At 30.9% G+C, this 144179-nt stretch overlaps 3 protein-coding genes and 1 long non-coding RNA gene across 5 annotated transcripts; 1 reads left to right on the forward strand and 3 right to left on the reverse strand.

The window, feature by feature from the left end:
- Positions 1-11388: 11388 nt before the first annotated feature.
- On the reverse strand, positions 11389-24156 carry LOC121116620 (uncharacterized). The gene is made up of 4 exons (XM_040710882.2): positions 23636-24156; positions 23232-23580; positions 21964-22482; positions 11389-11780 (listed from the first exon to the last, which is right to left on the reverse strand). The coding sequence occupies exons 1-4, from the start codon at positions 24091-24093 to the stop codon at positions 11514-11516; spliced, it is 1593 nt and encodes a 530-aa protein (XP_040566816.2). The 5' UTR covers positions 24094-24156; the 3' UTR covers positions 11389-11513.
- Positions 24157-28839: 4683 nt separating this feature from the next.
- LOC121116046 (rabankyrin-5) lies at positions 28840-117757 on the reverse strand. Of its 2 annotated transcripts, none has more exons than XM_040710243.2 (15): positions 117492-117757; positions 117220-117430; positions 74259-74374; positions 72284-72555; positions 71564-71707; positions 39186-39351; positions 33379-33553; positions 33133-33319; positions 31817-32364; positions 31583-31753; positions 31254-31524; positions 30800-31193; positions 30396-30740; positions 30107-30344; positions 28840-29425 (listed from the first exon to the last, which is right to left on the reverse strand). In XM_040710243.2, the coding sequence occupies exons 1-15, from the start codon at positions 117502-117504 to the stop codon at positions 29287-29289; spliced, it is 3390 nt and encodes a 1129-aa protein (XP_040566177.1). In that variant the 5' UTR covers positions 117505-117757; the 3' UTR covers positions 28840-29286. The 2 variants fall into 2 exon arrangements, with proteins under 2 accessions (XP_040566177.1, XP_071744052.1); XM_071887951.1 differs by having other exon boundaries at positions 117501-117754.
- On the forward strand, positions 50031-69260 carry LOC121116047 (uncharacterized). Its single transcript, XM_040710244.2, has 3 exons — positions 50031-50541; positions 61748-61933; positions 68937-69260. Exons 1-3 carry the CDS (start codon positions 50484-50486, stop codon positions 69221-69223), a joined length of 531 nt encoding a protein of 176 aa, XP_040566178.1. The 5' UTR covers positions 50031-50483; the 3' UTR covers positions 69224-69260.
- Positions 91627-91919, reverse strand: LOC121116048 (uncharacterized). The gene is made up of 2 exons (XR_005863749.2): positions 91797-91919; positions 91627-91764 (listed from the first exon to the last, which is right to left on the reverse strand). It is a non-coding gene; the product is annotated as an uncharacterized lncRNA (long non-coding RNA).
- Positions 117758-144179: the final 26422 nt, after the last annotated feature.

The raw sequence follows: 144179 nt of genomic DNA on the forward strand, positions 1-144179 counted from the left end.
ATGAAAATATACATATGTAATCAAAGCATAATTGCATTTCGATGTAACTAAGTACATAACCAATTAAAATATATGCCCATATGTATCATGAACACTTTATAAATGTGGTAAGGGCTACCAACCCAATCGGTGGATTCTATAACTTATATTATTATAAAAATGTATTTTATCTTAACGACAGTTATTTCCTGAAAAATATCTGATTTTGACTCTACAAAATAATATTAAAAGGAATAATTTGGTCTGTCAATAAGAGAGAAATGGGTTACTCAATTTAACCAATAGAACATCAACACTGCAATACACTGCTTTTGGAACAAAATTAAAACATCATTAACTGAGTTTGGAATATTTAAATTATTGAGTTGCTGTGCATACATTGAAACAAAAAAAAAACAAGTTTATTATGAGCTTACACCAGGAATTCTTAACTTTTTTGTAGGAAAAAAGCTGTAAATTTTTTTCCCCGCCAAATATACCCTAACCTGCAAAAAATAGTTTTAGTTGAAAAAAAAAATGTATATTTTTTCCATTCATTCCTTAATTTTTTTAATCTTAACGACGTCCACGTGATCAATTTTTGCCAAGATTTAGCTGTCAAAGTAAAAACTTTTTCCCTGGAATTATGTACATTACGAAATGTACCACGTTACATAATCTTTTTTCATGTGAAGTATTCAAATTTTTTTCCCATAATTCTTCCAATGAGTTCGTTAGGATTGAAAAGTTAGTTTTAGAATAATTCCTGATGCCATCAGGGCCCCTAACAGGTATTCTTGTACCCCATTAAATTAGGACAAAAATTATTCAAACTCTTGTTACGCCACTTGATTTCCACTTTGGTTCTGAATTAATTGATATTTTTTGAGAACAATAAAACAGGCGCGTATGAATTAACGGCTAAATGAATACTTTTTAAAGATTTCATAGTTTAGACACTTAGGCGTTCCATAATAAAGCGGAAATCACAAAGGGTTTTAAGCTCAATTTCTAAGCTTGTATGTATAAAACGTACTTCCTGACCTTGAATTCCTGGAAACTACTTAACAATAATTTATCTACTAGACTCTATATAGAACATTCACTCAATCCTCCTATTTATCCATGTGATATTTTACTCCCAAAAAATTATGACAGGATAACTCATTATTTAAATTGTTAAACCATATGACTAGAAAATTGTTCTAGTATTATGAAAAAGGTATATGTTCTATCACTATATGGATAGTATAATTTTTGTATTTTGACCACAACCAAAAGCAAATTTTGAATTGGTACAAATATGTGTCAAACACCAATATTTTCAACATTTCATGAAAGAAAATGATTCAAAAAAGTATATTATGGAAGCTTTACTGATGCAATAAGGCGGGAGTAATCTAATCACTTCTAATAGAAATCATTTTAAAGTTTTACCATTTCTATAATTTCGACTAGAATAGTTATGAAATAAAAAAGTAAGTAAATTTTTATTGATAAGTTTGAAATTAAATAATGTCTGGAATTCAAGTCATTTACTAATGCAATAGGAATTTCCGTTCAAATATATATATATATCTAATAAAAATGTGTGAAGGTTGTCTAATTTTATCAGCCGTGTCATTTAAAGAATGAATTACTTTGCGAGCTTTAATTTGTTCCTTGCAATTAATTATATAGTGAGCTTCCCCTGGCCTAGATCATAGAGTAAAAAAGTCATTATAAATATGTAGACTAATTAAAATACTTTTTATATAATCATTAGAATCATTTGAGAATTAACTATTAAGTAATTACCGCTAGCAGATTCATTATTCAACAGTAGACTTGTTACATAATATAATATGAGTACCACGAAAATTAGTGATGTCATATTTGAAGATAGTCATCGTCCAAATATAACATGGTTTCACATTAACAGAGAACATCGTCAGCTTGGAAGTTGCAAAGTAATACGATTTTTATTGGGCAGGCAATTGTAAATTTAAATGCCCATATGCTGCAGATTTATAGAAGTCTATTTTTTTAAATGAACTCTTCGTTGTGATCTTGTATTTTTTAGAAGACAAATTTTAGAACTTCTTTCAATATGGATATTCATTTTTTTAATGATTTTTTTTAATAACTATATTTATAAAAGATATATCCTGTTATTATTTTAATGCCTTTTTCTTAGGAGGAAATTCTTTCTAAATGATCTTATTTAAAAAAAAGTCATTTCCATTTTTTTTCTTAGGTCATCTTTTTTAATTAAACTTTGTTCCCTGCACCCAAAATGTGTATAATAAAACAAATATTGAGTAAAATAAGGAATTTTATTTGGAAGCCAATAAGTCGATAAGATGACTTAATATGTTATAAGGTATATTAGAAATAAAAAATATTAAAATTAAAGTGAATATCCTTGCACCTAAAATATTAATTACTTCTTACAATAAGTCATCTGATGGACTTGTTTATTTTTGACTTTGGAAATTTTCTGGCAACCTTTTTTATTGCTTATTTATTGAGTATTACATAAGAAAATTATCAATTCAATAGAAAAAATCAATCAAAATCAAACATTTTTTTATGTTCTAATATAAAGTTTATTTTTTATTTTCACAAAATATAAAGCAATTTAAAAAAAAAAAGCATTAACTTCCATATATGATCCTTCATTTTTCTATCATTAGACAATTTTTTAGGTATTGCAATCAAGATAACTTAATAAATAATGTATCTTTCAAATACTGGAATGTTTTTTTATCAATTATTATTTCCTATAAATTTCATCTAAATAGTAAATCGAAATATACCTCTGAATCGTAACTTTACTCTTAAACGTGATTTAAAAAAGCTTTAAAAGCCAAACCTATTGCCGTTGAAAGTTTTAATGTTCATTTTCGTATTTTACGACATTAATAACAAAATATGTTTTTTGCGGACGGGCGTTCCAAGACCTTAATTTTGTTACATAGTATAGTCAAATGATTGTGTTGTAAATTGTTTATTTGTGGTTACTATGTTTAATATTTAGAAACGAATAAATTGAAGAACTAAGTGGTACACTTTGACTCTTGGTCTTGTATTTGTTTTTAAACTTTTTATTCTTTTAAGAAAAAAAACTTGTAGGATCTTACTTCAACTTTAAAAAAAGAGAGAGATTTCATAAATTGATAAAAAAATATCCAGACGACATGCACAGACTGTAAAAAGAGGTCACTTAAATATAATATAACATTAATCGTTTGAACGACCTTGTCGATGATTTCATATGGAAAATGAGAAAGATCCAATACAATTGTTGGATGAAATTAATCATAATGCTTCATGCTTATTTTATATAAAGTGTAATTAATCATCTGTTACATCTTCGGTGTGATTATATACTCTAGAAGCTAAACAAGTAGTTTTGTACCTTTTTTATTAATAAAATATTTTTTTAATCTATAAAATTGCATTTATTGACAAACTATTCAAACATTTACTACCAAAAAATATATAAAAAGAACCCCAGAATCTTAACATGTCACAAACAGAAGTATTGTGAAATGATAACTGATCAGAAAAAAGAACCACCATTAAATGGTAAATATTGTATGTATGTGTGTACCTATTATAAATATATAAATTCATGAATATACACTTTATGCATTTCTATAAATTACTATTTCAATAAGTAGTTGGCTCGTCGTTCGAGTTAGAGCCCTGTGATAAATTGTCAAAACAATATATTCAAATATAGCTACATAAATTATGCATTCTTGACTTTATTGTTTTCTAGAGGCATTTTTCATGCATAAAGATAAATTTCAGGTTATAGGTATGTTTAAATATGAGAAAAAAGATTCAATGTCCGTCATATATCTTCTTCAAGCTAACAACTAGTGCTGAGACACGGTTTAATATCGAATTTTTTGTTCGACTCTGTTCTAAGTGATTTTTTGTAGACCAATGTAGACCGTAGTCTGGAACCATAGAACGAAATTCAATTCGCAGACCTATAGTGTTGGATTTGGTCCTGGTACTTATTTTCGAATCAGTCCTATTCAATAGTCCTAAGGACCGATACTTCGGTCTTCAGTCATATATCAGGTATTATATCTCTTTGAAAGAGGTTATGTTGAATAGCTGAAATGACATAGTCAGCAATTTAGTAAATATGTCATTTCAGCTTTTGTCGTTACTAATAAAATATAATTAAAAGAATGACAAGGACTCGTCTTGGGACTGAAAAAATGTATTAAGGCCGCATATGATAGGAAGGAATTATTTATAGTCTTTTTTAAACAATCCAACATTACTACTAAGTGATACAGTAAAATAAATTGGGTTGACCAATTGTTCTTTTTTCCCCTGGATAAATTGTATTTTTTGACGATATCTGGGGACATTTTGATAAATACATAAAATGCCTGCTTTTATAAGTTATATTAAGATTCAAAGTATATTTTCTGTAAAAAAAAAAACAAGGACACAGTTCTTAATTGGCAAGATTATTAAGTTGGAATTTAAAAAATCTAATTTTCTAGAGACAGGGTTGATATTTTTTGTAATAAAGTATGTACCATTAACATTTTGAAAGATGTCAAATCTGTTTAAGGGGTCAGGCAAGATAAATTGAAAAAGTGACCGCCTAATGCAGTGGATCTCTTTAACTGAGTTTTCTATTTTGTCACCATTCTAAATTTGAAAACTTGATATGACAGCTTAGTGCGGTGACACTCGTAAATCAAGTTGTCGTTATACCGAGTTTGAAAATATATATTTTTCTATAACTTGTGAATTTTATTTCATTTGTCTTGCTGAATACAGTACTACATATATCAAAGTGTGGGATGTACATCCAGGAAGTCACCCAAAAATTATCACGTCATTGGTAATTACTGGTCAATCATGGTTAAAGTTTAATATAAAATATTCAACCTCTGTCTTTAAAATTGACACTGGTCGAACCAAGTGTCACATTTTTTGGATATAAAAAATATGGAGATCTTGAAAGGATATGAATATTTTTTTCTAAAAAAAAATTTGCAAGATGAAGTTGCGTAGCTCAATTGACAATACACTCAAGATAATTTATTATTTTTAATTTAATGGTGGAAGTTTCGACTCACAGTCTCTCCTAGAGATGGAAACATATGTATATAGACTTCAAAGATAAGTTCTAGGTCAGAAATAGTAATTGTAATAATATAATATTTACCTAGAGAGTGAGGAAACAAAACTTGCAATAGCATTAATAGAGATTGTATACGCGTTATTTATAATAACGAGGTTTGATTACACAACCAAACGACTACCGAAACAAAATTATACGATTGTAAAAATGTCAAAGCAACAACAAAAAGAGGCAACGTATGTGCGATCTCCTCCGCACCGGTGTGACTGCAAAAAAGGGTGCAGAGACTAATGACATCTCCATCTGGACTACCTACAACATCCCAACCTAATTACAGTTCCATTCAACTATGAAGATGCAAAACTGTTCAAGTAACAATATGGCTAACTTCTGGCTTGTCTGCATGTGGCCCTCCACCAGCCCTGACCTCAAACCCCTGAACTTTGATGATTGAGGCATCTTGGAGAATAATATTTACCACAACCTCTCATCCAAATTTGGATTCACTCTCAGATACCATCAAGTCAGCTTTCATCGATACCAATCTGTTCACCGGCGTTTTGAGACTGTTATTGAAAGGTAAGGAAGACATATTGCATAAAAAATATAGTATCTAAGCCGAATTTATAGCTAATAGGGCCCAGACTGAACTTGAAACGGATAAGTTTGTTTTACAAAAATTATAATGGTGTGAGACTAGTTTAAGATTTCCAAGAACGAACCTCATCACCAATAAGAGCATCTCTTCCCTTCCCGTCACAAAAATGAAATAAAAAGATAATACCATATTGGTCGGTTTTAACTATTTTGTATGCTAGATGAATATCTTGAATGCAACTATCACTCCATCTCTTTAAAAAAACATTAAAAAGTATATAAGTATTATATGTACAATGTAAAAACATTTATGAATTTGAAATTTCATCATTTCACACTTGACTGATCACACTTCCATTTCTTTTCCATTTCTTTTCCCTTTCTTGATGACCTCTCCGTTTATGGATATTCGTTCGTTTTTAAAATAATTATTATTTTGGAGATATCTATGTACATATATCATAGGTATATACTTAATTTATTTGCAAGCTATCAAAGCCTGCCTTTTGTATGTTTTTTGTGTTTTTGCTGAAGGAAGGGAGAGTATTTAAATTCAAAGTCAGTGAGCATGACCCTTATCATGTCACAATCATTTGCAAATATTCATAAAGTTTATTGTTAATGTTATTATTATTAGTTGTGAATATCCAAATTCATATGTATGTACTATATACAAAGGATATTTGAAGAGCAAAATATCCCTTCATTCATATCACAAATGAATAATAAAAATAGCTAATTAAATCCTCAATCATTAACAAATATGTTCATTTCGAAATATACTTAAAAATATTTGCAATTCTGGTGAAAAGGCATTATAAGTAACTAAGTCAGAATTTTGCATCTGATTGGTTAGTCCAAGGAGTATTCTATACTACATAGAACGTGTACTTCCCCCTTTTTAGACAAACTAAAGGCTATTTTTTTAGTAAAATAGTTATAAAATGACAAAGAAAAATAAAGCAATCATCTAATGATTGTCTTGGGGAATTAAAATAAGATTTCTAATAATTATTGAAGAGGGTTCTCTGAACGAATTTAACTGACCTAGAGTAGTGATCACTGATCTATAATATTAATCTCATTATATCTTTACCTTCTGCAATACATATGAAGTTACATATCAAAACCAAAAAAAATCATTTAGTTCAAGTTCTTCGTAAAGAGACTTTTATGTAATTTAACTACAAATCCATAAACAAGCTTTATGAATTCCTCTTTTGAGTAGCGGAAGATGAGGATACCCAATTGATACTCCTCTTCTCATTTGTGGTATTAAAAAAACAAAACAAAAAAAACAATCAAAGGTATTTAGTTATAAGCAAGTGGACAGCCTAATTTCCTTAACACAAGATAACAGACAGTTACAAACAGGGCCGGCAGAGTCGGTAAATAAAATGCCCGACTCCGAATCTGACCCCAACACATAAATTTTTTAAATTATATTTTAAAGTGTATGAGTTCCTATTGAGTCATTTGAGCCTGGAGACTATAAATATAGATATAGTTTATAGGTATGGATAGTTGTTAGTTTTTTGTAGTAAATAATTGTGCCAGGTATAGAAAACATTTAGAATATAAGATATTTAACAAGATGGACAACAAATGAAATGCATCAAAATCTATCTATTGCAAATACATTCATAAGTTTCTGAACATCATTTACGTACTCGTGACCAAAGAATAACAATACAAACAGCCTCTCACTGATTGGTTACTCTTTACTCTGATGACATTGACAATTTACAAGACTAAGTAATTTACTACTATAGCTATTGTGACTGATTAGACTATAGAGCACATTTAAAATTTGTAAAATAAACTTATAAATGAGCTAAATTTTAAGTTTCATAAATTAATAGCACTTGATACCTATAATTTATAACCATTTAGGGAAAAACTTTACGGTCATTCAACATAATTCTTAGAATATAAATAAGAAAATATTTACACAAATTATTATAATTTTTGTAACCGGGGGTCGGTACAAATTTTCTTAATCCTGACTCCGACTCGAACAAAGAAGGCACTGACTCCGACGCTACGACTCCAACTCTGCACCATGTTTAAAATACTAAAGAAATCATTGGAGAAAAAGTTAGTAGTTATAATACTAGCTAGAACTCATTTTATAGTGTTGGGGTTCGTTGTGAAAATCCTAGGCTGGTATGAGGCCGTTGTAATGTTTCGTTAGAACAAACAGTCTTGTAAATAAATTTGGTCTGGAATGTTAGCAACATAGGTCTAGATCGGTTTCACAAATACAAAAGTCCTTATCAATCTACTTTAAAAATCATTATATTGAGCAATTTTATACATAAATCGTTGATGCTGTCATGGGTTTTTTTCTATTTGTGAGCATCGGTACAATGACATAATTGAGGTTTAAAGTGTTTCACATGTGTACAATTTGTACAACGGAGTAGAAGATACCCGAAGGACCGACAGTCTTAATTACTCGCACCAGGGACTGATGGAACCGGTCCCAATACTATACTATACTGGACCGAATAAATAAGAATTGACACAAAGCTAATGTTAAAAAGTCGAATATTTATTAGTATTGAGTTTCGATCAGGAAATCCTAGAACGGTTTAAGACCGTTATAATTTTTAGTGGACGGAATGAGTTCGGTTCACTAAAGAAGTTCGGTCTGGACTGTCTCAAACAAAAATCGGTTATAAAAAAATAGTTCCGTATTTGTCTTATTAAAAATTTGGTATAGACTAAATTGTTTAGATGAATTGTTGATGATGTAATGTGTGTTTCAAAATATTGAAAATCAGAACAATAAAGTTATACAAAGTAAAATATATTGTATAAATCATATTTGTAGAACATAAAAATCAGACGGATATGTGAAGAAAATTGATCCACAATTTTAAAATGATTTAATTTCGGTTTATTGTCCGGAGCGAAATATGGGTTCAAGTTGTCTAGAAAAAGCATTTAAGACAGAACGAGTAAAAAAATATATAGTTTGTCAAATATATCTATGAGGTATAGGCTTTATTTACTTAAATTAGTGTGTAAACAAAGTGACAAAGAGTAGCGCCTTGTTGTAGCAAAATAATATAACTCCTGTAATGATAATTTTATATAATAAGAAATATAAGTGAATGTAAATCACATAATAGGCGCTGTCAAAGTTATTTTGAGCATGTGGGATTTTTTTAAATAACAATCTACGGACTGTCACACCACCTTATCAGTAATAGATATATTCTTTAGTTTTTCATGGCCTATTGATTTTGGTTAATAAACACATACTGACATCGAAACTTGAAGCATGGAAATCTCTTTATTTTTCTATGTTCTTTCATATACCCTTTAAAGAATACCAACACTGCAGAGCCATTTTAATTGCAGTAGGATTTCATGCTATCATCACACAAATAACCATATATACCTTCATTTGTTTGTTCCCGTCATCAATCCTCACATCTCACCTTCAAACATGATACACGTGCATTATTGTATCAAGTGTCATTAAGAAGGATTGACTAAGGTCCATTAAGTATTTTTTAATAATAATAATTTTAATTTCAACACGTATTTTGAAGGTAATTAATAGATTTTAAAATAGGCGTATAGTTTGCAACCGTAAAGCGATTTAAGGAATATTTCAATTGAATGTCACAAGTGTATACGTACCTTACTTGGTCATATCCTTTAGAAACTGCAATAATTATTGTTATGATTATACCACATGGTCATCTTAAATGGTTGAACTATAATCAAAACACTTCATAGAAATACCATAAACGTGATTTAGTTTAGTATACCACAATATTGACTCTTAAAAATGTACAGTTTTATGGAAAAAAAACTGTCAGACTATTCCAGGGACAACAAAAATAATAGAATAATATACTTTTTTTATCTCTCCTAATATATTGCAATCTTGCAAAAAAAAAAAAAAAATGACCGTAGCAAATTTTGCCATATGGTCATTAACCCGAATTTTAAATATTTATAGGAAATATACCTGTTTAATTTGTGGTTTTGTATTCATATAGAGGGTAAAATAACAAAATCATGTTCTTTTGATCTATCTACTTTAAATTAACATAAAATTGTCATTTTTTTAAATTACTTCGAAAAACAAGAACTGAGCTGCAGATACAATTATTGAAAATATGTCTAACTCAATATAGCCTCCTCTGATCTTAATAAAGGCCTCCCATGTGCTGAAAAATAGAAGTCGATCTAAATTCTTTCTTTGCAGGACGATGGAGTCACTCAGGGCTTATTGGTGGTGTGAGGACATCTGTTGACCTTTGACTCAAGGTAATTTCAGACAAAATAATCCTTCAGATTTAGGTTGGGAGAGCTAGCAGGCCAAATATCCTTATACACCCAGTCTGAACAGTACTCCTGGATCCAATCCAATCCGTTATAGGGCCTTCCTCAACTCAGCGACCCTTCTATTATGTTATGACTACGATATTAATTATTATTATTTATTATGGGGTATGACGTCATTATGAGAACATTGAAATCGTAAACAATAGTAAGATAATGTAGTCTATTTGCTAGCTCACCCCCCTAAAAATGGGATAATTCAAAAATACGAAATCGAACTAAAGTCCTTGGAGATACATATTTTTATATAAGTATTTTTTTAATAAAAGAATATTATACCATTTATCACTATGAATGATAAATAAGAAGTCTCAAATTTCAAGAAGAGTGTCGTTTTTCATCCTTTTTCAGCCTAAAATGGAAATATGTCAAGTTCAGAAGAGGATACAAAATCAATAAAATCACTTTTATAATCATAAAACACCTTTTTACATTAGTTTTATTCATCGGACTTTGCTGATTGTGTTAATGATGAATAATGTCTCTGAACGATAATACATAATTTCAAATATTTCTAAAACCTGACAACCCAGAGAAAAACTGATAACTGTTTTGGATTTTGCGCTTAAAGATAAATTAAATTTTTGAGTCAATTTCATTGGTGGAAATTTTGACACTCTAATTTTTTCCCAGTGTAATAAAAAAAATTGCCTTTTCTAAAAATAAATTGAAGTGTCAAAACTTTTTTTAAAAGAAGTTCAAAATTAGTCTTTTCTACAATACATCGTTCTTTGTCAAATTTTGTCATTTGTCACTTATCTAAAATTTCAATTGTCAGATTTGGCACATATAAAAAACAAAAAAAAATTTAAAAATTGTGAAAGATTTATCAAAAAGCCTACCCTCTTTATAAAAAAAGTTAGTAAGCACCCTTGTGCTCTTAGAGAAATAAATCCATAGAGGGGACAAAGGGATTCTGATTGGCTGTTTGGCATAGCAAGGGCGTCCAAAGGGGATGGATCTCTACCCCCCCCCCCCTAAATTTTTCAAAAAATTTAATTTTTCAATTTTTTTGTCAACAGCTTTGGATTTTTTTTTCCAAAAAGTTCAATTTTTTGTGAATAGCTATGGATTTTTGAAAAAAAAAAATAGCATTTACAAACAAAGTACCCCTCCAAAAATATATATGTATACTTACAGACGCCACTGATAGGAAGGAAGTTGTACATTAGCATCTTCAGTCTGCTGTAATAAACAACAGTAGTGTAAAGTGTATTAAATTCCATAATAATTTCAATGTCAGCTAGAGGAATTAAGTTGGTAAGTTAACTTTTTATTAATCAACTATATTTAGACAAATATTGATTAAGTTTTCGTCTTTTCTCTACTTGGTTTATGATGGGTTTTTTTTTTTTTTTTTTTTTTTTAAATAATAAACTGTTGCTTCATTATGGAAATCTCTCTCACACTCTTATATTTTTTCTTATCTATGAATTATACAAATGAATGGCGTCATAATATGCAAATTTCAAAATGGATTCTCAACCTCCCTTTCCTTTCTTCTTTGATGAATTGACTTAAGTTCACTAAAACGTTTTCGTCGATAGTCTCTTGACTCTTCTTCACTGTGATATGAAGTCCGTCTAGTGAATTCTTGAGTCGATTCGTTAGAGGATATGGGGATGGGACTTTTCGGCACTGTCTCGGGATTACACTTTTTTCTTTTTAAATAAGATCGAAAGAATCGCTGTATACGAATGATGGCCCATAATTTGACACGATTCTTGCCACGGATCTGTAAATGAATATATATATATGAAAAAATGATAATTAGGGATGTTGTCTGAGTCACAAATTTTGATGTCCCATCTGGTGGAGTCCTAAATTTTAAGGACGCGTAGGAATTGGACGTAATAATAAAATAATATTTGCTAAATGGCATCAATATCAATTAGTTGTGTCATCGTCAATCAATCTTAACAGCATTTTGTACAGATATAAGTACTTAAATCTTCTAAGCACTTGAATTGTTTGCCCTTAGGGCTAATTAAAATTTACTAAACTAATTCAGTTGGTAAACTGAAATACTTTTCTATAATAGTTTTGAAATTGTACCTTTTAGAGCCTGCACGGTCAATTTGCCCAAAAATATTTTTTGGCAAAACAACTACTTTGCCGAACGAAAACTTTACTTAATGACCATCTTCCCTAACGGACACATTGGAGAATGATCACTTTGCCGAATGGACACTTCATCGAAAAAAATAATAAAATATTATTTACTACGAATTGCAATCATTAAAGGTTATTAATTAAGTATTTTCATTATGATTTTGCTTCCACAGTTGGCATCAACCCACTATTAGAACCATTGTAATAAAACTCATGACAATTTCCAAAAGCAACATTTCCAAATGCAATTTTGCCGAACAGACACTTTGCCGGGAAAAAATGTATCTTATGATTATTCATGCTAGAATAATAAGTAATAAGTAAACTAATTGAATAAAAATCTTGTCAACCGTCCAATAATTAAATAAATTGATTAGAAAGAGACAAAATATTAAAAGAAGAGAATGAGTGAATAAATTAATCAGTGCTGGGGATTCAATAGACAATCTGAATTAATCAATGGTTCAGATCCTATGTATTTGGAGTTTTTATGTACCTGATCAAGTCATCATCGACACTCCTCTATACCGAGGTTGTCTCTCATTATAATTATGAAAAAGTATATTTTTTTAATTGGAAAAATGTCTGTTGGGCAACAAGGTTTTTGGCAAAGTGCCCTGGATCAGTTCCAGAGTCCTACGCTATAAAAATTGGGACTTATCATAGGAACAAAACATGGGACAAGACTGATTTTAAGTTCAACATTATGGGCTATTTCAACACTATTGTTAATAAATCTTTTCTGATGCAATGTTTATGATGTCATGTATAGGTTCATTTCTCCCTTGTTTGGTAGTTATACAATAACAAAATGTCCTTATATTACTACATACACAAGTATCCATATCCTCACACAAAAAATGTATACTATTTTTATAGTAGAGCAACTCGTCCCCTATTGCTTTTCTTTTTTTCGTGTACATAATATGTAAGCACTAAGAATGGGATTAATCAATCCACCTGTCTTATTCTTACGTCAAGGTGTGACGCACCAACAAGATGGATTACTCTCTCTGAATTTAGCAAATTATTTTAATGTAATAAAGATATACCATAAAAGTAAAATGGTTGTGGTAGTGTCTTAATTGCCATCATTGCATTTAAAGTCAATTTTTCCTTAGTTATAATCGGAGCAATGGGTACAATGTATAAGTTTACTGTGGTATGAGGCTGAAGGAGATTACATCTCATTATGTAAAGGCCTAAGACTTATTCTTATCTCTCGGCTTTATCCCTCCCGAATTATTCATAGGAGACAAACTCACTTTCTCCTCCAGCAATTTCCTTATTGTTAAAAGGTTGCGATTATTGAATATCAACTTTCAGCTTACGTGGTCTCCGATTTTGAGATGGAAAAGAAAGTATGACGTGCGGGCAAAGTTATACAATGTACCCGGAACTAAACTCTCATATTTGATGACAATTTTTTCTACACATTTTTTTACTCATACCCAATGTATTTTGCTCTCAGCTGTCGATTCCTTTGTCTCATTTGATACCTCATGGCCATTTCATAATTTATCTTTTTGATACATCAGCAATGTAATAGATTATATTATGGGCTGAACATACGGTTGAGCAGGAGGAGAGGGCGGGAGCAAGACATAGGGTACTATTGATTAAAGTTATATTTAAAAATCAGCTGTTTATTATGTTATGAATTTGGAGGATATAATATAACATGTTTCTGCTATAGAAATGTTTCAAATATAACTATTAAGCAAGGGTAATAGAAATACAAGGTTATAGCATAACGTGTTTACGACTGATGTTTGACTTCCAACACGCTTTTAGTAGTGACGTCATAGTGGATAAGTCGTTGCGTGTTTTGTTTACATTTTCCATCGTATAAAAAAAGAAGCAATCTACATTCTTGATTCTAGTATTTGACAAGATCTTCATTTTATTAAACGACATTCAATCCCATTGAGGATCTTTCACGTCGTAGGCATGGGATGATTTGTCTAATATCTCCAAATATATTCCATTATCTTAATTCATTTTGTTTTCCTTGGAGCTTGCTCAAATCCTTCTCCAGGTATGATTCCATCTTCTTTCAATTTTCTTTTTAAAATTAGTGTCAGGAATTGAGAAATTCAGGAAATGGGAACTGCACAACCGAAAGTTTCATTGTGCGAATACATTTTACTTTTTCGGAATGGCGAATTGGTATTATTATCGTAATAATAATTATTAATAATATGTATATTGTAAAATGTAAATAAGATATAATATCATACTTCAATGATACCAAACTTTTCTCTCTTGGCCCGCAAAGTAGTCCCAGTTCTTAATTTTGGCCTTTTGTGAATTTGTATTTGTTAATCTCTCTATTCCCTATGACGTTCAAATCTCCCTCTCTTGCCCAGCAGTCGGTACGATACATCAAATTGAAAATTCTAGCAAACCCAATTATATGAATGTCTAACCTTGTATTTTCATTAACCTTGCTATAAAGAAGATTTAGTATAAAAATAGTTACAATTTTCAATATCCTGAATTCTTGATTTAATTCTTGTAACTTATGGAAAAACTTGCATATTTTTATAAACAATCAACGCTGCACTAAGACAGGTGATAAACTATAGATTATTTATTAGAGGAAGATGTTACCACAACAAATATTTGGAAAAGAAAAAAGAGTAGACGCAACAACCGTTTTTCCTTTTCTATTCTCTAAACAGTAATTAATTGAAACTATTTGCCGGCCCTTGGTTATAACATAATTATGTTATGTTTCCAAAAGGACAGGTTTACAATTTCTTGTTAATCCTTCATCGTATATATACTGGTCATCTTATTATTTCTATCAAAAGTTGTTGACAATTATATACAAGTACAATTACCTATAAAGTAATAATTATTTATTCTAACACTTTTAATAAAATATTACTTAGCAATATTATCATTAGAGATGACATGTATGTAATGAAAAAACTATGTTAAAAAATTCGGAAAGGAAAAATAGTTGTTGTTTGTGCTCTTTCTTCTTTTTAGTTAATTTTTTTATTGGGCGTTGTTGTGGTGGCTTTTCCCTCTGAAGTCAGTATTATTGCCTACTGTGGTGTAAATTGTTTTAAAAATGCATAATAAAATAAATATACATGAATTTAAATATAATTATTATATTTTCCCTGCACTAATGTCATTTTAAATGTAAAAGGTTCTCCTCTTTACAATAGTAATTCATTGTATCCCAACAAAATCATACAACCGACAAATGATATTAACAAAGGTCCTAATTCAGTTGTAGTTTAGGTCTCGCTCTCTTTTTCTCCTCGTGTTCTTTTTTTACTTATCAAAATGTCAACTCTATTTATGATACAGTATCGAATACAACACTATGTAAGATTTTAATATTATGAAAGATATGTATATATTTGGTATTAGAAAAACTGTCTTTTGAGAAAATTACCCGTTTTTTGTTCAAACTTCATGATGAAAAATAAGACATTTTAAATTCGCTTAATAAAGGGAGTACCTTCAAGTGTGAGTAATATTATTGCAATACAATTTCCTTGCATTTTTTGAAATTAAATCCAATCTTATAAGAAATGGATCGAGACGATTAGTAAGGAGGGCAAGGAATAAATAGCCTAAGGGCTATTAAAATATGTTTGAATACCTTCAGTAGTAGTGTGGGATTGCTAAAAACTAAATATCCCACTACTCTTGTGTTTGGCTTAAACTATTTTTTGATATTAGAGGGGATCCTTGTATGTATTGGATGCTTCGCCTGCGATTTTTTAGGATCCAGGGGTACCCTCAAGTACCCTGCACAACCCAAGGGCTTGGATCTAGTTTGTGGTGTTAGAAGAGTTCCTTGAATGTAGTGGATGAATTGGCGGTGGTTTTAACAATCCCAAACTCCCTCCGGGACACTGGTCAATCCGAGGGTAGGCGTAGAGTATTCAACCGATTTTTAGAGTCCATATTCCCCCTCCTCCTCCTATAATGCAATAATATTACTCACGCTTGAAAGTACTTCTTTGAGGGAGGGAACAAACAAATATGCTTAAATTATGTATATTATATATTGTTATAAATAATATTGAGCTAATTTATAATGTGTTATTATTATTAATGAAGTTTGAACAAAAGACGGGTAATTTTCCACTTTTCTCTAGGACAGTTTTCTGCTTACGTATATATATATATGTAATTTATTTTAAGAATTGTTGATAAATATCATGACGATGATAGTCTGGGAGTACTTTCGAGATAAATAACATGTGGGACTTATTTGTCCAACTACCAACTGATTTAGGACCTTTTTTCTGTTTTTTTATGGATGAAAGGTTTATGTTACAATAAAGGTAACAACGTGTACTATGATTGGTGTTTTTTAAATTAATATCTTGGAAAATAAATCACATATCACAAAAAAAAAATCTCGAAATTTAATTACATAATGTCATCTTTGACTCCTTGACTATTTAAGGTATGAAAAAATTACGGCAATTATAGTGTTAATTATTATAAGCCAAGAGCAGAAGGATCCATAGCATTTCCTTGACTCTGTTCATTCTCCCAAATCCAATGTATGTATTTCTATGTCAAGGGAGTGAAAAAAATAAATAAAGACAACGGCACTGTTTGACCCTCTGCTTAAAATGATTATCTTTTGTGTAAATCATAAAATATTATAATTATTTTAAAGTCATAATTAATTTAGTCTTTCAAGAAATACTTGCGAAAGAGAGAACGTAAAGGTTATATTACAGAGTGCAAAATATTCATAGATTCTTGATTATATTATCGTATAATAATAATTGTACGATCGACGGTTTTTAAAAGAAATTAAAAATATAATCATAAAAAGTAAAGAGTTTAAGTTCAATTTTTTGAATCATTCTTGGTTAACCATATAATAATGTTTTTATTTAAATCTAATAAAAAATTCTTTCATTTATACTTATCACCTCTGATGTGTTTCTTTGTCTATATGATCATATATAATATTGCATGCTCCTAGAGTTAGAGATACGATGTATGGAATTATATTTGAGGTTTCATTCAATTGATTGGTTTGTTTTTATTTTTAGGAATATGTACATACATCTTCAATAACCACGAGTCTGTCGGTGTATCCATACAGTTTACATAATATATCCATGTACTTCTTTGATCAATAAGAAACCGTCTAAGAAAACTTATCATTCCACAATTCTAAAATTTATCGTTTACTTATGTTGGTACCACCGGTGCCAGAATGATTTTGCAAGTGAGGGATCAAAGTATATCATGATCAGGGTTACTTGAATGAATTTTGTGAGTCGTAACAAGTATCTTCCTAGGGTTGGGGGGTGGGGAGATTTTTTGACAATCTATTTTTATAGAAATACAGAATTTGAGAGAATTATTTTTTTTAAATATGTGAAGAGTATTTTGAACGAACAACTTTTTTCATAAAAGATATATCATAAAAAATTGATCCCAATTTCGAAAATTTTGAAAGTGAAAATTATTTTGACAAGAAGGATTTTTTTTATTGATATTACTAAAAAATTCTTCAAAGTTGTAGGGAGGGGAAATTGTCCCTATGGGCCGGAGGCACTGGTTGGTAGTCATTTTCCATTGTTTGTTGTTTTTTGACAGATAAATGGTTAAATAAAATTTAAGTATTTTCTGGGATTTTTTACTATTGAAACAAATTGAAATAAAAAATGAATTATGGGGAAATTTCTTTTAAATTTGGAAAGATTGCTTATTCTACTAAAATAGCCCTTTTATACAAAATACTAAATTTTAACTCCGCGATATTCTATTATTAATAAAATACAAAGAAAAAATGAATTTAAGGAAAAATTATTTAAAAATCTTTGAAACATTGTTTTGTTTTTTTCTAAATTAGTCATTTTTACAAAACACTAAATTTTAACTCAACGATATTCTACTATTCAAAAATGCAAAGAAGTAATCAATTATTGGGAAAATTCCTGAAAACACTTTTGAAACATTGTTTATTCCACTTAAATGGCTATTTTGATCAAATTTAACTTTGTAATTTTCCTCTAATAGAAAAAGTGGAAAGAAAAAATCAATCAAGTAGAAAATTCTTGAAAAACTCATGAAAGATTGGTTAGTCTTCTAAAATAGTTATTTCAACTCGGCAATTTTCTAACATTGAAAAAAAAGAAATAATTTTTTTTTTAAACTTTAGAAATACTTTTTCTCTTTTTTTTAAATGTTCCTTTAATTGGTTAGATGGAGTTGCACTGATTAAGTATAAGTAAACGTTATAGTATTACAATTACTGGAGCATTATCAGTATTGTGTCAGTCCTTACTTATTCGGTCCAGTCTATTCCATTCTTGGGAACGGAATGTCTGTATTGAACTGATTAAATAAAAATAAATGAAGTTGAGTTGAGTCATCAAGGACCAAATTATATAAGTTTTAGGATTGATATGCAGGACTGACCTGGACCGGACCGAAACTGAACTGGATGGGACCGAAATTAATTAATATTTCGAAATATTAAAGCATGAACAATTAGTTACAAAACAAAACAAATCTGAGCTCTCTCGCTTACGTACAAGTCGAGAAAATGACACTTGAACTTAATCGACCAATTTCCGCACGCACTCTAAACAGTTGGGCGTCTCCAAGAGCACCATCTACGCCATTAGCAAGTCCAAAACATTCTATATGAAGAAAGACTCTGTCAAAAAGGCCAAATTGGATCCGGATAAGTTAAAGAAAATACCCAAGTCCAATTCTCTTAAGTCAATGAGGGCCCATACAAGAGATTTTGGGGGTTTTCATCAAACTGTCCAGAGAGATATCAAAAAATTGAGTGAAAAAAGCCTTGTGAAGGTGGACAGGCTGGTTTTGACACGAGAAATGAAAGAAACCCATCTCCTGTGTTGCAAATCTAATTTGAATAATTATTTCTAACTCTTTTTTGATACTTTTGGCCCCCTATAGCCCTGATGCCAACCTCCTCGACAACACCTTATGGGTGCATGTCGAGTGGAAGGTCTGCAGTGTCCGTCATCCAAACACTGAGGCCCTCAAAACCACTATCAGCCAGTACTGGAACGCCAAAAAAGAGGACTACATCCACAGTGGGTCCCAGCAATCTCCCGCCCCCTGGAAGCCATCATTATCTCTAAGGGCGGCTACATTAATTATCAAGAGAGCTCTGACTAGGGCTGCAGATTCGGTATATAAAATGCCCCACTTGCATTCAACGACTCCGACTCTAACACACATTATTATTTTTTTATATTTTGTTTGTCAATATAAGTATTATTGAGTCATTTTAGTTTATATACTTAAAATATATATTTAATTTAGAGTTATGGGTAGTTATTAGTTGTATGTAGTAAATAATGGTGCTATTCATAAATAAAATATTTGGAATATACGATATTTAACTACATGAACAAGAAATGAAATGGTTCAAAATCTTTTTATTGCCAATACATTCATAAGTTTTAGAAAATAATGTATGTACTCGTAACCGAGGAACGGCAATACACACAACATCGCACTGCAATGTTACACTTCACTCTGATGACATTGACTATTCAATGAATGAGAACGGCTAGTGGTTATGTTCTACCCAATATAATCATTTAGACTTCAGAAGTGTTTAGGAATTATGATTGTATGGACTAAAGAGCACGTTTGAAATTAGTGAAATAAACTTATAAATTATTTAACTTAATAAGTTTCATAAATTAATAGTACTTCATACCTATAATTTAAAACCATTTAGAAAAATAACTTTACGAATACTCAATATTACCTTTATATTATAAATAAGTTTTGTTAACATACATTGTAATACTTTATTGTAGACGAAGTCGGTAATAATTTTTCGACTGCGACTTCCCCCAAAATGGCACCCACTCCGATTCCGCAGCCCTGGCTCTGACACACATCTATTTATAATATTAATTCTTTTGAAATTCTATTGTTAATAAATAAATTAAATCTTGTTGAATTTTAAAATTCAAAGTGTTCAGATTTTCATGGACCGCTTGATATTTAGTAATTTTTAATCGAATATTTACGTATATAATTAATTGTTTTGTTCAAAAGACTTTTCTCTAAGGACTGATGCACAGAAGAGGGGCTACAACACTATAATATTGCAGCTATTATTCAATATAATCAACACAACTTCATCAAAATTGATAAATACTAATATGATTCCCTAAAATTCACATAAAGTAATGAATATTGCAAACAATCTTTGATCAAAAATACAAATTTTATATATATATACGATAAGAATTAAAAAAGTTATCTTGTTGAAACTCTAAACTCCTATTCCAAGGTAATTTCAAAATAATTTTTTTTTCTATATCTAATACTAAAATAAATTTTAATTTATATTCACGGGGAAAAAATGGATAGAGTAAAAAAAAAAAAAAATTTTAAAAACGTTATTATTATAAGCCTTCAATTGTTTATCATTGACTGAAATACATTTTATATTTTGGGGTTTCTTTTTTACCCAGTTCACTAACAGAGGGTTAAAAACCATTGAAACATTATTTATTCTTTTAAAATAGTAATTAATACATAACACTAAATTTGAATCCTGCAATTTTAAACTATTGAAAAAAGTGCAAGGAAAAAATCAATGAAGGAGAAAATTTTTAACAAACTTTAAAAAGATTGTTTGATATTCTAAAATAGTTATTTTGACTCCACGATTTTCTATTATTGGAAAAAATGTGAATAAAAAAACCAATTCCTACGAAAATTAAAAAAACATACAATAGTAGAACTTTGTAAAGCACACTAAAAGACGTCTACACTTTTTATTCTTTAAAAAAAAAACTAACAATCCAAACGTATTTGCCAATATAATAATAAATTAAAGAATCAAATGATATTAAATTAGGAAATAGAAAATAACGGGTTATTTTTTAACAAACCTTGTATATAAGTTTATGTTGGAACATCACGGAGTTATCTTCAATCACAATTCCCAAGCAACTTCAAAGGATAAACTATTTTGTGACGTAGATCAATACTTAGTCTTATGAATAGTCAATGTCATCAGTGAAAAGTCTAGCTTTGTAGTGAGAGGTTGTGTGTATTGTTGTTTCTCGTTGACGAGCCTATAAATTTTGTTTTGAAATATAGGAATGAACTAACAATAAATGAGGTAATAAATCTTTTGATTCATTTCATTTTTTGTCATTTTATATTCCAAATATTTTATGAATACCCGGCAATAGTATTAACTAGTTATATACTAATAACTCCCTATACCTATAAATTAAATCTACATTTATAGTCTCCACACTCAAATAACTCAAGTAATAGTCCATAAAATAGTGTGTTAGAGTCATAGTCGGTGATATGTAAAATATTGGAGTCGGTGTCGGACATTTTATGAACCGACTGAAATTAGTATTTTGTAGAAAGAAAATTTAATGGTCCACTCTTATTTAAAAATTGCTGTCATTTTTAATACACAAAAATAAATTATCTAAAATCGAGTGCTCAGATAATTTTTAGATATATTAGGTCTTGATTTCGTAAAGTACAACCTCACTACTGAAGAAGTACACTTTTGGGCTTTTTTTTAATTAAAAGCACTCCAGAATTAATTGTTTAATTCTGAAATTGCTGGAGGTTCTGTTGTTAGCGGGACACTCTGCAATAGTGTATTTAACTAATTTATTTTTAATTATATTATATATATATATATATATCTGCAGCCCATTATCGATATTCGTTCCTAATATAAAGATATTTATACGTTACAAATCATTCAGTAGTCTTTTTACAATAAATATAAATAAATTATATGATAAAGGAAGAACTCTAGAACTTACTCTCACGAACACAAAGGGATTTGAAAAAATATCTGGATGGTATTGCTTGACCCTAGTCTCTGTTGCAAGGAGATAATCCCAATTGAAAGCAAACGTAGTTTTCAAGTCCTTCAACATAGTTCCAGAGGTTGGACGATAGGAAACAAAGAAAAATTCTTTATTTAGATCCTCGGAGTTCTTCATTATATCCATATTGAAGTCGCCTCCAAGGAGAATAGGGAACCAGGAATTTAAGGGCCTTAACTTATTCAAATATTTAAGAACTTCCTTTAATGTATGCACCCGACTTCGTAGTGGAGTTGAATAATCGGGTCCATGCCATGAAGCACAAATCATGGAAGGGTACATGTCATTACCTAAAGAGTCTTGACTTTTCTTCTCAACTTTTGAATCCAATTTGACTATTGATAGTTTAGAATTGAATGGGTGAGTAGGGGATGATGATCCGAGAAGAAGTGAAGATTTTGAGTACTTATCGGTTTTCCAAATAACGCCAGTTATACTTTTATCTTCATCTTTCTGCAATTAAGAGAAAAAAATGAGTATAGGAACATAAGACTGAAGTAATAATTGTTGAACACAAAGAAAAGGAACAATCCTTTAATAAAACAGGGAAACATTTAATCTAATTATTAATATCTGCACAATACTTTTAACAGATAAACCAAATATTAATGAATATAAAAAGTACAATTTTGACCCATATAATTATATTTAGGATGGTACAAAAGGCCTAAAAGTAGCCAATTTCGACCACAAAATCCCCTTTTTAAAAAAATTAAAATTCCTTGGAAGGTCTCAAGCTTAGTTTAGTCCGTTTTTGATTGAAAAGGTCTCAGTGTAGTAGGCAAAAATATAGCCCCAAAGAGGGCCGATCTTATGGGCATAAAACAATTATTAGTGTAGTGTGGGTCCTCATTTGTTCGGCCCAGTCCAGTTCGGTCCTACCGGTCCTCAACTGTCAGTCCTTGGATTTTTTTCTAAAAATTTCGATGGTAAAATTAAGTTAAATAAGTTTTGCATTTAGAAAATTGCACATATCTTGTTAGAAAAAATATTCATGTTTTCAATTTAAAACGAACATATTATTATATTTTTATATAGTTACATAATTTATTAAATTATATACCAGAATAATTAAAAAAAAAAAAACACTTGTAATGACGTGAAAAGGGATCAATTGGACCTTCTTTTAGGACCGACAATTTGGACTGGACTAAACCGCGGTCCTAAATAAGAAGCAACACAAAACTTGCAAAGATGCATACATCGTCAATCTTGTTAATCTCAGAAGGATCATTACTAAATTGATGATCATAGGTGTTCGGACATATTGAGTCTAATATTTCCTTCATATCCTCGATATAAATAGAATCTTGAATAAATATCAAGTCTGGTAAGGATGATAAATATTCTTGTAAAATAGTTGTCTTGTATCCAGGGGTATGCCCAAGAATACCAAAGCCATGAGAGTTGATTGTCACTGCGTCAATTTCCTTAATACCAGAAATTACAATTGACTTTGTAGATTCTGAATTAGCTGATTGTATTGCATTGTTTTTTGGCAATTGAACGGAACTCGCCTTGGATTCCTTTTTTGCTATGAGGGATGGAACACTAAGGAACAGATTGGAATTTAAATAATGTGTAATTTGATGCTTTGTTTTATTACTTTATATTAGAGTTGATTTTAATTGGGATTTTGGATGATGGCCTTTTTGTTTCGTTCCTTTCTAAAAGAAAAGATTTCTCCTTGAAGTCAACTGGATTCAGCTCTTCGTCATCTGTAGAATCCCCATCTAAAACAAATGTTCTATTCGATAAATTATCATCACTATTCAATCTCTCAATAGACTCGTCAGATGCCGCTTTGAGACTCCCATTCTGTAAATGTGGAAACATTTCACTCTTACGGAGATATCCATTGTGGTACCTTCGATTAAAAGGTATTTTTCTTTTCGAAACAGAGTTGATGTCCTTATTAAAATGATTTATATTGTTGTTAGTAAGTGGAGGAAGTCGACTTGGGATTCCAAGTAGGGTTTGATTTTTTATTTTAGTACGAATAATCTCTTCTCGTAGTTTACTTGCTTTGTTTTCTCTCAGCATAAAAGTCCTACTTTGTGACATACTGAGGATAAATATAAAAATATATTCACGGAAAGTCAATCCGTAGTAAACGAGAACAAATTTAGTACTACTCAATGTATTGATTCAAATTATGTATTCATAAAAGAGGTAACTAATGACGACAGAGTCCTACTTTTAAATTCATGGTATGTTCATCAAATATTAATGAAAGTAGAAATGGCACTGAAACAATTCTCTTTACATATGTATTATATCGTTTAAGGATCATTAATCTAAGAGGAAAATTATCACTTTTATTCCTCTAAACAAAATACAAACTTTGAATTCTTTTTATAAATGTTCAGCACATAGTTTTTATAAATGGCTTGTCAACATTAAAGTAGGCAAGGATGATTTTTCTTTGAAAATATGTGTTTGGGTTATATTTCGTATTATTTAAGCAATAGTTGGGCATGAGCAAAGTAAAAAATATATATTATCAACTAGGTGGTTTGACAGTCTGTAGTATGTTGTTTAAAAAAAATGGTGCATGCTGAGTAGAATTTTCATAGTGTCATCTACGTGAGTAACGGTTCTAGGGTTCTTACCCCTGGACTTTAACCCCAAGCAGTTGCTCGCTGTTACATTCCCACCTTGGATTTCATTCCCTGAGCCATATACTCGCCACATTTTATACCCTATTACAATCAATAAAAACCCAACATTCAATCCATACAACCTTAATTGTTAATTTTAGGTTTTCAAATATAATTTTTTCTTTCTATTTAAATATATTTGACCATGGAAATGCTCATTTCTGTCGAGTCAACTCTAGCAGACAGAGTGTAGACTATCCTGAAAGCAGGAGTCTGTAAGATTAATTTTTTTGAAAAATCTATAGCTATTCCCAAAAAATTCAAAAATCTACAACTGCTCAAAAAAAAAATTAAAAAGTTCAAAACCCTTGGCAGAAAATTGAATTTTTGCAAAAAATATATTAAATTTTTCTAATAAAAAGCAAAAATTATTTAATTTGGGGGGGGGGACGCCCCTGGAGAGCTACACAACGATTTAAGTAAAGCTAACATATTATCTCATTTCTTAAAATTAAGCAATAAAGAGCCAGTAAAGATTTGATTGATCCCCTAAACTGTTAATTATTTAATTAAGTAGAAATATCCACTACGTACATTTGCATGGACCTTAATAGAAAAGTGATCACCCAAGACTCAAGGATTCAAGATCCTATATATTTAGCCTGCCCCTTTCTAGCAAATGATATCTCTCAGACCCGGAGTCGAATGATATCGTATTTACATGAAAATATTTGTTCATCATTGTATCTCCTAATCTGTCATTATATTCTTATTCTTACAAAACCATAGCATTGACCAGCAATAACTTTTAACAACCATAACATTCCTTTCTGACTTTGGCCCTTTATCGTTTTCTAGCTGTACTTCTCAATAATAATAATAAAAAAGGAGGGGAGGAGATGGTATGAGGGAGTGAAATGATAGGGAATAGAAGGAGGGGGGTAGTCGTCCAGATGTCATTTTACCATGAACGACATACTTTAATTTGGTAATTAAACTATTTTCCGAAAGACGGCGCCACTGTCTGTTGCTTTGTTTTTATTTGTAGACAACGCTAATCCCCCATTAATACTCTTTCATTCATATGTTAGAATATTATTATTAATAATATATTTTATTCTAAATATTTCTTCGGAGGCACCGAGAATTATACTTAAAAGACTGTTCGGCCACAATGAAGAAACATAAAATTATAGATTATATTTGAAAGGACATATGTGGCCCTTCAATACAAAAACAAAGCCAAATGATCTTTCTTAAAAGTGAGAGTGGAATACATTTGTATTTTTAGATGAATCATCTTTAATTTCTATCAACAAATTATTCTTATTAACCCTTATGTGGAACTCCAAATTCCACTTAAAGTAGCCAAAATTGAAAACACATTAAAAGAATGACAAATTGATAGATTATAACATATTTAAAAACCATTATCGGCCTGATATAAGTGTATTAAATCATATAAGGGTTATAATTTAAAGTCTAAAGATGTTGTGTATCTAGACCAATACCACAAATTTGAATACAAAGCCTTTAATGGACTCAAATTTGTGGAGGAAAAATTGGGATTTCATTGATTTTTGTTCAAGATTGTTTTTATATTGGTGCATCACATACCAAAACCTAATAAAGGTCCCTTATATTGGTAATATGTATCAAATTATGATTCTAAAAAAGGACTGTATAATACATGGCATTCCAGTCAATGTAATGTTTTTATGAGTTTGACTATTGTTACTTTTCTAAATATTTTAATAAATTATCACGAGGAAAAATATCGTGTTTTTTATATACAATACATCAACAAAGCCGTAGTTTGGATGAGGGGCTCACTGACCCTCAGTCTCAAGATTGATTATGTGAACATGTATATATTATACACTTTGGATATAAGTAAATGTAATTTGGTCCATTGAATACGTTTCAAAAACCTGCCCATGTACAGCAGGGGTTCTCAAACTATGTTAAGTACCATCCAATATATATTTATTAGACTGACAAAAGTTGGGACTTAGGTATCGCAAGATATTTTTTCTTTTATTCTTCTAAACAAGAAAATCACTAGTATGAATATTTTAGCTCTAAACATTCAGCTAATAAATAATATTCTTTTTCAGTACCGCGTTTTACACGGATTTATTTTCAGGTTTTTCTTCATTTTTACTACTTAAATTTTAGATATGAAAAAAATAATATATTTTTATTAAATATACTTTTATTGTTCATTTAAGCCAAATAAATAAGATACTGTCGTCAGAATCATCAATATCGTCACTTCAAGTTTCATCTACACCAGATGGTTCAAGATTAATTTCAGTGAACTCGTCAATTACATCAAAGATAATCAAATTATCTGTTTCTTAATCTTGGAATGATCTTGAGATAAACTTTCACTGAATTTTAAAGAAATTTCAGCTGAAACTCTTTTTCATTCATTCCAAGACACTCTAGTAAAAAAGTATAGTAATAATAAAAAAGACAATATATTGGAGTAAATAGTTTCAAATTTGATAATAAATTTATAACTCAGTCTATTCGTATTAATGAGGTAAAATCTATTACGTACAATTGAGCAAAATATCCACTTGATAGTTTGATTAATAGATTAGAAGTATTTATGAAGGATATTTAGGGTAGCCCCTAAAATTTTTATGATTTTCATATTGACTTAATCAATAAATTGTAAATATTTCAAATCACGAATTTTTTTAATAATTAACTTGTTTTTCTTAAAATGTCAAACATTCGGGAAAAAACTGAAACTGAGTTTATTCAAAAAATTACGATAAATACTTATGATTTATAGATCATGTAAATGATCAAATAAAGGTATTTTAATAACCATGACAGTCCTTATGTAAATAAAAAAATACTATCGACCGATATAATGAATTTAAATGAAAGGAAAAGAATTCGGAACTTTAGATGAATAATGTTTTTCAATAGAAACCTTTTAAGTCAACAAAGTATTCATTTGGTTATATTATATGTATGTTAATATTTCTTAGTAAAAACGTGGATTCGAGAAATTACATCAATAATTTTATATTTTTCTATAATAGGAAAAAAAATAGTGTTAACAAAACATGTAGACAAGGCTTTTGCTAAACTTTTTTTCATTTTAATATGGCCAACTTCATTATCAATCACAGCCTTTACAGATTACACGTTGCCTAAAGACTATATAGGAGTTGATGACAAACTCCTTTGACAAATTGTCTCATGCAGCCACAATGGAGGACTTTTGGTTGTTGGTTTCCCTTTCGAAAGTGCCCCATATAAAAAATTCCAGTTGGTTCAAATCTGGCTAGGAAAGGGCCATATCTCTTTGGACCAGAATTGAGCCATGTTATCTACGCAGAACTTTTGGCACTTGGCGGACGTGTGAGAGAGGGACCGTCCTGAGTCAACACGTAGTTATCCTCCAGGTAGTTGGTCTTCAGCCATGACAAGATGGTGTACCTAAGCACTTTATAGTAGGTCTCCTGGCAGACTTTACGTCCAGCCTTGAAAAAGAGACCATTGTTGGGGCCGGATATTTGGTGTGTAATTAATCAACTGCAAAAATCTTCTTGTCCAAATTTTTTTCATAATTGATCCATTTGACTTGATCCATGTGATGATTTTCTTTCATATCTTGAGACTCCTGGATTCATGCCCTCTGTCAGAAGATAACGTGGGGTCCTTCTGAAAGAAACTAATCCCAAGTTGTGATTTATAGCCCTCCTGATTGTCATAGGAATCAGAGAAAAGTCGTTGTCTAGGCCATTCATTGATTTAGCGTGATCCTTCTTTATAAACTTCCCTAGAATTAACAAAAACTTCTTATTCCTTTTTAAATTATGCCATCCACTTCCGGACATCCTGGAGAGGTCGTCTCCATTTTTTTTAGCTTGGCCAACTTACAAACCAGGTATCTAGAACACTTAATAATGTCCATAATCTTCATTACATCAACTCTAGCATCTAGGATATCTCAGATGCACTGCCTTTTTGCTTGTTGCTCGCCCATAATGAAGAAATGACAAAAAGATTAGTATAGTTTAGTTCTGTAAAAAGAACGGCAGAAACAGAATATCAAAAATTAATTACTAAACCTTTTCATAGTAAGGAGAAAATAAACATTAATTAACAGTCCACGTTGTGCTACCCTACCCTGAATATCTGAGGTAGATTCTGAAGAAGAACAAATAAGATAAACAAATATAAATTGCTTTAATTGTATGTATTTCACTAACAGATTATTATACTTATCAATAAATTGAAATAAATTTGCATTTCATTTTCATAGAATATGTACCTACAGATCATGTAATTTATAAAAGTTGCAACAGTTATTTTAAAGGTAATAATGTATTTACGAACTGAATATAAGTAGATAAAATTATAAAATTAATGAAGGCAAAATCGTATAAATATATAACTATAACGAATATGATTAATAAGTATCAGATCAATGTTTTTGTGACCTAAATCATTCGACTTAATAAATTAACATTATTGAAAAATTTGAATAATAACATTCATAATATACTTTTATTATCTAGGTTAGAAAAAATCATGTTTGTTTTTTCATATGAAAATATATGTAGGTTTAAATAAAATACGTTATTCCTAGTTTAAAGAAAAACAGTATTAAAGAAGACATTGTAAATAATCATGTTGTGAATACAGGTCCTATAGTAAGGATATCAGCACAAACATCACAGACACGGACGGGTTTGGGTAAATTGTATTTGAGTATTGGCATGTGTTTGTCAGAGCATTTCGAACAAAGGAGACGTCCACAATGGCGGCTGAAAAGAGTAAACAATTATAATAAATTATATGGAGCAAATTTTTAATAGAGTAAGTTTGAAGGATTTTTCTCAAAATTGAGGCTAGAATACAAGAGTATTCTTCGACGAGTAATAATAGTCTATTTCTATCAATAAATAATAATGATTACTCCTTTAGAGGCGTCACAACAGCAAAATTCATCAATCAAATTATAAATTGATAAATACCATATTGGGGTATCATATATCAAATATTATTTCTTAACTTTAGTCAGGGGCGTCCACAGGGGGTAGGCTGGATGGGCTGTATCCCCCCCCCAAAAAAATGAATTTTTGCTTTTTACTGGAAAATTAAAGATTTGAAACTTTAGTTGGAAATATTTAATATTTGAAATTTAATTTTTGAACTTTTTTTTCCAAAAAAATTTAATATTTGTATTTTTTTCCTTCAAAAAACACCCCCACCCCCCAACACACACACAAAAAATATATATAATCCTGCAGACGCCCCTGATAGTTAACATTATCTCCTCCAAGAAATTTGAATTAAAGTCTAATTGAATGAAATAGGGCTGTTTGTATATATGATGAAAAAAATTATTGGGACTTTCTTCTTTTTAATAACATTAGTTCGATACTGCTTTATTGTTACCTCAACCAAAAAGTACTTCAAGTTCTAGGTGAGTCAATATGGCTTACCAATGATGTTTTCGTTTTGTGAGGCCAAACTTTTCTGAACATTCTTGACAAACGTCGCCCTCTCCCCATTTAGGTTCATTGTCTAAACAATCCAAAAGTTTAAAGAGTAATTGTTTGGTCGCTACTTTATAATTAAATAAGGATACTCCATCGTGGTTAATGGATCCCAAAATGGCTCCATTCTTCACAAGAGACCGGCATAAATTGCCATTTCCTTTCATGTATGCCAGAAGTAATGCTAGAAACAAATATATAATATAAATCAAAACACCTCTATGCAAAAACTTACGAGTGTTTCCTTCTGCATCCGGTTTATCGATGGGATAGTCGTGCATATATTTCAAAAATATATCAAATATCTTAGAAGATGAATCTCCTCCGAAATTAGCAAGGATATGAAGAGGATTCCGCCCTTTGTTATTTAATGCCTCTGCATCAATTTGAGATTCGAGCAATAGTGTGCGAACGACTTCAGAATGACCCTCCTTTACTGCTATATGTAGCGCATTGTTCCCTCGATTGTCCACTATCGTGAAGTCAATACCATTTGATAGCAATATGCCTACTATCAAAGGGAAATTATGCTCTGATGCTATATGAAGTGCAGTTTGTCCACAACCGCTAACATCACTCACTTAAAAAGAAACAAAAAGGATTATAGAAAATGGGAATATAGATACATGGAATTTTTACCAGAAGCTCCTGCTAACAAAAGGTTCCTAACGATCATGTCATTTCCGAGTTGTACGGCCAATAACAAGGGGCTAAGCCGATTTGAGTCTTGAGTGATGGAATGAATGTTAGCTTTAATTGATATAAGAAACAAAACACTTTCCAGATCTTTTCGAAGAATTGCAGTATGAAGGAAATTCCGACCACGAGAGTCATATATTTCCGCAGCTGTTGGCTCTATATCTAATATTTTTTGAGCTGCTTTATTGTTTTTAAAAGTAATTGCTGACGCAAAGGGAGTTACACCTGAATTATCTCTAAGAGTCAAATTGGGTTGGTGATCCAATAGAATATTTATAATGCTGGTGTCGCCCTCTTCAATGGCAACATGAATAGGAGTTTTGCCCTCTGCATCCTGAAAATAAGATACTTAAACTTATAATATATATAATAAGTCAATTTATCTTAAACTTACCCGGGAATTAATGGGCGCTTCATGCTCTAAAAGTACTTCAACAATACCAGCTTGTCCCCACCGACAGCATAAATTGAGGGGTGAAGACATGTCCCTTGCCTCTTCTCCCCCTTGACCATTCGGACCAAGTTTCCTTGGACTTAACAGATCACAGCCTGAGCGGATTAAAAATTTCGCAGCTTCGTCCATATTTTCATCGATGGCTCTATGAAGTAATGTTTGATAACAGCCTCCAGGCCCAACACTCCAAGAGTCTGTGTCTACTCCATATCTAATATTAACATAATATGTACATAAAAATGATTCCTACTTCAATTTAAGATAATTACCTCAGAAGAACATGAGCCAAATCTAAACTAGCTTGAAGAGCCATCCATAGGGGTGGATCTCCCGTTGATGTTGATGATGATAGATTAGCACCTTTTCTACAAAGGGTCTCTAGCACTATTGGTAATCTATTCGCGATAGCCAATTCAAGAGGCGTTTCTCCATTCGATGTCCTGAAAAAAAGAAAGGCATAAAATAAATCCCACCAAAATATAATTGAATATTTTGACTTGTACCTCATGTCAATATCAGCTCCATGATTCATTAGGAAAATAGAACCAGACTCATTACCATCCATGATGGCTAAATGTAAGAGTGTAAGACCCGTTGAGTCACATATGTTAACATTTGCACCACTTTCAATCAGTCTCATTGCCACTTCATGTAAATTTTTAGAGAGAGCCAACGATAGAGGAGTTTGCCCGAAAGAGTTTTTCAAATTGAAATTTGTGGCCTCATTCTTCTCTTTACAATTTGTGGAGCAGAATGCTAAAATAGCATTCACTACGGTTTTATGAGATTTAGAAATGGCTAAATGAAGGGGAGTTTGTCGATCAGGTACGTTTTGGGACTCAATTATTTCTTTGGAGGCATTCGGTCCCTCTAGTAGGGCCTCTGCTAGTTCTAAAAGTCCATTTTCAGCTGCTAAATGAAGAACGGTGTTCCCGTGGATATTGGCCAAGTTGGTTTGACATCCCGAGGAGTTGATGAGGAACATGCAGGACTTTTCTAGGTCTGCATTTGCTAGTAAATGCAAAAGGGAATCTCCATTTGAGTTGCATACCTAGATAATAACATTATAACTAATGAATGATACCACAATCATAAAAACGGTTCTACGTCATTTTGGCACTAACATTTTCGCGGCCGGTAATTTTGCCTCGATCAGATTTTGCCGTATGACATATTTACCACCTCTTTATAGTTTTATATTATCAGTTCAAACTTATCTCGGTGTTATATCTCGATTAGATTAATTATATAGTTAGGAGAAGACGAACATAATAACAGCATAATTGATTAATAAATTATCCAGCATTGATTAATGAATTTTATAGCCAGCTTTCTTCTTCTATGAATTGAATACATTTAACCCATCCGTCATTTTTTGGGATTTCAAATACTATCCCAAGATGGAAGAGTTGCTTAAAATATGACGTGATGTTGACTTAAAATTACAACTCCTACAAATATTATAGTTTTATAATTGTACAAAGTTTATTTGAATCGACTAGCAAGAACTTACCATGAAAATTGAGGGTTTTTTTTTTACAACAACAGGTTAAGTGTTTGAAGCTTGTGCTCCTCCAGATAGTATTATAACTCTTCCCTATTCATTTTTCTTATTATTTATCAACTATTTCACCAATACTTTCCTTATTTATTCTTCTCCAAACTATATAATTAATCGGATCGAGATACAACAGTAAAGTTGAAACCAATTAAATGGAAATATAAAAGGCGGCAAATATACCATGCGACAAAACCCCTCGAGGCAAAAGTGTTCGATATAAAATTACCTGTCGTGCATTATAACATTAATTTTAATTACCGTATTTAAAGAGATGCCTTTAGAACAAAGCCCTTCCGCAAAACTGAAATTATCTTCATCCTGAAGTGCAAACCAAAGAGGAGGAAGCCCATTAATGTTCTTTTCTTCAAACTTTAAATCATTTAATGAAGTGAGATAATCGAAAAAATCCTTATTTTTGGATTCGAGACATAGATGAAGAGGAGTCCTGGGTTTGTACATTTAAGTAATATATTAACTATCTAATTAAAAACGATTTCTACTCACATTGAGGAATGGTTAATACAGTTAATATCTGCACCCTTGGCAATTAATTTGGAGGCAATGGAAATCATTTGGGGATCTTTAGCTACTAAATGAAGAGGATGATTACCGTCAGATGAACTTGTCAATTTTGAAAAGGCTCCATTATCGATTAAGAACTCCGACGAAAATATATCACCTAAAATATTTGAAATATAATATTTTTTTTTTCCTTCCCATTTTAATCATGTACACATAGGTGGGTGTGAGTTGGAGGTGAACTGACATACATTTTTTAGGCGATACATCGACTATTGAGAATAAATATATATTACTGAGAGATCGGTTCATTTATATCAATCAAAACCCCTTTTTGAAACAAAGTTATATATTCTACAGGATGCCTTGAAATAAACTTAAATGGTATTTGGCTACTCTTCTTTTCAGTTTGGGTAAATTTAACAAATAGAGAAATATTATTTTTCTTTCTTCTGGGCAAGTTTCCTTAAGACATCCTAAAAATAAATTTACAAGAACAAATTGGAAAATTTATGAGGTGAAGAAAGGCTTGGTTCTTCTTCATCTTCCGACCTTAGCCCTCTGGACTTTTAGGGGTAGAGCATCATGAAATATGGGTCCAATAGCACTAACCAAAAGAGCATTGATTCCCTCAATTCGATTGACTCAGCTTGCTCCTCATTTCAGAGACGTCTCCAAATTATCATGGCAGCTGAGGGAGAATACTTTGAATACCTCAAATAGTTGATTATTGAACTCTAAATTTAACAATCTTCAATTCTAAAGTCTATTAAATAATACAGTTATGGTTTCAAAGCCATTCCTGGACTTTTATAAGTTTATTTCCGGCCACCCTACATGGTTTTTGGAATTTTTTGAAAAAATCTATAAATTAATTTTAAAAATGCATATCCATTTAAATTCCAAAAAATTTCAAATATACCCAGTTTTTTTTCCAGAAGTCTCAATTTTAAAGTTATTTCAAAAGGTTCCTTTCCAAAGTGATAAATACGCATATAATCCTTATTTTTCATTTTGAAAAAAAAAAAAAAATGTAGCCGAACTCAATACTCAAACGATCAAAAACACTGTACTCACTTCCAAATTGAATCAAATAAGTATCAGAGTTCATTCCTAAATCTTATTGTCTGTGGCTAAAGTAATAGAAATTACTCCTATGTAAAGTGCCAATTAATTTCTTGATTTAAGCACTAATTTTTCGCATCAAACTTAGTGGAGGTTGCTAATCGAAGGAAAGTACTTGCCAGAAATTAGAAATTATTTTTTTATATACAGTATGTCCAAAAATTGATGGTGGTATTAAAAATATCTGTTTTATAGTTTAAAAAAATATATAATTTTGGTCTGAATAAAATGAAATTTGGCTGATACAATCATTAGGGAATAATAAATTTTTCTGATGCTTAATTTTCGATGATTGCATCATACATCAGTAAAAAAGGGCTCAGAAAATACCACAGGATGTTAGTTGAAATGCAATATCTGAAATGGTGAGAGAGCACTGTTTGGAGACCAGGGCCAAGGCTGTTGGCATGATAGAGGGTGCATCAAGCCAGAGAGACGTTGCTCATAGGTTGCGGATTCCTATCAGGACCATTGAGAATTGGTGTAAGAAAAGGAAGGATGGGCAAACCCATGGAAATCAGAAGGGTCGAGGAAGGAAGAAAAAAATTAACAAAGTTCACAAACTGGTGATTTCAAAATCTTTGACCAAAAAGAGGCAATCCACAAGGAAACTTGCGGCAAGATTGACTTCAAAAGGCTATCTAATATCCAAGTCATCTGTCCACAATTACCTGAGGCACTCTTTGAATTATTTGCCATACAAACCTCGTCTGCACCCCAAACATTCAGAAAACCAAAGGAAGACCCAGCTTCAATTCTGTCGTGAGCGGAAACACTGGACTGCAGATAACTGGAAATGTATCCTCTTCAGTGATGAAAGTCAATTTCATCCCGCAAAACCCCAAACAGATCGGGTTTGGGCAAGAGATAAGGGAGATGTGGAACCCCCTCTAACTGTAAAATTTCCTCTGAAAAATTAGGGTTTGGCCGTTAAAAGCCATGAGGTAGTGTCAGATCTTCGCCTGATTCCACAAAACCAAACTGTGACGGCCAAGTACTAATTAAAGGAAATCCTCAGCAAGTCTCTGATGTCAGCTTTGTCTTGTACTAAAGAAACTGTACCTCCTTTGAAGAAGAACTTGATGTCTGACACATCAAGAGCCATTTTCCGGAAGGATGGTCCCCATGCTCACCACTCCAAAAAGGAAAAAAAGTGATGTTCAGACAACTTGGATTCTTTCTGGGGCAAAGGCACATGGCCTGCCAACAGTCCTGAATTGTCTGCCCTTAAAATTTGTGAGCCTTGGTGCAGAGGGAACTCAATTAAAATGCACCAGCAACTTCAGAGGATGAATTGAAAAAAAAAAAAAACAGACAAAAGCTTCGGAAAAAATTTCTCCAGATACTTTGAATAATCTGTATGAAGGGATGCCAAAACACATAAAAAATATATTAAGCTTAAAGGTTGTTGGGAAGTAAATAAAGTTTTTCAAAAAAAAAAGAAATTACTTGTTTAGGTTGTTTCATGATTTTTTGAAAAAGCCACCATCAATTTTGGACATAATCTAGTGCTTAAAAGATGTTCTAGCCCTCGAAAAGTTGAGCTAAAATTGAATATAATTTTATCCCCCCTTCTATTACACATTGAGATTTTTAATCCACAAGCTACCTCGACTGTCAAAGGGCACGGAAAAATTAGAAAAAAACATATGGATACTAGCTGTATTTTTGGTATTGCACACTGTTAATTATACAATTGATGATTTTATTTACATAATAATTAATGAGTGTGTATGAAATTAGGTTTTCAATTTATATAAATTGATTTTTGTTGTACCCTTTTTTATTTTTACGTAGAGTCAGCTGCCTTAAATCATAAGTAGTTTTACATTTACAGTATAAAACTACTTTTCAACGAAAAAAAAAAATAGGCTCAAAATCAATTCGGAGTTAGCGAATTCTTACCTACTATGGAATTATTATTCAGTAATAATTGACTAGAAGTGTCCGCAAAATTATATTTTTTTTTTTCAGAAAAGTTTAGTTCTGAAGAAAAATTAGAAAATGGAAAATTTTTAAAATATTTTAATTTTTGCAAAAAAATTGAAAAAAAAAAAAAATACATATTTTAAATATTGAAATTTTTTTTGAAAAAATTTCAAAAATCCATAGCAATTCCCAGAAAATTAATTTTTAAAAAAAAATTTGAAAAATGTAATTAATTTTCTAATAAAAAACAAAAATTATTCAATTGTGGGTGGGCTCCAGCCGCCCCCTCCCCCATGTTGACACCCCTGGCATATGTATTGAACAACATGTCTTAATATTTTGTATGTACTTTATCGTAGGCTTATTATTTATTTGAAACAACAACAATTGTATTCTTCAAAATCAAGTCATTCATACCTAGAAGTTCATTAAAAAATAATCCTAAACACGAGTATGATTTTTTTCTAGCTACCACCTCAGTATCTATCAACTGTATCCAGGGGTGTGTGTTTGCTCATGAAAGACTGAAAATAACTCTGATGATTTGTTGGAAATTATACATTTAAGTCCTTGTAGTATGTAGAGTTGAATCGAGGGTTGTTATCATCGTATTCTCTGCTTATGTCCTCAATAAATAAGGAGTGGGACTTGTGTTTATTCCCTTCTCTCTCAGCGGATCGTAACTTATCTAATAGAAGTCATGAAAGCTCAGCTGCCCTCCTCAGAAATATTTTATAAAAATTGTAAGAGACCACCATTTCATTTTTGGCTTTTTTTTTAAACATACCGCAGGGAAATATTTTATACAACTCTATTCATAGCTACGAGAGGGTCTGAATTGTTTCCGACATCAACGTAAAGATGGCAGTACTCGTAAATAAAGGCTTGTTACATCTATGTAGCATTGACAGTTACTACCCAAATTTTCAGCCTTTTTGAAGGTGCAGTTTTTATGACTGAGATGATTGAGTGTTTTTGTGAACATCAACAAAATTAAGTATCCAACTGTCATTAAATAAATATATATATATTTGAAAGTTTAGCCTTTAAATATATTCAAACAATAGCAGACATATAAAGGCTTGTTGTGTTAAATTTTGACGCGTTCAAGTAAATCCAACTTGGAGTAAATGAGCCCAAAACAAAAAGTGTTTCGTTAACAACTATTTAGTAGAATTTGGACGGGTTATAAAGATTGCTGAAATAAGTGTGTAGACTTACAAAGATACTATTTTGAAAAATAAAACTTTAGAAAAAAAGTTTTTGTTAGATCGGAAACCTTCGTATGTTACAAATTTTTACAAGGAATATTTATTTAATAAAAAAGATTAATCGTACATGTATAACTATAATTAGAGAAGAGGAAAAGAACCATTCCAGATGTGAGTGAAAAACCACTTCATGTAATGTAATATGTCATACATATTTAGTAACTCTGAGAGATATTATGTCAGTTTATAAACTTTCCAGTCTTAAACTAAAAAAGAGACAGAATGAAGAAGCAGTTGTTACTTTAATTACTTAATCTAACTTATTAGAACATGGGGCGGCAACAAGAACGTTGTAGAAAATGTCTACTTTTTGATATTTTTTTCAATTTTAAAGGATTTTTAGAACTCTATTACTTATGTCAAAACCTTTTAATACCCTCTATCATAAATATAAAGATTGATGTCAGCTTTAAAAAAAGAATAATATGTAAATTATAAATGTAGATTTGTCGAAAAAGAGTAATTACGAACGAGTGCCAATCTTTTCAAAATCTTGTGAGTTGGTAACACTGCAATATATTTAGAGGTGTGAAAATTCAGGATTTTTTCGAGCGTATATTTTGCAGCAATCTCTAAAAATATATTTTATTGGAGACAACCACCATACCCAAGTTGTTTTTTTATGACACTGCCTTTCGCCTCTTGAGCTTGAGATTTTGATGGTTAAATTTGTTTTTGACATTAGTAAAAGAGGAATTTCATTATACACGGGGAATCCCTCTTTTTCGACAACTTTAAATTGCAACATAGCCTTTCGAATAACATGAATTTAAATATATGCAAATTCCTGAAATCACGGTTTTCATAAACAAAGTTTGATATAATGTCTTAAAAGTTATTACGACTCTAAGAAGCAATGCTAATTTGCTAACAGAGAGCCTTATTTTCTGCTAACATATATAACCTTCAAAATACAAAATAAGTAAGAATAATGAACAAAAAAAACATATTTGGCAGACTACCAACATACATTTGTTTTTAGCTTTACAATAGCTGGGAATGATTCTTTTTCCACATCTCTAGTTATTCTATTACTATATTTAAAAAGTTTAGATTTAAACATCGGCCCAAAATTTTCGATAAAATGTCTTATTTTTTTGCAACTCATCAGATACTTCTTCAAAATATTAATTATTGTTCAAAGTTTAGCAAATTCGTTGATCAACAGAGTTCAACATAGTAAAAATAATGGAATGCATATATTTTTTATTTTTTTTCCATACGTAAAAGCAAGCATAAAACAATAATAGATAGTATGACTTGAACTTTCGTGATTATGTTACGAAAAATTGTACCAATATATATAAGACTTATATTAAAATCCAAATACCACCTAATTTTTTTGACACAATCCTAATGTGATATAAAAATCATGACATTTTTGAGGAAAGTGACTGAAACCCCCTTTTGGTCTTAGTCCAAGTTATAAATATGTATAATTGAAAAAATAAAAATAAATATATGTACCTCTGGAAATTGCTAAATTAAGAAGAGGTACTCCGTCTTGGTTGAGTTGATTGACATTTGCACCATGTTCTACAAGGGATTGAGCCAGAGACTTTTGACCGGACCTGAGAGCTAAATCCAATGGTAACTCCCCATTGTCATCCAATGCGTTAACGCCCTCAGCACTCTGAAAATGAAATATAATCAAAGTCATCCTCTTTACATTGAATTTTACTAAAAACATTTCATAAATTACATGTTATACCAATGAAACCTCAAATAAGTGTATTAATATTAATATAATCCATGGACTGAAAAGTCCTGCTCTTATAAAAGAAAACACGTTTCTTTGTTTTTTGAACATAATTGGCATTTTTAATATTATTATTATTTTATTTTTATTCGTTTGATGAAGCGGAGTCTCCATAAGATATATTAAGCCATTCCTTAGCTTGACTAGCATTTTTTCCCATCAAGAATCAGAGTAAAGGGAAAGCAAAATAAATGTTGTTGATTCATTGTTACGGAAATAACCAAAGTCACGTCAAACTTCACCCCAAAACACACAAACTAAAGAACAGATTGTCATGACATTATGACAGCTGTCGTTTGAAACTTGGTACTAACTAAGACTGAGGTGAATATAAATAAAAATAGCGCCATCTATGTGGGAATTCCTGTACTTTTCAGCCCATAATGAAAACATGTCGTATGGTCGTTTTGATTTATTGGTGATTTGGATGGACCATTTCCTCATAAGCATTCAAATATATGGATCTACATGCACCCACTCTTCCTGTAAATTCCCATCTTTTGATCTGTATATCCTTGTGTCATACTTTAAACTTGATGTTCAGGGATCTTGTTCCATTGGAAGAGGTCCTCATGGCACACTTTTCATCTCTTTTAATGTCATTAATTGTTCAAATGTCAAATAACATCAAGATCTCTGACAGTGAATTCTAACTAATCTGGGGGTTCAGTCTGAATATCCTAGACCCGTCTGAGATCGTTAGTATTTTAACTGATTCGGCCCAAGATCGGTCTAGAAAATGTAAAATATAAGTAAACAAAAGAAGCCAGACTTGATTTGGTCTCAAGTCATATTTTTCTTGGAAATAAATTAGAGGGTGTTATACAACAATGACAGTATCTACAATTTCAAAAATCAATCTCATACCTGCGTACATACTTTGTACACAGCCCTAAAAGTGAAAAAAAAAAATTCAATCTGCGACCTACTTTTTTATATATAAAAAAGGACAAATTTCGATCTATGATTTAAATTTTGTTTTTTAAAATTCGTCCCACAAATAAATATTGGTCCAGATCGACCTTAAAAAAATTTCTTAAAACCAAATTGAAAAAAAAAAAAAAAATCACACTTAACTGCTATCTTTTCTTTGGTTTAATTCAATCATCTATCGACATTTTTGGAAGCATTTAAGGACGGATAATTGTAGGGACTAGTCTTAAGGTACATTAAAAACATTTATTATGCATGTACAAACAATTGATTTCTACGAATTAAAAAAAAATTATCCTGCTAATATATGCATATTGTGCATCTGGACACTCATAGGCTATTATACGAAAAAGTTATTAAAATTTTTCCCTGAATTTGAGTAGACTTTTATTGGAAAATCTGAAAGTCATTGTAAGTCTTGGGCAAATTTAGTGATGCAGGAAGTTTAAATTGCTTTATTGACGAAATAATTAAAATTTAGAAAAATTATACGATTATCTTCATACTCATTGGACAAATAAATAATTTATTTATGACAGGAAAGACATTTTGTCCTTTTAATTCATTTCATATATTGAATTCCTACGAATTTATTCCAGACTTGTATATACTGTTTATATATATATACTATTTTTTCAATTCCACACAGAATGTTATTATTATTATTTATTTTTTTGATCGGTTCGACTTTTAATCACTCAACTTCAACAAATAATACTAACATTAACTCAATATTTAAGTCCGGAAATTTTATTTCAAAATTATATGAATATTTTCTTCTCAGATCCTTTATCACTCCTTTTATATTAAGATCAGACCAATTACGTTTTATTCATCATATACAGGGTGGACCTTGAATACTATAAAATGAATAATTTCACATAACGTTTTTATTTCTATAATTATTAACCTAAAAATTTTCATAAAGGCTACTGAATATCATATCAATTGATCATTAAAAAATTCAAAATAGTCGCCTTTTTCAGAAATTACAGCCTTGAATCAATGAGGCAAGACGTCACTGTAAGTATGGGTCACATCCTTTGGAATGTAGCCCCATTCCCCAATTAGGGAGGCTTTCAGTACAACAATATTAGGAGGGGGCTTGTTGTAGACTGCCTCTCACAAAATGGATCTCATTTCAAAATCCATTGGATTCAAATGTAGACTGGATAAAAGCCTAAAGTTGTTGCTACAAAAGCTAATGAAATGAGTTCAATACCCCTTTTGCATCACATTGGATGATAAAGTGTGAGCACCATCTTCAGTTAAGTTCTAAGTCTCTTAACTGAAGGGGGAGCTTAAGGCTGGAGACTTTTCTCAAAGAAAGTGCTAAATGCTGATAGTTTTGAACCCAAAGGTACAAAGATAATGAGTACTTTCTCAAAACCAGCTATGGGACCCTAAACTATCATTGACTCTAGTTTGTGTATCTAATAGATCATACTGGGATAATAAGATCCTTCTTTTTCCCAAAAGCCAATCATTTTGAGTGGTTGAATAGAGCCTCAACAGCAAAAAAACTATAGAAACTTTTGTGAGGCATGTCAGACTTCAACCAATGAAGAAATTTCTTGCTTCTGTTTATTTTCTTCTCTTATACATGAAGATTAACCAAAAAAAAAAAAGTTTGTGGACAACTAATCAATAATTTATGACAAATAAAAAATTACAACGGTGACTGTAAATTTATGTGTTATATTACTTTAAAATGAAGCTAATTTTTTTCACAATTTTTAGCTTCCACAAACTACTTTATCATACAAATCAAGTGTCAAGTTAGCATACATTGATACCTTTAATGCATATCGCAACCTTTCCCTTGCTATGATATACTCATTCAATAATTACTTATTGGGAATTGTTCACAGCATAGAAAAAAACAGTTCAAATTCAACTTTTATAACACTGATACGAGGAAAAAGAGGTAAATCCACAGTTGACAACGAAATACAGTGTATTTTTTTATGTTTGTGAGGTGGTAACGCCGGCCGTCTGCAAAAAAATATAAAGATAATGACGTGTTAACAACTCCGCACAAGAAGTTATACATACATATATGCTGTGTCATTAATAATGATTGCAATTATATGAATGTATCTCTTAGCGATGAGATGTTACAAGGAGAGCTCTTAGTTTTTAAGTAGTAATGGGACGATTAATTGAAAATCGGAATCGAGAAAATAATGTGTAACTTGCGATTTTGATTCTTATTTATTACTACTATTTAATTATTTATTAATTTTCTTAGCTGTGATGCAAAAAAAAAAAAAAAAAAAAATAGCTCCCCAGCCAAAATTAAGGAATATTTTCTTCTTACTATAAAATTTAATATTTGAAATTATTTTCAAAATTATTAATTTTTTTGTGAACAGCTTTTTTGAGACATTTTGTGAACAACTCAGGCTTTTTGATTTTTTTCCCCAAAAGTATTAATTTCTTGACAATAGCCATGGGTTTTTGAAATTTTTAAGTATCAAATTTTATATATTAATTTTTAAGTATCAAATTTTATATATTAATTTTTAAGTATCAAATTTTTTTATATATTAATTTTTAAGTATCAAATTTTATATATTAATTTTTAAGTATCAAATTTTATATATTAATTTTTTTAGATTTTTTTTCCGAAAAATCCCAAAAACTTATATATTTATATATGTATAGACGTATGTAGGTAAGGTCTACAAGCACATAAATCATCACAAATCTTGTTTTATTAACTACAAGAGGCTTTCAACTCATCGATCAAAAATAATATTGACTTACTTAACATCAACAAACTCACATCAAAGGCAATAAAAATAAAATTTCATTAAGTGTGAGCAAACTTTAGTCGAATGAGAGAGAAGAGAGACTCTAAGAAAAAGAGGAAAAACTCCTTTAAATTCATTCAATTTCTAAGAAACTATATGAAGAAAAAATAATAAAATAAAAGAGAATAAGCAAATTTTAGAGCTTTCAAGGTCAATATTATACGATTGTAAATATTGTTGATTATAATTAGGGGCATTGGGAGGATTATATTTTTTGTTAGGGCTTGGTTTTTGGAATTTTGTTTAAAAATGTACAAATATTTAAACTTTTCGGGAAAAAAATTGAGGAATTATTTTTTTTAGAAATTTGAATATTGGGGGGCTACAGTCCCTCAAGCCCGCCCCCTGTAAACTCTCCTGATAATTAATGTGCCTATATCATTTTTAAGAAATAATAAAACGAATAGGAAAATCAATTCCAAACAATTATGATTGTACTATTTATTCCGCTACTCAGTGATGGACAACTTAATTAATTAAGTTAAAGCTAATTATTAGTTAAGTTAAAGAATAATACAAATTATTCTTTCACTCTATATCTCTGGGATTTTATACACTTCCAATTGAACGATAAAGAAAAAAAAATACAAATTGAAATTCCCGACAACTTCTGTTTTGAAGCACGAAAAAGTAGAAGTTGATAACTGTATTTATTTTTACTCATTTGGCCGAAAAGGTCAGATGATATGTGATTAGAAAATAAATGGCCCAATCACACATATTACGCGCAAAACTTCCTTTTGAAGAACTCATAAGGAACGAATGAGAAAAATTAAATGAATAAAATATTTATCATTCCGTATAATATATAAATAAATGTATATTCTTTACGGCAATATCATATTTAATTTCAAAAATAAAAGTTATTCTAAAAATGAGATATTCAAATTATTCCTTTTGCCGTTTTGAATCCCCCTCAGTAATACTGAGTACTTGTTCTGTAGGAGTTCCATGGAACCAATTATATTTTATATGAACTTACATTCCAAATTGAGGCGGCATACTCCTCCCTTATTTCTATACCCCTCCTTAAAATTGTCAAATATTTCATACAGTATAGGTATAAAAATAAGTAATATTTCAACCTATAATCACACTTGATTTAATAACATATGATTAAGACCGATTGCACATTTCAAACTTTGCACGCTTATTTCTGATATATAATTGACTAACATATCAGAATTTGAACAAAACTGAAGTATTCCATGTTTGAAAATTTAAAGGTCAAAGAGTTGACCTTTAAATTTAAGGTCAAGGAGGCATTTTATTAGGTAAAATTATTTATCATACAAAAAGTATCAACCTATCAAAATGCGTTTCAAGTAAAATAATATCATAAAAAAACATGAGAGAAATGACAGTTTAAAAACATGTATGCCGACCTTGATGCAGAAACTTTAGAACCCTCTAACTTTTAAAATGGAGATCAAAGGAACTAACATGAAAGATTTTTTTATCTTCTGTTAAAATATATGCAAAATTTAAAAAGAAATCGGATATAAAATAAGAAGGCCATTTTCTACAGTACGTAGAAAATGACCCAGTTGCAATGTTTAATTAATCAAATAGTGTCAAGGCAGAGTTTGACTAAATTATCGGGCAACTAACAGTTACGTCCAGATAGTTCTTTAGTATTTAGTATTGAAACATAGAATAACAAAGTTAAATTAACTCATTAACATAATCAAGTTAAATTAATGTTAAGATAATTAAGCTTAAAAAGTTAAATAGTTACAATAATTCTGTTTCAATAATTAAAAAGTGGGTTTAAACTTATCAGTTTATTAACTTATCTAAGTTAAGTTAGTTAAACTTTCCCAACTCTGCGTCTACTGCCTAGGTAGAAAAGAAGAGCCTCTCGAGAATCCGTATATTTCAAGTGGAAGAAAGAAAAAGATTTAAAAAAAAGAAATATGAGAGAAAGAAGCGGGGAAGCAAAAAAAAAAATATATTTTAAATGAAGAGAAGAATTGCAGATGACGATGATAATTTTGTGCTCCTTGTAGCTCTTGATTGGTTTTAGTTGAGCAAATGATTTTAAATTAATAATATGACTAGAGAGAAGTCAAGTGGTGTTCCTAAATCCTGTTCCTCTACATTAAAACGTCTATCATCCGCAGAGAGCCTCTCATTAGGAGGGGATGACGAATCCCTTCAGATCCTACTCTCCATACATCCCGCCATTTCCTGCATGAACATCCGTCGACTTCGAGACGAACCCATACGAGGGGAAAACGGTGGCACCTTTAGACATCCAGCCATTGTTAAAAAGCCGTCATATGAGATGGAGAAGAACAATAACGCCAAGAGTTCCAACAGCGTTACCAATAGTCACAATAATAATAATAGTAATAACAATAGTAAATCCACAAGTCAAAGACGAAAGCAGCTTATTCGTAGGCAAAGTAGCTTGACGGAAATCACTGCTCAAGAACATTGGAGTGGTAAATCCCTCTCTGGCTCAAGAGAAAATGAGGCAAATCAATAACTAATTCATTACAGACTTAGTAAACTCATTCAAAAGGGGATATTCTTAATAATAGTGATAGAGGATAAGTGTGTGTATGTTAAATTGGTTGGTTGTGTACTATGACGTCATCATCATTCGCGCTTATATTTAAACGGTGAAAGTTGACGAATTTATTTATTTTTATATTTTTCACGTTACACCATTCTTGTTTATAATATTTAAAAAAACTTTAATTACAATCATATACTATTTAAATGTTAATGTTCTATTTGTAATATACATATAGATAATACATATAAGTCAGAAGCTGTACGCAATGATATTTATATATAAGTAACATATACCTATCTAATAAATGATGTGAATCAGAAACAGGTATTATTTAATAGTTCATCTACACTGTTAATGAGGGGATTACATAGAGGGAGATAAATTATTGGAAGCAATTCCTCAGCTTAAGAGACTCCAAATTACTTTGTAATCACATTAAATAAACATTAAAAAATCTCCTCTCTACACAAACTGTTTTACACTTCCAAAAATATTTTCATACATGTTAGTAAAATACATGATTCTATATTGATACTAGTGTTGCGACTCAGTCCGAGATCGATTTATTTCCTTATGGGTCTTAAGGGATTTTTCTAAACGAATATAGAGGGGGTTGGACATGATTTTCCACCTCCTTAACACAAAAATAATCGTTGTACTCTTTGTCAGCTGTTGATATTCCTGCTTCTTTTCTCCAAATTAGTGTTCTGAACGTTGATTGGTTGAATTACAATGAGTTGTGAACAATTACCGACAATTATTGATTAATAATTCTATTGCTGCAAAAAATTGATTACTTAACAACAGATTTCGGACTTTTCTCCTGTTTCAGCTTTACGAGAGCTAGTTTTATTTAGAGTTGATTTCGTATATAGTTATACGATGAAATAACAATTTTTGATATCTTTTGGGTGTAAAAGTGAACGGCTACAAATGAAACTGAAGTTACCAGATGCCTCTTTCTGAGGGCTTACTTTTAGATCGTTTTATGGTTCTTACAAAATATACTTCTTACGGTCAGACACTATTAAAAGAATATTACAGTTTCTTCAAAAGACGTGTTATATGGTTGGACTGTTCCTAGTTTGAGGGTGAAAATAGATGCAGTCCTCAGGTGGATTAACACTTTGTCTATTTATAAATTTGGGCCAGGACCATATTGTGGACAATGCTCTAAACTTTGTGAAGCTCATCATAGGTTTATGCAAATTTTACTTGAAATAGAGTAAGAGAGTAATTTCTCATGACCTCATCAACAATTAATATAAATAATAGAATCTAAACCAAATTTAGAATGAGATCGATTTTTATGTAGGACCAAACTTTTTTAGAACGTTCACTATTGAAGTTGATAATGCTGCCTTTACAAAGTGTCATTGACCTCCACACTCCTGTATGTAAATAGCATTTCCCTACAATCCATAAAACATTTTAATTTTAAATAATCTAATTTGTGTTTAATGCTGACCAAATTTCCTGTATAATTATTCTTCAATTTAATTATTCCGAATATATTTGTCGTTCGTATTATTTTTAATTGCAAGCTTGCCCAACATTCGGTCATTTAAGAAAAATTATATAGGTCTCAAACCGGTCTAGAACTGAAAGATCAAACCCAACACCAATATATGTATTTATACAATATATATGTACAACATTACAACACCATGTCATTCACTTCAATAATATATATATATATATTTATATTTAATACAATATGTAGACACTAAATGCCAGCTCAAGGACGCACTTTCTATTAAATGTTCAGGCAGTTTAGCACGAGGGAGAGAGAGAGCTTGAAGAACAAAAGGTCTGCCTAAAGTCCTTACCAACTATCTATGTGGTTGTTTCCCCAGTTATAATTTAATAAAAAAAAGGAGGAAGAATGACCGATTGGGTTGCACGTAGATACTACGCCCATTATTACAATATATAACTACATAGGGGAGACCGGGAAATGTTGATGCACTTTATTAGTTGGGGTGGGACTTTTGTAGAGGAACCCCCAGTTTACAGAATATAAATGGAAAAATGGTTTGTGCATGTTCTCTTTTTTCATTCTTAAATAGATCGACGTGCTTACAGAGTATAAGTATTTTGTTGCTAATTAGTGTTCTAATTAGTAATTGATTGAATTCGAATAAGCAATTGTTAAGCTGTAAACAATTCCATACAATCATTGAACAATAGTTCAATAGTTGGGAAGAAGTAGCAAACTACAATCTGATTTTAGGCCATTTTTCGAATGAAAGGCTGTGTGATAAAATAAAGATAACGAGGGGTGGAGAAAATATATATCTTCGAAGGGAGAATTCCCACTTATCTTTGAAAATATAAAAAAAGCAGAGGCGCCACTAGCCCAAGGGGCGTAGGTAGGGAGTGATCAGGAATGGACTTTAGCCCCTTCTCCCTAAATAAAGAAATGTTTCCTTTTTTCTTGAAATTATAGGGTCAGGATGAAAAAATATAATATTTGAAATTTCTTTTGAAGAAATTAATTTTTCGTAAATAGCTATGAATTTTTGGAATTAGTTTCGAAAAAAATTAGTTTTCTTATTTTTTTTTTTTTTTTTTTTTTTTGATTTTTGAAATATTTTTCCAAAAATTTAATATTTGAAAATTCAAATATTATACTTTTTAATTTTTTTGTGAATACTTATAGATTCTTAAATTTTTTTCGAAAAAAATATTATATTTGATATTTTTTTGTAAGAAATTTAATTTTTTTGAATTTTTTATTCAAAAAATTTTATGAAAAAATAAATAAAAATAATGCTGCAGGCTCCCCTGAGCCACCAATTTAAAAAAAAAATATATAACGGTTTTAATAATTCCTGGGCTAAGCCTCCCCTTCTCCAAGTGATGAAACCTACATATTTTAAATGCACAAGGTTCTCCTGTTTATGGAAGTATTTCATTTTCTCCTTCAAATATCATATAATAAGCACCTGATGACAAGGGTATTTATTCATTTATACCTTAAGTCCCTCCACATCAATTACTAATAGTTTTTTTTTGTCGTAGACCAGCCAAAATTGGACTCAATACCTACAAATGTCTGCTGTTTTTTTTTGACTATTTACAAATGAAGTAAACTTTGTAGTTTTTCCAATAATTGTATTTGAATGCAATCCGTAGTAAAATATTACAACTGTCCTTTTCGGATCTAGCTTTTCAAAACCTAAAATTTCACTTAAATATGTTAGTTGTGAACAAGTGATGAGACGATTTATAAAAAAAAATCCGATGCTGACTCCGATGCGATTCTAGTAAACATTTCTGATTCCAATTCTTTAATATTTTAAATAATAGTTAAAAAATACAATTTTACAATAAGGGTCGTCCTCAGTATTATAAATATCAAGGTTAATAGAAATAAAAGGTTATACCATAACGCATGCACGACATATGATTGACTTCCACCACGCTTTTAATATTGACGTCATATTAAATGAGTGGTTGTGTGTTTGGTCTATTTTCCTTCCACAGCAGAGGGTACTATATATCAAATTGAAAATTATACGAATAGTGACGTCATAGTCTATAAGTGGTTGCGTGTTTTGTCAAAATCTGCCTGTCTTGCCAACCAGTCGGTACAATACATCAGATTGAAAATTCTAGTATACCCGATTACATTATGGTCTAACCTTGTATTTCTATTAACCTTTATATATATATTTCCTTTTGCCTTGGTTTTTGGAATTTTTTTGTAAAAAATTTCAAATTTTATTTTTTTAGAAAAATACATGTTTATTCAAAGAAAATGAAATTTTTTGGAAAAATAATTGAAAATTAAATTTCTAATATTAAATTTAAAAAAAAATCAATCAAATAATATTAAATTTTCCATTAAAAAAGCAAAATTTCCTTAATTCTTTTTTTTTTTTTTTTTTGGGGGGGAATCTATATATATATATTTTTTTTTTTCATAAGTACAAAAGGTAATAAATATTTAAATAACGGTAACAAATACGAATCGGAATCGACAATTTAACGTTATTTTCCCGACTCCAGAAAAAACACCCGATTCTCCGATTCCGATTAATGGACATCACTACATAGAACCTTCATAAATAGTGCTTGAGACAAAGAGCCTGTTGCTACCCTCCCATGTGTTGCAACTCTCCCCGGCCTCCCCTATAATAAATAAATACATAACAGTCATCACTGTTTTGAGAAAGGAATGCGACATTTCATTTACATATATGTGTAGTATAAATGGCGCGCATGACATCAGCCCTAAAAGAAGAGAAGGCACATTTGTAGTACATACACTTAGCGTAAATAATAGAATATATCTAAGTGAGACTAAATCAAGTCATGGAAACAGTCAAGAAATCACATTTTGTATAAGACTCTTCTCCTAATTAGCACATTAATAATAATAATCATTATTAAGTGTGAGTGTGATTGTATTTGGCCCACCCACGGGTCACTCAGAAGAGGGTGAACATACGAAGAGGAGTGAGTGTGGTGGTGACTCTTTTATTCAAGGAAAAAGTGAAAGAAAAAATAAAAAGGAAGGAGATAGCGAAGAAATTATTAAACATTTTATGTGAAGGAAAATGTGGACTCATTATGCCAAAGAGTAGAAGGCGGTGAGGAGTGAATGAGTAAGAAGACACAAGGACTGACTACAAGGAACATTTATAGAATTTTCTGCACACATTACTAAGTTATAAATAATAAGAAACCACCCAAAGGATGAGGAAAAGGGAAGAGAGAGCAAGAAGATGACGATGGGTCCTCTACTGCAACGTCTATACGGTTGGAATATACTTTTGGCAACAGGTTCGTCGTACTGACCTCAATATTAATATTACTTTTTTTAATAATATATATGTATGTATTTGAGCGCACATCTATAAAATATTATATATTTCAATGTACAACCAAGTAGTCAAGTCTCTACAGAGAGAAAGAGATAGGGAGGTAGGCAACAACCATTATTGAAATATGTACAACATACTTAAGAAGTATATAGGGAACGATCTAACAGCGCGCAGGAATGACCGACATTAGAGAAGTCTTCTCCCTCCTCTTTTTTTTTTTTGTTTTACAACCCACCACCATCATATGTATGCTGCATCTTGCCTATTTTATTGGGTAAATTTATTAGTGCTGAGACTCGGTTCAAAACCCGATTTCCCCCTTCCCCCAATCCTGTCTTAAGTAGTGTAAGATTGGCCTAAAGAAACTGCAGTCTTATCAGTCAGGTCCTAATATAATTTGTTACCCCTTGGACCAGTCCTTAAAGGTCTTTTATAGAAACTACAACAGGTCAAATGACGTAGTTAATACTAACTACGTCATAAGAGTCGCTGAAGTTTTATCATAATTCATAAGCTAGACTAGATACCTGAAGTTAAAAGTAGGGGGTATGCAACTAGAACGTATTATTATACGTTCTAGGGCTCAGTAAAATGATTTCGGTAAAAAGGTTGCGGACAAAAAAGGTTGGGGTGATATCATTGCAAGGTAAAATCGTTATGTACATTATAATTGCGAAACAAAATCGTTAGTGGATAATATCATGTTGAAGCAACACCATTCTAAGCAATAGGATTATGAGTCATTATATTGCATCGTGTGCAATTTATATATTATACTTGGACGATAAAACTATTGAATGATGAATAAACATGACAGGATAGAAACTTATTTTCATGGATTTCATCTTGTTATACTCTTGATTTTCAGATTAATCCTAAATATGAAGTACGTTGTTCACAAGGTTGTAACTTGTATTAAGGAAGGGTTCCTTAGTGCTTAGAAACGCGGAGGCAGTGGAGTTTAAACTTCCTGGGGCCAAACACTTCACCTGTACAACCTGTGCAACAGGCTGTATTTTGGGATATTAGAAGGGCTCCTTGATGCTCAAGGAAGCAGTGGCGGATAAATTTAACTTACGGTGGGGCCCAGGAGTTGACCTACACAACCTGTATAGCTATCTTTTTATTTTCTTCACTCCTAACTGGGATTGAAGAATATAAAAAGAGTGATAAGACGGATCTAACACTAGTCTTAAGATATTTTTTCCTATAGCGATTTGGACTGATTGGTCGATTCAGACTCCGATCTTAGCTCGTACACCGAAATATGATTGTACGATATATGAATCAATTTTTCGATCTCAATGTATGAAACTATTTTTTACCCACTCCTAATTTGTGAGTAATTTCAAATATGATGTATATAACACATTTAAATTTATATGACGTAATTGTAGGTCGATGTTCACAAATTTAAAACACAACTAACGTTATGTACAATTCGAGGGTTGATGACCGAATTGCCTTAAATCAAAAATGAAAATTATAGTGTTATTTCCTCTATATCATCCTAAAAGTATAATATTGAATGTGAATACTTAAAAAACAGAGAAATTCAGATTGAAATGAATTTCTCAGATCCATATCATTGTCAAAATTGGGAAACACGTTTATTCGTGATGAAAAAATGGAGTTTCTATGCTTCATTCTGTATGGTAAATATTTCAATACGACAATTTGGCTCTAACCCAGCGAATTCAACTATAAAATTCGTCTATACCGAAGTTTAAATGAGACCGATCCTTACCCAACTTTCTTAATTTTTTGAAAATCACTTCATTTTTTGTTTAATACCAACCTTCAAAAGACAGCTGTCAAAATATTATGACAATTTGTTCTGTAGTTTGTGATTTATTGTGCCAAGTGCGACCCTAATTTTGTTATTTCCCAAACAATGGATCAAAAACAATTTTGTGATTTAATTAATTAATTAATTGCCTCTTGGTAGGGGAAAATACTGCTTAAGATCGGCAAAAGCTTGATAAATGTTATGGGGTCTCTGCTTCTTTAAAACAAATAAAATAATAATAGTTTTAAAAAAAAAACCAACTTTGAATTAAAAAAAGCGTGTTTTCTTTGTTATGGATGAGATTTTTCAGCCCATGTGTTATGTATATATTAGGGGTGAATATACTATTCTTCCAACGTGATGTTTTAAGAAAAAAGCAAGTGCAGGAATTTCTCTTTTCACATGAAGAAGTGGTTTCTGTTTTTTTTTTTTTTTTTTTTTGGAGATCAATGTTTTCTATGAGTAATAACATAATATTAATATGTACCTATATCTACAAAAAAAACTGTTATTGGTCCGTTGTTGATGACATATGCCTATAAATAGAGCAAATAAAGAAAGGGAAACCTTTTTTTTTCTCTCTCTTATGCAACACCCACATGTTGAGGAACATTGACAACGGCATGCAGATATCATTAGATATCCAAAGTAGGATGAAGATATTTCCCCGTACCTATTTACATAAATAAGCAAAGGTATTTTATCTTTCCTCATTAGAAAATGGTGCGGTAAATTATATTATACTTATTTACTGTACAAATTGAATTTAATGGTTGTAGAATGAATAACGCAAAAAAAAACATTAATCGCCGCAAGAGGGCGTGTAGAACCAGAGATTAGTAAACAAAAAACAAGTAAAAAATGTTCATATCCAAATAGGGCAACGTGTTACTTCATTAACAAAAAAATGTAGCCTACATTCTGTTGTTAGCTGTCGATGCTTCAGCTTCTTATCCCCTTACCAATGTTCTGAATGTTGATTGGTTGAATTAAAATGAGCTATGATTATGCCACAATTAATTCACCAAAAATTATTGCATATTATATACATATTTGCAAAGTTAATAGAAATATAAGGTTACACCATAACTCATGTACGACATATGTTTGACTTCCACCACGCTTTTAATATTGACGTCATAGTGGATGAGTGCTTGCCTGTTTTGTCAAAATCTGTTATTCCTGGCCAGTATTCGGTACAATACAATAAATTGAAAATTCTAGCAATTTTGACATCATAGAATAGTGGTTACCCCTGTAACGTGCTTGATAATGGACACCTTATTTCTAAGAATTCTACACATTATAATATTCAAACCTCAACAATTCATTGCTCAAAATGAAGAGGGTCTCTGAATTAATAAGTGTCTCGCCTTTAGGAGTAAAAATTTCCCATGTGTACACGTATGATATCGGCTGTAAAAAAAGTAATAATACCTTTGGACAGTTTGGGATAGGTGTTATTGATTAAATTTTAAAGTCCCCATTATTTTTGAACAGCTTAGATTATAAGCCTTTGATTAATGTACAAATTGTAAACAAAAAACTATGAATAAGTCGCCATGGAGGCAAGAAGAGCCATCAAATATTTCTTATGATGTCAGTAGAAGCTTTAGTCTGTATGCTAGTGGTGATATAAATAGTTTTTTTTTAAATATGACCTCAGAAAAGCGACATACTTTTTGTAGTTGAAACCTGAACAATCTATATTCTTTGCCAAAACTATTATTTGATTCTTGAAGAGAGAACATCTCAGTATAAAGTAATAACTAGTGCGTGAAAGATGAAGAGTAACACAGAGGATATAAAGTTGTAAGTAGTGTTGTGCCGGTCCTTATTTAGGACCAAGGACCCCGATCTAGTCCAGTCTGGTCCTATCCAGTCCAGCCCCACTTGTCTGCCCTTAAAGAACAAGGTAAAATTGATCTCTTGTGACGTCAAATTGGGCATTTTTCCTTTTTTTAATTACTCCGTTTTAAATAGAATAAATGATCTAACTAAGTAACAATATAATATGTTCGTTTAATAATGAAAAAAATCATATTTTTTGCTAGATATGAGCAATAATCCTATTTCATATATCTTATTTGGCTTAATAATCCACCGATATTTTTATAAAAAATTACAAGGACATACAGTCTTAATGTCTTACTGATAGATAGTCCTAAGGAGCGATAGGACCGGTCCAAAAACTAGATAAATAAGGACCGACACAACATAAGTAGTAAGTCCATGTTGAACTCAGAGTATAATTGAGGATCGACATCGGGGTAATTTCAGCCTATGTCCTTGCTAGGAGTTGGATTTGAGTGTATTTCCTTCATCTCATAGTTGCTCATGATTAATCTAATGGAAAGTCATGACAGCTAAGCTGCTCTCCTCCAAAACATTCTTCAAATAATCAGGATTACTGCGTTCATTTTACGTTACTTTTATTTTTACATATAGTGAGTCATATTTTCTACAACTATAGTGGTATTCATCATTAAAAATCAAGGAACGGATTAATAAAGCCAGCTTGTCTTATTTGTAGAATGGAAATTCGACATTGAGGTCCGAGTTTTTAAGAACAAGGAGATCTAGAGAAAGGTGAGTTCACCTAAATGGCGAGTATACAAACTAAAGCCTATGTATATTTTTTTTTTTTAAAGTAGAGGGAGAATAAATAAAGAAACGTAGAAATTTAATCAAGATAAACCATATCAGTATATCATTTTAATCATACTTTTAAATTGAAATAGTGTTATGCTCTAATATTGACAGGCTGTCCCTCGCTATTTCATATAATATTATTCAGTACATAAAAACCCAATTTAAATTGAATAAATATTTGTATAACAACTTTTTTTTCGACCCTGCATGTACTGAATTTACATAACCCCTTTTTCATATTCAATTATTAAATCCCGTGTCTTCAAGAAAAGGGGACTAATTTTCCTTTTAAATGAGTACAAAAACTACAAGTGAAGGACTGGAGACAGAATTGAGTCAGCTGTTAACTGTAGTCCTTTGATTTAATTAAAATTACAATATCCAAATTTTGAGATAACTCATATCTAGATATATATATTATAAATGGAGGTCCTATGCCATACCCCTCCACGAAAAAATGTCTGAACTCCTGCTGAGCAAAGGACAAGGAGTAAAATTTAATAACTTCGATCCTTCTTTCGAGTTATGACACTGAAGTAGGTTCCCATTTAGGGGCGTCCGCAGGGGGTGGGCTGGAGGGGCTTCAACTCCCCCCCTCAATATAAAAATTTCCATAAAATTGAACACTTCATTATTTTTTTTTCAAAAATTTTATTTTCTGAGAAAATAGATTTTGAAATTTTTCCAAAAAAAATAATATGTAAATGTTTTTTCCCAAACATTAAATTTTTTGTGAACAACTGTCGATTTTGGGGGGGAAAATCCATAAAAATTTAATACTTGAATTTTTTTTTCTACAAAAATCAACTTTTTGGGAATGGCGGTTGATTTTTCGAATGTTTTGGAAAAAATTTAATATTTGAAATTTTTTTCCGAAGAATTTATTTTTTTGAGGACAGATGTGGATTTTTAAAATTTTTTGTGAATCGTTAATGATTTTTGAATTTTTTTTTCCACAAAATTACAAATTTGAAACATAATTTTTCAATTTTTTTATATAGCATTGCCTTTTTAGGAAAAAAAACCCTACAAAATATAATCTTGCGGACGCCCTGCCATTCACCATTAAGTGGAAGAATGAAATATGTTAATATCTTATTACGTATAGTCCCGATATTGATCCTTAGAAATAAATGAAATTTAATGGATTTGAATTCTGTCTTTATCTATCAGAGTAGGGTTATGTCCCGATTTTGTAACACATAATATTTAATGATGAAAACCACGCACTTCTCAACACACACATTATAAGGAACAAAAACAGGCGATAATATACTTTAGGCCTGAGTTCATAGAAATGAAAGGCGAAAATAGGGCCGTACCCATGGGGTGAGCTAGAAAATTTAATATCTGAAATTTAATTTAATTTCTTTCCCGAAAGATTTAATTTTCCAAAAAAATTTCAAAAAATTTATTTTTCTGTGAATAGCTTTGGAGTTTTGAAATTTTAACCAAAAATTTTATACATGAAATATATTTTTTGAAACTTGTTTGTAAAAAATTTAATTTTTTGGAAATTGAACTTTGGATTTTTTTTTCTAAAAATTTTGGAATTTTTGCTTCAAAAAAATTCCAAAACCAAGGTCCCCATCCCCCCAAAAAAAGCCTGGAATTGTAACACTGACTTTGGAATCAAATTATACTCCATTCTACTATGGTTGACCAAGTCCTAATTATGTTTCCGTATTGGTAAACAGTAGCCATAGTGAATGGCGGAGCATTATCGATGATATCAATCATGTACATATTGTAGGTGCAAAAGAAACTATGATATTTAGAAGGAGAGGAGGCATGAATAAATAGCATCCATGCATGTATTTATAATATAAATAAATAAATTGCAAAACTATAAATCAAGTATTCATAATAATAAGATATTTGTAAGATATGTACATTATACAACAAAAATGTACTCGAAGAAATCGTACGTACATAAGGAGAGACACCATTCATGCATAATAAGATAAATACGAGTATTTATGTTCTGCAAATTGAAAATATTTTCCTAATCTCTCATTTGCTCTCTATCTCTAATTTTCATTTTTGAACAATTTCCAATTCAATCACAGCACTAGCTTTTTGAAATAAACAAAGATAGGGTAAATTATCGTTGCCTATCAAAAACTGTCATAATAGCCTCAACTTAAAATAAAGTGATTCAAGAATATTCCTACATTTAATTCAAAGATATCAGTCGTAGTAATCATTATCATTCCTGAACATTGCCCAAGTCTCAAACGTATATCTCACTTCCACATAAGTTTCTTTGTTCCATTCACATTCAAATTTATAATTTGTAATTGAATATATTAAGAATATTTGCCCTACATTGTATTTTCCTATCATTAATTGACTCTTGTATGATTTAAAGCAGTTGACTCCATGTAATATGAACTCAAATAGGTTACTAGATATGATTTTGATTTGTATACAGTCAAACCATTATTAAGGGGTCAAACAATTGAAGCTGAAGTGTGATCGCTTAGTGTAGGGGACCTCAATTAACCTGCAACAAATTTGCAACCATTTTAAATAGGAAAACTGGAAATTTTAGTGCAGTGACAAGCTTAAACTGAAAGCCGTAAAAACAGGTCTGATTGTATAATTAATCATATATATTGATTGGTCTTGTCACGATATCAAAATCAACAGTATTAAAATTAGTCAGAAATTGGATAAAGTTATTAAAAGCAATATTTATTCATGCTTTGTTCTATATAGTACAATTTTCTAGCTCATATTTTCTTTTACAACAAACCACCGGGTGGTCCATTGAAATTTGAACGCATTAATTCAATAATTAATGAAGGTTGAGTGATTGAATATAAGTACAATCAGTCCATGAGGGAACATGCGAGAGATCTCGGGGTTTCACACCGTTACTGTCCAGAAAGTTATGAATAAATGGATGGAAAAAGCCTTTAATATCAGCAATGAAAGAAACGCATCTCCTCCGTTACAAAACTCTTTTGAATTAGTCTTTTGAACTCTTTTTTGACACTATTGGCCCCATACAACCCTAATGCCAATTTTTTGTGTGAATGTCGAAGGGAAGGCCTGCAGTGTCCGTCATCCGAACCTCGATGCCTTCAAAACCTCTGTCAGTCAGTATTGGGAAGCCATTACTAAGAAATATATCCGCAGTGGGTTCAGGACTTCGAACGCAGCCTGAGAGCCATCATCGCCGCTAAGGGCGGCTACATTAATGTTTATGAGAACACAGATAGTACTAACTTTGTTGACATTCAATTGTTAATGAATAAATTATATCTTGTTGAAGTTTAAAATTCAATGCGTTCAGATTTTAATGGAACATTCGATATATATTAATTTATGTAAACCAAAAATATTCGTATATAATTCGTGTCATTTTATACTCAGTCATTGATTCATATATAAATAAAATTATCAATTCAATGTATATAGTTAATTAATAATTAGTCTCTTAATAATAATGAACAATAGTCATATTCAAAAAATATAGAATTATATGTTTTTATTTCCCTTTTGACAGTCGAGGTTGAGAGTTTATAAGCATGAATAATATCTATAACACGGCATTACTTCGCCACCAAAAACATATACAGTTTATTCTGTTGTGAGCTGTTAATTATTCGACTTCTTTTCCTCTATTCTGAATGCTGATTTGTTGTATTTGAATTACCTCTTGTTCACCTGTGAACAATCCCCAATAATTGTAGAATAATATTTACTTAGTTGGGAAGAAGTGGCCTATAATTGGCTAACTATTAACTGATTTTAGTCTTTTTTCTGTTTCTTTTTGTAGGAAAGGTTGTGTGATCGATCAATATAATATATTATGATGAAATTTGTGGCAACTCAAAGAAATAATTAGTAATTATTATAATTCAATACGTAATGAATAGCAATCTCAGTTGAATATACGCGAATGTATGTATATAAGATTTCCTAGAAACATATTTGGTCCTCAAACAACGATGAAATCATAGTATGATATTGAGTTCTTTTTCCTTTTATCTAATGAAAAAATAATAAATGTGTATAGCAACGCTTATTAGATGTTAAACAATAACATGAAATACACTAACAAGGCATGGAAAAGCAAAAATAACAATCGTCATAACAAACATAACTACTCTCACCTGATAAATCATATACCTTTTTCCGAAATTTGGATATTTTAAAAGCTTTTCGATAAATGACACCAATATTAACGTCGATAGTTCTTTGTAACAAATACAAATAGAGGGGAGAACTGGGAACTTAACAGTAAAAGAAAATATTTTATTGAATAACTATATATACTTATCTCTCATATACTAAAAAGTATTTATAATGTATCATTCCATTTTTATATGTTATGTTTTTTTGATCAGTAGTAAAATCTTTCTTATCAAAGTTTTTCTACTGATTACTTTACCAAACATAATCCCTCGTCGTTTCTGTGACAAAATGGATCATGAATACAGAGAGCATTTTCCCAGCAAGGATCATTGTTTAGCTACGGAAATAATTAACAAATCTGCATTCCTCTTTGATATTATACTTAAGTATTCCACTTCTATTTGCTGAGTAGTGACAGTAGCTAGTCAAGATAGATTACTTTTTGAATTGGTAATTAAATTTTCAAAGGATTTTCTTTTCCAAATGTATTTGTAGAGATTGCTTACAAATAAAACTACTATATACAACCTTTCTGATAGTGCAAAGAGGCCACACAATCCTAATTTTCATATTTTAGCTTTAGAGGTTTCTTGGTATTTGAAGGATAAGTCTAATAGGCAATCATTCTTTTAATGGCCTTTAAATATTTATCTCTCTTTGAGATTTGATGGGAAATTATGTGAAATAATATATTCTCCGTATTTTCATAACCCGGATGAACTGTTTCAACATGTCATTGTTAAGGCAATACAACGTTCTGGCATTATCACAAAAATTAACACATTTTAAGAATTAAGCGGCTCTTAAAAATAATATATTGACTGATAGTATATTTGAGGGAGTAAGTATGTATATTAAATTATAGAAAATAACGTTTTGACGACTATTAAATATTATGCAAAAAAATATTTTCTCTTGTTACTATCCTTCTCATGTGTATATGGACAATGTACATAAAAATACTATTACTATTTCTTTTCTATTCAAAATTAATTTTGTGTATGTCGTTATTTATTTGGTCTAGTACAGTTTTAAGATAATTCCCATTTGTCGTTAGGACTGTCAATAATATATTTGATACAATAAATTTGAGTAAAGTCATGTAGGATGGAACTTTATAACTTTTTAAAAATGATATGTAGGACTAAACTGTACCGGACAGAGACTGAACTGTACTGCAGTTTTCCGTCCTAAATAAGAATCTAGACAATACTACTCAAATATAGAAAGAGAGGTTGAGAGACTATATCTAAAATATCCGAGGAATTATTATTATTTATTGGAGCAGTTATATACTATAGACCCCACTTAAGTTGCATATTAAGAGACCGATTAAATATGTCCCTATAAAAGAAATAATACACCTTATGGAATTAATTATATACTAATAAATAATTCTAAACTTCCATAAATGCCCACTTAAAACCAATATCCGTATCATATTGTATATGTCGTGTACAAGTTGTGATTTACGAACAAGTTACAAATTACAACTTGTACGCCTCATAATATCTTATTCAATTACAACATTGTTAATTTAAACTACAAACTATTCATTAATGTATTTATGAGTAATATAAGCTTAGGGTATTTGAACTTAAAAATTTTCATATTTTCCAACCCTGTTATCCATTCAAATAGTACTCGGCGTTTTTCTCTGCAAAATAATTATTCACCAGAAACTTTATTGTTTTTAGCTCAATTACTCCGAGTTGGATTGACTCAGACGTGTCAAATTTTAACACAACAAGCCTTCATATGACATCTATTTTTTGAATCAATTTAAAAACAAATATTTAATAACAGATCGATATTTAATTTACTCCATTTTCTCAAAAACACTCTCATCAACTCCCTCAAACGACAAACACATAACAACTGCGCGTCTAAAATGCCTGAAAAGTTGGTTCCTAAATGTCAACAGATGCTAGATAAATGTGATTAAAGAGTCCTTTAGATGTTACTTGCTTTTATTTACGAGTGTTGAAATCTTCACGTTGAGGTCTGTAATTTTTCAGACCAACCTCGTATATTTTATATTAAATATGTAATATCATCATTAAGGGAGTCATATGAATTGTAGAGCAAAACCGCGTCCCTCTGTCGCTTTGTTTACAAACTAATATAAGTAAACAGTTCTTATGCCCCATTCAACATCCGATGATATAAAGCTGGAATAATATGGCAATGCTATATTGTGTTGGTTGATCAAATGAATTAAAAAAATATATAGCGCATCTCTGTTTTTCTTGAATATTGTTTCAGATTGTTTTTGTGTTAACATACCTTGTATTACTAGTTATTAATTTTTCGTTCTTTTAACTATGATTTAGCTACCCATAATGGATAGATTGTTCTAAAGTTAAGCTCTATGGAAAGGCCTAAAACTTTTTACACATCCCTTTTTTGATGAAGTATTTTCTTTTAAGTAGTATTGGAAAAGGAGTAAAGTGTTTTCTTTTTTACTTATGTAGTAAACTAGTGTTTTACATTCGGTTCTATTATACGATTATGTTCAAAGCTTTCAAACATATGTATATATCATGTAATAAAACTTATTGGTCTCGCTTTTTTCTAGTGATGATGATGATTGCTTCAACAAATGGACTAAAATGTTATTTTTGTACGGTGAAGAAGCCATCGAAACGATTAAATGTTAGTGCCAAACTTTGCTCAAGATTTAATGGAACTGATGATTACATCATTGACTGCCCCTTGTCCACATTTTGTGAAACCAAGACATTCCGTCTACATACACAGACAGGTTTGTACTAAAAATATTACTATTATACTTAACCCTGGAATTCTAGATACATTAAATAATCATGCAGAAATTTATTCCCACATTTTTTTGGGAGAAAATTGAAAAATTAAATTTTATATATTAAATTTTTTGGAAAAAAAAATAATTCAAAATTCAACAGCAATTCGTAAATAATTTTTTTTTTTTTCAAAAAATTACAAAAATTAAATTCAATATTTGAAATTTTTTGAAAAAAAATGAGACGCGGTAAACGCATGATATATGTGCTAATCCACCTTAACTTTTAAAAAATAAGCCCTAAGTGGGTCCAAAAAAAGATAAAAGAGACTCAAGAGTGGCGTTCAAAGTATTCTTTGATTCAACGTAATAAAATACTTTTTTTAAATATAAGAAGAATGTCAAATGAATATATAATTCTACTCTCCCCACAACAGCTTTACCATTATAATCGTCTTTATCTCCATTATGAAAAAATATTAAGTTTAATCCTTTTCAAAACTATTAATCATCTCCATACTTATTTACTACTTAGTACATAGTTGTATCTATTTAGCCTACCCACTAATAGTAGTGATAATAGAAACATAAATAGTGATATATCTATGTAAATAATATTAATTCAAAGATAACTACACATCATCTATCATAATTAATCAAAAAACAACGACACCAGAGAGAAAAACACACTTTAAAACTACATTGAATTTAGTCAAACATTTAGTTTGATAAGTATACATCATTTGCAATTTGTGTCACGCTAATACAACTCATGACATCATTTATATGTAATGTTTTTTTTTTTTTTTATGTACATAAATAAAGATATGAGTTTATTGTGACGTGTCACCACAAAATCAAGCTAAAATGGTTTTTCACAAAATTGAGTTTAGATTTCATTTGTATTCTTATACGAATTACCGTCAATTTCTATAAACAAGATATTCTTATAATCCCTTAGTGTGTGTTGCTAATTCAGCTTTAAAAAAACCATACTTGATTGTCATAATAAAAGATGACCGTTTAAAAGACAAAAGAGAGCAATTTTTATTAAATAAAAACTCGACAAGCCTTGGTAATGTCTAATGTATAAATCTTATCTTGAACTTGTTGTACTAATGAGTAATGACCAGGGAAGCAAACTTTGTGTAGCATTCTTTTTAAGAAGTACATAAATCCTAACAAAGTAATTAATTCATTCATTTAAGTCTTAATCTGTGAATTAAGCAATCCCTGGCAACAAAAATTGACCGTCCACTCAACATTCCCCACCCCTATTTCTTTCTTTATCTGATTACATCTCATACCGGGAGCGGGAACTTTATCAAGATGTATTTCAGCAACCAATTGTAATAGGATATGTTAATAAAATAAAAATAACCAATATGATGTCCTGCCCACCAGAAACCTCGATGTATCCCCCCTTGGCAGCAATGATGGCTTCCAGGTGACCTCCCCAAAGGACAAATATCTGTCATTTTGGCAGTTTCGCACGGGGTCCACTGTCAATGTCTTCTCATCACTGAAAAACCCAACCCAACTGGCCTTGGCCTTCTTGAAGTCATTCAACAGAGCCTTTTCCTACCCTATCCAAGCTTCCTGTCCACTGTCTCTGGCTTCATAACAGCATAGACAATTGGCCTGGAGATCCCCGACTGCTTTGCAATCTCCATTGGTTTCTTGTCAGCGTCCAAAAGTGCACGGACCGAAATTCGTTGGTCACCTTCGGTTGGCATATTTTCGCCTTCTAAGACACTTGGGTAGATCCCAGGTTAATATGAATACATGTTTAGACCATCATTTAATCGGGCTTGCAAGAATTATCAATCGGATGCATTGTACAGAATGTTGGGCGAGACAGGCAGATTTTGACAAAACACGTAACCACTCATAACCTATGACGTCACTATTGCAATAATTTTCAATTTGATATATAGTACTGGCTGCTGGGGAAGAAATATAGATTTTGAACAAATACTATGGCGTCAATATTAAAAGCTTGATGGAAGTCAAACATCAGACGTACATGCGTTATGGTATAACCTTGTATTTCTATTAACCTGGGGAATATCTAGTTCTTTTTATTTCATTTTTGTCTATTTTTAGTATTAGACCGGAAGAATTTTACCGCATTCACAATAACCTTGATTAATGTAGCAAAAACGCAGTGTAAAGACTTTCCCGGTGCTCCCAGTAAAAGATCAGATTAATATTGAAATTTATAAGAATTGTCTCCACAAACGTCTAATTAGATAGTCATTTTGAACGTGCAATTCTATAACAATTGAATTTGAATAAGTCATTTTAGTAGGGGGAATATTGATGTAATTATTCTTTCTTATTTAACTATTTAAGGTACGCCAATAATACTTCTGACTTATAACCAAAATAGATTGCATGTTAATAAAATATAAAGCTTAATGATTTTCGAGCATATAATTCCTATCACTGCAACTGATTAAATTTTATTCCTTTCTAACTAGTAAGAGATATATTTCGTCAGAACTATGTTACGTATTTTTGTAATATACAGGTTATTATGTCTCGACTTCTAATCTATTATTTATAAAAATAAGTTTAATTCTTCCAAAAACATTATATTTTTCTACCTTCGATTACTTTTAAAAACAAAATAAGGTGAAATCGGAACAACCCCAGTTTTTCTATTTGTAGAACAAAGTTTCATATGAGACCGGTCCAGACGGAAATTTTTACCGAATTAGCTAAAATTATAAAGATATAAGACCGGTTACGGATTTCCATACCAAAAATCAACACTAATAAATAACTGAATCAAAATTGTCTTTGTCATGACAGAGACTGAAATAAAATCAGAAGTAAGTGGGGAAATGGTCAAAGCAGATTTTAACGTGAGCAAGAATTCTTCCACAATAAAAAATGTATGGGGATCTTTTTTAATATTATTTTTTTATACTAAAAAAAAAGATATTTTTTATTATAAGTAATTTCGAATCAAGGTTTGTATGTTGATTTTTTCAAACGGAGTTCCTAATTTTTTAGAGTATCATACCCAGAGTAAATGCCTCGATATCCCCTCTAAAACAGCAAATGAGAATGGTTTGACTGAGATTCTGAATATTATAGGCAGTGATTCAAATCGGTTGTATTTTTTAGATTTTAGTTTTTTTGGAATTGGTATCAGAAGAATGAATTTTCTTTTCCTTAGCAGTTGTCATCATTATTTAATTCCTGACTAGTGAACATCATTTCCTAAATAGACTTAATTATAATTCAAACCGGATTGAAAATTCGTGTGTGCTCATGAAAGTAACCTTAAGGATTTGTTGCAGAGTTATTATTGTGAGTCCTTTTAGGACTCAAAAAAAGAATTGGGGATTTACATCGAAGTAATTCTATCAAATGTCCTTGTTTATATCCTTTTCTCCATCCATAGCTAGTTGCAGCTGATTTAAGAAATGTGATGAGGATTATTATTTCTCTCTTCCAAAACATTTTTCAAATGGTTGATTTTCGGTTTCTTTTTTTTAAATGCCCATTTTACACAGGTTTTTCATGATTAATTATAGGTAATGTAGATTAAAAAAAAGTTAAGAACCACTCCACACGAGAACCTTCTTATTGAATAATGAAGCATTACTTTTCAATTTGAATAAATGAACAAAAAATAATGCAATTATATTAATTCCCTCAAAACAAATCATAAGGGGATTGAAAATATTGGAAAAATAATAATTTTTTTTTTTTTTTGTCTTGCCTCTAGAGAAAAACTCAATTTAAAAAAGAGTAAATAAGGTTATAGTCTATTACTAAATGTATTATTTATCATAGATAATAAATAGAGTGACGAAGATTTTCTTGCGGAGATTGTTATCGACTCAAAATGGCGTTAGCTGTTCTCAGGACAAATATATTTTATAATAATCAATAAAAAAATCTTGGTTTTCAAATATTATATAGGCATAAGTAGAGTTGTCATGTTTGTAAGGAAAAAAAGATCACAAGAAAAAGGGTACAACTGAATTAATATTAATATCAGGTGCCTGCTGTTGATTTGGGGGGGAAAGGAATTACTGCTATAAAACAGAGAACCTTCTACATTTAAAATAGCGTTAGTGCATAAAAAATATTATAATTGCATTTAAATTCTCATAGATTTATTTTAATATGCATTTATAAAAAAGTTCACACTAAAAGGGGGCAATGATACATGCTTAAGAGAGAGAAGTGAACAACAGAACGACCTATTAAATAATGAACAAAAAAGAAGAATGAGCACACGCATCAACTGTTTTTGGGTTTTTTTCCTTCTCTAATTATTAAAAGTAGTTTTTTCATTAGAAGCATGTCAACTCTAGCTTTAAGAATATGATACAGCAGGGGTATGAAAAAGTTGACGTGATCTTGTGCGACACTAAACCCCTCAAGCAATCTATACTATTCTATGTATTTCTCCATCAAACTATTGGAGAAAGAAAATCCCGCTTTTTATTTCTATTCGAAAAGGTTTCATATATAGAATTTTAGTGTAGAGACTCGTTTCGATTTAAATCCTTTAACAATGAGGAGTCAAATATGTGACATCTTCTTACCTTGCATCTAATTTTTGCATACTTTATTTTTTATATTACTATAAATATTATTGTGAATCTTTGTTCCAATTGTCAAAGACTTCATTATATTTTTCTATGTTTAGAGGCGGTAGAATAGTTATTTTCATTGCAAATTTAGTGTAAGATATTTTGAATAATGTTTCAAATTTCTATTACATTCTATATAGAAATATGGACTCGCGTAAAATTTAGAGCTTCAATGTTATGTTTTATATAGGTCTAGGATTTTAAGTGTCTGAAGGTCAACACGTCTGAAAATCAAGGATGTAAATATTTGGCAAAATAACTTCTAGAATAAATATTGTTTTTGGCTATACGAAGAATACCTATGCAAAAAATAATCCGGATTTTTTAATTTTAATCTGAGTCAATATTTCGTTCCAGATCAAAATTTATTAGTGTAGACCGAAATTTCCTCCTTTTTTTTCAAATAAGGTTGCTTAAAAAAATATTATATGAGGCCAGATCTGTACTGATATATATATTTTTAGATCGAATTTTAGTATGAGACCAGTACAGAGTGAATTTGGACCAAATGAATTAAAATGATAACTCAGACCGGTCTAGGATTTTCAGACCATAACCCAACACTAGTAATAATATATGTATAATTTCATTTATCATAATGTGTAATAGCAACCTTCAAATTTTATCCTTCGATTAAAATTATCCATTTATTAATAAGATTTTATTATTGAAACACGGTTCGTTGAAACTTCCCAAGGCTATCATCATCAAATATTTTCTCTTTTTCTTTTTATCAAGAACAAAAAAGATAAGAAAGGAGAAGAGTTTGAAGTAGGGGTGCATCGATTCGGTTCTTCATATCCCATAGATACATATATTTAAATATCTTAAGGACGCAGTTCACGACTAGCTTCTTTTCAGATACAATGTAATTTCCTTGCAGGTATTTTCGTTGGATGACTCTTGTATTATTTAAACAGCTGATTCTACGTATTAAGAGCTCAAAATAGTATTACATACTATATAATTTATATTTAAAAAAAAATCAATTACCTTTGTTTAGAATAGTGTCATTTTATAATCAGTCGTTGATTTTTATATGGTTAAAATTATCAATTAAATGCATAATCTCTCAATATGAATAAAAGGAAAAATACACAAGACTAAAAAACATATATTTTTTTTTCATATTTTCTCTCACCGTTTTGACAGTCAAAGTTGTTAGTTGATGATAAAGATGAACGTGATTTCATGCCAAAAGTTGCAATGTGAAACTTTTTCATATAAATATATATCTATGGGTAATTCCACGAGAAATTTTCAAGAGAAAACAGATTTGATATATATTTGGTTTCAATGATACCACATGTCAAATTATAGTCAAATCAGTTTATCAAGGAATGATACATATATCTATACATAGACTTGAAAATCTTACATAATTACCAAAGGCATAGCATAAATTCACCTTGCAACAGCTCTCATGAAATCATGCAATAACAACACCTTTAAAGAATTTTGGTCATTCTACATATACAAATTTTAAAGTCCCTTCTAGACGGCATTATTTTTGTCAATATTATATTCAGTAAAGTACCTGCGTCCGCTTACCAATTGATTTCCTTCAGTAAAACCACAAAATAGTCTTTACATTATTCGTTATTTAATCATATTTGAAGTATATATCTATTATTCTTAAAAGCATTAGATCCTTGATAGTCGAAATTAACTTATGATGACGTTACTGTTTACCTATGAGACCGTAATTTAGTAAATATTGTCCCTATAAGACGACTAATACATTTCGATTCACCCGTAGAGTGAACCTGGCAGATTAATTTGGAAACTCGTACATTTTGGTGAGTGATATTTGAAATCTACTCGCCCAGATGATAATATATTACCCTATTATTAGAGCAAGTAAGCAGACTCTGCGCAAAAATTTTGACCTTCGTTTTTAAAAAAGATGGGCTGCTTTCAATTGAACATTTTGATACAGATGTTATTGTACCCGCAAATTTTAATAAATTGATAAAGTTTGCTATTTCACAGGCAATATACAACAAATGAAAAAAACACTAACCAACTGGGGCGAGTGTTTTTTGACAGTTGCTCGGTCGAGGAAGTATTTGCACGTGTTAAAAGTCTTTTACTAACATATCCTTCACATATAGTTTTGAAGTCATTTATTACTTGATAAAGTTAAGCAAGTGTTTTTCATTTCCAAATCCATTTAGGACACATAAAAAAACCGCTCACCAACTCGGGTGAGCGTTTTTGACAGTTACTCGACCGAGGAAGTGTTTGTGAGTGTTGGAATATTTCTCTAAAGTGTCCTTCATATATAATTTAAAATACTTCATTACTTGCTAATAATAATAATTAATATATTGTATACAATGTAATCATAGTAAATTTATTATATCCATGTATATTTTGTACTTTAGAAACTGTATCTGTCATGACGCGAGGCTGTGCAAAACAAGACTATTCATACCAACAACTTGTCAGAGGAAAATGGAAGCAACAAACTGTTGTTGCTTCCGAGGCATATACTGAGGGATGTATCAATTCCGGATCTTATAGGAGTCAAAGTGGGGACACAGAGTACTGTTTCTGCTCATCAGATCTTTGTAACTGGAATATTAATCATGCTGCCTCTCCAAAAAGAAGTTATCTACTAAACGAGTGGATTTTGTTGTATTTACTTTACGCTTTCTGTATCATTTTATAATAATATACTTATATATGTTAGTAGCTGAATCTGCAAATTTCGCTTGTCATGTGTTTCTTATTAGATTGATTCCTTCAAACTTTTGCATATTTATTTATTAGAAATTGTATGTATTTAGATGACACTACACTGAATTCAACATAATTCAAGTTTTCCTATTTTTTCCCATTTGAGTCATAAATCCTTCTTCTGATATATACTTTTACACTTCTTAATGCATAATCTGTATTTATATACATTTTTGCATGGCAATTCTTTGGGAATAAACATATTAAACTATATCTGTCATAAGGAGTGAGTTTTTAGTTTGAAAAAATGAAAAATAATAGTTAAGATAAAAAATTATAGCCAAAAAATATGAGGAAGACCAAACTTTGCTGAAATTTGTAGTTTGGCATTTAAAAAAATGTTAAAATCACAATATATTTGAGCCTTATTTTACTCTGATATGTATATACAAAATAAAAAAAACGAATCATTTGGGAGAAGGAAAATTACTAGTGATGGAATGATTAATAAGAATCGGGAGTAAGAGAATCGGGTATCTTTTATGGAATCAGAATCAGCATCGGGAATATAATGTTTAATTTGTTATTGCAATTCTTATTTATTCCTGGTATTTTACTATTTATTACTTATCTAAGTTATGAAGAAAAAAATAGCCCGCTACCAAAAAAAAATTATGGGTTTTTACTTCTTTCAAGAAAGTTTTATATTAGAATTTGAATTTTTTTTTAAAACAGCTGGGGATTTTGAAAATTTTTCTCAATTTTTTTTTAAATTTTATGAGAATAGCTGGGGTTTTAAATTTATTTAAGGAAAAAATGAATTTTATGAGAATGGTTATGGATTTTGAAAAAAATTAAATAATTGATAATCTTTACTAAAATCGCATCGGCATCGGTATTTTTTTTAATCGTTCAATCACTAAAAATATCCCTTTCCTAATTCCAGATATATAAAATTCCATGACTGAACATGGGCTACTTTTTTTATTCATAAAGTGGCAAGGTACCTAAGGGTGCTCAGTTAATCTAGTCATTTTATGTACAACTTTATGTAGCACCTAGGGTTTTACTGTCAACATTTGTTTTGTGCAAAAATGTTGATCTTGCGCAAAAAAAAATAGCTTTTAACAGTGTAAGACATTAGTCTATTTTTGTATTGTATGATAACACCCTTTATTTTACACTATTTAACCATGAAATGCTACCATGAAAGCCCAAAAAAAACTTATTTAGGCCTCATTACAAACATGTTAGGGCCTAATGCTTTAATACAAACATTTTTGTGTAAAAAAAGTGTTTTTACAAAATTGCAAAAATTAAAGTATATTTATATTTAACGACATCCCAAAGACGCCCTTGGTACTTACAAAAGAAAAATAGAGTAGCTTATATTCAGCAAAGTAGGACTCACATGCTAAAAATCAGGTCAATTCTTTCAGCTGTTTTGGAGTCTATACGTCAAAAGCAGACAAACAGACACAAATCTGTTATATTTTATTATATTAGATGTAGGAGTGTGGTTTGAAAAGTTTCCGACCTAACAATGATACAATACACTTTTTCTGAATGAATATTTTTCAATATAGTTTCCTTGTAACAAAATTCTCCCAGCGATGCTCCTATCTCTGTAAGTAGTACAAATAGTACTCGGCGTTTTCCTCTGCAAAATAATTGTTCACGAAGGTAATACATTCTAATTTAAGGCAAATCTTTGCATAGTCCACTGATTGGACTGTATTTTTGTTTCGAACGTATAATAGTGTATCCAAGTTTCATCTACAGTAATTAATCAGCACCAAAACTCGGATGTATTGCCACTAAAACTGCATCAACAGAGCAACACTCGATTTTGACATTTTCACAAAAACACCTTCCTCAAACAACTGTTCATCCAAAATGGCTAAAACCTTGATGAGTAACTGCCAACAGATGCTAAATAGGTGTGACTAGCTTTTATTTACGAGTGCTGCCATCTGCACGTTGAAGTCGGAAACTTTTCAGAGCAGCCTCGTAGAATAAATTTCAAAATGTATTCGGATTGATAATTAATAAATTCATTTTTTCTTGGAAAGACTAATATTATTATTTTATATGTATAAACTGATGCACTTAAAATTTGTCAAGAAGAAAGGCGTTTGTTAAAATATATTGTGTTTTTTTAGAGCAAGCAATGAATGGAATAATTAATTATTCTTTTTTCTTACTTATGAAAGTTTAAAAAAAAACTACTACTCTTCAATTATTATTAATGTAATCCTCTTAGACAGGAAAAAATAAAAAGGAATCAATATTAAAGTATGAATAAGTAGTGTGGTCTTAGAAATAAAAATACCTTTGGTTCAATCAAATATAGAAATACAACGTCCTCTCGATGGATTTTGATAGCGTAATGAAGTGTGTATTGGATTTTGGATTTTAGCATAGAGTAGAGGAGAGGTCCTTGAAGATGTGAAAAGTCTTCTTTTGAAAACTCATTCTAGGAATTTGAGAAAGAGGTATTAGAAATAAGTATTTTTTTAAATATATATGTATATTGAGTTTGATCTAGGGCTCGAGTGATATATTGGGCAATTTTAGGGAGTTTTAAACTAATTTTGTACTGGGGGATAGTTTATTCAAGTCCTACGTAATAAGGTGTGGAAAATAATAAAAAAAGTAATTCCTAGCTGTGTTACTAATAATGGCTTGTCTTTGGGTATGAAGATGAGAATACATATTAAATTATTAATATTATTAGGGAGAGCTGTAAAAGTCGAGTCTGTATTCAAGTCATTTTTCATGGACTCAGATTTGAATTGAACTAGAAAATATATTACCTTAAAGAAAGGATGGGTATTGGACCCGAATCCGAAGTACCCGGCTACGGTAAAACTTGGGTATTTTTGTACTTTTATTTGATTGCTTATAATTTTTAGTGGGGTTTGAAGAGTTAATTTGAAGGTTAAAAAATAGGCAAATCAATATATTTTTTAACCACCAAATAATAGGTACCCCAAAAAAACTAATGTTGCTCGTGTTCTTATTTTACCTTAAGTTCCTTAGATATACTTACCCAATGTGTACTAATAAGATTAGAGCAATGTCTTTTCAAATCCTCTGCATAAATTTCCTCAGCAGTTGCAAAGTAACGAATACAATTATGTGGTCCAACAGATGAAATTAATGAGGTTTCGCACTGAGTCTGTAGTCGCAAAAATCCAAATATATCCGCTCCTTTCATCAAATCCAACAGAAATGAATCATCATAGTCGGAGAAGTTGATATGGTCCGTATATATCCATTTGATAAGAGCAACTCCTACTTTTGAATCAAGGTCACTCCAATCTATAATAAAATAAAATTTTGAGTAACAATTGTTGAACACAGTGTTATATTAAATTATATATCACTCAGTTTCTTTTAAAAAATAAATGAAAAAAAAAACGAAAAAAAAGATGGTAGATAATCAACAAAATTTCAACTTTTTTTCCATAAAATGTAATATTTTTTATTATTTTCGTAAAAATTCAAAAAAAAATTCTCCAACAAATTTTATATTTCAAATTTTTTTTTCCAAACAATTTTATTTTTATTTATTTTTTTTGAAAAAAAATTCCAAAAATTAGGCCCGTCTCAAAATAAAATCCTGCAGACAAACCCTGAAAGAGCAAACATTTGTTGACTAGGCTTACCATTTCTTCCATACTATTATTATTATTGAATAAGACTATTCATTTAAAAAAATCTTCTGAGATAGAAATAGGCAGAATTTAAGATGATTTGAGTCCCAAATTCCAAATACGGCCTTAGTTGTTTTCTATTATACTCAGAATCTTCAGGAAAATTCTATATATTTTTATTTTTATTATTTAAAGATTCAATGTTAAAGTTACAGATATAAAGTATAAATATTTTTCAATGCCTAAAGTTTAAAAATTTCAAACCCTTTTTAAAATGTATTTATCTTGTTTATAATTTAAGTTATATGTGTTTAAATAAAATCATTACTCTTTTTTTTTCTTGTAAGACTGATAGTTCCACGAAAAATAAAATAAAATAAAATGTTTTACTATTTTAATCAATAGATGAATGCCTAAACTTTAACTTCCAATAAAGACTGTTGAAAATCACTTAATACCGAAGTAATTTTGAGAAAAACCCATCAGAATATTCACAACTTAATAAGAAATAAATTCAAACCTGGTCTAAGGGGCACCTGTTTTATGCGTGTCACTGCACTAAGCAGCATACCTAGTTTTTAAATTTAGAATTGTTAAAGGTAGTTTAAGAGTTCCCCTGCTCTAAGGGGTGGCTTTTTCAGTTCCCCTTTCCTGAACACTTAATACATGTTTGACTATCAATAACTACTGATATGAAGTTAAAAATTGGCAAAGAATACAATAGATTTTTTTTTGTTAGTTGGATAGCAACGTTTTATAGAGAAAACTTAATTCTTAAGATGATTCACTTGATATTATTAAAGGGGGGAAAAAATAAAGGAAATTTGCATTTTACATTTTAAGGTAAGTCAAAATGTCCATGTATATTTTTAATAAGATTGACAGCAACAAATATATGAAGGCATTGAGGACTTTAAGACAATCTTAAATTGAAATCTGAGGGTTTTTGTAGCATTTTCATGAAGTATCTTAGTTTTATTCTGAATGCCAATAGTATTGATTATATTATTATTATTTTTATTTAATTTTTTTTTTTTTTTTTAATTTCGAAAAAAATTAATTTTCTCTTATTAGCTATGAACTTTTGAAATTTTTCTCCAAAAGATTTAATTTTTCAAATAATGTTATATTTGAAATATATTTATTGTAAATTTCTGGTAAATAGCGATAGATTTTTGAAATTTTTTTCCCATATAATTTAATATTTTAAATTAAAATTTTGACATTTCATTTTCTTTTTTTTTCTTTACGTTACTGCTTGTGCATTTAAGTTTAAGAACTAATTTTATTTTATTTTAAATATACGAATATTTATGGCATATGATGAACATATTGAATAAATATAGACATAAAGTAAGTACACCTTACCCAAGCAATGAAGATCCTCATTATCAATGTCCTTGCCTCTCCATCTCTGTCCCCGGGTTTTAAAAATAAATTTGTGTGCGAAGAGTTGTTGATCTGAGAGTTTGATTTCTAAATCACTAGAATAAGAAATTAAGGAAAAATCAGCATGTTATATAAATAAGTTTAAAAATAATCTAAAAATTAAATGTGGGACGTCAATTCATCAAAAATACAAAAAATGATACATATTACCGCCTGTGATTCTGTTTTGTACTACCTAGTAGAGATTGGACGATTAATCAGAATCGGAGAATGGGATACCTATCCTGGAATTGGCATCGAGAGAATAATGTTTAATTTCCGATTCCAATTCTTATGTATTATTATTTATAACTGGTATTTAACTATTTATTACTTTTCCAAGTAATGAAAAAATATATTCGTCAAGATACAAAATATATGACTTTGGTCGTATACTTATATAAAATTTCGTAATAAAATAATTTATTATAAAAAGTGCTCGAAAACTAAGAAGAAACAAATTTAACATCAAGTTTCCCGCACATGGGCCTCCTAGTAAAAAAGTATATTTGCACACAACCTTCTTCATTGGAAAGTGAAAGACTCTTCAGTGTTGGCAGTTCCATCTATTCTCTAAAAAGAAATAGATTGACTGCTGACACTGGAATGAGGCTAATGTTCCTATATTATAATTATAATTTAAGGGTATTAGTCTTTAGGTATAATTTATAAGTTGTTGTTCCATTAGTTTCAGTTAGTCAAATATAAAAGAAATATATTAATTTTTAATTATAGTTTTATTGGATATAGTAGTGAGTTAAATTAAGTTCATTTATGTATTTTTATTTCCCTTTAAAGAAAATATATATTAATTTATTTCATCTTCGTCAATATTTAATTATTAATCATGTTGATTATAAACGTCCATCTTTATTTTATAAATTGTAATTCTTAGAAATTTACAGCAAAATGTTATTTTTCAAATATTTATTAAAATATTAATGAATCGTAATCAGAAATTTTTACTAGAATTGCATCAGAATTTTCTTTTTTTCAATAGTCTCATAACTAGTACATATTGAACTATTATTTTAATCTGAATGAAGCCATTTGGACTCGTACATCAAAGTTAGATGTTTTAAATATATATGTATACAGGAACTATATTTATGAACTTGGCCGCCATTGGCGGTAATAACAGCCTCCAAGCGGGACCAGAAGGCCACCCACACATGTGAAATGTAGCTGCAGCTCATCTTCTTCCACTCCTTATTTACGGAAAACTTGAGGTCGGTATTGTTGATGCCCTTGATTCAAGAATGGCCTCTCCTTAAGCCTCTTTAACTTGGCAAATTCACAGTAGACTTCTACAGAGACTTTTTCAAATTGGAACATTGACATGGTCGGGTTGGCCTCAAAAAAGTGATTAGCAGCTTCAGGGTTTAGCTTGACAAGCCCCCGCTTCGAGGACAATCCTTGAGGACGGATTCATCTTCCATATGCTTGCAGTGGATTGATTCGCTATTGACCCCGAGCTGTTTAACGAGATGTCATGACCGGCACAGATCAAAGTTGCAATCTCCAAGCCTTTTGTTTACATGTTTGTCCAGAATTGAGGATATATTTGTTTACAATATATCCTTTGAAAGATAGCAATAACTTTTCATTAATGTGCCCAATCTTCTTATAATTGAAACTCTCTAAACGTCTTAAAAACAAGGTTAAAGAGACATTCACTACCTGGTACATTCCATATATATTTTCTTTTCACTTTTCAAAATCTTGAATCTTTTTGATCAATTATGGAATATGTAATCCAATTTTTGGGAAGGGCCATAATATGTAACAAGGGATGGTAGCTAGGCATATTCTAGATGAGGACTATTGAATTACTTAATGTCTAAATTAACAGTTGGATAAAAAACATATTATAATAATTGATTCGGTTGTGGTAAATAATGACAATTTTCCCATCCCTAATTATTACTGATACATTACACTAGTCGACAAATTCTTGTTCTTGGATGGAGATGGTTTAGGGGACCTTAATAACTGAAAACTTATTTTGTGACCAACAAAATGCAATATTTCATATACTGTCAACAAATCTGTATAGGTGAATACTTATTTAAGCAAATCTTATATTAGTATTAATCTTTTGAATGTAGTTTTTCTCATAAAAATAAAGTTGTATGTCTTCACTTTACAGGGAACTATATTTTTTTTTTTAATATTGTGATCTAAAATAAGGAATACGTTATACTTTCAACTTTTTTCAAAATCATAACTCTTGTGGTAGTAGTACACTGCATTGCCAAACTTAACAAGGCTTTATCGAACAGACAAATTTTGCTTTAAAAATATAGAAGATAACTACTCCAGAAATCATCAAGTGTACTCATCGTTTTTCAAGAGCACACCCATACGTAGTTACTCAATACATAGTTGATAGATGTTTTCTCCTCAAGAATGAAAGAATAATTATAATATCTAGAAGAAGAAGAATATGACCTTATCACTGATGAACCAGGGAGTACTTCAGTCGCGATAGTGCTACCTTAGCTATATATGATCGATGATACATGCAAAATGCACAAGAAATTTCCTTAATATGAATCCATTGGTATTCCTTATATAATTTTTGTTATATGATATACATCAGAGAGCACTGTATACAGTGAAGCCTATACATACACGCAATACTACATGTAAAACGCTGGCAATATTGCATTAATATGACTAAATTCTTATTTTTAGATCAAAAATATGAAAATGATATATTTTCAAATATCCAAACATCCATAAACTATTTTTTTAGTTCCTAAATTACTCTTAAGTTGAATCAATGTTACTTTTTAAAGACTTTTTGATGACAATTAGCAAGATTTTTTGCAATAAAAAGATCCGAATGCTTCACCCAATTCGGTCAAATTGTGTCAATCCCATGGTCCCATAATAAAATGCCCTAATTCGCTTAATGGAAATGAGAATTGATGTTTATTTTATTATGAATACCCAGGAGTGAAACTATGTTTTAAAAATAAAAAAAATTCCGATTCGAAAAAAAATACAGAGCTAATTATAATATTTCAAAATATGAAGAATAAATTTAATTTTTTCTTTTGTTTAGATCTTTTGAGGTGAAAATTAACACGAAATCATGAAAATATTGTAAATATATATTTTTTTAAATAGCTACACGAGCAGAAGAAATTTGGTGATATAAAGATATTTTTCATATTACTTGAGATAATACCAATCATATTAAATACAAAAGCAAAACGAAATAGAAAGTTTGTGTACTATTATTATTTAACAGTATTAATTTAAATACAGAATAATCTATTGAAGCCAACCCCTCCCCCCTCCGTTCCTCACGGAACTGACAAAATAAGTCCGCTATTAAAGTAATCTGCCTTATAGAATTAATTATATCTATGTGTGGGAGTTTGTCCGGGAATCACAAAAAAACCATTTTTTTAAGAAGGCTCAAACAGGGTTACTCAAAAGTTATTACTATGCGATTAATTGCACATCCCTGATTTGAAACCCTCATAGGATTTATTAGACTTTATCAAACTTTGATATAGATTTTACAAATACTTAAAATCCCTCATATTCTTCTTCTTTTTAATTATAACATGTACATAAAGAAGATAATAATAAAATTTCTTGAAGAAAAATAAAAAAAAATTCAAAATCCACAGCTGTTAGCAAAATATTCAATTTTTGTATAAAATATTTAAACATCAAATTTTTTTGGGGGAAAAATTCTTCATTGGGTGTGTGGGGGGGGGCTACAGGCCCTCCAGTTCACCCCTTCGGACGCCCCTGCATTTGTATACAAAGGATAGATTAACAAATAAGCTTATTATAAAAACATATATTTAGAAGTTAATTAACAAAATAATACCCCATTTTGTTAGAATTAATCAATTGATTAAATGTTGTTAGGACAACCAGATGTAAACACTTATCTATTTTAAGTTTAAGTTGGTTAAAATGTATTGCTGGTTACCGTAAGCATACAAGTGATTAACACTCATCTACATAGATACATAAAATAAGGTATCCTCAGTTAAAATAATGAAATCTGTATACTAGTATTGACACGATACCAATATTTTTGAACCGGTTTTGGTACCAAAATTGTCCCGTAGTCCCTTGGGGAATTCGAATTCGAACATCTCCTCAAATGGATGATCAAGTTAGAAGTACCTTCCTTCGATTGCCTCGATCTTCTTTTTACGAGGCATGACGTCATGAATTTTGGATTGAAATGGGAAAAAACGTTATGATAATATAGACTATTTGCTAGTAAACCCCCATAAAAAATGAGATCACTACAAAATAGAAAAATAATCCTTGTTCCAAAAGTAGTTCCTAACTATAACGTTTCCCCGCCTATTTCACAATTTGTGCATTATTACATAGTACATTATTATAAGCAAAGTCACTTAATCTTGCCTTTTTTGATACTCTGGTCGTTTTTCAAAAAAAAAAAAATCTATTTAAATTGATCATTTGTTGACAGTAGCGTTAAGTGTATATGATTTTGCAAGATTTTAACAACTCGTATTAGCCTTCTAAACTTTTTGTTGGTTTTCTAGGTTCTTCATTTCTCAAATCAAACCTATACGGTTTGAATTTTTTAAACCACTCAAAGCACTGTGATTTACCAAAAGCTTCGACAAGCATTCAAAGCGATGATGCAGCAGTTTTCTTCAAATTGTAATAGAAAATCAATAGTGACCAGAAATCGTAATTTCCAGACAGGAAATTTGATCTTTTCAATGATATTATAACCGTACTCTTTTATGAAACTTGTATTGTAGAGAATGTAAAATCTTCTTTGACAGAAGTCGGAACAAAGGAAATTGTGCAATGGTGTTGTCTAGTTACAACTACATTGACTGTTATTGCCATCAACTGGTAAATTCCAGTTTAAACAGCTTGTAAATGTGTCCAATATTCAAAGAAAAGAATCCAATGCGTTATAAAAATCCAACCGACTCTTACAAAATTACGCACTTTGTTTTTTTTCAAATTAGAAAATGGACTGACCATTTGAGTCGAGTTGATAATTGTTAACATCAACGCAACACTAAACAATATTCACTATTTTACATGGAAGTCTTTAAATTCAAAGATGAAGAATCTTTTCCAACGAAACGATTTTTATTTTATGCTTCTACTCATTATTTAAATATACATATTCAAAAAAATAACAACCATTAGAAAATGGTTGATTAACCTAGCTCATGTGAAAAAAAGTAGCAAGTTCATAAGAGAACTTTTTTGGCACTCCTCGAAATGTCTTATCACGAAAGTATATTATTTAATTCACTTTAACAGGCAAAACCAGTTTGCAGTGGGAAAAAAAGAACCAAGTAACTACATAATTATGCAACTATTTGTTGTTTCGTAAGAAAATGAGGTAGAATTCCATTATTGGAAGGACTGATTAAAATAAGTACAATTTGATATATGTGTAAATGACTAATGAATTAATTCAGAACAATGAACTTTGGATGAATCATATTATGTGTGGAAGATATGGACTGCATGCTGATGAGACTAGTATTTAGATTCCTAAGAATAGTCCTATTATTATAACTGAAAATGACTAAAGAAAAAGCACTTTATACGATGATAAAAATGCATACAAAGTTTGTGTTGTGTCGACTGGAGCAGAGTATCAACAAACCGAGTCATTAAGAATCCACTATAGTCGATCATTTGGAAAGGAAAAAAAGAAAGATAAAAGATTATGTAGCTACGCATACCAAAGACGTATTTATTACGTCAGATTTTTTATTTTTATTTTCCTTTCATTGGTCAGATGGAGTTGCACCTATTTTGTATAAAATAGAGAGTGGGGACCCAAAACTTATAGAAGCATAACCTAATTACAAAAAACATGATTTTTATGGAATCAAGAAAAAACAATTCAAAACGAATTTGTGATATGTTGAGTTACTATATTTTATTATATAAGTCAGCCTTCACGTGTAATAACAGCCTCAATCCGCCGGCGAACAGATTGGCAACTCTTGACGATAAAGGTCGTGTACAATGCGTATTACACCCTCATGACCCCTAGCTCGAAGGAAATCAAAATTGGGATGGGAAGTGCGGCAGGTGTTCTTCTCCAAGAAATCCCTAACTGCAAAGTTCAGTGGTTGAGTTCATGGTCGGAGGCAGGCCAGAAGGCAGCCATATTTTTACTGAGTAAGTTTTGATTCTTCTTGGCTCTATGGGAGAGGGCGTTATCTTGCCATTCTTAAAGGAGTTCTTGATGTTGTAGGTTACCACATTTTAAATACTGTAAGATTTCCAAAAGGTTTGAGGGCTACCAGCTCAAAAAATGTTTATAAACGTATCAAGAACTCAAAAGCATACAATATTTTTAGAACAAGTCCAGCGAGCAACTAAGAAGAAGCGAACAGGCAAACGAGTAACCGAGGGCATATGGTTGGTGAACCATAGGAAGTCTGGATGGAGATACTAACAGACTCTGGAGCCTTCTCGTAACTATTGCAAGTTTTGGATCCCAATTCTGTAAGGATGGGCATTGGTAAGAAAAGAACACGCGTGCCAACCTTTGGATCCCAATTCCGTAAGGATGGGCATTGGTAAGAAAAGAACACGCGTGCCAACTTTTTTTTTTTTTTCCAATGTCAAAAAAGTTATTTTTCTCTAATTTTTTTTTATTTAAGGGCCCCGATAATAGGGTTGGTGACCCTAGTTTTAGGCACTACTAATAGAGATACAAACAGTCTGCAGCTTTCTCGAGACTGGCACCGGAAAGAAGAAAATGTAGACGAGTTACCTTTTTTGCTATTGCTCCGAAATTTCTAAACTCTGTGACATGGGGTAACAACAAAACCCGTTTAGTTTTTTAGCTGTCGTTTGGTTGCTTTATGAATCCTTGTAATTAAAAATAACAAGAAAAAAATCGTTATTAAATTATATTGCAAGTTTTGGGTCCCCATTCTATAAGATGGGGAATTTTTAAGAAAAGAAACCCCGTACCGATCTTTCTTCTTCTTTTTTCCTTCAAAGCTGTTATTTTTCTCTGGCCTTAATTACAAATACATATTTTGTTTTACAATTACTCCAATTGACCCATGATTGATAAGAAAATAACTTAACCACACCAGTGCCACGAAACTAAAAAAAAAAATGGATGATGTTCAATGATAAATATCATTCAGCCCACTCAATACATTTATAAAGTAGACTTGGGTTTTTTTAATTTGAAAATCGACTGACCATTTCAGTTTAGTCAAACCAAGTGGAACATTACAAAAGCACTATTCAAAGGAGTTAAAAATTCCTTGTGGGAAGCACGAGATTGCAAAAAAAAAAAAAAAAAATGATGAACTAGACACTTGTAGGTTTACAAAGTTGGGCAGAATCAAGGAACAGGAAGTATTAATCACATGACTTGTGAATTTTTTTCAATAATTCAATTATTTTTTAATCTTTTGTTGTTTATTGTGGGTCGTCCACAATAAAGCAAGCTATAACGATTTTTTATCAAAATAGATAGTGTACTTTTCGACACATTACCCTCAAGAAGACAAAAGGATACGTTTGTAATTTTTACGCATTTAAAATTACATTTATCACTCGTACAAATAAGTAGATGATTATACTTATACTCGGTGCTTGCGTCTGCCGGCAATTTTGTTATTATGCGGCTGTCTGATAGCGTATCCTTTTTTTACCGGCAGAACGTTATTGTATCAAGAAACTTTAGTGAAGTTTCGGGCATCATGGCGACAGCTGCTCCAGATATAAAGAAAATTGCACTTACGGAGGTGGAACTGCGTTACGACGTCAAAATTATTTTTGTTCATAACAGGGAGGAAATTGGGTGCCTTGGACGCAGTAAATCGCTGGAGATCGGGCTTGGGTCTGACAACAAGACTCAGCACCTTTTCATATCTCAGACAAGGTGCTGAAGTGGGTGAGTCAGGACTGCTATGACTTCATTAGAAAGGAAATATGTCCCTACCCAGCAGTCTGGATCTTAAATCCGATTGATTATTTTGTCTGAGGCTACGTTAAGCCTAAATCAAATAGAATATCTCACGCTATCAAGGACTCTTCTGATTGCCTCCATCAAGGTGACAATGGGCAACATGCCAAGGAACTACTTTGCCAACGCCTGATCCTCCTTCCAGACCTGTAGTTAGGCCGTTATTGATGCTGAAGGTGAATTGTACAAATGAACTCTTTCATTTGTACAATTCAAGCCAACTTTCAAGTAAATCCACAGAAAAATGTGGCCTCAGGGACAATTTAAAGATTTTTGAAAAATGCACCGACTTGACCATGTTTTGAGGATACAATTAAAACAATAGTAACAAAATAATCTGCAAAAATAAATAATAAGAGGTCAAATCTACCTATAATTTAATATTTTTTGAGTAAATATACTTATAAATACACTTGTGTATTTATAAGTATATTTAAGTCAAAGTATATATAGAACTGATTGAATTACTTTTCAATAAGAAGTTATAAAAAGTTCATTGACATACATCAAATTTATGCTGAGTATATCGAACTTTGAGTTCTTCCAATGAAGAGCATATGTAGATTGTACATAAATATTAGTGGTGTGTCGACTTAAGTCAAGTCATTAAAAGTCGATTCCATTCCATAAATTAGAAAGGGAAAAGAATAAGTAGCCAAACTTAAGCAATGCCAATTACAAAACAGTAACCATACATACTTATTTTGTGTGTAACAAAACTATATACAAAGTAAGAACACGAAAATAAGGATGATCAATACTTGTCCATGTATTCAAATAAAGCTATCTGCGCTACGAAAAAGACTTTTTTTCGAACGCAATTTTCTCTCCCACCAATTATCAAATTAAAAAAATAAAACCAAATTCTGTAAGAATTTGGTTTTATTTAATTCAATAAAATCACATCCAGCCTGAATTAGAGTCTTTATAAGAGACACGAAGCCCGAGCAGGCCCTCGCCACTTGGAAAACCTTCTTAATCCGACTGATAAGATCGTCTTGGGATTTGTAGATGGTTCGGTTAGGATGTCGTTCGATCATATCCTACACACAAAAAAATCCATCAGATTAAGATCTGGCGAGATTGGAGACCAAAATCCGGCGATATAAAGTCTTAAATATATTCTTGCAGCCATTTGAAATACCTCAAAATCATCTTCAAATGCCTCAAATTGCCACCTAACCTTGCAAACGAACGTCTCACTCAGTCCCCGAGTTCGAAAAATTGTTATGTTGATGTTCCCGGCACGGATTCCATTCCTTGCCTTTTCCAAATATTTAGGACAACGAATTGGTCAATTGATTCCATTTTTTGGAACTGGTGCAAGTTTGAAAAAGCTATCTTACAAATAAAAATTCAGCTGCTTAAGTGTTCGGATTGGCCCAAGAGAGGGCGCCAAAAAGACGATATTGACAACTTGTGCGCCCTATAATTGTCTACGCGACTACTTATTTCACCGCAAGGGACGACTCTATACTAAAGTATGATTTCTAAGTGACCAAGCAACCACTATGAATTTACCTTTTTATTTGAATTATCAAGATGAATTCTATGAAAGGAAGAACAAATTTGAATAAGTCACGTGAAAATAGGATTAAGAGATCAAGTCTATGAGTTATCTCAAAGATGGCATCTTGTAGAGTGAAAAAAGTTTTTACGTTGGCCAGGAAATCAACAATCAAATATAATGTGCATACTTTGTTTCCAAATTGGAATGATGATTGGCTTCAATTAAGTATTTGAATATGTAAAATCCCTTGCCTTGTAGTCTTTCCGTATATTCTTACACTTGATTTGTATTACAAAAAAAAATCAGTTCTATAAGATTCTACGCCTCTGAAGTACTGAAATTAATTCAGCGTTCATTTGTTACATGGTGTCAATATTATCATGGCGTTATTTGACTAGGATTTGAAGCTTTGACAATTGAAGAATAATATAAACAAATAAAAATAATAATTTATGGATTTAAAATGAAACATTAAACGGTACTTGAGGCTTAGATGACGGGGTTAAATCCCTCTCATTTGAAAAATTGGGATTTTAAATAAGCCGTATATTTAGACAGTCAAGATTGATGAATGTGTGATAAATACAATATGGGATGTGAGAGCGTACCACTGGGTGGTTAATAGTGTCACACTTAACCGCTCCTTAAGACAGTCAGTCCTTGGCCCCGCTCCTTAACAGTCGTTACATGGAATTTTTCATAAAAATATCGATGGTTAATTAAGCCAAATAAGATATATGAAATATGTCCTAAGATTATTGCACTTATCCTGCAAAAAAGATTATATATATATATTACGTTATAGTATAATATACTACGACCATATTATATTATTACTTAGTTATATAATGTATTCTATTATTTAACAGAATAATTAAAAAAGGAGAAACAGTCATTGACGTCATGAGGAATCGATTTGCCCTTCTTTAACAGGTTGTTATGTTTATTATATAAGGGAACCTTTCGTCCAAAAAGAAACAGAAAAAAGGCCCAAAATGATCTGATAGTTAGCCAAATAAGTCATTCACGCCAAGTTATATTTAATTTAAAGCATAATACATTTGTATTTCCATATATTCCATATTATTTATCAAAAAAGTACATTAGGAAATAGCCATGACGTATCAAGTGAGATGAGTGAATCGACACCTAACACAAAAATACATAGGGTATTTTTGTGTCCGCGAGGTAATACCATGTTCAGGACCGACAAATAGGACTGGACTGGATGGGACCGTACAGGACCGCAGTCCTAAATAAGGACCGTCACAACACCCCCTATCTAAAATCTTGTTGTTCCATTTTTTATCCTTGAATTGGTCAGATATAAGTATAAGTAAACATTATCATTTACTCCATCTGACCTAGGAAATATTTTTGAATTCCTTATACGTGGCTGGTCTGAAAAGTTTCCGACCTCAACGTCAAGATGACAGCAGTAGTACACACAAGCTGGTCACGCCCATCTAGCATCTAATGGCAGTAGCTAAAACCACAGTTTCGGCCATTTTGGACGCGCAATTGTTATGTAACAGTCGTATGAGTGAGTTGATGGAGGTTTTTTTTTTGTGAAATTGGACAAAATTGAGTGTCAAACGGTCATTAAATATTTGTTTTTGAAAGTGTAACCTTTAAATAGATTTAAAGGTTACACTTTGACGGTTTACAAGGATGGGAGCTTTTCTAGAAGAAGTTTGTAGAGTTACAAAGAGACTATGTAGAAGAATAAAAATTCAGAAAAAAGGTATTGTATCTTTGTTAGGTCGGAAACTTTTAACACGACTCTCATCATAATGTATATATTTTTTTATCGAAGAGCGACCAAGAATCAAACGTAAATTGAGTTTAAGACGATAATTTTACACAAGCACTGTCCTCCATTTTGTGAAATTTTGTATTTAAGAAGAAAAAAATTAATAAAATTATGTCTAAATTTTCAAAAATTTGTCTTAAAGTCTAAAATCCCCCACCCTTCTCTAAGAAAAATCGTTGCAATGAACCTGTTAGGCAGTCCCAATAATATTGACAATATTATAATTCATCGCATAAAATATGTTGTTTTCTATGTCCTTTAAATAAAAAAAATATTGACTGATAAATATTCACAATTTTAACAAAAGATTTTATCTAAATATTAGAGGAATTACATATATAAAGGATCAGAAAAAAAAATATTCATAATCAAATTTTTTAGAGCTTAAACTAATATTGAGTCAATATTATTATTTCTTGAAGGATGAGTGATTAAATATCTAACCGAAAGAAAAAATATTCACTCGACTTCGGGTGTTCAAAAAAATTTTCGACTACACATCAATCATTATTTTTTTCGAGTTGATGAAACACTACAATAGATATAATTAAATAGCGGATAGGAATGGTTTGGGTATTATTTTTTGCAAAGGAAAATACACGGAAAATTAAACTTCTTGATTGGATAAAACCGAGTACAATATTATCCCCAAGTCATTGTTGCATTATAGCCTTAAATACAAAGAATATTGAGAAGCACAGAGTAATTCATAAGGCAACAAAGTTACTGCCCATCATTTCTTGAAAGATAAAAACAAAGAAAAGTTGAACAATTATGTTCATAGCAACATACAAGATGACCCATAAGTCTTACGACAAGTTCAACAGCCAAGAAAGTACACATTTATTTATTTCTCCTAACATGTTCTTAAACTTTTATCGTGAAATTTCCTTCAAAATGAGTGCCAGTTCAATACATAGGACCACCATTTGCGACAACTACAGCTCTCAGACGCTTTAGAAGTGATTTACACGCTGTACAGATGGTCACCTCCGACAAGTTGTCCCATGCAGACTCTATGGCGGTTCCCCAGAATGAACTATATAGAGAAGTCCATTATATAGAGAACTGGAGAAGAAGGGGGTCACATGTTCTTGCTACTAAAGTGCTCGAAAGTGGTTTGGCACAGTTCTTGCACTGACTTTGCAGTATATGAACTTTGCAGAATGACCCTTCCCAGTGCTGTTCCTGGATACAAATAAGTATTTGGGACTGTTACATGTCGTGATAGACACGTTGATTGGCCTTCACGCCTCAGGAATGAAGATCAAGAGGGGTCTTCAAGAGGTAATACCCGCCCAGATCATCAACAAGACCAAAGAGACTTATGGACACGCTGAATGTCCTCGATGTTTTAACCCAGCATCCAGTCATTGCAGGCTCTTTTCTTCCAAATGAAGCGAAGTAATGGCGCACTTCGGGTTAATGATATCATCGTTAGAGGATTAAGAACACGTTTTAGAAAAAAGTTTGTTTCACAACATATAAAGATGAAGGTTGTGTGAGTAATATGCAACAAACAAAATTAAAAAGAATACACCACTCTAGAAGAAATATTCAGTTAAAGTTGCTGTTCCAAGACTTATGGGTAACCCTGTATGACGTCATTTATATAAAAACTGCCCCCTCCACACCCTTTTGAAAGAATTTATAATTATAATATTAGTGACGTAATGTTACTAGAAACTACTTAGTTTGCTCAATTATCACTTGTAAGTTTTATATACGTACTCTTACAAAAGAGGAAAGGCTCCTTATAACCCATTAATAGTGATAGAGAGACTATTACAAATACCCGGATAAAAACGGGTACTCAAAAATTAAATTAAGATCCGAAAATTTTTAATAGGTTTGTATCAGTACTTGAAAAACGCATCAAATTTAAAATTATCCTCCAGGGAATTCACTAATTTTATAATAAATTACGTCAGTTTTATCAATTCAATGAGTTTTGTCACCATTTTATTATATTGGATGCACAAGAATAGTTTGCCAATATTCTTAATTTATGTCTTTATTAATAAAATTAATTAGAAGTTGATAAATTTCTAAAAATTATGAGTAACTTATAGTATATCCTTTGTATATAAAGGGTGCGGTGAAAAAATCTTTACACTTCGTTTTTTCTTAATTAATCAAGGTTTTAGTAAATGTGGTAAAATGTTTCCAGTCAAATACTAAAAAAAAATGAAAAATGACAAAAACTAGATCTTCCTAAGTGTCTTAGAAGCCGAGAAAATATAATCTGAAAGTGACCAACAAATTTCGATCCGCACATTTTTGAACTCTGGGAAGAAACTGACAGGAGAAGTTGTTATCATGGGTTCAGACCAACTACACAGACATGAACATTGTGTTACAGTAGGATGGTGCGCTTGGACACACGGCCAAAAAGGCCCAGAAGTGGTTGGAAGACAACTTGCCTTTCTGGCCAAAGAAAATGTAGTCCCCCACTCACCAGATGACAACCCATTAGACTTCACTTTTCGGGTGCATGTTGAGTCCAAGGCCTGCTTTTTTCTCCAAAAATTTAATATTTGAAATTTTTCTTCAAGAAATTTAATATTTGAAATTTAATTTTTAAAATTTTTTTCCAAAAAAATTACTTTTTTGGAACAGCTTTATATTTAGTATTTTTTTTTGAGAATAGCAATGAATTTTTGAAAAAAATAATCCCCAATCTTTTTTTTTTTTTCGAAAAAATTTCAAAAACAAAGCTCGGCCCCCCTTCCAAAAAAAAAAATATATATAAAATCATGCAGACACCCTAGGAGTAGTACAATATCAAATTCAATTGATTATTTAGAATAATATGAAGACGACACACATTTTACATTAAAAAAAAAGTAAATACCTATATTTGTGTTATTATTTATCATATAAGAACTCCTCTAAGAGAGACAGGTTTTCGATAGAGAGTGAACTAGTCTCTCTCTTCATAAAATCAAACAAGTTATGTCTGGTTATATATACGTATATACAGGATGGTTCGGAATTCAACTCCCATTTACTTTGACATCCTTAAATTAATATAAATCTGTTGTAGAGATTTCCTTACCAAAGTTGGAAATATTGTAACACTCACGCAGAATGGGTACCAGCCCACACTGCAAATGAAGTACAAAAAGAATCACTTTAGGGACAAATCATTTCACTACCCTCTTCATCTGAATTGAAACCCTGGAGGTTGCAATGTAGGGCATGGTCGAGGGGAGTGACACCGGAAACATAGACGCCAAGGGGCAGTTGGCCCTATTTTTGACGGAATATACAAAATTATTGTACATATTATCTAAAAAAATTCCAAAAAGTTTTTTGTCAATTACACCATTTCTAAAAAGAGAAAAAACCAGTCCAACTAATAAAAAAAACCCAAAGAACCGTTCTCCCTCCCACAAAAAAAAATGATGATGTCTCCAATATATAACCCCCCTCCAATTGCAAATACATTCTGCAAACGAGGCCAATACAGTTTCCAGGCTTAGCAATGACTCTCTGATGGATTCGGCGAAGGCCTAGTGGGGGCAAATATCTTGGAAGATGTTGTGCTTTAATGGATGCAAATCAATGAAGAGGCATCTCTGCCAAGTTGCTCAAAACAAGGGCTACCACATTAAATGAGATAGCTGTTAATTAATCCTAAGGCGATATTAAACAAATAAAAAAGCATTAATTCATATTGTAATTAGCGTTGTGTCGGTCCTTATTTAGCACTGAAGATTGCAGTTCCGTCCAGTTCAGTCATACATATCATTCCTAAAAACTTAAGAAGTTCATTCCTTGATGATGTCACTCAACTATACATGTTGCGCAACCAACAGGGAGCGGGTATCAGATTGTCGCCTACTTTAAACCTTGATAACTTGAAGAACGACATTATCAAATAAAAAACCAGTTACCAAATAGGAAAGCTATTCTCGTCAGCTGACGATACGTAGTTCAGTTAGCATAATGCCGTCATCATATGAGGAGATAAAGAGCTATAAGTGGAACGAGGAGCTTTCGAGGTCCACCGTAGTCATGGCATTGGTTAATAATGGAGGTGAAATCTCCAATTCAACGATTGCTTCAACCTTAGGAGTGAATTTACGGACTATTCAGGGTATCCATAAGAAGCTAGACGACACCTGGGATGTTGATGCCACCATAAAGAGGGCACCCAAGGAGGAGGGCGCCGACAGGAAGGTCAGGGACACAGACTTTGTCGACAAGGGGAAGAAGATGGTTGAGGATGACCCTACCAGGTCCAAGGGGTGGCCGGAGACAGGCCCTGGGTGTGGCAACAGGACTCAGCACCCTGCCATGTGTCCAAAATCTCCATGCAGTGGTTAACCGAGAACTGTTATGACGTCGTAACTAAGGATTTATGGCCTCCTAACTCTCCCGACCTTAATCCTTTGGAATATTTTGTCTGGGGATATGTCGAGACATACCAAAAATGTTTCGAAAAGGAGTTCCTTGGAGTCCGCGCTGGGAGAGACAACATAACCTCTCTCAAACTCAAAGTGAAGCCCTGGATCGACATGAGTGCCAATGGGAGGTCTTAGATGTGGCAGCAGGACTTGGCTCCCAGCCACAACTCGAAATAAAGTCTCAAATGGCTCCAAGACAATTTTGACGACTTCATCTCGGCGGAATTTTGCCCTCACAGGTCGTCGGATCTGAATCTGATGGTGTGACTTTTGTGTGGGGCACAATCAAATAGAAAACTAATGAAACCCCCTACAACTCCAATCTTATCAGTCGAATCAAGAAGGAATTTCAGAATTTGTTAAGGACCAAATAGCAAAGTCACGCTCGCGCTTTGGGCCTCGCATAGAGACTGTAATTGAGAATGGAGGTTATTTAATTGAATGAAATAAATTAAAATCCTATCAAGCTTTCAGAATCTGGTTTTATTTTTGTAATCTTATAAAAAGGTTGGAGAGAAAATGGTGTTTGAAAAAACAAAAGTTATTTTTGTGGCTCACTGTATTTCTTCATTATTTTTGTTTGATCACTTTTTTTTAATGATCCTTTAATTGGTTAGATGGAGTTGCACTGGTTAAGTATAAGTAAACATTATAGTATTGTATTTACTACATATAACCTAGGAATCTTTTTGGTAAATTCCATATACATAAACTATATTTCTTTCTTTAAGAATCACCTGGGCCGGTTTAATGATATCTAACACTGACAGTCCTATAGACCGGTCCTAAGACTGGACTGGCCTGAATAAATCATGACGGATACAACATTAATTTTAATATTCAATATATATTTTTCCCATGGAACCCTTATTCCGAAACACCCTGTATAATTTTTGTCTTGATGACGACATAAACGACTATTTTTCTCATGAAATTGAATCAATGTATTTAATATTAATACAATATACAAACATTATCTCAGACAGCCGTAATAGATTATTTGTCTGTAAACGATGAATCATATAAGAAGAGGAAGAAATGTGTCATTCCCGAAGGTTCAGGATCAATACACCTATACTAATACTGCCTCCGCTTCTTCTTTTTCATAATCATGGACATCTTTTTATTCCAGAATATATTTCATTACGCAATCACAGCTTGGTTAGAAAAGGTGAAAATAGAAAAAAAAACACTTTTGAGGTTAACATATATGTAAGCATTTTTTGTTTTGTTTTTGTTATTCTATTCACCTGAAAAGAGACTATGAGTCTATTACGACGATGAGAGCATTATGTAATCAGACAAACGGTCAATGATCCAACGATATCACACTACGTCATCTTTCACGATTCTACTTCGATAATTAATTAATATAAATATAGGTAGGAACAACAATATACTTGACGTTATAAATTGCTGTACAATGTTATTCAATTAATAATTATTGATCACTTACCACGTCGGGCTTTTTTATCCATTCACAACTGCAATTGTCAAAAAGGAAAGGCAATATTTTGAAAAAAACATAAGGCTGGCAACTGGGTATTATAATGTATATATATTGAAATTATGATTTTAACCAGGGGTGTTACTAGCTGTCATGATAAAATTATCAACACTGTTATATATTTACTTAAATAAAATAATTTATGTTATATATACAGTGTCGACGCGATATTTTAGACACCTTTCAAAAAATTTACAAAACCTTCTTCAGCCTGGACCTGAGCCTGTTGCAGGCGTGCTCAGCCTGGACCTGAGCCTGTTGCAGGCGTGCTCAACCTGGTCCCTCAGACTAATTGAAAATCACAATGATGCGCTGCTTTAACTCGGCCACCATGTTGCACGAGGTTCGGTTGGTGTCCCGTTCAACTGCGCCCCACAGGTAGAAGTCACAGGGATTCCAGTCGGGGCCGTTGAGAGGCTATACGTTTGGGCTGGTGTAGTCCTCCGAGTTCTTAGAAAGCCACATCTGGGACTTGAGAGCTAAAAAAATGAAAAATGGCCCTGATAGTCTTCACTGTGTTCCTTAGCATGCAACCACTCTTCATGATGTCACAGTCCCAGCGCAAATCATCCTAACCACGGTTATTCTTTTCAACTTGTTGGACGGGTTAAAGTCGTTGGATTATATTGTTATTAGACCCATTGTATGAAGTTACATCAATATTTTTTGGAAATTACTCAAATTTTATGAAGTATCAATATCAACTAAGTTCCTAAATTATGACGCAATTGTGATGTCAGTCAGAAACAAATTGCATCATAAGACAAGACGGCAACATTTTGGGAACATAGAGTTGATATATCGGTTTAAAAAACAAGGAAATATTTCCATTAAATCTTGAAGGAAATTCATTAGTCGACCTTAAATATTAAAAAAAAACAACAACAAAAGACTAAAATGTATAAAACTTGCTGTTAAAAAAGATTGACATTTGATTAAAATCAAATGAATATTAGGTGGGTAAAATGGCAAGATTTTTACAATTAATTATGTTTTTGATTGATCATAAAAAAGTAGGTAACTTATTAATGGGATAAAAATATTCAACCATTACAAAAATAATAGCACATGTATTAGCTACTTAATGTGAATGTACGGGGGCCACAACATAGGGGGTCCATCGTCACCCCACTTCTTGAGAACTCAAAATTATAATGTAGGAGTAAAAATGTTCTGTTTTTTAGTACATTTATGGGCCCATCCCCACTTTCAAAAACAGAGCATGGAGCCTGATGTACCTGATGTTAAAAACTGAACACTTAAAATTTTAAACGCGCCCCCCAAAAATAGTTATAATCCTGCTAAACCCCCATATAATGTACTTCCTTTTTATGTTAAATTTATAATTGGAGCTTTACTTACACACCCTCCTTATTAGAAATGAGTCCGAAACTCATATTTTATAGAGTAGAGTTGTTTTAAATATGAATTGACACGAGCAAAATTGTATTCATTTTTACATACCGTTCTAATACAACTATATACATATGTCCACATTTTTCCTTCCTTATTTTTTTATATGAAGCGCACGCTCGATACTACATGCAACAATCTCAAGAGATTTCATTAATATGACTAAATTGTTATTTCTTAGATAACATTATTTTTATACGGATTATAGACAAACATTACTTAGTTGCTATTGATTGAAACATAATTACAATATATTCTCTGCATTAATGATAATTTAGATGTATAGAGTTCTCCTCTTTATAGTAGTAATTCATTTTCTCCACTTAAAATCATACAACAGGGAGCTGATGTTAACAAGAGCCTTAATTCCATAATTTTGAAAGTCTCACTCTCTTGTTTCCTTCTCGCGCTTTACAAAAAAACTCCATCCTTACTCGTAGCATAATAATTTTTGGGATCGTATAATTGGTTTCTGTGCAGATAATGTCTTTGTATAGAGGATAAAATATTACACTTGTCTAAGGTCATATTTATTCATTTATATATTTGTACTATAAAAATCTTTATTTTTGTAGTTGCAAATCATTAATATTTGTGCCATAAATACGCACGTAGGCATGTTAAATAATAATTAAGCTAATATTAATATATTATAGCTATATTATGGTACTAGGAAAACTGCCCTGGGGAAAATTGGCCGTGGAAGATTGCCCTAGAGAGATTTGCACGCATTTTGTAAAAACTTCACTGTCTATTATTGATGACAAATATCTTTGCATATTTGTATATTCCATTCCCCAGGGGAGAACCTTCAATTGTGAGTAACATAATTGCAATACAATGTCCTTGCAATTTTTTAAATTCAATCCAATCATCTTAGAAATGGATCGAGAGGATTGGTTAGGAGGAGTATAATAAATAGTTTAGGGGCTCTTAAATAATGGTGGAATACCCTTTCCCCTCGGATTAGTCCGGGGTTAGTATGAGTTTGCTCAAAACCACCGTCAATACCTCCAAGGAACTCCTCTAACACCAAAAAATTGTTTTTAACTTTCGGTTTGTAAATTGAAAAAGGCAATTTTTTTGTGTTTTCACGCCATTTAACTCTTTTTTTTAAGGATGCTACGGTACATGTAAATAACATTATTTGTATTTCAATAGTTATATCAATAATAGTTCTTTCTTTACTTATAAAGTGATCAATGTTTAATTACTTTTTTTTTTTTATCTTTTATGAAAAGTTACAGTACCTAACAGATTTTTTTTTTTGGAAATAATTTATATAATCCTGTGAGTAAATGGTAAATAAAATTTTAGTAATGATGATTTTGTTCAAACAAATATCTATATTTTATAAGTTCCTACATAAAATAAAACAAAAAATATCTTATAATATTTTTTACAAACCTATAATAGATCCTAATTATATTATAAATCTTTTAAAAATACATAAATAGTAAATAAATAATATTAAGCAAATTTATAATGTGTTAGTATTCATTATTAAGTTTGAACAAAATACGGGTAATTTTACTAACTGGCAATTTTCTCAGTTTTTCAGCACACTTTTTTTTAAACAATAGAGTGAAAAACTCATGGAATTCGGAGTAATGGTTTGATTTATAAAAATAATATCTTCATTTATTTAGTTTTTTTGTTTTTTTTTTACATTTTTTATATTTTCATTTAAAAAGGTATGTTTGACGTAGCCTTTTGTATTTTTTAACTTTAACAATGAAGTTGTTATTTTTATAAATTATGACAATAATGCCACATACCAAATTTTTGTCAAATCCGTTTCCTCGTAAAAATTGCTTAAGGGATGACCATATCCGTAATAAGTGAGTAATTCTGAGTGAATTCAAAAGCCTCTTGGTTCGTAAGGATTTATTCAAATATTCTTAAATATTCAACAAGGTTTCATGATATGGTCAATTATGTTACATATTATTTATAAATCAATAGGAAGTCCCCTGTTTTTCTCTCATAAAGGATGCCCGAATTACGGGGGGAAATATACAAGCGAATTTGTGCTGGAGACAGATTTGTTGATATACGCAAGATCATTGGGAGTTCATGTAAACAAAGTCACCAACAATAAAAAGAAATTTGAAGCTACTGAAACCTTTTAAACAGGCAGGAGTAGTGGAAGACCCCATACAGTCCGTACCCAGGCCAAGATCAATGAGAAAAATTATATTATTCAATATAATCGTTCAACTAGCATTCAGAAGCTTGCAAGAGACAATAACATCACTGAGAAGACTTATAAGGGACTTGGTAAAGAAGGATTTGTGTCTAAAAGTCTTGGAAAGTGCCAAATCCAAATTTTGACAACCTTTTAACAACAGAAACGAGTTGAAAAGATACCAGCGGGTTTAAAACTTTCTTCAAAATCAGCAAACACCAAAGATTATCGTATTCAGTCATGGGAAGATGTAAGTCGTTGATAAGGTCTTCAATTCTCGTACAAACATGTACCTATGCACCTCGGCCTACGCTGTTCCACAAGAATGAAGGAATGTGGCAAAGTCCAAACAACCTGCCATAGATATGATGTTAGGTTATGTTGGCTCTGATGGAAAAGTTTTCCCTCGCATATTTATTGAAAACAGAATAAATGTATATACCAGTAACAGAGTTCAAGCCCCTATTTGTTGAATAAACTGAAGTAATGTAGATTTTGGTGGAAGGAGTGTTGGCCACCATCTAGCCCAAACCAGAATCCATTTGACTTCACTATATGTGGAGGGTAGAGCCTGTCGCTCTTATCATCACAATATCAGTAGCCTAAAGTCATCCATTGCAAAGGAATGAACCAACATGTCGGAAGAGTATATCTGGAAGTATGCAAGTCCTTTAGGCATAGATTGGAGGCTTATATTACTGCCAAAGAAATAGTTTTAAAACAATAATGGTAAATATGAAGTAGAAAAATAAAAAAACGTTAAAAAAGTATTGGCTTGTGAATGTGGGAGTCGAAATATACACTCTTGGAGTCTCATATGTGGACAGTGTAAAAGTTTGATTTCCGCATATTACCATAAAACTTCAATCCCGCATTTAAATTTTTGTTGATTTTTGTAAATACATGGAATGTAAATATTTATTATAATTATATTATCATGCATTAATGTCATATAAAAAATGTAATTTCGGAGTGCCTCTATACAGTTATGGAAGGTCATTTCCATCCTTGGAGTGAACTTTTTGCTTCTTCTTTTAGTAAACAACAATAAAATATTAGTTAATATAATCAAGACCTCTCCTTTTCAAGAACGGATTTAACTGTAAGTTTTAGGTTAACGAGGGTGGTCTGAAAAGTTTCCGACCTAACAAAGATACAACACACACTCTTTCTGATTTTTTTATATTTTACAACATAGTCTCCTTGTAACTCTACACACTTTTCCAAGTGATGCTTCCATCTTTCTAATCCGTCTAAATAGTAATCAGCCTTTTTCTCTGCAAAAAAATAGTTCATGAGACACTTTTTGTTTTTGCCTCAATTACTCCGAGTTGGATGGAGAGAGTCGCTTCAAATTTTAACACAACAAGCCTTCACATGTCTGATATTGTTTGAATCTATTTAAAGCCTACACTTTGAAAAACAATTATTAAATTAAAGCTTGATTCTCGATTTTGTAACACGACTGTTACATAACAACTGACCGTCCAAAATGGCTGAAACTTTGTTGAGTAAATGTCAACAGATGCTAGATAGATGTACCTAGCTTTTATTTATGACTGCTATCCTCCTCACGTTCAGGTCGACAACTTTTCAGACCACTCTCGTATAAGAGTATTCATGTGTAATGTCAAAGAACAATGAACAACACATGTTTTTATATGTTTAAACTGCATTTAATTCTTACATTCTTACAAGTATACGGATAAGCATCATATCCATTAGTAGAGTTGAATAAAATATGACTATCTGGTATTAAGTAAGGATATAAGGAGTAATTCCAGGTAAATTATGTCAGTTTGTATCCCCGTCGTACTTTCTCTTTCTATCTCAAATTGGAGAGAGCGACAGCAGATAGTTGAAATTCAAGTATTAGAACCTTTTAATGACAAGGAAATAACTTCACAAAGCGAAGAATATAGTTTTGGAGTAAGAGGAAAGGGACCTCGACTCGATCGATCACAATTGCTCAGGTAGTGGGCCATCTACCACTAGTAGATGGTCCGCTACAAAAAAAAAAAACCCGGGTTTCATCAAACGGAAATGGAATTATGTCATCTTTTATAGTGCGACAATTTTATCGTTCCACACTGTACATATAATCCAGACTCGATTTTTGAGAAAAATCATTGTGACTTTCTTTAATGCTGATTAACCACAAATGTTATAAAGAATGATTAATCTAACAAAAATTTCATAGCTACAGAATGACTTAAGATTCCTCAGTCGATTGATGGAATTCAGGATTTCATGTTCGAGTAAACAAGCAGCCAATTCAAATATTAGTCAGAAATGACAATAACATTCAATTATTTTTTCTATTGTTTTGAAAAATTGTATTGGATAACTGGCAAGATGGCGTTATTTCATAATGAAATGAATTCAATATTATACCAGGGCACTGGCGGTTTCAAACTGTACTAGACAAATATTGATCATTGAACCGGTACTTAAAGTACCGGTACGTCATAAAAAATGTCCTACCGATAACGCAACCTCCCAAATTTCTTAGCTAGAAAATGATATTTTATCAAACAAAGTAAGAATAAAAATTGTCGTTTACAATGTCAAAGTTCCGTTCTAGTTTCCTCCCTCTGCCCCAAACAAAAATCCGACGGACGACTCTGCAACGGTACGTTAATTTCTTATAACGACTTTTTGTAGTATATTTTTAGAGCTAAAGTATAGAAATACTGAACCTAATTTTGATACTGAAATCGGTTAAAAAATAATGGTATCTTCTGGCAACACTAGCTTAAACATGCAAAGGATAAAATCCCTATTTTACAAGTCCAAGTAGAGTTCAAAGTTTCCATGTTTTTACACAGAGTTTTCACATGTCTTTCAAGCTCATTTCATGTCCATACTGTTTTATTAGAGTATTAGGTATTTTCCTGAGTCTATTAAAATAAATGTGTCATAATAAATCAAAATTGATTGTCACAGACGAAAATAATCTCAATCGTTAAGTATGAACATTAATATTCTCCTACTTATTCTAATTGTAATTAGTTTTTCTTTCTCTATAAAAAGTAGTTCGAAGAGTACATACATTTAACCGATAGCTTTTAAAAAAATGACAAACTTGAGAACTTGAGTGTTAGCTTGAGAAGATTTCCTCGCCAACATGAATACTATCTCCCAAAAGAGGTCACTTTTGAAATACTACAGATAGCATTTCCTTAATCATTTTTCCACGTCTACAAATTTGTCTTCCCCTCGCAGAATTCACATTTTAAATGCAATGACAGAAGTAAATGGTGCAGTTAATTATGTAATAATACTAGTGTAGGTTTGCTCGGCGTATTAAACAAAAAATATAGATCGTAGAATTTTAAGAGTTATTATCCCTGCATGTCGGTACATATGTGTTAGTGCTTGGGTTCGGTCTGAAAATCCTAGACTAGTCTGAGACTGAAATATTTTTTAGTGTACCAAATTAATTCGGTCCAACAAAAAAGCTCGGTCTGGACCGATCTCATATAAAAATTCGGTCTAAGTCGGTCCAAAGGAAAAATTTGGTCTGGTTCGGTCCCAAAAAAATCGGCATAGACAGATTTTACAGACAAATTGTGTATAACATGACATCATATTTTTTTTCAATCCCATTGACGTTATTTGAAGTTTAAACAGAGATAGGTCGGATTAATTTTGATCCCACCATCTCTTATATAGGTACAGTATTTGTTCTAGAACTTATCGTGTACTTTAGAGATTTTTTTGAAAAAAAAATGACAGTTGATATAGAAAATAAATGGTCTCTCATAATATTTGAGACAGAAAAAATCGCTCCATAAATTGAGACTGAAAAAAAATCAGCCTACAAAGTGAGACCGAAAAAAATCGGTCCACGGTCTGAGACTGCGGTCTGGACCAAAAAGTCAGTCAAAATCGGTCTAGAAAAAATCACTTCAGACTTAAGCGAAAAAAAAAATTCGGCGCTGGACCGAGTCCCAACACTAGTTTGTATCTTTGCAGTTTGCTCACTTTTTTTTATGTTGAAAGAAGAAAAATATTCAAGCTGAACTGTCGTTCGCTCATGTTTCATATAATTGTTAATAATCCTTTGTCTAATTCTCTCTATTTTTCGTATCTAAATCTTATAATATTCTTTTTAAAAAGTATGCAAAATACGTACCAACATGCAGTGAACATAATTCTTAAAATTTTACGTTCTTTATTTTTTCTTTGATATGAAATAGTCGTTTTTAGTCCAAAAAAAAATTTTTTTTAAGAAAAATGCTATTTAAAGCCTTGGGAACCCCAAAAATTCTTAAAAGCACCGTTTCTGGAACCTTAAGAACCTACTTGAATTTTTTTAGAAAAATCTATTCATTAGTTTGGGCCGTATTACCGGGAAAACAAGCACATACACATGTTAAGTATCCAATTTTCATCAAGTGGTCTACGTGTCGCCACTTAGTGTAAATTTAGATTTGATTATACCCTGTAAAATTATAGAAAGTATTCCAAAAAAAAATTATTAAAAATGGTATCAAGTCCAGTTTTCACTTTCGACTGCATGTCAATTCTTTGATTGTGAATCCAAGTTGAGTACTCTAGCTACAGTATTCAAATAGGGATTTCAATCTGATGTATTGTACCAACTGCTGGACAAGACAAGCAGATTTGGACAAAAGACATAAACACTCATAGTCTATGCCGTCACTTTTGCTATAATTTTCAATTTAATGTATCGTACCAACTGCTGGACAAGAAAAGCTGATTTTTACAAAACACGCAACGACTCATCTACTATGACGTCAATATTAAAAGCGTAGTGGATGTCAAACATCAGTTGTGCACGCGTTATGGTATAACCTTGTATTCCTCTATTAAGCTTGCTGTAGATGAAACTTGGATACATCATTATACCTTTGAAACAAAAATACAGTCCAAAAAATGCCGAGTACCATTTGTTCGGGTTACAGAGATGGGAACATCGCTGGGGAAGTGTGTAGAGTTACAAGGAGACTATGATGAAAAATAAGAATTCCAAAAAATGGTACTGTATCTTTTCATACCACCCTCGTATACGAGTATAAATGTCTTATGACACTAAAAAGAGTCTCTCATGTGTCTTGTCACTGCAATATAACTATTACAGATAATCTCGTAGGATTTTGGGATCTCTCGAAAACCATAGATCTTTTTTATTTTTTACGAACAAGAAAATACCATAAAAATGTGAAATGCAGATATATTCAAAATATATTTTTTCCATTTATTTATAATATAAATCAATCATGATGAAAGACCCTTTGCAAATCTACTTGAGAAGTTAGAAGGAACAATAAAAAAATGTAAACTAAAAGCTTTACAATAACTATATTTGAAACTAGAATGGGCACTTGGCAGAGCCCAAAACCTCCGCCATTGGTATTTTTCCTAATTGAAGTATTCCTGTATTAAATCTTTGTTAAAGTAAAAAATGTAAGATGTTGAAATAAATAAAATTTAATATCCATTGCATTTATACTTATATAAGCCTATGTACACAGGTTCCTATTTATAATTCTGGCCTAAAATGAAAAAAAAAATAGATACTAGCGAAATTTTCGAAGCATTTTTTTCATTCTGATTGAGGTAACTCCAAAACACGGGTTTTGAATGCATCAATGGTTTTTTCTGGTGATGAAGACCGCTAACCAGATTATTGATTTTTAATATACAGGAATAGATAAGTCATTAGGGTTAAATCAGGGATGTACGGCGGATGACCCATCATTTCGATGTTTTGACTAGCCAAAAAGCTCTTTGTTTAACCGAAGTGTGAGCACCGTGAACCTTAGTGACCAACAAACAGAAAGACAAACAGAGGCAACCTTAGTTGACGGAGGGGAATGTGCGCACCATGAACCTTGGTGACCAACAAACAAACAGAGACAAAAACATAACATTCGTTGACGAAGGTAAAAAAATAATGGGAATGAACATCGTGGATTATCCGATTTTTTTAAATAAAAACAAATTTACATTAGTATTATAATGATTTCCCGGGATTCTAAGATAACAATAAATTTTCCCCCGTCCTCCCATTATAAAAACTCACAAAAACTAACATAAAATGACTATCCCTCCTAGGTTGAGCCCAGAAAACTGCCCTTGAGGGAAATTGCACATGGAAGATTACCCTGGAAAAAATTGCAAGTTAGGAAAATTGCCCGTCTTTTTTCAAACTTGAAAATACACAAATTACAAATAATACAAATAATGTTATTTGCACGTAACATAGCATCTAAAAGAAAGAAAAGAGTTAAATGGCGTAAAAAAACCCAGAAAAATAGCCGTTTTCAATTTGCAAAGCGATGGCTAAAACTATTCTTTTGGTATTACAGGGGTTCCATGGACGTATGTGCGGTGGCTTTTAGCAACCCACACTAACCCCGGACCAATCCGAGGGCAGAAGGTATTCAACTATAATTTAAGAACCCCTAAACTATTTACTATATTCCTCCTAATCAATCCTCTCAATCCATTTCTTAGAAGATTAGATTGAACTTAAGAAATTGCAAGGACATTGTATTGCAATAATATTACTCACACTTGAAGGTAGGTACTCCCTTGGGGGGATGGAACAAAAAATATGTTTAGATATTTGTTATAAATAATATTAAGCGACTTTATAATATTTTATCATTCATTAAGAAGTTTGGACAAAATACGCCCAATTTTCCTCCAGGGAAATCTTCCATGGGCAATTTTCCCCAGGGTAGTTTTCCTAGTACCCTCTTAGGTATAACATAAATGCACTAGCTGGAGGCAAGTTAAAGTAATACGAGAATAGTTCATGAAAGATGATGAATGAGATATGTGCCTTCATTTATGATGACTTCCTTATTTATCAATAATGACAATTGCATCTCCTTATGATTTATCAATATATTTGTAAAGATTTTTAGATACAGGCACAACAACATATAAATATGAAAAAACATCACAAAAAAATACAAAGTAAAACAAAAATCCTTGGAGATGTATATTTTTTTAATTAAACATTCAATATTTTTTTCTATAATAAGAGCTATGATATTTCTCATCAATAAGGATGAAGAATAAGTTATAAGGGTCTAAAGAAAAGTATCGTTTTTCATCCCTTTTCAAATTAAAAATGGGAATATGTCGAGTTCAGAACAAGATGCAGAATCAATAATAGCATTATTGTAATCATAAAAACACTTTTACATAAGTTTTAATATCCTACTTTTAACTTGGGGATTGTTTTAAGGGTAAAAAATGACTCTGGACTATAATAGTCCCAAATTACTATAATTCCAGATATTTTAGAATACAAATGACTAAGAGAAAACTGAGATCAGTTTTGGATTCTGCGCTCAACGATAAATTCATTTTTTGGGTTGAATTCATTAGTAAAAAACGAGTGTTCCCCTCATTTTTTGGTTACAACTTGTACAATTAGCTCATATTTTTATATAGAAAACATCCCTCTTTCAAGCCAGGAAAAGGAGAATAATTTGTGGTAAATAAAATATTAAATCATATTCTGAATACGCATTTTATGTACAAGTACATCCTTGAAAAAAAAAGAACGAAAAATTCTTGAAGAAATAAGAAAGAAAGACAAAATAATGACAAAGATCATTTATTATAAAAAGATATATATCAATTAGCAACCAGGAACAAGTTGCAAGGACTACAAATCTTCTCTTCAAATATACAACAACATTATGTCATGCTAAGTTAGGATTTTGTTAGTAGTCAATTGTTTTGTTTACCTAACTATAATGACACTAGTCTTTTTACCCCTGATTATCCCAACCTACGACCTAGGTATGTGATTTTCAATTGCAGATTTGCTCTATTAATATTAGTCTTCAGATTTAGTCCAAGACATAATTGATTTTTTTCAAGGACAATTTAAAACAATATTTCCGTCCAGACAGAAATTAAATCGTTTTCATTCGTTGACCTATTTTATGGATCATAACACACATGACATCATCAACAATTTATTTTAAATAAGACTGAAACAGACATAACTATTTCGGCCACGCCACTAAAAGTCCCAATGGTCTCAGACCGAAGCCCAATAATAATAAATATTAGACTAATCACCATCATTGAACGTCATAAACATAACAAATTAAATATATTATTCAAAGTAGGTATTATTGTTGGGGTTCGGTCCTAGAATTATAGACCATTAAAACCCGTTATAACTTTAGATACACCAAACGTATTCGGTCCGGACCGGTCTCGTAGTAAATCGATCTACACAAGAAAAAAAAAATGACTGGTCTTGATTGGTCTTACACAAAAATGAAAGAAAATACTTTGATAAAAAAATGAAATGATCTTTTATGAACACAGTCTGGACCAAAATATTGTTAGTATAAAAAATATCTTAAGCCCGAACCAGACAACAATTCGGTTTCTAGCCTAGTTTGAACCCTAGTGTTGTATTAGTCTTTATTTATCTGGTCCAGTCAAGTCCATTCTTAGGATTGGTCCTATCAATCCTTGGGATAGGTCCTTAAGAATTGTCAGTATGTCAGTTCTAGAACTGATTAAAAAAAGAAGAAATAATATTGATTGACGTCATCAGAAGACGGAATTTTATAAGTTTTTAGGACTGATATGAATGACTGAACTGCACAAGACCAAGACTGAACTTGACAGGACAGTAGTCTTCAGTCCTAAATAAGGACTGAAACAACATTAGTGACTGTACTAAATGAACACTGTTTTTTGTTATCCGCTGTCGATTTTCCTTCTTCTTACTTTGTGTATTGAACGTTGAATGGTTGAATTAGAACTAGCCATGAGCTGTTAACATTTTCCAACAATGATTGAAAATTAAATTCCGTAGCTTTGAAAAATTGGATAAATAACAACTGATTTTGGGTCTATAAATTTTAAGTTTCTTTCTAGAGAAAGAAAGGTTACAAGACAGAATAAAGGAGCCTACTTGTATCGAAAGTATGTATGTTTTTCCTTTTTTACTTATCATACTTTAATGTCTGAAAACTCTTCGGCTCTTATTATGTCCTCCGATAAATAGTTCCAAAAATTAAAGTGATTTTTGAATTTATTCAAATTGTTTTTTGTTTTTTTTAACTTGACTTATTTTTTGTATTATTTAAAAAGTATATATGTGCCCCATGAACACAAAAGCAAGCCAGAATTTTTTTTCTTAAAATTGAGTGTGGATTTCATTTGTATTTGTCTTCGACAAAATATCGCCATTTCTATGAATAAATCATTCCTATTAACCCTTTAATGGGGCGGCAAATTGAACTTAAAGTAGCCAAAATTGATTTTCATACTAAAAGAATGAGAAGTTGATAGATTATACTTAGAGGGAGCCATAATAGGGCCAATATATTTTTTTTCAATCAAATAAATATTTTAAACCATAGTTAAAATTCATGGGTATATTAACTCATCCAACAAATTTGAATACAAGCCTATGATTGACTCAAATATGTCTATGAAATATGGACATATACGGGGTGCATGGGATATTCATAGCGCCACATAAACCGGTTTCTTGACCTCTTAGCATGTTTTTTTATATTCATGCTCTAAAACACATCAAGGGTATATATAGGGTTTTAAAAAAGCAAAGTGAGTTCACTCAGAATGAATGGACTGGTTGCAGAGACCCAAAGGGAGCTATAGTCGCCATAATCCGCGCAGAAAGGTCCAATGTTGAAATAGCAGAAAATCACAACATTCCAAGCTCCATCGTAAGAAAAAGTGGCAAGGCTCTACCACGAGTTTCTGGCCAGTGGGGGAAGGATGAGGACTTTCATGTCAAGAGGAAGTGCCGCAGCGACTCCCAGAGGGAGGGCATGGTGGAAGTCATCCAAAACATGGTTGATGCCGACCCATGGGTGTCCATGAGGATCATGCCAAGAGAGATGGGCTGCTCTGACTAGTTTGTAAGGACCATTGTGAAGGAGGACCTGAGGTACAGGAACTACAGCCTACGCAAGGGGCAGTTCATGAACCAAAACACCAAGTAGAGAAGGTTGACCAAGGCCTCCTAGCAGCCCCGATACCAATCCTCTGGACTTTTTTGTGTGGGGCGTGGCGGAAGAGGGATACCAATAGGTCCCCTCATAACACCAAGGCGTCTGTCATCACGGCCATCATAGAGGTATTCAAGAACATCCCGAAGGAGGACATCACCTACGCCTGCAACCGGGTCAGGAGCCTCCTAGAGGAGGTTGTGGAAGCAAATGGTGGTTTTATTAGGTAAATATGTTCTGTATATATTAATAAATATTTCCTGAAAAAATTATAAGTTTAAATTAATTTTTAGTACTGTTTTGGTTAATTAGAAAATGCACTATATTTGCGCTATGAATATCCATCACATTGTTTCTATGTTGACACACCATACATGTGCCCATTATACGAAATTTAATATGTCAATATTTTGCCAAGTGTGTATTTTTTTTAAATGAAAGGAATAGATTTTCTATGTATAGAAGGGGTTAAATAAATCCATTAGCAATAGGAAAAATTCTTGTAATTTAAAGAACATGGGGATGAATGGGTAATCAACTCTGAAGTGATGTTTACATTTCATTTCGATCCATTAATATTCATTAAGAAGAAATTAAATAGTTGGTTCTGGGATTGCCTATTGTACCATAAAATACTTATACAAGTCAAATATTACTCCATTAATACATCAAGCATTCAATGGAATTTCAATCATTACATCATCCTTATCAAAAATACCGTAATAAAAAAACAATATCTCTCAACCTTCCTCCTTAAAAAAGAAAGAAAAAGGGCCAGAATTAATTTTTAGTTCGCCAATTACAGGGTTCAGTGAAAAAAATGGCTAAAAGTAGCAAATAGTAGGAATCCAGTTAATATGCCGATCAAAAGAGTATATTATAAACTATATTAGCATATTGAGGGCTCCGTTCACAAAGAAACGTTTTCTAAAACAAATACAAAATATTTATCCATTTTAGGATTAACTACATGTGAAGCAGGCTTTCCGTTTCACCTAAAACTATATCTTTATAAAATAACTACTTGAGTGGAAGAATCTGACAACACCGTCTTCTATTAAAATAACTTGTACAATCTCTTTGAAGAAATTGCAACTTGGTGTACAATTTAAGGGGATGAGTTAATTTTTACACCCCCCCATGCACTCATTTACCCTTCTCGATTAGATATATCAACATTCGGATACGTCTCAGATGAAGCAGATTTCTTCCTCGCGTCAGAAATAGGATTGAGTAGGTTAGTGAGACAGAAGGAAAATATTCCGACGGAGTGGATTCAGGACATCAAATAGATGTGAATATATCTTTAAATAAAGATTTTACTGCATTTTTTTGTAAAAAGATGTATTCCCAATTTTGTTAATTTATCATTTGTTGATTTCCATCTGTTATACTTAGGTATTACTATTCCTTTAACAACTGGGATTTCGAGCTCAACCAATTAACATTCAAAATACTAATAAGAGGCAAAAGAAGAAGAACAAATAACATACTTTAACGACAAAATTAAATTCTGATTGTTTTGGATATATGAACTATTAAATAGTTCGCGTTTAAAATGTTTTATTTCAACTTGTTTGATTGTAACTTGTACAATCCTCATGTACAGAGCCCATGCATGATCAAAGAGCCTTCTGCTAACATAAGTACGTACATACATATGGATTAAAATGAGATAAGTGCGTAGAACATAAACAAAACATAATTTACACACCAACAAAAGATAAGATAAATCATTATTTTAATGAAATACATAATTATCTAACTCTCTAATATAAACATTACTTTGATATCATTAGGGTTTTTAAAAATAAAAATTCTATTATGTAATAATTAATCAACCGGAGGAGGAGTTGAACAATCCTGAACGATGCATTTATGTATTTATATAGGACTTGCTGGGTGCAGACATTGTCACGTTATGTTTTAAAATATTATGTTTTATACGCATAGTAATCTTCATTGCATTTCACAAAGAGAGGAGGGAAAAATACATGAAACTAGAATGGGCACTTGGTAAAGTCCTAAACTCCCCCTAAAATCAAATTGAGTTATTTATCTCGATCTGTTACAAAGTTATGCATTTTATACGTTTTATATTATCTTGACCGTCACCCCGATGACCTCTTACTGTGACCATATATACACTTCGTACCAGGTTTGATCAAAATCGATCAATAACTTTTGGCGTAATCTTGTTGACTAACAAACAAACAAATAGGGCAAAAAAAAAAGAACCTCAGTTCAACTTCTTTGCGGAAGTAGTTATTGCTAAATGAAGTCATTATAGATATTCGTTAATAACTTTATCATCAATCTCAACCATTTAAATCAATGCTTCAATTAGGCCAAAATTATGAATAATGGCGAACTAAATTTTTTACTTAACAATAGAACTACCAAAGGGTCATTTTTGATCCCTTTTGACCAGTTGATTTCTTAGCTGTAATAATAGAGTTGGCCTATGATCGTGTAACTTACGAAATCGTTTTTGTATTACCTTGACCTTTTAAAATTGAATGGCCTCTTATTGTGACCGTATATAATCATCGCACAAAGTTTGATCTCAATCGATTAGTAACTTTTGCTGCAATCATGGTGATTAACAAGCAAACAGACCCAAAAACATAAAACTCGTTAAACTTCGTTGGGGAGAGAACAACGTTCAGAACATTAATGAAGAGCAAAAATAGCAATCAAATCAGCAACAGATAAAAATAAAACATATGGGAATATTTCATTCATTTGAAATATCGTTAAATAATTATAATATATATTTTTTATCAAATTTTTTGAAAATTGAAAATACGATGGGTACAAGTGACATATTCATGAATTGAACTAAAAACAAAATACTAACTTAACACGAGCCATAATAAAAATAAAATAAAAACAATCCAGAAAATTGTGACGCTGTTTAATGATGAATTGCATTTCACCGTAGACTCGGCCTTAAACCAAATGAATTACAGTTACATCTCATCGGATGAGATGATTAAGGAATTAGGAATAAAAAATGAAGAAAATGATAAAAAGGAGTTATTCCTGTCTATGTAATTACTAGATTACTTTTTAGAAATAGATACAGATATTATTTTCTAAAACTAGCGTCATTAAACTAAATATCAACACATTCTAGGATCATAAAAAGATTAAATGAAACTTGGAAAATTAAAAGTCACATATTTTATTTAAAAAAAAAAAGTTTCCTCGTATTAAAATATGAGAAGTCAAGTCAGTCAGAAGATCTTAAAAAAATATACCCCCCCTATTCCATGTGCGTAGGTTTGCATCCCGGTGGTCCCAAGAAAAGGAAATATACATAATGTATATGGACTTTAAAGAATAGAGTAAATGTAATACTAACTTGTTTACTTATCCTTAATCAGTGCAACTCCATCTTACAAATTAAAGGAACACTAAAATAAAATTTAAAAAAATATCTAGCAATGGGCCTACTGCTTGTAGCTAACATAATGAAACGGCATTACAGCTAAGCTAATCTCCTCTCAAACACTCTTCAAATCATCGTCAGGGTTAATGTCCTTATTTATTCAGTCCAGCCAAGTCTCAAGATCGGTACTATCGGTAAAAAATATTTTTTCATAACAATATCGACGTTGTATTAGTTTGGGAGAGGGGGGGGGGTAGCTTAAATTTTATTCTAGCCCAACTTTTCAAATGCAAAACCATCTTTATAACACTCTAGAAAAAATATTTTTTAATTTCCAGCCAACCCTACACTCCCCCCATGCCCCGAAAATTACTTTATCACCCATGAATGCGTATTTTTTTAAAGCCTTTTTATGCTTAAAGCAATAGTAATATAACATTTTAAATTACTGTTTTAAGGTAATATACATAAAAGGTCAAAGGTCACAAAAAGGTGAACTTCTTCTAAATTTTTATTTTAGCGTGTCACATTTTGGGGTAATGCATTAATTCGATATTCTGTTATATTTTAATGCTTAAGTTATATTTGTAAAATTGCATTTAAAAAGGAATTTTAAAAAAAAACAGGATCTATTTGTAAAGGGATCCCAAAAGTTTCAATTTAGAACTTACGTTGGTGAATTTCAAAAGTTTGAATTTTAAAGTTATGTAGTTGAAGTTCAAAATTATCATTAAAGTTCATTTTCTCAAGTGATACATAAGAATATAATCTTTATTTTTTATTTGAAGAGAAACAAATTATAATGCTTCGGATACTCAAACGATCAAAACCCCTGTACTGACCTCCAAATTGAATCAAATAAGAATCAGATTTTACTCTTTTTTCATTTTTATGAATTAACACCCCCCTATTATTAAGTCAAATAAGATATATGAGATACGTATTATGATCATTGCAATTATCTTGCCAAAAATAGACCTATTTTCATTCTAATACGAAGATATTAAATTTTTACTTAGTAATATAATTCGTTTTATGATCACGTCGTTAACTTTATTATATCACGCAACCTTTCTTCAAAAGGAGGAGAGAGAGAAAAAAAGAAGCCCGAAATCATCGGGTAGTTAGCCAAATAAGTCAATCAAACCAACTTCTATTTAAACTCTTAATTAATACTAGATGATCATTGTTATATTATTTATTCACAATTTTTAAAATGAATTACATAAAAATAAATTTCATAATATTAAAATCCTACATATTATTTTATCCGACACTGAATTATAATATTATAAGAAGAACGTATCTAAACATTAGTAATTGTACAAGGCAAAATATCTCCATAGAAGTAATAAGATGATCAACATATACATATATGACGACGAATCAGCAAGAAATTGTATTCCTGTCCTTTTGGAAACGGAGAATAAGTAAATGTTACTAGAACAAGGTTAGACAATAAGAAAGTGGCTGAGCAAGCACAGCAGATTTATTAAATAAATCTATTTCTTTCTTGTGACATCATTGGGACAAGGCTTGGTTACTAATACAACATAAATTTAAAAAGTAAACATTTGCGCTGAGTCGATATTTTACTAAATATAATGCTAAATGTAAGTTTTTAAATTTCATAAGTTATTGAAACATAGACGTAACACATGTTAATAAATAATTTGTTACAATATTTTATTTTATTAGTTAACTAAAACTACAAAAGTCAGTGCAGTGGCTATTTGTAAAAACCCAAGAGGCGTTTCATACCACCGATTCCCTAAAGACCTTGCAAGAAGGAAGGCTTGGATTTTGGCTTGTCGAAGAAAAGGCGAAATCAGTAATGATGAAGCCAGAATTTGTGCTCATCATTTTGATCCTTAGTGTTTGATAATTTATTAAATTTAAAAACTTACTTTTGCTATTATATTTAGTAAAATACCGATTAAGAAATATAGATTAACCACTTCTATGATAATGATATCATTTATTTAAATTTATATACTATTAATAACAAAGACTTATCCAAATAACGTCACCAGAAATAAAAAGGGGTTTATTAAATAAATCTGCTGTGCTTGCCAAGCCATTTTCTTGTTGCCTAACCTTGTTCTAGTAAAATTGGAATAAGCATAAAACACGTTATTACTTCGTTTATTTGTCAAAAAGAATAAGTTATAAAATAGCCATGACTTATCAAGTGAGACAAGTTAATCAACAGCTGACAACAAAAGACATAGGGTATTTTTGTATTAGCGAGCTAACCCCATTAATTATATAACGGAATAATTTAAAAAGGGAAAAACACCTTCAATGACGTCATAAGGGATAGATTTTACCTTCTTTAAGGCCCACAAGTGGGACGGGACTGGACTGCGGTCCCCAGTCCTAATTAAAGACCGACACAACAATAGATCGGGTCACTCTATTTCTTTTTTTACATCACCAAAATGCTTACGATTTACAATCCTATTTACAGCTTTGTCTAAAAGTAAAATTAAAAAATGCATAAGTGTAGTATTTGAGTGATCACACACAGCCTGCACGTATAAATATTTAATACCAAATACAGACTTGTATTTTCCTCTTCAAACAGTTAGAATTGAAAATGGTTATTTGAAGATATGTATACAGAATATAAGTACATATAGATAAATTTCAATAGAAGCCATAAACAATGTATAGAAAAATAATTTATCTTTTATCTTTTCATTCATTTATGAATGGTACATGGAATATATTTCCTATTAATAACGACTCAAATACAGAAAAATTCATAAAATTGATTTTTTTCGTATGGATCATAAATCAAGTACTTATATATTAACTACATCATTTCGATTAACCATGATTGGTCCTTGTAATAATTATATTCTATATTTATAATTTTTTTTTTTTATATTATTCACATTTTTCTTAAGTCAAAGAACAAACCCTTTGAGCAAATAATCAGGATACCAAAACTAACTAAACTAATAAAAGTATATTTATAGTTGTAGGAAATATGTAAGAAAAAAAAGAAAACAAAAATTTGAATAATTTGAAGAGTGTTGGAAGAAGAGCAGCTTAACTTTCATGAAGATTCATTAGATTAACTACAGATAGTCCATTAAAATCTAAACACTTTGAATTTTAAACTACAACAACATATAATTTATTAATGAACAATAGAATTTCAACAAAAATAATACTATAAATAGATGAGTGTCTGAGCTCCCTTAATCATCAGAAGTGTTCAAAAAGAGTTCAAAAACTCATTCAAAATTTTTTTTGCAAAGAGGGAGATGGTTTACTTTCATTGTTGGTGTCAAAAGTGGCCTCTTCACCCTCAAAAGGCTCTTTCCACACACTTTTTTATAGTTCTCTGGTGTGAAACACAGAGATCTCTTCCATGGGCCCTCATGGCTGTTTCCTTTCACTCTTTCGGGTCCAGTATGACATTTTTACTTTTTTTTCTCCAACGTTTCGGATATGCTGACGGCAGAAACGTTGGTTTTGGAGACGCACAACTACTTGGAGTGCGCAAATGGAAATTCTCAGTCATGTTCTAGTGGCATTTTCTCGACTTGTACGTAAGCTAGACAGTTCAGGTTTGTTTTGTTTTGTAATTAATTGTTTATACTTTAATCTATCGAAATATGAATTAATTTCGATCACTCAACCTTCATTAATTATTGAATTAGTAAGTGTTCAGATTTCAATATAGCACCAGGTACAAGCAGCTATAAAAGGAAAAGAATAAACACAGATCCGTATCAAGCAAATACATGGGCAGGAATTACTCCAATGTTCGTACTTAATTCTACTCCGAATCCCAACAAGGACTTAGACTTATAATACATCCCTGTATTATTCTTCGTATTTCATGCACAAACACACTATTGAGTACTTTAAACATAGATGTTCTCTCATAAATAATAAAAAAATAATAGTAACAGCTATGGAAAATTAAAAAAACTTCCCAGATTGCCAACTACAAAAAATATTGCACTGACTTAGGTCATATTTTCTACAACTCTAAATATATTTGATATTATTTTAACACAAACTTTTTGAACGAATATATTTTACAAACATTAAAATTATATACTAGTTAAGGATATGACAAATATGAGGTGATAGTATGTTTTTTTTAGTGGTGCCACCTCTGAATTTCTTGGTGAAGGACAAAAGGAGATATTCAATGAAATATAATATATTATTCACTTCGTTTTTCAAAAATCTTAGATCTAATATTACATATAAAGGGCAAAAAAGTAAGCACTTTATGCGGTGTCGCAATACTTTATAATATACTAACGGTATTACCCAGCACTACCTGGTGCAACAAAAGATTATTTTCCTATAATAACACTGAAGATAACTCCGTAAGAAAGTCACAGTGTTATAGTCCATTTTTCATGAGCACACTTACACGTAAATTAACTTCTCAATACATATATCAATTCACATCAATTGTGTTCTGTCCTCAAGAATAAAAGAATAATAATAACTAATAGGAGTTAGAGAAAAAAAAATATGATGGAATGAGTGAAGATTACTTTAGTCGCTAGAGCGCTCCCTAGCAAAAACAAACAGACCAGTATTCCCCGTATTTTAACTACTATAAGAGAAGAATAAAAATAACAATCAGAAACAGTGGTGCAAATTCGATGTTACATGCACACGCCTGCAATATTTCATTAATACGACTAAATTGTTATTTCATAGATCAAAAATATAAAATGATATACATCAGTGGACTATGTATACACGTTCAATGCTTTATGCACACGCCTGCAATATTTCATTAATACGTCTACATTGTTATTTCTTAGATCAAAATAATTTGATGATATACACCAGGGTGCACTGCACTCTGTAACTCCTTTTCATACCGACAGAAAGTCATAAGAGATAATATTTTCATATGAAATAATCATTTTAGGAGAAAATTATGCACAAACTTTTGAACGATTGTTTATTAAAATAAAATACTTTGTTTTGATTTTCGTCAACTATTTTTAATGTAAGAGTCCTATTTTTCCATGAAATTGTGAAATTTACAACTTTGCGCTGTGCACAATCCTTATAAAAATTGATCAAAACGGAGGAAACTTTACATTTCTTCATTTTTTATCAAAAGGACCATGAGAATTCAAAGTAGAACCAGTTCATAGTATGTACAAAAAGGAAATTTTGACATAGATTGTGTTATGAACAAAAAGTAGGAAATAGGATGTAACCTCACCTATGTAATCTTTTCACTTTCATTTATATATTAAAAGCTGTAGCATATGTTGTTTAAAGGTTGCTCAATACATATTCATAGTTGTATTCATAAATGTTTGTTTATTTGTTTTTAAATCCCTCACCAACTAAAAACAGGAGGAGGAAATAAAGCAATTCATGAATAAATGTAAATAAAGGAACTCGTAAGAAATGCTCCTATTTTGACAAAATTAATTATATGTTAGGTTGGGGAAAATGTAATTTCGTCCCCTTTGTTTTAAGTAATTATATCTTGTTCATTATTGGTCACATCGGACAACACTATAAAGTGTTGCAAAGGTATGAGTATATATTACAAGAGATGGTATTGCACTTGATCGGTTTAGTCGTAAATTATCGTGGGTCAATTATGAAGGTATCAAAGGAAGAAATTCGCCATATTTTTACTACCTGAAAAGGAAAAAACGCGTCAAAAGCGACTTAGAACATTTTCGATGCATACGGGACGATACTCTTTCAGTTCATGATGTACAACAGTGGTTCGAGCGATATTTTTTTCGCTCCGTTCTGCACTTTACTGTGAACAACTCGGCCGTTTAAAGCTGGCGATAGAACAGAAGCGGTGAGCATTGGCGAATAAGAGACAACACCAGGCCGCACACATCTTTGGCTCAGGGAGCTCAGACGGGAAGTTATTATGCATCCATCCTACAGTCCGGATCTGACACCAAGTGACTACCCCCTGTTCCTGTCTATGGACAACGCGCTTGGGCGTACAAATTTGCCCTCAATAGAAGCCTGAGAAAATTGGATGTCCGAGTTTTTTTGTCAAAAGGAACAAGGGCTTCTACGAGAAGTGCCTTATGAAGTTGGATTCTCATTTACAACAAGTTATCGAACAGAACGGGGCATATTATTTTTTAATGAAATGATTGTTACACTTTTTATAAAGAAATGAAATAAAGCTAAAAACACGAAATTATTTTTCTCACAGCCTATTAGATTGCTTACCAAATTAACGTTATATGAACATATGCGTATACTTAACTACATTATATAATAATATAATTAAAATTATCCTGAGAATAATAACTATTTATGTGGGTTGGATGAAATGACGGTAAATATGTAGATTGTGGAATTAAATTCCTCCGTTATATATTGTTAATAATATCCAACAAATTATAAATATATATAATATAATACAAATGATTTAATATATGTTTTGTACAAAGTTAGTATATGAGAAATGAGTGTTCAAATCAAATTGCAAAACTCCTTACTCTCAGTTGCTCAGTTTCATATATAAATGTGTTGTATACAAGTTGCGATTTTGTACAAGTTATAACTTTAAATGAAGAATTTACAGTACGAATGATAAAGATAATGTCATATGATTTAAAATTCCTTGGATGATAAATATATGAATGCTGTTATTTTTTATTATTTTGATAAAAATGACTAATGAATAAGACTTATTCTATGCCACGTTATAAAGTGCAAATGTCGCATCACCTTTTTAGAAAAGGTAATGCCCTTTATTATACTCGCAAATACAGAATAAATGCGTAATAGTTCAAAATGAAATACTTGCATCAATTAATAGTTCGTAATTAAAATGACTCATGTTGTAATTAAATCAACCGTAATGAGTCGTAGAAATCGTAACGTGTACTAAATATTTAGGCAAGTTATAACTTATAAGACGTCGTCACTTGTACATAATATAAATATATATATATACAGGGTTGATCTTATCTAGTGGTATACATTCTAATATTTCCAATCCCGAATGACAGTGTTGCAAAATCATGGAAGAGGACAACAAGACATCTTATCTCTGAGCAGAGCAAGCTGAGACAGTTGGAAAAAGCAAAGAATAATCTAAATTTTCTCAAGGCCAACATAAATTTACGTAAAGTTTTGCTCTTTTCTTATGAAAATGTTTCACCATTGATGCCACTGTGAATAAGCAGAAAGGACGTTACATCACAACAGAACATCCAGACAATGTCTGAGCTTCAGTGATACATGTATTCAGAACATAAAATCCAGACCCTAGCATAGACGAAGTCTGCCCTACGTTTTTGTGAAGAGAAAGGAGCGGCTCACTGCAGGTGCTTGCATCGAACTTCTGGATAAGAAAGTGCTACCTTGGGCCAGAGAAAAGTTCGGAGACCTCTTTGTTTCCACTCAAGACGAAGCTCCGTGTCATCCCACGGCTAAGACCTAGGCTTTCCTGAAAGACAACTTTAAGGACTTTTAGTACTTCAAAAGGTGGCCCCCTTCTCTCCAGACGCCAAAACCCTTGGACTACTTTATCTAGGAACGTCTGGAGGATAGGGTCTCTACTACTCCCTACAGAAGTATCCAGTCTCTAGAGGCTTCCATCAAGAAGGAGTGGACCAAGTTCGAGTCTGACTAAATAGTCAAGGTCTGAAAGGAATTCAGGCCTCGTATTAAGGCAATTGTTAGAGCTGAGGGCTCAAATATCAAATAAAAGTTGTGCCGAGCACTATTTTCCGTTGATTTTGTTAAATAAATGTCCTCACAAAACATCTCGTTTAGATTTTACTCTTGAATAATTTGAAAATAATAAAATGTATACTACTAGATAAGATCAATCCTGTATATATATACAGTAAAATCCGGATGAAAAGCAACTACTTCTCAGGCACAAATCTTTTCATAAAAAGCAACATGCTGCTTAAAAATCCAGATAAGTGCAACTTGTAAACGTAATTTTTACGTCTAAAAATTCAAAATTTTCAAAAATAGAGATGTACAAATACTTTTTGAATGACCAAATCCCATAAATCGATTATACTAAAGTCTTGAAAGAAGATTCGTTCAGTATAATGTGCTTGACAATCCCAACGTTGAAGAAATTGAAAAAAAATAATGAGTAATAATAATCATTATTCCTTCGCAAAAAAAAATATATAAATAAAATAACTGACTATATGAAATAAATATGCTATGAAAATGCCTTATTTCATAATAGAGGTCATTAATGTAGTACTTTAGTAATAAAAAAATAGGATATTTTTTGCTAGAACTGAGGAATTGCGCTTATGTGGATCTTGTATTAATAGAAACTATAACTTATCTAAATTGGTAATATTATTAATAGGTGGGAAATATGGAAAAATAGTAATTGAACAAGGGCAGACGGAAAATATGACGCTTGAAAATAGTATTATTAGTATTTATGGAGAATCAGAATATATTTATTTACTCATATTATTTATAAATGTACGCATAATCATAATTAGTATTAAGTATGTATTTGAAGAGTCTGAGTCTCTGAAAGTAACAATAATTAACTACTGTTTTTTAATCATGACATGAATACCTGGAAAGAATAAAGTATGTACCGGGAAATCAAGTTTAAAATATCAAATGACCCTTAGATGATGATGATGATCCAATACAATTATACAAAAGGTTGATCCATGAAAAATAATACGAGAGTCTTACCTGTACTGCTGGGAGTTATAAAGTCCTCGAGCTGTTTCGAGAAGCCGAACAGGAAAAGAATTACTCTCTGCAATTCCCCCAGCCGATAACCCACCATGGGATGCCTTTAATAATGCATTCTCTTTCTCTAACGCAGAGCATTTATTCTGTAATTTGACATATTCGGATCGGAGTAGTTGCAAATGACCCTGGACCTTGGACAATTCATCACCTACAATAAAAAAACAAAATGTTTTACGTGCCATAAGATTGACTCCCAAAAAAAATCTTACTTTTCTCACTCATTCTATAAACCCTTTAGAATCCTTCATGAACTCCGAACAAAATCCCGCAAATGGCTTTTATATCAATTAGAAATTAAATATGAGAATACTCCTCCCTGATGAGCACTACAATTAAAAAGTCTACTTTAAACTTATTTATTCATTATCAAAACAAACATAGTTATGACGTCACAAGAACTCTTCCTTTAGATTCTTCACTCTTACGTCATGTGATGACTCTCCTCTTTTCTTCTTCTTTCATATCTTCACATACTGTTTACTCGCCCTTCAACTTCATAAGCAAGGCAGGTACGGTGAAATAAATTATGTTGGAACGAGCTCTTTTTTGAGTTTGACGGGAGTGCAAAATAATTTAGTTATATTAAGAAAGTAAAATGAGTCCATTGAAACTTTAACACCTCAAATTTGACCCATTTCCAAAAATAATTGAAACTTTATATTTAGAAATGTATTTCATGTATTTTTGATTTCATACAATTTTATAATGAAATACTATTAATAGGTATGTAAAAGTTCTCTAAGTCAAAAATGAAGTATAAGTTGACAGGTTTAATAGGCGACATATTATCTACTACAGGGACAGGGTAACTTTTTTTAGCATTCCCCTAAAAGAACTTGTAGTAAAGCTAATTAATCCCAAACAAGTGGCTTGATGTTTATTTGTTAATTTCATTTTTGTTTTCCTCACTTAAAATATCCACTCCCATTACCCCAAAGATTTTCTAAATTGCCCCATTAGGGGTAATTTACCTCTGTTCCCCTACCACTAATCCACTGAAAAAGATCATTTGACAAACAATATATAGTGCTCCTTGCTCACTAATAAGTTTAAATTTAGACAATTTTCACATCCATAACTATTACACAGTATGTATCCAAGCCCATTTATCCAAATGAGCGAGAGCAAATCAATTTCCTATCCAACTAACATGTTTTCAAAAGTTGTGTTGGCGTAATAAACACCAATTTAACAGTTAATATTGTAAATAATTTGTGTTTCATTACAAAAATTGTGTTAGGTTAAAAATATATCCATTTATCTCATTGAAATGATATTTTTCAATGATAAAATTTTTATTTCAAAAAAAATTATTTTTTGAAATGGGTAATATATGAACTTTTAAAGCTTTAATTTACAGTATTTCCTTTGGAAATTTGAAAAAAGTATTTGGCACTGCAGTCAAAATAAGAACTCGTAAAGAAAAGACGATGATTCCATGATGAATGATGGCCATATTTTATATTCATGTCAGTGTAATATACAGAACACATTTACAAAACAGTTGTTGCTAGGTAGTTATTTAGTCTGTGAATACTTCCATTGTGGATTCTTTGGGGATTTTTGAACTAATTATATTTATTTTATGATTAAGATTCAAATGACGTCTTGATATAAATGCATTCATGAAAAAAAGCTTACCTTTATTTTTTAAATAAGCTCATGATGCAATTACTTATGATACGTCCATAGTCCTCCAAAAGAAAAGTAGAATATTGTTATATACTAAAGGTTATACAAAATTTCAAAATACTTCATGCATTTATTAAAATATTGTCCATCGATCATTATTGTAAACTTTCTCACAGATTTTTCATGTTAAATGACACAATTATACATTTAGTAGAAGGATAATATACATAATTACAATCGTCATAAATGTTTATCAAGGACATGGGTTATTTAAACATAGGGCATAATTACTCGGGAATAAGTCAAATGATTCTAGTAAACTATCATAAATTTATTTATTTGTTATTTAAGGGACGGCATTATGAGTATATCGATTATGTCAATTACATAATTCATTATATAGCTGTATACAAATATACATGAGATGAGAGTATTTTCAATAATCTCACATTCTGTCACGAATCATTACACTTACCCTCAAAGAAACTTTGATCATTATTTTCTCAATTTGACATGGCATTTAAAGCTTCTGAGGTCAAATCTAATGATTTGATACATTATTTGTTTTGTATTAGTTGTAACTTGTATCAGCAAAGTGTACAAGTTCCAACCATTAAATGAAATGAAGTATTTAGAGTACTACTACTTGTGTTGAGGATAATCAGAAGTAGAAAAAGTCCTAAAGGTCGATTCTAAGTCGAATCTAATGTCTTTGTTCAGAAGTTAAAGTCCTTGACAGTTTTTAATGGGTCATTAAATTTCTTTTGCATTAATTTCAAGTCTATAATGATAATAAAATAATTAAGGCTTTTTGAGTTCCGTATATAAATGTTTTCGAGTCCAATTCAAGTTTTGAGACTATGATGGAGAGATAGTAGCAAGTTTTCAAAAGATGTCCCCACCTATGAGGATAAGGAACAGTTGAACATTCCATGGATATATTTAATGATTAAATTGTGTGTTGTGTCAGTCGTTATTTATTCGGTCTAGTCCAGTACAGTCTTGGAACTTGTCCTATTAGTCCTTTTGATCGGTCTTTAAGACAGTCGGTCCTTCAAACGGGTAGTTCTTGAACTGATTAATAAGAAGAAAAAACTGAAGTGACGTCATCAAGGACTGAACTTAACTAGTTTTTAGGACTGAACTAGACCGGACTCAGACTGAACAGGACAGGACTGCAGTGCCAGTCCTAAATAAGGACTGACACGACATTATACTTAAATATAAGATAAATGCGTATTTTTAATAGATCCAAATTAAATGATATCATCAATTAATGGTCTGTTAATATTAAAATGAATGGTGCTTCAATTAAATCGAGACGTAGAAATTGTAAGCTGTACAAAAAATAATATGCTGTATAATAATTAATTGGCTGTTTAATACATATATTAGTGTGACAATTATTCCACTTTTTGAAGAAAAAAAGTAAAAATTTGTAGGTTCAAATGCGTTCCATTTTATAAAAAAAAATACGATTCACAATTACTTTTAATAAGTAATAACGCAATTTCTATTAATTTTTAGAGGTAACTCAACGTTCTTATGGTTTTGAAATTTTACATTTTATTAGATAAAAACGTGAATTTGTTTTAATATTATTCGTACAAAACAAATTACAACTTTTTAGAAAAATTAACAAATTTAGTTAAGTTATATTGTTATCACACATTTTTTATATATTTTTATGAAAATCAGTATTTAAATAAAATGTAGCGATGTATGTTTGTTAGGGTACCACAGTCCAACGACTTCACATATATATACCAAAATTTGCCAGTACGTTTATTTTTTGTTTTAAATTAACAAAACAGTACGAATTTTGATTACTTTCGAGAAGCATTTATGAGAAAAATTCCTTATATAACTAAATTTTATAAGATAAACCAAAAATTTTTATCCATTAAAAAAATTGTAATGAAAATTTAGTATGAGCTTATTTTAATAAAAAAAAAACTAGCGGTAGTAAATGTCCAGGGTAATTAAGCGACGGGATAAAGACAAATTTTGCTTTAATAATATAAAAGATAATTCCCCGGGAAATCTTAAGTGTTACTTATCGTTTTTTTTAATAATAAGAGTTAGAGGGGGGGAAAAAATTGAAGAATACTTTAGTCTTTAGAGTACTCACAAACAAAACACAATGCTACCTATAAAACGCTTGCAAGAGTTAATTTATTTTTATATACGAGTGTTTATATTTTATTCAAAACTAAACAATTCCTGTAAATGAATATGAACTATGATTATAAATTATGTAAATCCGGTGTGTTTTTTATCTGGCCCATAGAATTTGTTATTGGTAGTATAAAGAATAAATTTTATTTTCCTTAGCAGTTATCATTATTATTTAATTCCTGAGTAGTGAGCATCCTTTCCTAAATAGATTCAATTATATTCAAAACCTGTTTGAATGTTTGTGTGTGATCATAAAAGACGTAGCGGAACCCTGAGGATTTGTTACAGACTTATAATTGTAAGTCCTAGTTGGACTTGGAGTAAAATTGTCCAAGTTTATTTCATTTTTTATTTCCTCTCTTGTCACATCTGATTTTAACTGTTCTTATGAAACGTCATGAATATTATTATTTATCTTCCCCTCAACATTCTTCAAAATGTCAGAGCTACCCTGTTGATTTTCGGTTTCATTTTTTTAACATGCCCATTCTACACTGGATTGATATCTTTGATGATATACATAAGATAGCAATAACATACTTTTTACACATACAAAAAGCCTACAATATTTTATTAGTATAACTACTTTATTATTCCTTAAATCAACAATATTTGTATAATTTAAATGAGGGTGAACTCATTTAAAACTGTATCCACAGGGTGTATACAGTGCACCCTGTATACATGTTCGATGCTCTATGCACACCCCATTATTACGACTACAATATTATTTCTTAAATCAAAATATGTTTATGATATAAAGCCGGGAGCACTATAGTGCACCGGTGACTGTTTTTCATACATTCAGACATACATACAGATAAACTTTGCTTAATAAATAAGTTGGATTCCAAGGTTATTTGAAGCCGAGGCCAAGGAGGGATTTAACAATATAAACATATATTTTTAGTACTTATAAGTAATATCGCAATCTAGGACATTGACATGATTTACTAAAAATTCAAAAGTATTCCTTCCTTCATTCTTAACATATAGCTTTCGAGTAATTGTTAATTTGTATATTCATAATGATTTCATATTAATTTTAATTATTTTCCCATTATTTAATGTTAAACATACTCGTATATGTAAAGTAGGTTAATGTATTTTTGTTTAATTTTTTTTTTAATTAAGATACAATCGTCGAGGATCTTTAACTATATGTAGAAGAAATTGCAGCTGTGATTCGTCATTCGTTATTAAGCCGTGCTATATTCTTGTATGAGTGCAACTCTCCTATTGGCAAGATCATTAACAACACTAAGGGAGTCAATTGTTTCAATACTTAAATAAAATCAAGGTTTTTTTTCATATAAAATGTGAAATTTCCAAACCTTAGGGTCATTGAGATACCTCTAAATATTTATAGAAATGGTTCAAACTTTGTTAATTGTATTTTTGAATGAAAAGGAATGCATTTGAACCTCCAATTTTTGACTTTCTCATAAATAATGTACATAAGCAGAGTTGTTTTTATGTAAATAAAAGTAAACTAGGGGGGGTGCGTGTTAATGGAACCTTAGAAGGCAAGGGTCATTGAACCCCCTCCCTTTTTAGATTAAGAATATTTAGAATAAAAATGTAGGGTCCATGGCCTCCCCGCCCACCACCCTCCCAATATAAATTTTAAAAACCGTCTATGGGTATGTATAGTGATGAAAATTGCGTGCATTTTATCTATATTAAATAGAAAGAAATCAAAAATCAACATGGTAACCCTGACAATTTTAAGAATATTTTTGGGGGAAGAGCAGCTCACCTGTGATGACGTTTCATTAGATCAGCTACAACTAGCTGTGACAAGGGAGGAAGGGGAGAAGGAAATAAACAGAGATATTCCCAAGAATTACTCCGATGTTCATCTTTATTCTACTCTGAGTCGAACAAGGACTTACAATTATAACTCTGACTCTCCGTCTTTTATGAGCACACACGAATGTTCAATCAGGTTTTGAATATAATTGAATGTAGTAGGAAAGGAAGTTCATTACTTAGGAGTTAAGTAAGGATTAGAAGAACTAAGGTAAAGCAAATTGATTAATCAAATTATCAAGTCAAAAAAAAAAAAAAAAAAAAAAAAAGGTAATGTAGCTTACCTTCTTCCTTTTTTTTCTCCTCTTGAAGGAATGAAGTAAAAAATGAGGTTGACTCTTTTTTTCTATAAATCACTTATTTTATATTACCTCATGTGTGAATACTCCAGGGATATAGAATTCCATAATACCTACTTATGATGAATAATTCAATAATTGCATATTTTTTAGATGGGGGATAAATTAATGATGTGATCCTTGACTTGCCTAATTAAAATAAATACATCAGTGATAAGTATTCGGTGGCTCATTTATAGATAACTAATTAATTATCCAAGTGTCGACTGTTCCATCAGACGTCAATATGTAATAAATACTTACATTTAATTACAAAAATTAAATTGCAGCATTAATTAATAGCTGTTCATTAAAATGACCGATGTTGTAATATTCAATAATAGGGGTTATGATTTCCGAAAATATAATTTTTTATATTAGAGTTGTGTTTTTTGTAAATTTTGTGTTCCGAAATATTGGAGGAACATAGTGCAAAAATGTTTATTTTTATACAAGATGAAGAAATATATATTTTGAGCAATATTGATAAAGTTTGGAGATTGAAAATAACCCTAGAAGTTGCTAAATTTCACAATTTTCTGCAAAAATAACATTCATAATTTTAACCTACAAATAGCCCAGTATTGGTTTTTGAATTTATTTATTTTTGAAAAAATTAAGTATTTTGAAAAAAATTTCAAAAATTCAGAGCTCTTCACAAAAAATAAAATTTTCGAGAAAAAAGTTAGAAAATTTAAATTTTAACTTTTAAATTTTTCGGAAAAAAATTTAAAAAACCATGACTTTTCACAAAAATAAAATTTTTTGGAAAAAAAATGGAAAATTAAGTTAACTTCTCTAGTAAAAATCAAAAATTCCTTTGGGGGTAGGTAAAGCCCTTTAAACCCACTCTCTGCGGACGCTCCTATGAATAAATTGTGTACAAGTGGCTATTTTGTACAAATTATAACCAAAAATGAAATGAATAGTTTCGAATGAAGTATTTACAGTACTTGTGATGAAGGATAGCTAGATAATTAGTATATTATCAGTCAAACAGAGTAATTTAAAAAAAACTATTCTTTGAGTAGTTAATCTTTCAGAAATTTTAATACAGTTTTCGCCTCAAATGATTATTTTTCATGAAAAAGATTAGAAAATTAAAGTTATTTTTCAATGCCATGGAATCCACTTTTTTTATGTACAAAAAATGATCTGAACTTTTTTTGGAAAGCGTTTTTGAAAAATAAAATAAGGAATTTTTTTCTTAACTTTTATATTTTCAATAAACAATCGATAATAGTCTTCTATCAATAACACAAAATTTTATTATGAAATCAATGACCGAACAAACTCAAATCAAAAAATGTTGTGTTTTTTTTTTGAAATTTTTTGTTTAAAATTTAAGAACCACTTTTATGTACAATCTGCTTAATACCAGTTGCAACTTCTACAAAATTTGTTTTTTAATTTTTTTGAGAAAAAATTTATTTTTGTTATTTTTTTATTTGAAAATTAAATTTCTTGGAAAAAATTTGATTTAAAGTATTAAATTTTTTTTTCAAAAAATTCAAATATTAAATTGTTCCGAAAAAAAATCTAAAAATTAAATTTTTCGAAAAAAATCTAAAAAATCCATAACTATTTTCAAAAAATTAAGTTTTTTGAAAAAAATTTAAAATTTAAAATTTAATATTTAAAATTTAATTTCAAATATTAATTTAAAAAAAAAACTTGTATGTGCAAATTGTGTAATTTGCAACCAAAAATAAAACAAATAGCTTCAAATTTACATTATTTGTGATGAAGAATAATGAGTTAATTATATATATATTCCTTGAATCATCAATATGTTATTACGATGTATTTTTTTCACTTTTTTATTTATTGAGAAGGACTAATTGATAAGCTGTATTCTGTGGCACACCATAAAGTTGATCTGACCACAGTTATATCACTCGTAAATCTATGTTAATATAGCAAAGTACTTCTGTCTGTCGAGACATTATTTTTTGTATGTGCGCTTAATATCTTAGAAATACATGACTACTTGATCTTATAAATGTAGCAGCGAGCGTGTGTAACTAAAGCTCAGCGCCTGATATTAAAAAAGTAGAAAAAAGAGAGCATTTATCTATATTATTAAAGTAATGTGGTTCCGTCTGTTTGTCGACGCCTAATAACTCCGAACAAAGGCGGGTACTCCGGATAGCACAAAATAAATTTGGTAATTTTAATAGTTAAAATTAAAGAATAACAGCAATATAAAGTTTGTAATTAACAATGCCTCATATTATAGTTAAATAAATTATTTAAAGAAAAAGAAATTGTAACTTGTACAATCTGTTTATACAAGTTACAACTTGGTTATAATTTGCAATAACAAAATATATTGTTACAAATTATGCCTTGGTTTCATGGTGATTGGTCGTATATTCCTTTCGCACTGATAATCATGAATCTTTGTGGATTTAATACACTAATTTGGGATTGAATATCATAGAAGTAAAATTATCCATCAACCAATCCGTAAAGAGGAAAGACCTTGAGACTTGGATTTCACATCATTTCCTCCTTGTAGATAGATTATAGCCTTCGAATTTAAACGATAATATGTATACACAACGAAGTATAACCTTTGAAAAAAAATATTTTTGACATTGCTCCTAATTATATCAACTGTCACAATGCATTCAAGTCTTAAACACAAATTGAAATGTGAATCGTTTAATCATTTTATATGCTATTACTAATATAATATATGTGGCTCGTCAACACGAAAGTAAGCCGGAAATATTTTTTCATAAAAAAAGAAAAATAAATATGCTTATTAACGAGGGGTGTACCGATGCATCAGAATCGACAATTTTGAAGTATTAAAATTGCTACAATAATGCCAATTCCATCTATACCTGTGTTTAATTAATTATATACATTATTTAGCAAAAAAAAAAATCCAATTTAATTATTTCAAATGTTCAACCAATAAAAGGAATTTATTTGATGTTTAATTTTAACATATACTAAGTGCAATAATCAAAAGACCAGCATAAAAAAATTAGGCTCATCCTTTGAAAATGAAAGTCTATTCAGTAGCGGGGGCAATATATGAGCCAACCAGGAGTAAATTGACTCCTAGGCAGAGAGAGGAACTAACTTTTTTTTATAGTTTTAATTTCGGATTATTTACAACTAATTATAATCATAATAATTTATATATTTTCTCGTGAAGCCCAAATTAATAAAAATACATACTATTAATAAAGAATCGGTATTGGGATTGTTCATAAAGATGGTATCATAATACGTTGATATTTTGGTATGGCAAATCCCTATTATGAACCATTTGGTTGTCCCCTAAATTCCACTAGAATTAGCAAAAATGGATCGAAACGAATAATAAATTAATTGATATATGTGAAAGGCCAATTCGGAGCAAATATAAGCATCTTAAATACAATAGAGATTCTTAACTATAGCTAAAATTCTTGTTTATCTTAACTTATTTTACAAATTTGACTACAAATCCCATAATTGACTCAATTATTTCTGTAGAATATTGGGCTGTATGTAAAAAATATAAAGTCTTGATTTTTGTTCAAGATTGTTATTATGTAAACACAGGACATTGTACATACGATGGAACGTAATATTAATAATACATACAATAATACTATTATTGTTTGAGAGGCAAATACTGAATGACCTTGTCAATCGACTAAATCATTTTTGTCCTTTATTCCTCCGTGTTTGAAAAAATAACAAAAACATTTACAACATTCTTCAAATAATTATAGCAAATTGTGGGATATGATTGCCTCAATTATTTGATTATAATAATATCTATGTCATACACTTAAATAATACGTATCAATGCTTAATGCTTTCCATTCTTTAAAAGTGATACGAAATAGCTTATTTGTTGTGTATGTTCTTATAAGCTACAATGTAGTGTTGTTACAGAGGCCGTACAACAGGGAGGGGGCATGGCCTCCCCACTTTTTGAGAATTTACAATTATACTAATAGCAGTAAATTATAATTAGGCCTAGATCCTTCATCGACGGCATTTATTTAAGGTGAAAAATGTCAGATTTTTTTTTTAAATTAGGGGAAGTGGGACTATCCACCCTATTTTTAGGGAAGGAAATTTTGGAATTTATAGCTCAGAGAAAAATTAATTTGAATGTTTTTTTTTAAATTTACAAAATAGCATTTTTATTCTTGATTTGTATATTAATGACAATTTTTTTAGCAGGGCTTTATTGAAACCCTGCACTTGGTATAATCTAAAATATATACAACAAAATGACTATAAATAATAAAAAAGGAACGATATTTATTTCAAAAAAAGTTCAAGTTCATTTTTTGAAAGTTAATAAAGGTAATTTTTCTAAAAAAATAAATTAATATGATGTCCTACATTAATAAATTCCAGAAAAAGATCATTTTTGACACCCTCCCCCCACCCCTGTCAGGGTTTGTCCAAAAGTTGATATCCCCTAGGATTGGACGTCCTAAATTTTTAGGCCCCCCTCTAATGTTTGATATTACCTTGACTCAAATTGGTTCGTGTATTTATATAATACTACCCACAAAGCTAATTAAATGTATCTTCTTCTTTCAGCCTTCTCCTCCAATGATTGAATAATGTTTTGGTTCTCCTTGGTAAACCTTTCACTTGGTTCCACTCCTCCTGAGCTTTTTGGGGCCTTTTTGCTTCTTTAAATGGGAATAAGTTCCATAATATAATTCCATCAATTTTATATGCTGTAATTCTTTATTGATTTTGATACTTTTTCGAAATAGAATCTGGTTGGAGGATTAAGTGTATAATTGCTTATAATGTAAAAAAGAAGTTGTAAATCCTTCAATAATTGGTTGTCATAGATTTCAGGCACCTGTGGCTCCTACTTAGAAAAGTGTGTTATATTGATGTAAATAGTGTTTGTAAATAAATTATATTGGCTATATTGAAGGCCATTGATGTACTTCATATTGAAAAGGCTCTGAAATATAGAATACCCCCTCCTTCCCCCACTCCATACTAAAAAATCTTTAAATCCCCCCTCCCTTCGTGAACTGAACGTCAAATATATATGACCCCTATGCAGAAAATGTGCTTATGATTATGCACATGCTTTAGATTAAAATCCAATATTTGATCAATGAAAGAATTAAGAGGGTCCCGTACATTTATCCTTTATCCAGCCCCTACTTTTTTTTAAACCGATCCCGGTTTGAAGTGGGAGGTAGGGAGATTCGGAAATGTTATATGTACCTACGTCATCCGTGTACATCCTTTTTATTACCCAAGTACAACTTCCAATGTATTTAATTACTATAGTAACTTTTTAAATGCGCCTGTACTCCGGTATCACAAAAGTACGAGTACGGCGTAGATCGAACAACGCTAGTACAAAGAGGAGATGAGCAATTAGGTCATCAAAGCCCTATGAGGATGATGACTCATTGGTAGTATATACATACACGTTCATACTACGAGTCAACATTACACATAATATACTATAGAAAGAGAAGCAGTAACACAAATATTCATATGAATAAATTATTGTAGTGCCTACAATCGTTTTCTTTGTCTGTTAACTGACGGAGAGGGGGGGGGCATAGTTTTTCAAGCAGTTTCTTTGGGAGGAAGAGAAGGGAATAATATATTATACATTATTTAAGTAACAGATGTTAAGTATGTTAGGTACCTAATAGGGATGGGCTTCGGTCTAAAAATCATAAACCGATTTGAGACTGATATGATTTCATAGTGGACCAAACTAATTCGGTCTGGACCGGTCTTAAAGAAAAATTAATTCTAGTTTAGCCCCCCACCAAAAAATAAAAAAGACCGTCTGGATCCCTTTAAAGACAGCTTACCACACCTATTATGTGTGCTCACTTTCAGTATTGAGTCGGTCCTTATTTCGGACTGAATACTGCAGTCCCGTCCATTTCAGGTTCAGTCCGGTCCACTTCACTCCTGCATATCAGTTCTAGAACTTATAATGTTCGGTCCTTCATGACATCACTCAACTTTATTTCTTCTTTTTTTAAACAGTTATAGTACAAGGGCGTCTGCAGGGGGTAGGCTGTAAGGGCTGTAGCCCCCCAGACAAATTAAGCAATCTTTTTGCTTTTTACTACAATCTTTTGCAGTTAGGATTTTAAGAAAATTAAGCGAAAATAGGAGTAATTTTGTGTTTAAAATTTATTTTCTTAAAAAATGTCATTCGGAAATTTTTTTATCTCTGACATTTTTTGTGAAGACTGTTGAATTTTTTTTTTTCCAAAAAAATTTTATTTTTTGTGAATAGCTTCGGATTTTTGAACTTTTTTGCCTAAATGTTTTTTGTGAATAACTATGAATTGTAAAAAAAAAAATCAAAAAATTGTAATTTTTGGATTTTGCTTTCAAGAAAATTCAAAAACCAAGCAATATTATATATATATGTATACTCCTACGAATGCCCCTGTAGTACTGCCAGTCTTAAGGACTGATAGGACCTTTCCTAACACTGGAATGGACTGAATAAATAAGGACTGACACAACACGACTCGTGTATACGTGTATATACAACTTTTGCATATTTCAATCTTCAAACCTCAACAATTCTTTCGTATCAAAATGAAGAGGTTTTGTGATTGATAAAGTGTTTTGTTTGAAGGAATGAAAATGCCATGATAGCAGAAAAATTACTATCGATGCATTTTTTCCCCCCGAAACAGGGGATACATTTTCAATTACAGAACCTCTTTATTTTGACAAGGAGAGTTGTTGAGGTTTGAAGATTATATTATGCAATGTAATTAGGAATCAATACCGTACACACCTGATAAATGTGGTATCATGTGTTGCATCAGTCCTTCTTAAAGACTACAGTGCCGTCCAGTTCAGTGATACTTCTTTTTTTAATCAATTCTGGTTCGAAGTACTTGTAGTACGAGACAACACTAGTCGTAGACCGATTGACGAAAATAAATCGGTCAAATTGTTTCTCATTTAAAATTCGGTCTAGATCGATTCTATAAATACATTTTTGATGACATCAGTTGTGTTTCAAAATTGTGAAAAATGGCACAATAAGTGCCATTTTTAAAGGTCAATGTGTTGCATAAATAAGGATAAAAATATATCTATATATTAAGACCTAAAAAATAGGACTACAACTTTAAAATGATAAATTTTGGTCTACCGGCTTATATTGCAGTCTGAACCGAAATATTGGTCCAAATCAGTCTAAAAAAATTGATTAAGACAAAAACAGCAAAAATCGGTCTTGTACCGAGTCTCAGCACTAGTAAGTACTTATAGTAGTTGCTGTTTTCTAGTTCTTTGTGAATTCATAATTTTATAGAAGTCATATACGAATTATTTAGAAAATATTTGTCATAATATTTTAAATAATAAAATAAAATAGTCCAAATATTGACTAAAAATAAAATTGAATAAAAGCAACAACTGGTACTGGCTAAAACTATTCATAATAATACTTCATAATATAAGGAATGAATGTTGAAGGATCCTTAAGTTAATATTTGTTTCGTTATTGTGAATGCATGTGACGACCTTGAATGGAGGTTGATTCAATTTTTATCTGCATTTATACATATTTACTGAACAAAATACAGACAAATATAAAATTATTTTTAAATACATAATATCTTGTGTACATATTTATAACAGAAATGTGTATTCTATATGCACAAAATCCAAGTCCTTTGTAGGCCTACTTCTTGTAATCCGATTATGCTGTAACAAATATTATTTAAGATACATATGTGGGCCGTCAGGACAAAAGCAAGCCGGAATGATTTTTCATAAAATTGAATATGGATTCGGGGGTGTCCACAAGTGGTGGTTTGGAGGGGCTATTGACACCCACAAGTTAAAGAATTTTTTTAACAAATTAAATGGTGGAAAAAAAAATTGCAAAAAATTTAATTTTTTGGGAATAGCTTCAGATTTTCGAAATTTTTTTTCCAAAAAAATTAATTTTATAGATTTTTTACCAAAAATTACATTTTCTGTGTATTTTTTGCAAAAATTTAAAATTATTTTTTTTTTCAAAAAATTTATATTTTAAATATTTTTACAAAAAATTGCATTTTTTGTGAACAACTTTGAAATTTTGAGTTTTTTTTTCTAAAAATATCAATTATTTGGGAATAACTTTGAAATTTTTTTCAAAGAATTTTATTTTTTGTGAATGGTTGTTGATTTTTGAATTTTTTGAAATATAATATTTGAAATTAAAGAAAGAAAGTATAATCCTACGGACACACTAGGATTAAATTTGTAGTATTCTTCGACGAAGTATCGTCTATTTCAATAAACAAAGTATTCTTATTTAGCCTTTATGCCCCCACAGACTGCACTTAAAGTAGCCAAAATTCATTGTAACAATAAAAGAAGGAAAGTTGATAGATTTTATTTTAAAAAGGGAGTTATTGGGCCCAATATAATTCTCTTAAATCAAATAAAGTTTTTAAACTATATCTAAAATTTTTGCCTATCTTAATTCATCGCATAAATTTGAATAGTAGGCTTATAATTGACTCAAATATGTTCAATGAAATATTGGGCTGTATGAATGTTATAAATATATAAAGTAAAAAAATTAATAGGGATTTTATCCTTTTCACCACAAAAACAAACGAAAATGAATTTTCTCGAAATTGACTTAGGATTGCGTTCGTATTCTTTTACGAATTATACACAAATATTTTAATTCAATCCTTTTGCTGTTCCATAAATTGTACTTAAATTTGCCAAAATTGGTATTCACATAAAAAAGAATGAAAAAATCAAAGATTTTATTTAATGGGGTCATATGGGGCACAATATAAGTCTCTTAAATCAAATAAAGGCACTTTCTGTGCCTTGGCAATTGAAAATTCATAACACCTCTTCTTCCTATGTCCGTCCGTACGGCAATTAATTAACAGAGTAGAGGATATATTGCAGAAAGAATATAACTGTAGAATCACGAAGAGTGATTGGCTACTGTCAAAGCCGTCCAATCAACCAGAAAAAATCGAAATAGAGGCCCTGATTGCTAAAATAGAGTCAGGTATGTACGCGCCCAGGACAGTTTCGATGAGAATGGGATACAGATTTAATATATATGTTAGGGGCAATGTGCAAAATGGCCGTAAGAGCGGACAATATGCAAAATATCCGGCCAATATACCCGTAGATCGCGGGCAATATTACAGACCACCGTATGCTTAGGTGTGGGCCACTACTCATTCGCAGTTAAAGTAGTAGTATTTTTTAAGCAAAATTGTTGCAGTAACATCAAAAAGCGTAGAACGCTCATAATATGTACAAACATTGAAAAAAATTGGATGTATTTCTTATTTTCCGAGACTCTAACAGGGTTGCTAGTTTAGCTTAATTTTGCATATTTTTTTTTTTTAATAATGAACCTATAAACATAAAAAGTATTTTGTTATTGTTTTTAATTTATAATGAGCATTTTACGTGAATAAATTTAGGCTTAAAAAATAAAAATAAAATAAAGGTTTTGAACTATAGATAAAATTCTTGGGTATCATTACACATCCTTCAAGATTGAATACAAAGCCTATAATTGACTTAAATATGTCTTTGAATTATTGAACTGTATGTGTATATAAAGAAAAAAAAAGTTAGGATTTTCCGCTTTTCTTGATTCTTGTTCAAGACTTATTTTATGTTCATACAGTGTCAGGAAAGTTAGCCGTGGGATTACTCGTCGTATGTAAACTGACCTCTGGAAAAATCACCTTCTATTATTTAACGTCAAATATAAAAATGTTCGTAGCAATTCATATTTGATATCTTAGATTTTTGCTAAAAAAAAATATTAACGATTTTTCTTTAATTTTAAATTGACTTTTATATTTTTTGAAATATTTTTTTACAGAGAATCCCTATTGTACATTAAATTAAGGAGAAAAACCCTTTCTCGTTTTGCATCCTAAAAATGGGTTCGAACCCATTAAACCAGGAGATTTTATGAATGTATAAAGGAAATCCCCCAGATTCTTTGTACAGAATGGAAAACGAGGACATGTCCTGGCAAATGAGTAGTTTACATATTGCAGCAAAAAATATCTTCTTTTTTCGACTAAAATTATTCGCAACTCCACTTTAAAAAAAGTGGACTTAATAAATTAAAACATTAAATTTCTGAGCTAACCCGGTGGAAGAAGGCTTTATCCTCAACAAAAAACTAAGTGTATGTGAATTGACCAGAATGATATTTTCTTTTTTTTAATTGGTCGAAAAATATTAAAAAATACCCATGCCAATTTTGTTACGGGATCCTTCAATTTTTCAAGTTGTAAGTTCTATTATTTGTTTTGAAATTTTAACCATCTTAATATAAAAGAAATTATAAATCTGTTTAAAACAAATGTATAGTAGAAAAGTCATGGAATTAGGATTAATGGATTCTTTTCTAAAATCATATATCCAATTATATTGTACAATAATAAAATAAGGTTTCATCAAATATCCCGCTATAAAGTCTAGTATAATTTAAAACGTATAGAAGTCTCTGTTAAGGAAGAGAGAAGATAAGTGTGATGTCCTCTTTGACATTAGATCAATTTCAGACTCAAACTCAAAGTGAAATGAATCGTGAAGACTCGAAGTGAAAGATTCATACTTGAATAACAGAACTCGAGGTCTGAAACTCACAATAATCCTTTTTTTATACTTCCGTAAGAACCATTTCATATTGATAGTTATGGAGTCAGAGTAAAGTGAGGCCCATAATCAGGACCAATAAGCTTGATTAATACTTAAAACCAGAGGAGGGAACTTGGATTCGAGACTCGACTTAAACTTGAGTCATGTTTTTGAAGACTTGTGACTCGACTTGATCTCACAATCAAAGACTCGAGAGCTAATATTTGAGACTTGACTTGATCTCCCAATCAAAGACTTGAGAATTGAGATGGACTCGATAGCTAAAACTCATGACTTGAGTTGTCCTTCATGAAAATATTCAAAGAAATGTAGTTGACCCTAAAGACTTGAGGCTTGACAAGGGCCTATAGTATAAATACTTTTTCCCACTTCAGTTTAAGAGGAACTAAACTTTGATTTCCAATTCGACGGGTACTTTATGTACCCAATTCAAATCTCGATTAAATAAACTAAAAACTGTACTCAAACTCATATATCCTGTATCGTAACAGCTCTAACACCCAGTGCAAGAGAATTATTTACAAAAATGTACCAAATACTTTATGAATGCACATTTTGAATATTAATTAGAATAATACTCTGACATAACTAGGAGTGACTCATCCTTCCACTTAGCAGCTATGTTCTTGTTGATTCAAAAAATAAATTGAATATGTAATAAAGGTCTAGAATGTATCTACTTATAATTATTAGTATATTTTTATTTTATTTAGTTATTATAAAGAAGTAATGTGTAACGTACTTTAGAAAGTGCATTATTTACTTTCAAGGAGATGTGACGTAACCTTCCCTGATGTTCACATACAAAATGTCTACATAGTACTATATACAGGGGATTCTTGCATAACACGTTTTCAAATATTGCCGGGGTTTTTCCGTCAATGAAGGTATAAAAATACATATGAACTTTATTTTAATCCATAGTCTTTCATCTTTCAACATAAGGGGTTCTTCATATTGATAGATCATGAGAGTGGAAGTTTTTTCTTGGGGAATCACTCTCGTTACACACATTTCTGATATGATTCTGAGATATAAAATGTATGCTTATAATATCAAAGTGTACCCCTGAAATTATATAGGTTGCACCATATATAGTGTTATTGCTCCAATTATTTTCATTTCTTTCTCTTTAATTGATGCCTTCATGCAATTATTCCCAACGGAGTCTTTGTGGAGCTCAAAGTCTCGGAAAAGGATCGTATGGGCTCCGTGAGGTTATCAAGAAATATTTTTTTATAAAAAAGGTCCTCTAAATATTTATTTTCCGGATATAAACATTCCCAAGAATTGTCTTTAAAAAAGAAAGTGCAAAATCTTAGAACCAAATATTCGGCTAAAATTAGATCCTCCATCAAAAAGTGTGCAGAGGTGTGTGCAGTAATGGAAAGGTTTATAGAAGTGTTGTCTTACTGTATAAATACTATGTATTTTGGCAAAAATACATTTTTAAATTTTTTATTTATATATTCTGTCAAAAAGTACAAGGAATTGTTAATTTAAATTGCCCACGCTGAAGGGATTTAATTTTTTTTTTTCTAGGTCGGCAGCACTGTCGTTCATAATGATGCCAAGTTAAAGTGCGATCTATAGACTTGTTTGCTTGCAACAACCGGATAAGTCAGTCTACCTCACTTATCCTCCATGATTTTTAGAATAAATTTTTTCTCTCTCCATTCTCATGATTGTTGGCTTGTCTACATGTCATACTAGTAGACGCAGGTCTCATCACCAGTTATAATGCATTCCATGAATATTGGGTAGGAATTCGCACAATGAAGTATGATGGAAGAGACATGACTGTTTTTGCAGAAAATTTCGCTCTTTTGGAACCTAACATTACTAAAAATCCAGGCAAGACTTGATCAAATAGTATTTTGAAAAAAAAAATCTCCAATTTAATAGTAAAATAGTCAACGTATAATGTGAATTTTATACAAAGGTGCTTCAATGGGGAGGGGGGAGGGTGAGGGGTCATCTCCAATCTTGGTCTCATTTAAGAATATAGAAAAATACTTTACCCCTGCATTGAATACTGCTTGATACAAATAAAAAAGAGTGATACTCAAACATAATCAAAGTAATATAAACTGCAAATCCCTTCATTTGTGGGATTATATATTTTTTTTTTAATTCTTAAAGGGAAAAAATAAGAAGGATAATTTAGGAAAAGTATCTTATTCTTTTTATTGTTATGGTTAATTTGGATCTACACTATATAAATTAGTTATGTAACGATATAATATCATGTGTTTAATACATTTTAGGGTCATATTTATAATAAAACAAGGCAATAGAGGAATAAATTTGTGATACACAGTAAGCCTCCGTCTGCAGAATTATACATGTATATATGGTTTTTAGGGGTTCTTGGTTTTTGCCATTTAAAAAAAAATGGAAAAAATTCAACCATCTCACTAAAAATTAATTAAAAAAAAAAATCGAAAATCTACAGATATTTACAAAAAACTCATTGCTATCTGACAAAAATAAAATTTTTGGAAAAAACACTTCATAAATTCACAGCTATTAAGAAAAATTAAATTTTTTCGAAAAAAAAATTCAAAAATTTAATTTTTTAGGATTTAATTTTTTGAAAAATTAGTTTTTTTTTAAATTTGGATATTTGGGAGTTATGGAGCTACAGCACCTCCCGCCCATCCTTTTCGGACGTCCTGGTAATATTTAAGTCCTTTTATTTGGATGTCCAATTTTTGACATCCTACAGTTGACTATTTTCCTTAATATTAAGGAATATGAGTTTTTATTGTTATATTACAACTTTGTTATTTAGACATCCAATATATACTTTTAAACATAGTGGTGTTGGGCCTCGTTCTGACATTCAAAGACTGGTTTGAGACTGTTATGATTCTTAGTGAAGCGATTTAATTCAGTTTTTTTTAAATGTTAGCTCTACACCATTCTAAAAAAAAAATTGGTCCAGATCAGTCTCATTTAAAATTCTTTTTAAACGAATACTATAGATGAACAATTGATGACATCATTTTTTTTTTCAAAATTGTGAACATTGGAACAATAATATCACCTGAAGTTAAATTTATTGCAAAATCATATTTGTACAACTCATAAATCTGTTGGATAGTGGAGAAAATCGGTCCAGAAATTGAGACCAAAAAAATTGGACCACAGTTTGAAGGCGATTAAATTTCAATCTACGTGCTGAGATTTTGTCTGGACCGAAATATCGGTGCAAATCGGGATAGAAAAAAATCATTTAAGACAGAACCGGCGAAAAATCTGTCTCATACCGAGTCTCAATATAAGTGAGTTTTTGTTAGTTCTTTCTGAACTCATATTTTTATTGATGTGTCCCGTTAATATTATAATTATTCAGAGAACATTTGCCATAATATTTTTAATAATAATACTCCAAATATTGACTAGATAAATAAAAACATCAACTGGTCTTGGCAACAACTATCCATAATAATAGTTCATATTCAAAGTTGTGGCCTTATCATTTTAGTGTTTCAAGCGGTTCTGGTTGTTGAACCGCTAGAACCAGAACTGACAAAGTCAAAACGAGACCGGAACAAAGACTCCAATATCAGTTTCGGTTCTTGTGCTGTATAATATATAGTTTTCAAGACCCCTGGTGAAGCTTAGGGTACTACATACTCTGCGTATAAGGTCCTGTTTGTATCTTATATCATTTCTGGGACCCGAATTTTCCGTGGACGCCCTTTGTTTTAAGTGCCTGTTACCAAACTGGGCATATATAAAAAAGAACCGAGGGCAATAAAGCTGAAGTTAGAACGGTAAAGTTGAACCCAGACAAAAACCGAAACTGTTAAAATAAAATAACCGACACCGGGACCGATACCACGGCTGAGCCTGAATATAACAAACAAATGTTTAAAAATTCCAAATACATATATGTATAGTTACTATGTAGATAGAATATCTTAGCCCAGGATGATGATCCCCGGTTTTTTTTTTTTTTTAATTTTTGGATATCAGGTTTCACAAATAAGTTGTAGCTTTTTTTTTGTCTTAAAATAATATATATCTTTTTAAAATGTGAGACATTCTTTGACTTTTATTCTCATAAGAGTGAAAATATTCCTTATTTGGTTTCTTTCAAAAGAGAAGTATTGGATTTCAAATATCTACCTACCACGAGTGGAGGTATAAGTAAGGAAGAAAGTAGAATAAGAGTTTAAATTACAAAGAATATCTTATGAAAGAAAGAGGAGAAAGAGCTAATACATGAGACGTTTTTAAGGAATTTTTCATTTTTATTAGAAAATTTAATATAATTTATCAAAATTCTTTCCAAAAATTTAATTTTCATAAATAGCTAAGGGTTTTTGAAACTTTTCTCAAATTAATTTAATTTTGAAAAAAAAGTTTTTTTTTATAAATATTTAATTTTTGAAATTTTTTTCCAAAAATTTAATTTTTAGAATTTTTGAAATTTTTACAAAAAATTTAACATTTGAAATTTTGGTGAACAGCAGTGGATTTTTGAATTTTTTTTCTGAAAAATTCAATTTTTTTTCTTCATATAATTGTGTTCAATGTTGATTGGTTGAATTTGAATTTGCTCCTGTCTAACTATAAACAACTACTGAATAATAATTTCTTTTTTGGGAAGAATTGATAAACTCTACAAACTGCTTTTGGAACTTTTTTCTATTTCTTTATGGATAACAGATTGCAAGATAGAATACAGTAATGACTAGAGATTTAAAAAAATTATTGAAATCTTTGCAAGTGCAAAAATGGTATATGTTGGTAACTTAACTGAGAAACAATATATTTGCTGAGAGAGATCACTATATCATTTAAAGTGCTTTTTACCCTCTAATACGTTTGAATTTTCAAAAAAATAGGAGAAATACAATTTGAAAGTTATAAACATATAAATATTTTAATAAGTTTACACTTACGAGGATTTCAACAATTTTTACATATCTAATGTATCACCAACAAGCCACGACGCTCACTCAAAAATATTGCATAACTATTTTTGTATTTAGTCGGCTCTAAGGCGCCTAACTAAAGCCACTTACTTATTACCATGCCAATTTTCAGAAATAGTGTACCATCTGAGAAAATATGAAGATCCACAAGTATAAACACCATTATGAACCAAATGAACTGGCTTTGGAGAAGGGTGGGGCTGTTAAATCTAGGAATATTTGGATAATTAATATATTGTATAAATATTAATAATATATTCATATTTATAAAGTCATTAACAAAATGGGTTTTATTAAAAAATATTCGTTATATATCTTTTTTTTTAAATTGTAGTTCACGATTAGGAATTATTTTGTTATTAGTAATATTAAATTCAAGTCATAGTATTTATTCATTTTCGGTCCAGATAGATTTTTGAGCTCTGCATTGAGTGAACCTGCTCATGTTAATACAATATACTAATTTTCGTCATCGATTTTTGAGAATTTCCACATATAAAGGACAATGTACTTTGGAGTTTTTAGCATTTTGTTTCGAATTTTAATCATAATTTGAACTCAAACAATTTTCCAAACAGTATTTCGGAGGCTAGTTAAAGTAATTTTCAGAAAATTGTGGGCTCGTGAAATGTCAATTTTTTTTTTAATTCGAGTAATACCCAAATCAATCACAAGTACTTTTTTAAAATCTTTGTAACGTTACGTTTTCATAGATATTTTTGTTTCTTTCACTTCATAGTCAGTGTCGTTTGGTTGAATAATGTTAGTTCACTCCTAACTTGTCCTCGATTTGGTTCAGTTTCTCCATGCTGTTCTACTGGTGAGGTTTTCTGGAAGCTCATATTAATCAAAATATCCAAAAGTATTAGAACATATTTTTGAAATAATTTGGAATAGTTATCCTCTATGATTTTACAACTATAATAAATAATTACTATTTAATCATATATTTTTAATGGGATTATTACAAGCGTTTACAATAATATAATGTACGGTATTTTGGCGTGAATGAATAATTATTTCCCTACCAACTCTTAATTGGTGGGAAGGATTCAAACCCTACCCTATGCCTAGTATTAATTGTCGTTAGATTAGTTAATCTTCATCAGTTATCATTGAGGATCAGGTATTAAACTTTATAATGAAGGAAATAATTGCTCGGGGATTAAGGGATTTATTATTGAAAAAAGGGGTTTGATATTTTCAAACAATATCAAAAAACTGGAAGCCTCATTCAAAATATACTCCATATATACTTTTTTCTTAAATTTACGCTCTCTAGGATTTTGACAAATTCCACATCTTTATCGTAATTAATACCTACATGCTACAATACTCATTTCAAATTATACTGCCTTGTAAATATGATGGTTAAAGCCACATAGCATGGGTTCACCGTAAAAATATTCATAGTACATTGTAGTTGCCACATCTTTGCTTCTGAAATATGGAAAAATATTGACTCTTGAAAAAATAATTCTTTGCAGAATCGGAATCTATCAAATGTATAGTTACACAGGAGAAGAAGTTATTAAACTCATTTAATAATTTTGCCAGTAAAATATATTTTCACACTCGGTCAACGATTTATGAAAAATATTGCATTGGATTCGTTATTAATCCTCGGGAGAAATCGAAGTTATTTCCTTTAAAAATATATCATTTCCTATGCCTCCACGCACCACACTACTAGAGGAAGGTATCGTCATTTTGAGAACTACTGTTCATATGTTTAAGTGACTTAATGAGGTGAAATATGAGATAGCCATCCTTTTCAAATAATAAGTACATATAATGTACTTGATTAATATTGCACCTAAGTGTTTATTTCAACAGGAAATGAGGATTAATTTGTAATATATAAAAGTGCAATGATTTCACATACTAAACAAGCTGTTATATAATACAAAAAAATTGAAGAGGAAGAAGACCAGAGGGGATTATGAGGTTATGTAATCCCATTAACTAGTAAGATATCAACTGTCATCTACATACTTTGATATAGAATATGTATGCCTTTACAATCCAGTTGTGAGGCTACATACATCCAATATATTAACATATTAATGTACTACCAGGAGTGTCTGCATGGGGTAGGTCGAAGGGACTATATCTCCCCCCCCTCCCATTTAAGAACTTTTGCTTTTTACTAGAAAATTTAAAATTTTTTGACAAATTTAATATTGGGGTTTTTTTTCGAAAAATTTAATATTTAAAACTTAATTTAATTTTTTTTCACAGCTATGGATTTTAGAGTTTTGTTTTGAAAAATTTAATATTTTAAATTTTTTTTGGACAAATTTATTATTCAAACTTTAATTTAATTTCTTTGTAAAGCTATGGATTTTAGAATTTTTTTTTTAAAGAAAATTAAACTTTTATGAATAGCTATGGATTTTAGAATTTAATATTTGATTTTTTTACAGTTATAACAATTGGTTGTTGATTTTTCATCCTATAGCATATGAAATAAGCAACTTTAAGCGAATAAATTGAGAAGTTCTTAATTGTAGTCCGAGGTTGGTCTGAAAAGTTTCTGACCTAACAAATTTTTTCATAATTTTTATTTCATTTTTCAACATAGCCTCTTTGTAACTCTACACCCTTTCCCCAGTGATGCTCACATCTCTGTTACCAGTCGAGATAGTACTTTACATTTTTCTTTGCTTTGTTTCTGGCTCAATTACTCAAAGTTGAATTTACTTAGACGCGTCAAATTTGAACACAACAAGTCTTTATACGTTTGTTATTGTTTGTATTTATTTAAAGGTTGCCCTTTCAATAAATATATTTAATGACAGCTTCATACTAGATTTTGCCATTTTCACTTTTTGGGGACTTTATAAAAATGCATGGTGGAAGTCATACATCAGGCCGAAAAATATAATGATATAACGTGTATTTCTATTAATCTTGATCCAACCTAATATTTCTTATTAATATTTGTGTGGATTAAAGGCTCTATATTCAAATTTGTGGAATGAGTTAAAATACCCAACTCAGGGGCGTCCGCAGGATTATATATAAATTTGGTTGTTTCAATAAGAGGTCTTACTCACTTAGACTCATAAAACATACTGGCTTCTCTTTAGGGAAGAACCGGTCATATTTACCGGTGTAGCTAATCGCTACACTACTCCCACCTTTTTTGGCTCGGGATTCCGAACCACGAGAGTAAAAATTATAAAATAAAATAAAACACAAAAATTAAATTAACTAAGAACTATTGAGACAAATAAGCAGCTTTCAATCTATTGGTGGATTGCTTTGTTCGAATTCCTCTCCTATCAGAACGATGTGATCTTCGTACACTCGTTATGGTATGATCTTGTATTTCTATTAACCTTGGGCTACGTTAAGTGGCATCTGCGGTACACCAAAGGGTTAAATATATATTATTTGTTGATAATTATTGACGATAATTTGTCTAAGAATGATACAAATATAATCCACACTTAATTTTGAAAAAAATAAATCATTTTGGCTTGCTTTTTAATTGACAGACCACATATGTATGTAGTCCTACTAACACTAAGTAACATATATTTATTCAATAAAACGTTTAATAATTTGTCAATCAGTAGCTCTATTATTATTATTTTATTTTTCACACAAAAATAACATCTTTTCACAACAATACCCTATATATATTACAATACTTTTCTACTACTGAAAATGGACAACATTATTTACATTTAGTGAGAAGGACATATCAAGGGAACAAATAAATAGGCATTATATGTAGATTAGGCATTAGTCATATTATTTAATGTATACACACATACACAATGGTAAAGCCACTGAATGATTAAATGAAGCATATTATTGCCTTTGTTTATTATGAATGGCCGTTTTATGACCTTCGAAATGGAAAATTCATATCTTCCTGGTAGGAACATCATCATTAGTGTTGGATTGGTCCTCATTTCTGCGGTCTAATCTAGTCTTGGAATAGTCCTTATTTACAAATGAAAAATATTGATGCATTGATGAAAAAATACATCAATGACCTCATAAAAGATCTAATTGTCCTTTTGGTCCGCAGTAAAAAGTGAGACTGGATTAGACCTTAATGGATCGCAAAACTTCAGTCCTCGAAATGGACCAACACAGCACTAATCGTCATCATATGATGTGTATCATAATTTTTGCAAATTATGTCCAATTGTATTTGTTTTCTTTTGAGCGTGATGGTTTTAGAATATCATGATAGCCGAGCGTGGAATAATTTCATTTGAATATTCATTCACTAGTTGTATTCATCAAACAAATTGCCTAATTAGATGGGAATCAATTATTATTATTATTAACATTGGTTTGAAGAAAAACGGATTCTTATTCGAATCAGTAGTGTAATGGGGGTTTCTAACTTGTACTTATGGCGGAGTAGCACTAATAAAAATAATTATAATTACAAATAACATTTTCTCTTTCAATATTTCTTTCCTAAAAACACATATTGTAAAATAATAAAGCAATGAAAATCTTTTTTTTTTTAGAGTGATATTTATTTTTTACAAAAAGATTGAAAAAATTATTTGGCAACATATATTAAAGTAGTAGAAGATTAATTAGTAATTGGCAGTTCTGCAAAGGTCTTAAAAATGTTAGTTTTCCCGGAATACATTTGGTTTTAATTACCCGCCTTAGAGAAACTGCACGAATTTCAAATATCTACATGACACCAGATCTTACAGAATTAACTTGAGCTCTCTTAGATAATCATCTGTAGAGTTATTTGCGTTCAAATTATTCTGCAAATTTCAAATTATGAAAATAATATGAAGGAAATGGTTTTGGTATATTATAAATTGAAGCAATTAAAGGATTTTTATAAATCCCATTAATAAAAACTCAGTAGCTAAATTGAAATTAGTTAAGTTTATTAAATATTATGTCAATCCATTTTTGGCTATATTTATTTTCACAGCAAACGCATGTTTCTCACTACTTCAACACATGCGGACAACTAACTGTAATTTCAAGAAAACTTTAGAATATCGCCTTTAGCATGAAACCAGTACTAATCAGTTACTACTTCTACAACCTGAAACTAGGGGGCGCTCACACAGTAGAAAAACTTTAATCACTGATCTTAGAGGTCATATTTATCATTGAAGAATGATTTTGTTATCAAATTAAATACATTACATTTGCACGGTTGAATTATAGCTGAAGGAAGTAACTAACATACGTAGATAAATATATTTTTTACTTTCGTGCAAGCCTTCATCCTCAAAATGAGCCCAAAGATATACCTCTCGATATATAAAATCATTTTTTTCCCTTAGTTTTACACCATCAAATTCAAGATCCTCAGCCCGAAAAACCTATAATA

Source organism: Lepeophtheirus salmonis, chromosome 4 (assembly GCF_016086655.4).
Source record: "Lepeophtheirus salmonis chromosome 4, UVic_Lsal_1.4, whole genome shotgun sequence".
NCBI classification, from domain to species: domain Eukaryota; kingdom Metazoa; phylum Arthropoda; class Copepoda; order Siphonostomatoida; family Caligidae; genus Lepeophtheirus; species Lepeophtheirus salmonis.

Bases quoted from the DNA above. Each gene is read 5' to 3' on its own strand.
- LOC121116620 (XM_040710882.2), bottom strand. From the start codon at position 24,093: ATGTCACAAAGTAGGACTTTTATGCTGAGAGAAAACAAAGCAAGTAAA. The intron at 22,483-23,231 runs GTATGCATCTTT...TCTTAATTGCAG, and splicing joins AGATTAACAAGATTGACGAT to AAAGATGAAGATAAAAGTAT. The intron at 11,781-21,963 runs GTAAGTTCTAGA...ATTCATTTACAG, and splicing joins ATCCCTTTGTGTTCGTGAGA to ATCCGTGGCAAGAATCGTGT.
- LOC121116047 (XM_040710244.2), top strand. From the start codon at position 50,484: ATGACGATGGGTCCTCTACTGCAACGTCTATACGGTTGGAATATACTT. The intron at 50,542-61,747 runs GTTCGTCGTACT...GCTTTTTTCTAG, and splicing joins GAATATACTTTTGGCAACAG to TGATGATGATGATTGCTTCA. The intron at 61,934-68,936 runs GTTTGTACTAAA...TTTGTACTTTAG, and splicing joins CCGTCTACATACACAGACAG to AAACTGTATCTGTCATGACG.
- LOC121116046 (XM_040710243.2), bottom strand. The intron at 72,556-74,258 runs GTAAGGTGTACT...ATTTTATTATAG, and splicing joins TGAGGATCTTCATTGCTTGG to ATTGGAGTGACCTTGATTCA. The intron at 31,525-31,582 runs GTAATTATCTTA...TGTTAATATTAG, and splicing joins TTGGCTCATGTTCTTCTGAG to ATATGGAGTAGACACAGACT.